Genomic DNA, 144,179 nt, shown 5'->3' with positions numbered 1-144,179 from the left:
AAATATGATGGAAAAAAAATATACACCATCTGCCAAACAGCATGAATTTAACAATAAAAACAGAATTGTTTGTGTGTGGGAAGCTCAGCCAGTTAAGGCTGTCAGCTTGAATCTGAATCAGACTTCCTGCGTGTCATCATTTTTCTCTTATATTTCCTGCATCTCTGTTCGGACAAATCATCTGAAAAAACACTTGAATCATCAGTGCCAACGTACACTTAATACTCAAATAATCCCATAACCATCCTGTGACATAAAAATAACATGAAGTGAAAGCTATATTCAGAGCAGGTTATGATTCATTTATGACCTTGATAACGACAATAAAGACCCACTGTCGAAAGAACAAAAGCAATATAAATCTACACCGGAGTGATTCATATGAGCTTCTGTTTTTGTCAGTCTAGCAGGATACAAGCTTAACATCTCTGTTTCAAATTCAGAATCAAAGACACTGTGTGTTCATCAGCAGGGTACAGAGCCGGTCATCGTCCTCATTGTCTCGCGGCGTAGAAGCCTTGGCAGCCGGCCCCGGTCCTCATGACGTCACCGCTTCCCTCTAATGAATACAGACAAGGATTCAAGGGCCGTATTGAAAGGCAACGACACAGGTCAGGCCTTCACTTTTAAGATGCACCATTCTGCCAACGCGTGTGTCACCGAAGAGGCTGAAAACACGAAGGTGAGCAGACAGGGAAAATGAAAATGTCTCTTACTACACATTCTTACTCGCATCTTGTCAATGCTACAGGTGTTTAGAACATACACCAGGGGCTCATGACATGCTCTTTTTTTATTAAGCAAGTGAAATTATTACATGCATGAAATTATGAAACCAATTCATGCTCTTAGTGCAGTGTTTCTCAAAAAGTGGGGCGGGCCACCCCGGGAGGGCGCAAAGGCTTGCCGGGGGGGGCATGGGATCATTCCTAGGTGTTTATTTTTTCTTCAGGTTCGAACATGTAGCAGGTGGAACTAATATTTTAACGTTGGAGCACCCTGGACTCATTGTAGGCACGTACAACAAACAAATCTACTGCCATGATGATCTGTCACTAGACCAGACAAAGAGTTTAGGTTTGGAGAAGGGACAAGGATTGGACTGGAAAAGAAAAATGTGCAATGTTTCTGTTTTTGCACAGTTTGTACAGTTTGCACTTTGATGTTCTGAGATGTGCAACGTAAACGGGCTCATTGCAGCCACTGATATTGTTAAAATGTTCATCTTTGTTACCAAAATGTGTTAGTTGTTCTAAAAAAAAAAAAAAAAATGTACCTTATTGTCATAGTTGTAAGATAATTACACATTTCCTATTTTTATTTTGAAAAATAATGTCTCAGGGAGCAGTCTTGTTGAGTTCATTTGTATTGTTTAATCAAAAAACTACGTTATTTTTAATTTGCACAACAAATTATTCAAGGAAAAGCAAAAAGTATTCTTACGATATTGATGTTTCTTTCGATAAAAGTAATAATTGCACCACAGGTACAATGTTGTTGGGGTTGAGGGGGGCTTGGAGATTTTTTGTGCTCCAAAGGGGGACCCGACAGAAAAAGACTGAGAACCACTGTCTTAGTGTATATTTTACTGGATCAGTTGGTCCCACCTTTATCGCGGCTTTGTAATGCCTCTGGAGGGAGTATCAGAACTATGATAAAGGTGGAATCATGATTCCAGAATGCTGTGCAAAAGAAACGCTTCTCATTCCGCACCCAGGTGACGTTTTGATGACGGTGACCCCCACGCCTGAGAGACAGCGGGCACATATGGATGCACTGCCATGGATTCTGAGGCTTCATGCCAGGGCAGCACTGTGCCACTGGTTCTGCAGCTACATGCTATTTTCACCCGTGGCACAAAGCCGTGGGACCGGCTGGAGGGGGTCTACTGGATATAGGTTAGAAGTTGTGAAAATTTTGTGTAAGATCCACAGAATAGCAGGTATAAAAGTGAGAGGCATAGAGGTCAGTAGTCAGCCCCACCCCCACCCCCCGGTCTGACAGATTAAGAAGATAGTGAATTTATGAAGGGTCCACAACATTTATGCTTTTATGGGGCCCACAATTGGTAGTGGCGCCCCTGGCAAGACTGGGGTGGCACTGGCACCTGAGGTGTCTGATAGAAAAATTCTGCGATACATGCTGAGAGAAAAGATGGAGTCACTGGATTCTGGAATCAGAAGATTCTACATGCAAGGAGTCAAGTACATACAGCGAGATGCAGCAGTTGACTGACTAACACCAGGAAGTCTAAGTTTTTATGCAAGAATATGGATATTACAATCATTGGTCCAAGTGTCCAAACATAATGACGTTGGTCTAGTTCACCATTGGCTTAGGTATCCAAAACACAGTGATGCATGGGTTCAGTGACCGCGTTTGCACTCTTCTCCCACCTACACTATGGCCTGATCTCCCCAAGGGCAACATTTCACTCTGGCCCCAAACTGGCCCCATGAGACAGAAAGCATGTAGATAGAGAAGAAATGGTCGACATATCCTGGGTGCTTTCTCATAGGAAATGTCATCATGACCCATCCATGACTTGTGCTCTGGACACCTGGTATTTACAGAGAATAGTCTAATATATTTCTCTAACATTTCCCTCCTGTTTAGACTATTTTCAGTAAATGCATTTTCAAATCAACAGATTCCAGAAACTTTTATGAATAAATAAAATACAAAGAATAAATTAAACAAAATTATAGTCAATGCAAAAGTAATAAATGACAATAAATTTAACAGAAGAGGAAAAAAAACAAAAACGATAACAAATGTTTATGATAAAATGAATTAAAAGTCAGGTTCCAGAGGTGGCCAGCGCTAGTTAGCAACGTTTTCCTCTGAATGACCCGCCCTACTCTGCCTCTGATTGGCTCATCAGTCCTCATACCTAAAGTTAACCAATCTCATCAGTGAAGGCACAGAGTACTAGCCAATTAGAGGCAGAGTAGGGCGGGTCATGATTTCAACATCCAAGGTGAAAAATGGGCAATTTGACTGAGATACTACTGAATGGTGCTCATCGGGGGGGATTTAGAAGAGGGTATACGCAATGCTGACTGAAAAATAAGTAGGTATACACCGTATACTGCCGTATACCCTGGACTACACCACTGGTGCCAGGCACAACAAACCCCGCCCCTCGCATGTATTTCACCCATTATAAGGAAATGGGAAGATTTAAAAAAATCATAAAAAATTTGAACTTTGGCCTACCTTTCCCAAAATGTAATGGCATCTATTCTGGGTCACTGGCAATCTATAAATCCAATTTGGTATAAATTGTACCAATAGTTTTACTGCTAAAGCGTTAACAATCAAAGAAACAAACAAACAAACCAAACCAAAAACACTACCCCTAGCCTCCCCTTCAGGGGTCAGGGTGAAAAGAGGTGAAAATAGAAAAAGAATAAATAGGCAGTATAAACAATGCCACAGGTGTTTAGTACATACACAAAGGGCTCATGACATGCTCTTTTTTTTTTTTTTTTTTTTTTTTTTAACTAAGCCAGTGAAGTTTTTACATGCATGAAAAAACTAACCAGTTCATGCTTTTAGTGTATACAAAAAAACAGAAAATTACTGTTATTGTATTGTATTCTAAGACTTTCTTTTTCACTGTTGAGCTTTGAGATTCTTTTGAATGAATAGTGCTTTATAAATGGAATTTATTATTATTATTATTATTATTGTTGTTGTTGTTATTGTTTTCAAAAGAGATTTAAAGATTCTTTATTGTCAGTTCACTACATGCACAGAACATACTGAGAACTGAGATACTGTTTCTCTCTCTTGTTAAATGCCATGCATTAAAAATGGTAAAAATACAATAAGAATAAATAAGTGGTATAAAGAATAAACAATAGAATATAAAGTGTACATATCAGTCTATTTACAGTAGTAGCAGTAGTGCAATACAGTAATGGTTATATTGTAAAGAAATGTGAGATTTAATCCTGCTCACATCCATAAATATTATACTCTTGCTCTCAGCCCATTCAGTATTACAATAGCATGCTGTCAATATGCAAAGTATGCAATTGCTCATATACTTGTGTAGTTTGTTGACATTTAATTGCACCATTTCTAAGCGAATGTTGACTAGTGTTATACACTGTTACTGTAGAGGAATTGAAGAGGCACAGAAGAACTAAAGATCATGCATAAATATCATCTGTGCATATGTGAAATGGACAAAAAAATCATCTGTCTTTATATTTATCCTTATTGGCAATACTAAGTATATATCTTTTCTTAACTGGGAGGAAATATCACACCATGAGTCACAAAAAATTTACAGTAACAATAAAACACCTGCAGGTGAAAGTGGAGGAACCAAACACTGTTAGTGCTGACAGACCTGAACAAATCACTATAAATGGACAGAATGGATGTTTTTGTTTCAGATAGATAAAGAACAGGCCCGGGGGGGAATTGGATACTAAACTGTAAAATACATTTTCTGGGTTGTAAACTAATGCTTGATGATGGCATAAAGTCAACTGTTTAAGATCCCTTTATACTGTTTGTATAAAAAATGAAGGTTAATGACCTCCTGTGTCAACCTGACTGGATCTGAGGGGCTCATCCAAGCCTTGTTCATATTCCAACAGGAAACTGAAGTCATACCCTTCAATTCACAACCTCCAGCCTCCCATGGGACATTGTAAACCTGCTGCCTTTAATCGATTACCTTGTCAGCTTGAATCCAAAATAATGTATTAAAATACCAAAGTCAAGCAACCACACAGGTAGCAGAACTGCTCCATTAGCAGGAAACTCAAGTAGGTTTGAAGTAGTGGGGCATGTGGGACTGGACTGAATTATGGCCAAAAAAAAAACAAAAACGGGGGGGGGATGTCCAAATATAGCATACATTTAAATGGATATTGCTTTTTTGGGCAATAAAGCAGTTTTTAAAAAAAATAGATTTCTCACACATCCACATCTGGACATCCAGTCCCTTCTCAGTCTCCTCCCAGCCTCAGGTAGATTGTTTTTGCACTTCTTGGAATTGTGTAGTACATTCATATACGTACATTTATCAATGGACAAAAGTATTGGGACACATTGAATTCAGGTGTTTCTTTTCTAACAGGGGTCTGGGATACAAAATGTTAGAAGTGTTCAGAGAACGCAAACCTCTGCCAAGCATCCCAAATGGTGTGATGTGTGGATCGACTATTTCTTTTTAAATTAAACAGTTTCAAGGTTGTTCCATACAGCAGAAAAAGTTGAAGCTTGGTACCAGTCTTGTATGTCAAATTATGTTAAATTCTAATTAATATTTGTTGAGTTATAATGAAAAATGGGTCGTAAATGGGATTTTCAATGTTAAATGTAAATGTCCACAGAGTCCACATTCCACAGTGGATGTGGACAATTTTGTGCCAGATACAAGATATTGTTATACGCTACAGGTGTATCAAATTGGAGGCTAATCGGAGTCGTTTAGAATTTTTTATGAATTTTTGAAAATTGCTCAATGATGAGAGATAGGAAAATTTGAGATTTTGTGACCTTGCTGTGACCTTGAACTTTGACCTACTTGGCCCAAAATTTAATGGGTTGGTCCCAGGGCCTAGGCCTATCTGTGGGTAAAATTTGGTAAAGATGGTTGTAATAGTTTTCCCGTAAAGTTGCTAACAAACAAACATGCAAAGAAACGCACAAAGCAAAGTGATCACAATACCTCCTGGTGGAGGAAATAATAACAAATGTCATAATATAGTTTTATATTGGGATAAATACCATTGCATTGGTTAGTTTGGATTAAATTATCTTTGCTTCCAAAATGCCTCAGAGATGGTTTTTACTTAATTTTTCTCAATATTGATTTTTTTTTAAAATCCATGACTATGATTTTAAATGTTCTACCTCTAAATTTCTCAAATATTTTTCATGCTCTGACTGTAAACAATAATTTTCTACCACAATTAACCGTTTACTTTCTTCATTTCACTTAGGAAGGGAAATCTCCCATTAAACTTTAAGGAAATATTGATCTTTATAAACTGTATAGACAAAATGTTGGGACACTTCATGGCTACAGCTGTAAGATGTCCTGTTCATGCTGATTTGAAATATAAACATCAATATTAATAATCAATATGATATTTATCACAATATAAAACTATATTTTGACGTTTGTCATTATTGTTTTGTATCCCAGACCTCTGTTAGAAAAGAAACACCTGAATTCAACGTGTCCACACACTTTTGTCCATATAGTGTATGAGGCAAGTCTACACAATGACATATTCCAAAAATACCATGAAACTGATTTCTAAGTATTATTTTTCATGATCACACACCCCATATTATAACATTTGACTTAGAGTGATTCCTTCCATTTCTTCTGACCCGGTAGTGGACATGGTTTCGTTACTTGTTGTCTCCATGTTTGTTACTGCTGCGTGGAACTCCCATTCCCACAAAGCACTTCGTGACAAAATTTTCAAGAAGACCCGAGTGTCGAATCAGTTAAACAGTTGCTTGTGATGGAGTCATCTTTGAAGTCGTTCACCGTGAAGGAAGTGATTTAGGTGCATAAACACAGAAGGACTAATGGATTAGTGACAATTAGGTGACCACTGGGGTTTTACAGATTTGAAGAAAATATAGTGATAAAAGTTATACGCTTCTTTAATACATTATACAATGATATAACAACATCATGTTTACATTGTATAATACACACTATAATGTTATTCATAGTCATATAATATAATACACATTATATACACATTGTATAATACATTATGTATTGGTTGATTGATTATTTGGAATATCAACATTTAAAACCAATGCAACAAGAAAAATCAATATAAAAAAGAAAACATATTTGAAAAGTAGTGGGATGAAGTTCATCTTATACACTCTCGCCCCCTTACCCCATTTTTTTACTGATCCTACATTCCCATGTCAGCTCCCCAACATAACTTAACAAATCTTACACATATCAAAATACATTCTGACTAAGCCTGCACAAAACACAAAAATGTAGGGGTGAAATGATTCCTCGACTTATTCGAGTACCTTGATTACAAAAAATGATCGAGGAATTTTCTCTGCCTCGAGGAATTGCTTATTTAATTGTAAAGCTCAAAGCGCGGCATTTCGCACGGATTATTTCATGTGGCACAACGCGCTTACATTACTCACGCAAAGGAAGATGACAGGACGTGGAAGTGTTCGAATGAAGCAACAGGAAGATGAAGAGGTGAGTGAATACAACAATGATGATGAAAGACAAAAAAAAAAAAAAAAAACAACACAATAAAAAAAGGCAGAAAATGTCGGAAAAGTGAAAGCATTTCAGACTGAACAGCAAGGTAAACACTGTGTCATGTATCCGTTGTAACACTGCCCTTCCATACCACAACAGCACATCTGCGATGGAGCATCTTCTCATAACACACCCAGAATGGAGCGGAGGACCCGAGATAAAATAAAATTAACCTAGGTCAGATCAGTGAGATGAACGTTAATGTACCTTACTAACATAACATTAGCCCTGCGGAGGGCTAGGTTTCTGTTCATTATGGCTACTGTCAAATGTGTGGCTAGTTTATTACGATTGTGAGAAACACAGATTTGCACCCGTGATTTGAGCTGTTAATTTCCTGAAAGCACGGCCAAAATGGTACACGGGTTGATGAAAGTTTTCCTTTACCTTGACACAGCTGAATTTTGGCGAAATCCAACTAGTTTTTGCTAAAATGAAGTGGGGGGGGCATATTACCTTGATTCTCCTTAATATAGCAGAAATGTGTAAAACTGTTCATGCACGGGCTCGTTCCAAATTCCTGTTCAAAAGTTCTTGCCTCTTTTATGCAACAACACATTCCTGTTATGTCTAAATTGTAAATTCTAAAACTTATAGCTGCCAAAGTTCAGTTGCACATTAAAACGGCAATGTTTATGCCTTTTTTTTTATTTATTGATGCCTTGCATTGTTGATACTTACAAGAAATTTAAAGTAATTAAATTTATTTTTATTTGTATTTGCAATTGCCTCTCTGGAAACGTTTCTAGTCAAGAAAATACATTTGTTGCATACATAATATGAATGTAAGAAATAGAACTGATAATTGTCAAAAAAAAAAAAAAAAGGAAACCAATTGGTCCTTCACTATTAAATGAAATACCTTATTTCCTCTTGTGTATTTATAATTGCTCTTCAACCAAGCAAAAATAAGTTTTATCCGATTGCTCAATTAATCAAAGGAATTTTCAGTAGAATACTCGAATACTAAAATATTCGATAGCTGCAGCCCTACAAAAATGCTTTACATATTAAAAATAAACTGTCCATTTTACAGCAGTATTACACGTCAAAAGTAAACTCTAAAAATGCATTGTACAATAATATAATAACATAAAAAAATTATGTTTGCATTGTATGATACACACTATAATACAGCCTTTATGACATATAATAAGATATTTATATAAATCCTTCTAATCAAGCACATATTTTGCAGTATTTTGTACCAACGCACCCACAGGCATTGCAACCACTTCATAGTGAATCATCTGCTTGTATAGTCTGTCAGCGAGGGTCCACAACTGTCCAATGCCAAAGAACTTACTCTTCAAATCCATTCCAGAGAACACACTGTTATCTAAACTGCCCTGTCATCCACAACTTCCACATGCACATTGTTCTTCCTGAAACACAGCTGCAAACAAATTCCTGAAAACAGAATAAAGCTCACAATCGATGGAAACCGGAGCCTAACAACATAACAATTGCAATTATCTCTTTTTGTGGCGTAAAGGTGTAGCAATAAGCATGTAGCAGGTTCAGAACAGCAATCTCAACCTTCCGATGCGGTATTGTGCAACATCAATCAGGACTGTGGGTACTAATGGAGCTTCAGCGGCCATCAGAGAAGGGCAGCCCACTGATAGATGAGGGAACACAGTGCAAACAACCCCGAGCTCATGCACACACATACACACACACATCCAAATAAACCACACTCTCATCAGTGTCAATGCAAGTAATGATAGCGTCTTCCAAGAAGCATTTGAGAATCCTCCCACAACACGGAAATTCATGGACATGGACAACCTAGGAGTATTAAAATGTTAGAGACTAAACAATATCTGCTGTTTTATTGTGCTGAAAACATCACCGCCCATGTTTACAGAGGAGACTATTTAATTAGACCTCTATTAATCACAGTAATTGGTCATTCCGCATCCCAGGAGTGTCGCTCGCCAATAGCTGTTAACCTTCTGTCTCTATCACTGCTGTCGTCCCCCTTTGCTATTAATATAGTGGTGGGCATCATTTCCAGATGACTCGTGGGAAGAGTTTTCATTGGTTCTCAATAAGAGGTTGATTATCTCCAATTGTTTATTCATGCGCAGTGGATTATTCCTCAAGAGTACTTTGAACTGGTATCTCACGCAAACACACGTGTTTAGTTTCGCTGCGAAGGCAAGTGTCTCATGGATTACACTTTGCCTGCTGAACAAAGCCCCGTTTAATATTTAAGAGGGAAATGTCACAGAATAATTAGGCTGTGCTGTGTTTTTACCGCCCTGTTTTGTCAGATTACTGCACCATTATGTAAACTGTTCAGATGGAAAAGCACCAGTGTGGCCTTTGTCAAGTCTTCTACCTTCTGTAATGGCTTTTCAGACTCTAGCGTAAAGCAACACTTTGCATTATTTGCCACTAAATATATTGTGAATGTTGAGAAAGCGGTACAGTATTCCATCTGTGTCCGGTCTGTACATACAGCTGGTCCCCCCCCCCCCTACAGTCCAGGAAAATGATTAGTACACTAGGCCATCTGTCAGGAAGCAAAGAGCTGATCCAGACCCAAAGAGACACCAAGGCCAAAAGGGTCAGCAGTAGGAAGTCGGTTCATTAAGCATATGCAATGTCACAACATTTATTTCTGCCTATAGTTGCATTAATTTTTCACCAAGATGTTGTATTGATGATGAGAGAATCAGACCACAGTCTAAAGTCTGGACTCTGGTGGAAAATTCATGTGTGGAAATGCTGCCTAACCACTGTTTAACAATCTGATCCTGATGAATCCTGATACTGTCATCAAGGAAAATGTCAGTGTCGCCCAAAAAGAAAAAAATCCACTGATATTCAGACTTGGGGCCTCATGTATAAAGCGTACGTATGCACAAAAATGTTTCGTACGCCCTTTTCCACGCTCACGTTCAGATGTATAAAGAGTGAAATGACCGTGGAAATGTGCGGTCCTTCACGCCAAGTCCATAGCTGGCGTACGCACGTTTCTAGTGCTTTGGAACCATTGACGACACTTAGAGGTGGTACTGGGAAACTGTTAATAGTACGATAAAGGTCATTCCTCTGATGGATGGGCACATTGGAGATACACAGAAGAACAATGAACACACCATCCTACTGTCAGAGCAGCAGAACCAACCAGACCCTGGACCCATCAGTGCCAGTCCTGCCCGGGAGGACATTCAGCAACAGCCATAGAAAGAGACAAGGCCACAAAATTCAGTGGTTGATAAATGCATTTAATGTAGTCTTCATGTCTGTGAGAACATTTATTAGTCAGTCCAGTCGCTCATTGACACCGCTGATTGTCCTCACGATGTCTTCTGGTGACTCAGGTGAGTACAGACCCATGCCGGTCGGACGGGCATCAGCAGCCGGCTGTTGGACTGGAGGATCGGTTAACGCTGGGGGGTCAACAGGAAACCTCTGTGACAGGAGGATGATACTGCGTCTGACCGTCTTCTGTCTCATAGTTGGAAAATAATAATTTGAGTGATTAAAAATGAGTCAAAGTCGAGGATTTCCTCTTTGATATCCTGACATGATTACGCATGAACCTTTATCTTGTTTGGCTGTGATCAGACTGCTGTATGACCCGTAGAATGAACTAAGGTGTGACTTACACAAATACTAAATGTATATTTACTTTGGGGGTGATCTGCGTCAGCCCTGTGAGAAAAGTGTCACCCACAGTATCGTCGACTCTCTGCTCAAACGGGCTGAGTTCGTCTCTTTTCTCCTTCCGCCTGTTTTAGCCTCTGCTTCGTGTCCACCTTGACGTCATCATCTGATCATTCAGAGAGGGGAATCCCAGAGGGAATCCCACCTGCAGGGCGTGGAAAGGGAGGAGTCAGGTACTCCAACATATGCGCTCAATTCCACACTGATTGGGATGTATAAAGGAAGTGTGCTTGGATTCGGGCGTACGAACAGTTTTATTCATCTGGATTTTTTTGTGCGTACGGACTTTACTGGATTTAAGCATATGCCAGGTTTCAGTATGAAATCCACGTAAGTCTTTATACATGAGGCCCCTGGTCATTTACTACATTCAGTTTATGGACAAATAACCATACGGAACCTAAACCTGACCAATGATCAATGTTGTAGAAGATGACGGTGTTTCCCGGTCACTACAGAGCCTCTGAACGTCCAAATGGGTCATATGTGATGATCATGAAAAGATGACAAATTGTATTTTACACCAATTATTTACATGATTGATAGGATTAGTGGATCAACAGGTACACTCTAAACAAATTTTAGCTGTAATACATTTTAGTTTAACCCATAAAGATCCAGTGCTACTTTAATATCAGTTTCCAAATTAATTTTTCTCTCTTTCTAACATTTCTTAAGTGATTAATCACCATTTATTATAGTAATATCCTCTCTATTTTGCACTTTTTCAGTTAAAATCAGGTATTTTCCTTTATTTAATTCACTGATCATGTACTTTATCATCATGCTGAAATTTCATTTGAGGGTTATTATACTAAAAACAGAGAAAACTTAAGAAAAAGGGACTTTTTCAGTAAAATGTATCATTAACAGAACATAAACCAAGTGTCTCCATCCACTGTCACTGATCGAACTCCATGGGTTTTACTGGTGAATCAATGTTGTAGAAGATAATGGTGTTTCTACGGTAACTACGGAGCCTCTGAACGTCCAAATGGGTCATATCTGATGATCATGAAAAGATGACAAACTGTATTTTATACCAATTATTTACATGATTGATAGGATTAGTGGCTCTAAAGTTATTAAATATTTTAAATCAGTAGATGGTTTTGGTCACCGGTGTATATCTGGGTCTTTATGGGTTAAGAAATGAGCAGCTACTTTGCATTAGTCAGGGTTAAAGAACTTGTTTTAGATCAAATATATTTATCATTGCAGTAATTATCCGATGGAAGGATCTGGACTGTTTGCTTGGTTAAATCCAGGTAGGGATGTTTATTAGTATGTTGCTTTTAACGCATAAATACCCAAACAGCTACCAGCATCCAAAAGCATCACCTGATCTAAAATGTTTAATAACTTCTGATCCACTGATCCTATCAATACATGTAAATAACTGGTGTAAAATGCAGTTTTTCATCTTTTCGTGGTCATCAGATATGACCCATTTAGACGTTCAGAGGCTCCGTAGTGAACGTAGAAATATCGTCATCTTCTACAACATTGATTCACCAGTAAAACCTACGGAGTTGGATCAATGACAGTGGATGGAGACACTTGTTTTATGTTCAGCTAATTATAAATTTTGATGGAAAAAGTTACTTTTTCTTGAGTTTTCTCTGTTTTTTTATATGAACCCTCAACTCTAATCTGAGTTTTAATGAACACATACATGATCAGTGAATTAAATATAGGAAAATACATGATTTTCACCAGAGAAAAGCAAAATGCAGAGTCAAATATGATGATAAATGGTGATAAATCACTTAAAGAAAGGTTAAAATGAGAGGAAAAATTGTTTGGGAAGTGCCACAAAAATAACACTGGGTCTTTATGGGTTAAGGATAATAAATAGTCAACATTATGGCAAATAAGTGTTGTCAGTGTTTTGCTCAGTGCCTAAAACCCCCCATTAAATTATGAAAGTATTTACTTTTATAAACTATTCATAGAAATAAGATGTGAATTACCTAAAAAAAAAAAAAAAAACCCTGACATTTCTTAAGAAAAATTGAGTGCAATTTTAACAATATTCTGCCTCAACTTATCATTTCTACATGTGCATCATGGATCCAATCTACAAAGACACTAAACACTTAGTAACAGGCAGAAAATTGTTAAAATTGGGCTTAATTTTCTTTAAGACATTTCAGGTTGTTCGTATTTGTTCAGGTTATTCAGCTTTTATTGTTACAGGATAGTTTGTAAATGTAAATGTTTTCATAATTTATTTTTTGCACTAAAACAAAGACAAAAATTTGAAGTTGTCATTATTTATTTATAGGCATAGTGTAATATTTTTTTCACATCAAACCAAGAAGAAAATATGCAGTCATTATTTTTTGTAGATTATTATGGTATTATTTTACTTGAGATCAAATCGAATCGAATAGAATAAAATGTCTTTATTGTCATTGTACAGGTACAACGAAATTAAAAAGTGCAATTGTCCTAGGTGCCATAAAAAAAGCATAAATAATGTATATAAAAGAGTATAAAAACTAAAATATAAAAAGAAAACCTTGACGGCATAAATATCTAAAAAGCAGCATAAAAAAAAAAAAAGAGTGTTACTAGAAGTATAAAAGAGACATAAAACATCATATACTCTGGACAACATTCAGCATTCCACACAATTAATTAATGTCCAGCAGTATTCAGTGCATCTATCTGTATGTGGAACCTGAACTAAAATGAATTCGACAGCCTTGACTGTGGAATTTTTACACTTTGCAAATTCATCCCACGGGCCAGATTGGAATCTACAACATTTGGCCCCCGGGCTGCTTGTTTGAGACCCCTGATATAGATCCTGTGTTCATGTGACTGTGTGCTGGAACCACTGCTCCTACTGTGTTCAGCTCACATATACCAGTTAAGTATAACTGACCACATGATGATCATGCGGCTGTGGCCTGACTACATGTTATCAGCCTGATCAGGACCACATACGGCACTAGTTCATGTCAGGAACATCAGGTGCAGCAGCTGATTGTTTCATCTTTTACAGTCCAACATAGTGGACGACAACCAGCACATCCTGACCCACACTGGAGCTTCTTTTAGTTCTCCACAACAGGTTCGGACTCGTCTTTGACATTGACCAATCGAAGCAGAGCGCTCTGCAGTGCACAGCTGTAAAAATGTGGTACAGATCATTACTTGTACACTGAGATGCCTTTGATGGATTAACAGCCCACACTGTCCTCAAGCGACTCCAAGAGCTGTCTGCAACACAGCTACCACATACTGCAACCACCGAGGAGGTTCTGTCAGTATCATACACATACAGCTGTGGGTTAGAAACTGGACCTGCACTTTTGAAGGTTAGAAAAGATTCCACCACTGCCACATCTTACCTTAACCCTTTCATGCATAGTGGTCACTACAGTGGACAGCTGTTCAAAGCGGTTCTCTTATACAGGGGTTGGACAAAATAATGGAAACACCTTCACCTCAAGATGATAATGCCCCAATCCATACAGCTAGAATTGTTAAAGAATGGCATGAGGAACATTCTAATGAAGTTGAGCATCTCGTATGGCCGGCACAGTCCCCAGACCTCAACATTATTGAGCATTTATGATCAGTTTTAGAGATTCAAGTAAGATGTCGATTTCCATCGTCTCTAAAAGAGTTGGAGGGTATTCTAACTGAAGAATGGCTTAAAATTCCTTTGGAAACAATTCACAAGTTGTATGAATCAATACATCGGAGAATTGAGGCTGTAATTGCCGCAAAAGGCGGACCTACACCATATTAAATTATATTTTGTTGATCTTTTAAGGTGTTTCCATTATTTTGTCCAACCCCTGTATATTCATGGGGTTTGTTGTTGTAGTTGCATATCAGCCAATACAGTGGATATTTATGCATCATCCCATACACTTTAATTCATACCATTACTGTAACTATGCTGTTCTTGATAAACCTGATCTGCAGTGACATGTTTGAGTGTAAATCAATAAACAAAATAGTTTTTTTTTTTTTTTGCATATTATCTCCATGAAGTGAATAATAACTAGTATTAGAGTATGTTAGAATGTGGGAAAATGTCTGATCAGCAGCATTAGAAATGTTTTTATTGCATAGTTTTCCATATCACTTTCTGATACTAGGTTTTAAATACATGTTTCTTTGCTTCAAAAATTAAATGCATGGTGTCCGGCTGAGTGGACATTTTTGTAACTCCTTAAAAAAAAACCTGATTGCATTGTATTTTTCATGCCGAAAGAGGAATAAAAACACTCGGGAAAAATATCTTGAATAATACCGCGTTTCCACTACATGGAACCGGCTCGACTCGGATACCAGATACTTTTCCTGGAGACCATTTCCATTGTAGGATACTACAGACGTTACAGGACCTGGTCGTCACAGCAATGCGGCACATTACTTCCATGTCGTCTGCTCAGAGAGTCACTGATAAACTCGTTTGTAGCGTGTTGTCTCGTCAAACTCATGCTGAAATTTTACGTCGGCCACCAAAGACTGAATCTGCTGACTGAATGGTGTAGTTTTGTGGGCTTTCATCATGTGGATTAATCATCAGCTACATTTACTGTAAACTTCCACATCTGTTTTTTGTAAAACGGCGGGTCACAGAGACAACCCTCTGACCAATCAGCGGTCTGCAGTGTTTACACGTCACGTTTTAGTATCTGGTCCCCAGTCCTGGAACCTCGGCAGAGGTGATACCAAAAAACTAGTACCGGGTACCAGATTCCAGGTCTTTTTTTGTAATGGAAATGCAAAAAGGCCGAGTCGAGCCGGTACCACATAGTGGAAATGCGGCATAAGGTTCTCATAATTCATGTTTGAAAGGATGAAACCAGTGGTTCTCAATCAGGGGGGCGAGGACACTCTCCCAGGGGGCGCGAGCACAGGACAGGAGGGGGAAAAAAAAATCACAAAAAATCACAGACTCACTGACTATTAGTACCAAGGAGATGCAGCAGATTCCCCCCATGTCGAAATGCAAACGGTGGGACTATTACAGTATACCCCCCTGCCCTGGTTGCAAATTAGTTTTTTTGGGGGGGGGGCAGGTGGGAAATGATGAGGTAAGGGGGCCTTTATTTACAGAGCTGTACAACCCACCACATCGTCCACATACACACTCTTGCTCTTTCTATGTCAAGTTTTAAATGTGATGTCACTTTTCACTTAATCCGGCTTAGTGTGTTTTGTGTGAAGGGTTAGGGTTAGACAGTAGGGTGAGACTTACTGAAACACTTTTCAACACATGCCGAACATTTCTCATTGTTTGGGTGAATTTTGTCATGTGAACAAGGGTCACACTTTTTTCTTTAGTGTCTGTCGTGCATAGTTTTGCCCGTACTTCCTGTTTTTTCTCGTTGCTTTACAAAGTGCCTGGTAAATACATATATGGAACATACTGTTTATGAGCCTGTAATACCAACAAACCCAATGCCATTAGACTTTTGCACAGCCCTGTATGTTTAGGGCTTATACAACAAAAGGGCTGGTCTTCAGTGCATGGTACTTCTCATTGCAATGGTCTACAATTGTTCTGATAAAACCTACTGGGAATTAAAAAATTAGGTGAGATGTCAAAAATCCCCAACATGGTAGTTAGACAGTATAACTTATATACACATAGATAATGTTAAACCATACAAAAGAAGAGAATATATGACCCAACTGACATAAAATTTCAGATATTTTTAAATGGTTTCCTTCATATTTAGAATAGAATAGAATAGAATAGAATAGAATAGAATAGAATAGAATAGAATAGAATAGAATAGGCGTTATTGTCATTGTCCATTGTGCTGTGTAACAAAATTTGGTTTACATTCTATAACAGGGGTGTCAAACTCATTTTAGTTCAGGGGCCACATTAAGCCAAATTTGATCTAAAGTGGGCCGAACCAGTAAAATAATAACATAATGATATATAAATAATGTCATCTCCAAACTTTCCTCTTTGTTTTGGAGCGAAAAAAGTAAAATTATACAATGAAAATGTTTACATCTACCAACAATACTTTAAAACAAACTGAAATTTCTTAAGAAAACTAAGCGCAATTTTAACAATATTATGTCTCAGTTTATCATTTAAACATGTACATTACAACTTACAGATCACAGTGGATCAACAAATACACAAAACATTTAATAACAGGCAGAATATTGTTAAAATTACACTTCAGATATTTTAAAATGTTCATATTTGTTGAGGTTTTTTGTGTTTTTGTGAAATGTTAGTTTGTTTTAGTGTAAATACAGTCAAATGACATGAAAATGTTTACATTTACAAAGACAAAAATTTAGAGTTGTGAGTATTTATGGGTTTTTATGATAGTATTTTACTGATCCGATCCACTGGAGATTAAATTGGTCTGTATGTGGAACCTGAACTAAAATGATTAATGTGTTCAGTGTAATTTTTGCATTTCACAAATTCATCCCTAGGGGCCGGACTGGACCCTTTGGTGGGCCGGATTTGGCCCCCGGGCCTCATGTTTGACACCTGTGTTCTATAAGATGCTACAGTCAAGTAAAAGGCAATACAAGTATGAAAAAAAAAAACAGTCAAGTACAAAACGACACACACACAAAAGTGAATCCAGTGTTAAATATGCAGAATATACAGGTGACAATTATAATTATAGTGTTTTTAAGTAAAGTGCAATGTCCTGACTTTATATTTATTGTGAAGCTGCACCTTTCTGTTAAAAACACTGACGTCACTGTTTCCTACCTTCATTCATTTCATCACTCCATACTAAGGTTCTAATAGTTTTGGATTTTTCATTATAGTTTAGTTTTGACTTTTTTTCTCTAATTCAGTTAGTTTTAATTAGTTTTTAGAGCCGGTTTGCTAGTTTTTATTAGTTGTCATTATTTTCTAAATGCTTAGTTTTAGTTAAGTTTTAGTTTCTTTATATCTTTTATCTTCTTCACCATTGTATTCAGATAAATCCCAGACAGGACTCTGCTGCTTTCTCCCAACTTTAGTCTCCATGTTTCCAGGTAGAGTGGGAACCAGAAGACGACTCTAAACCGCAAGTGACGACAAGTGACGGACCGTTAAATATCATATGGCGTTGCTAGCTAAAATTGCTTGAGGGAAATAAATCGATTTCATATCAATTCAGCATTGACAAAGACAAAAACGAAGGGAATTTTATCCATAATTTTTATCAGTTTTAGTTAGTTTTATAAGCACACAATACACTTTCACTTAGTTATCTTTTTTTTTTCTTTAATTATAGTTTTTAATTTATTTCAATTAACGAAAATGTTTTTACAATTCTAGTTTTCGTCATTTCGTTAGTTTTCGTTAACGATAATAACCTTGCGCCATACATGTAATTACTTGTGTAAATAATCCAGATCATAGCAGGAGCAGTGGTCGGGTACAGCTGATGCATTATGGGTCAGATATATAACATACAGTGAGTAAAGGCTATAAAACAGCTTCATTAAGTGCTCTTGCTAAAGGCCATAATTGTACTCTGTTTATGTGCCAGGGTGTTCCTCTCTACCCTCTTTGAGTTCCTGTTATCCAGAGTATTTCCACCCCAGTATTACTATGTGAAAGATTAATTAAAATGTTGTCACTTTTTTTTTTTTTTTGCCCAAAACAACACAGGTGTCTAGACAGCTCCGATGGAAGTGATTAATCGAGCCCTGCTTTTGAAGCCGTACTTTCATGTGTTTTGTCTGTGAAAAGCTGCAATATAGTGTTTTTATTATAGAGAAACAGTTGTTACTGATGAAAGTAAATCTCCCATATTTCAAATGAATGTGTGCGGTTACAGAACAGCATAATGAAATACATAATTAGACGATGGAGAAAGACCTTTACCGGACTGTTTGTCATTTAGATGAAGTGTGAGGAAAGCTTTGTTCTGAGAAAACCTATGAGTCTGGTTCTAATTCCCTTTTTCCACCAAATTTGCAAAAATGCTGTGCCCATATATGGTCATTATCTCAACAACTTTATGACTTCAAGCCTTGAGCAGAGAAAAACAAGCTTTGTAATAAAAATGTGTTTTAGCAGAAACCTACAGAAGAACAGTTTTTAAAAACCTTTCACATTTTTTTTTTGCCAATAGGTTCTGAACTATAACTGAACACTTAGACCACAGGTGTCAATCATGCGGCCCGGGGGCCAAATCCGGTCCACCAAAGGGTCCAGTCCGGCCCTTGGGATGAATTTGTGAAATGCAAAAATTACACTGAAGACATTAACAATCCTTTTAGTTCAGGTTTCACATTCAGACCAGTTCAATCTCAAGTGGGTCAGACCAGTAAAATACCATCATAATAACATAGAAATTTGTAAATGTAAATATTTTCATGTATTTACACTAAGACAAAGTCTGTTTTCGCAAAAAATGTGAATAACCTGAACAAATATGAACCTGAAATGCCTTAAGAGTTTGTTTTTTTTTCAATTTTAACAATATTTTGTCTGTTGTTAAATGTTTTGTTTGTTTGTAGATCCACTGTGATCTGTAAGTTCTAATGAACTGAGGCAGAATATTGTTAAAATTGCACTTATTTTTTCAGTTTTTTTATGTTATTCACATCTTTTGAAAGGATAGTTTGTAGATGTAAACCTTTTCATAACATAAATTTACTTTTTTTTTGCCCTAAAACTGAGAAAAGTTTGGAGTTGACATTATTTATATATTATTATGTTATGTTATTTCAGTGGTTCGGCCCACTTCAGATCAAATTTAGCTGAATGTGGCCCCTGAACTAAAATTAGACCAAAGAACCTGAATATTAACTAACGCAAGCCTGTGTTACACAAAGCTGCTAAAAACACAAACACATTTTACTGCAAAACTTTCAGCCTAATGACAGAATATGTCCTCTTTCATCAGTCGTCTCTGCCTCTCCATATCAGACAGGCCTCATCTCAGTCTGTTTTTAAATCCCTTCTTAAAACCCATCTTTTCTCCTTGGCCTTTGAAACCATGTGCGATGTTTGAATGTATTATTTTTTATTCTATTGTTTTATTTGGTGTTGATTTATTTATTCATTTATTTATTTATTTATTTATTTTAATTGTACAGGTTTTTATGTTTTTAATTTATTCTTGTATTTCATTCTTTTATTTAGGTTTTATTTATTCTGTACAGCACTGTTTTTTTTTGTACAGTTGTTCTATGTCTTTTAATCTATTCTTGTATTTTACTCTTTTATTTTGTTTTTTATTTATTCTCTTCTACAGCACTTTGGTCCACTGGTTGTTTTAAAGTGCTTTATAAAAAAATTGGATTGGAATCATCACTCATTTGATAAACCAAAATTGTGAGCACAATTGCCATTTTTTGTTTTACTTCATAAAAACATTAAACTAATGCTTATGGCGTGGTTTCTGTCTGAGTACAACAAATGTTAGAAAAATAAAATGGTTTACCTGTGGCTCGCAATCTCCTGGTTGTTTAGTTTGGGGTGGAGAGAATGTGTTAACCTACGACAGCGTATTAGGGCCACATAAGAAAAAAAAAACGCTTGTCACTACGAGAATAAAGTCATTATTTAACAAGAATAAAATCATTAATTAACAAGAATAAAGTCGTTACATTTAGAGAATTAAGTCATAATGTAATGAAAAGTTGTACCTACTCATCGATGTAGAACTGTGAACATTTAGTGCAGTTCTCCTTTCATTTGGGGGTTAGACACAAAGGACACAAAGGACTTTGAAGAGAGTTTGCACTCATTTGGGTTTGTTGTAAGAACCGAACTCATTTGTAGCAAATTGACTCTTTTGTGGAGGAGAAACTGAAGTGTTCAGCTGTAGGACTATCAGTGGAAACACCAGAGAACTAAACAGAGAGGGTTTGTGTTTCTGAACAAACTGTGGGGATTCTACTGTGAGTTTTGGAGTCCAACAGAAGGGAAAGTTGCTGCTTCGCTTGTTGCCTTCGCTGTAAAACCGGAAACTGTTGAATTTTAAAAATACTATGAGTTTAATCTCATAAAATTACAACTTTATTCTCGTTAAACAATGACTTTATTCTCATTAATCAACAACTTTATTGTTGTTAAATAATGAGTTTTTTAAACTACGACTTTATTCTCATTAAATAATGACTTTATTCTCGTTAAATAATGACTTTATTCTCGTAGTGACAAGCTTTTTTTTTTGTTTTATGTGGCCCTAATACACCGTCGTATTAACCTCCTCAGACCCAGCTATGGGTTTTCTGTCCACATTTGTGGACAAGAGTTTCACAACTTTATACAAAAAAAAACAAAAAAAGAAAACTGTCCCCCACAAAGGACACTCCAGAAAAATTTTAAAATCTGCATCTGAAAAAACTGTTGCATCAATATGTTTCCAATATAGGCACTTACTTGATAAAAAACAAAAAAAAAGCTTGTACTTTGCTGACATTTCCTGGGTCTTAGGAGGTTACAGGGGTCATATTTTGCTAAACCCACTTTTATTAGTCTTTGGTTCATTTATTTGTCTATTTGGAGACCCGAACAGTTCATAAAGTTTGAATTTGAACCCTCCAGGTGCTGCAAAGCTAGCTTTTTATTCATTTTGGCAAAAATCGAATGGATTTCTATAACCTGTTTTAATTAATTCTCAATTTGTTAAGTTTTATAACTAATTATGTCACAACATTTGTACATATGAGGTCAAGACTTTAGATGAACATTTCTCCGAGTATGACATAATTGTTTGTCAGCAGCAGTGGTTTTAGTAAAAACTGAAAATATGTCCAAACTTTGAGCTGATTACCTAAAATGTTCAGTTGTTGGTTGAACAGGACAGAGCAGCACAGCCAACAACCTGGAGGGGGTGGGGTGTGAAGTGGCTCATTTGCATTTAAAGGGCCAGCGCTCAAAACGACCTTTCTGGTGTCATTACTCAGAAATAGTGTTGAAGATGGACCTGTGGAGTTGAATTAATGAAGAATTCAGACCCAAGCAGAGCATTTACAGTTTATGTCGACCACAGGGAAATGTTTTAAAATGCATAATTCCATTAAAAAAAGCAAAATATCACTCCTGTAATGATGTTTCAACTAACTCAATAATTGAATTTTTGACTTCAAAATGTAACATCACCCATCCCAAATCTGAATTTCCTTTAATTTGTTTGGGTTTTTTAGTCTGATGGGTCTGTATGACCATGTCATGGTCTTAACTTCAGAAAACTGTATAAATGACTTTGACATGATGAATCAAAGCAGTTGTATCAAACAGAACGTCAACAAATTATGACATATAAAGGGTTTTTGAACTTCTAATCACATCAGAATAATGAACTCTAAAATCAGTTTGTGGAGTAACTGAGGTTAAATGACAGCAAACTAATTCCACACAGTTCCTCCCATAGGTTTGGACCACTTGAACGTTGTGTTCATACTTGAAGGAAAATCTAAAATACAACATAAATAAATAAACAAATATCTAGAAATAAATGAATGCACTAAGATCTCTTAAATCACTTTAATGTTCTGTTCAAGAGCACATTTGTTTGTTCAAAAAATTCTTGTTTGTGGTCCAGTGTTTCTTAGACATTTTGTCAAAAACTGTTTTAACCTATTACGACCCAGTGCTCCTTGTGTGGCAGTTTCCAAATTTATGTTTCTGTATATTTAACCATTCTTAAGTGATTTATCACCATTTACTATAATATTATCCTCTGTATTTTACATTTTTCACTATATATCATGTATTTTCCTATATTTAATTTCCTGTACTTAATTTAGATGTGCATGAAAACTGAAATTAAATTCAAAGGTTATTATACCAAAACTGAAGAAAAAGACCATGAAAAGATGACAAACTGTATTTTACACCAATTATTAACATGTATTGATAGGATTAATGGTTCAACAGGTATTAAACATTTTAGACCAGTAGATGCTTTTGGTCACTGGTGGATGTTTGGGTCTTTGGGGGTTAATTTTAATTAAAATGTAAGATCCCTAAAACTGGCAAAAATGCATTTCCACTAACTGAACAGCAGCTGGTCTGAGCTGACACTGGGTGTACACGTTGACCTCAGGTAGTGTCACCTCTGTTGTGAAGCCTTTGGTGGATGAGGATTTGGAAGCAAACAGGATAGGACAACTGATGGACAATTATTTGACAATATCAGGATGATGCTTTCCCTGTTGTCTGGCCAGAGGCGACATCGCTTGTGGTGTGGAAGAGCTGATGTGGTCAGACCCAAACAAGCCAGAATCCAGAAACCATCCCTTACAATCCCATTTTTTGTTTACCGCTGCAGTGCAATTTTATTGCAACGTAATGTATTTTTTTCCCTGATATTGTTTCCCTACTGTGATTCTGATTTTCTGTCTTTCTACTAGTTTGTGTGTTTGGTTAAAGCTGTTAAAAAAAACATTGTAACCCTTCAACCCCTGACGTGTCTGTGGTGAGCATTTTGAATGTAGGATTTATTTTAAATATTCATAAAAATTCAACTGTTTGCTCAATAAGAAAAATTTCAAAGCATGCTGATAGAATAGACCTTGTTGTTTCCATAAATATCTGAGCATGCTCAGTGCACCCCTTAGGCACCTGTGGAATGAAAGCAATGAGTGACATCAAGCCTGAAATATCCAAATCTCTTCCTGTCTTTCTTTGAAGAACCTAAGCCTAAAACATTTTAATAATTTTCTTACTAGACCTACAGGGGTTGGACAAAATAATGGAAGCACCTTAAAAGATCAACAAAATATAATTTAATATGGTGTAGGTCCGCCTTTTGCAGCAATTACAGCCTCAATTCTCTGAGGTATTGATTCATACAACTTGTGAATTGTTTCCAAAGGAATTTTAAGCCATTCTTCAGTTAGAATACCCTCCAACTCTTTTAGAGACGATGGCGGTGGAAATCGACGTCTTACTTGAATCTCTAAAACTGACCATAAATGCTCAATAATGTTGAGGTCTGGGGACTGTGCCGGCCATACGAGATGCTCAACTTCATTAGAATGTTCCTCATGCCATTCTTTAACAATTCTAGCTGTATGGATTGGGGCATTATCATCTTGAGGTGAAGGTGTTTCCATTATTTTGTCCAACCCCTGTAAACCTTTCTGGATGCTGCTCAATCCCCGTTCACATCATCTGTTTCAAATCACAATTCTGTTTCATTGTTTTTACAACATACAAGCCAAGATGGCGACGCATGCACACACTACAGCTTTGTGCTCTACAGAACCAATTCAACCAATCATGAAAAACCACCAATGTGCAATAATCATAGTCAACAATGTGTAATAATCAACAATGCGCTATAATGAAAAATGAACAATTTGTAGTAATCAATAATCTGCAATAATGGAAAATGAACAATGTGTAATAATCAATAATAATCATAATCAACAATGTTTAATAATCAACAAAAATCAATAATCAACAATTTGCAATAAAGGAAAATGAACAATGTGTAATAGTCAATAATAATCATAATCAACTATGTGTAATAATCAATAATAATCATAATCAACAAAGTGTAATAATCAATAATAATCTTAATCAACAATGTGCAATAATGGAAAATGAACAATATGTAATAATCATAATCAACAATGTGTAATAATCAACAATGTGCAATATACGAAAATGAACAATGTGTAATAATCAACAATAATCATGATCAACAATATGTAATAATCAATAATAATCATAATCAACAATGTGTAATAATCAACAATGTGCAATATACGAAAATGAACAATGTGTAATAATCAATAATAATCATGATCAACAAAATGTAATAATCAATAATAATCATAATCAACATTGTGTAATAATCAACAAAAATCAATAATCAACAATGTACCATAAAGGAAAATGAACAATGTGTAATAATAATAATCATAATCAACAATGTGTAATAATCAATAATAATCAACAATGTGCAATAATGGAAAATGAACAATGTGTAATAATAAATAATAATCATGATCAACAATGTGTAACAATCAACAATGTGCAATAATGAAAAATCAACTGTGTGTGTGTGTGTGTGTGTGTGTGTGTGTGTGTGTGTGTGTGTGTGTGTGACTTGACTGAATGGGGGGGTGTTACTGTTTTGTATTTAAATTTCAATATTTTCCATTGCATATTCTATATTTCCTTTTTTTACTCTTCAGAATGTCATTGTGTGTGCTCTGTGTATTCAGTGACAATGAAAGGAATCATGACTCTTGAATCTTTTTAGTCCTAAATGGCTCCTGTTAGAACTTTTACTTGAATGTGTTGCAGCCTGAATGTGACAAATACGTGTGTAATTACAAATGACATGAAGCTAACCCGACTAACAATGCGATACATACTGCTCATACAGTCTACAATGAAAGTACATTTTAATATCATAGCTTTCTTTTTGTCGTTCCCTTTTTTCCATACTGTTCCAACTATATCTTGTTTGAGGCTGTAATAGGATTAATACAGACTCAAAAACAGACTCATCCTGCATTCACAATACATCTAACTGGAAGAATATCAGAATATCAGTGTGTGTTTTTTTGTCACACAGAATCAAAATATCTGCTGTTGGATAAAAAAAAAAGGAGAATATGCTTCATGTTTTGTTGACTCACTTCTTAATAATGAATCCCCAGATGCTCAGAAACCCACAGAAACAAGAAAACAAATAAGAAACAGAAAACAAATAAGGCACTAAAACATGACTTGGTATTTCCTTTTGTCTTATGAAACTCAGTCTGAATATTTGTCACTGTCTGTTCATGTTATTAAAGGAGAGGCTTGTATTATTATTGTACAATCAAAAAAAAAATGACATGGATTAGTCTTCTAGATTTGTTGAAGTTGTAAAGACTTAAAAAAAAAAAATCCTTAGCCCTGTAAAGTCTGAACTGTTAAATCATCAACAGAAAATTCCAGTTCTTTGACACTAGAGCCTTTATTGGTCCTTCTGAACAACCAAATAATTTTTACTTTTTTTTTTTTTCAAATATAAATTTCCATGTGTGAGTGTCAATTTTGTATCATATTTGATACATCGGGTCTCAATGGTCAAATATATTTGAACAAACAAAAACATAATATAAATGGACTGAACTTATGTAGTGCATTTTCTACACCTTAATGGCGCCCAAAGTGTTTTACAATTCCTCACATTCACACATGCTGCCTTGCAGGGTGCTGCCAGGCTCAGTGTCTTGCTCAAGGACACCTTGACGGAGCCAGGATTCGAATCACCAACCCATTGGTCAAGGGACAACCCGCTCTACCAACTGAGCCACAGCCGCCCATATGTATAACACATCAGTGGCGGCTGCTCGTCTTTCAGAGAGGGGAAGCTCATTGTCGGCTTACATTAAAAAAAAATTGTCAAGTTATTTAAACGTAAATTCGTCCCTCCGTTCCTTTTTAAGAAAATGGTCAGTGACCTTATCGTAAACAAGAAAACGCTGAAATTATGTTAAATTGAAACAAGGAAGTACAATGAGTGTGTTTTATTTACAGTGCAAGAAATGAACAAGTCATTTCGTAGTGGTTTCTCTGATTTCACAGCAGAATGTGCGACAGTATTAAACTGAACTGCGTCAGTGAAGGAGTAGATCTGAAAATAGCTGTCAATCAAATGGGATTCAGCCTTTCGTCTGATCCTCTAATCAGCGCATGGAAGCCCGGCGTCCAGCCCGGCCAAGCTCCGCCCACAGCTCCATTCACTCCTAGAGATGCCGGGCGTCCGGGGGCGGGACAACATCGTGGCATTTATCCAATTACCGTCCAGTTTTGAGCCAGTGAAAAAAACTGTTCCACTCAGTCCCATTGAAGCCCAGAGACGCCCGCAGTCTACGGAGAAATGCACTGAACAGAGATCGTATGAGAAAACAGCGCAACGGGAATGTATGAGAAGTGAACAACATCCAGTCCGTTGATTTGTGATAAAGCTGATTCTGAACGACCTCGTCTGTGAGATGAACGTGTTCTAACACATTTGTAGTCAATGAAATGTCAACACAACCGAACATATTTAACCATTTAATTTTCATAATTTTAGGGGAAGCTGAGCTTCCCTTGCAGTCTATGAGAAATCGCCTCTAACACATATAACATATAACACAAACATGTCTAACAAATTGGTAATTCCTTTTCAAAATTGCCAACATTCTGTCTCCTTCCTCATTAATGACAATCTTGTTGTGTCACTGGAAAGGCCTCTGGTGAACGAATTCCTCCCCCCTGGTGGGTTATCTGTGTATTGCATGTATCTAATTGTATGCATCAGGTTTGTCAAGAAAAAAAATATCACACTGATCATGTAGAGGGCTTCAAAACTCATGTATCAAATATGATATGTTTGGTGTCATAGGGTTAAACTTATGTCACTTATTAAATTTACAGCATTGACAACCAATGGAAAAATCCAAAATTTTGGAATGAAGATAATGACCAACTGAATGATTTTAAAGCCTCTGAGCATTAAGTTTATAGTGTCTTATTGTGATCGTTGCGATTTATTAGCGAACCTTATGATGTAACTGGCCATCAGACTGTACAACTCATCACTGAGTGGTCGGGGGGGGGGGGGGGGTCTCTGTCTTAGTCATGACCACATTAGGACTGATCCAATGAGACTATAAAACATCCAAGCACCTTATGTAGTTGGACTACACCTACTTTTCAAACCACCGTAGATCACTTAAATCACTGTTTCCCTTTATATCACTGCTACACTTTATATCACTCTTTCACTTTATATCACTACCCTGAAACGTGTAAATAAAATCAGAAGTCTTTTTCTACAGTACTGTGCAGGAAGCTCTTTTAGAAGAAGTTCTTTAGCAAGTAACCTTAATGTCAACCTGGTTATTCACCCAGTTTTGTTTTGGTTTGGTTTGGTTTGGTTTTGTTCTGTTTTTTGTCTCCTTGTGCTGTATGCAAAGCTGCTGAATACTTGAATTTCCCTCGGGATTAATAAAGTATCTATCTATCGATCTATCGATCGATCTATCTATCTATCTATCTATCTATCTATCTATCTATCTATCTATCTATCTATCTATCTATCTATCTATTTGTGTGTGTGTGTGTGTGGGGGTGCTATTTGTGCTATTTGGTCACTGATGATAGTCACTTGTTGGATTTGATCACTTAGGCAAGGTAAGTTTATTTGTATAGCACATTTCAGCAACAAGGCAATTCAAAGTGCTTCACACAGGACATTGAAATTCAACGACAAGGGAAAAAGAAACACATTTAAAACATGAAAGAAACATGTAAAAGGTGATTAAAAACAGCAAGTAAGAAAACAACACAAAATCCAAAAAAAAAACAAAACATACATATTAAAGTAAGAGTTGCAGTGCAGAGTTTCGAAGGAGAATATAAAATTTAGGTGAGTCTTTAACCTGGACTTAAAAGAACTCAGACTCTCAGCAGATCTCATATTTTCTGGTAGTTTGTTCCAGATATACGGAGCATAGAAACTGAACGCTGATTCTCCATGTTTAGTTCTGACTTTTGGAACCCAGAGCAGACCTGCACCAGACCACCTGAGTGGTCTGGATGGTTCATACTGGACTAGAAGGTCTCTGATGTATTTTGGGCCTAAACCATTCAGTGCTTTATATGCTAGCAAGAGAATTTTAAAGTCTGTTCTTTGAGAGACAGGGAGCCGGTGTAGAGACCTCAGAACTGGACTGATGTGGTCCACTCTCTTGGTCTTAGTGAGGACTAGAGCAGCAGCATTCTGGATCAGCTGCAGTCGTCTGATAGACTTTTTAGGCAGACCAGAGAAGATACTGTTACAGTAGTCAACTCAACTGAAGATAAATGTATGGACAAGTTTTTCAAGGTCCTGCTGCGACATCAGTCCTTTAATCCTAGAAATATTCCTGAGGTGATAGTAAGCTGACTTTGTAATTGTTTGTATGTGGTTTTTAAAATTCAGGTCTGAATCCAGGACAACATCCAGATTCCTGGCCTGGTTCGAGGTTTTTAACTGAAGTGACTGGGGCTGCATGCTGATTTTAAGATGGTCCTCCTTGGGTCCAAAAACAACTACTTCAGTTTTTTTCTCTGTTTAACTGAAGAAAATTATGGCACATCCATTCAGATATTTGCTCCATGCATTTAGTTCAAGTGACCATATTTGGTCAAAATAGTAAAACTGGGTACTGTTTGTACAGAGTTTTTAACAATGAGCCTGTTTACATGACCATAAAAATCAGATAACTGTTAGTAATCGCACAATTGTAATAATCAAATCTGACGCGTTTACATGCACTTCAGAAATGCGATAATTGAAAACCCTGGTTTAGACGGTCCAGGCCATTATTGGATTTCTTTTGGAGTACGTACGTAGTGATTGTCGACTCAAACTTCCTACTGTTGTCTTTCACTCACGGTTGACTACATAACTTCTGTTTTCTATGATTTTAATTGTGTTTACACATACGTAAAAGAATTACATAAATCCGATTAACCTGTATACATGCAGGAAGACCCCAGAGTATTGGGGAGAAATCCAGGTGTATTAATCTGATTTCTCATACTCAGATTACTGCTGTTATCTGATAAAGCCTATCACATTATCCAGGATCAGTGACTGAGGGAGTCCCTCAAGGGTCAGTTTTTTGTCCTGTCTTGTTTATCATTTATATTATTTCTTTTGTAAATATGCACACTTAAATGCAGATGCTACACTTTTGTATTGAATGCACAAAAATCTAAAATCATGGTAATCTCTACAACAAGGAACACAGATAGACAGAAACTTATTACCTCCACTGTAATGGTTCAATATAAAGACCTTGGTCTCTGGGTATATGAAATACATTCAAATATCACATCAACTACCTTGTCAGGAAACCATAATGTTTTTTTGACGGAACAAAATCAACTACTTGATGCTCTGTAGAAAATGGAGCAGCAATCCTATCTATTCAAGATTGTGATGGCGTGATCTATGGACACACTTCTGCTCTTAAATCCTTTGATGCAGTTTTTCACTCTGCTCTCATGTCCATTACCGGAGATGTTTATAACAGCCATCATTTTGTTTGTATGAAAAGGACGGTCTGTTTTGTGTATGAAAGACAAAATATGCATATGTACTTGTTCATTTATTAAGCCTTTGCTGAGAATCTACCCTCCTATATTAACCCTTTCATGCATGAATTTTAAGAGTTTTAATCAAGTTTTATTTCGTGAGTGTTTTATTCCTCGAGGCATTAAAAAAAACAATGGGATTGAAATAGTTTTTATGAACCCATTTTTCATGGAGTTGCAAAAATGTCCAGTCAGGTGGACACCATACATTAAATTTTTGAAGCAAAGAAACATATTTACTGATAAACTGTGAAAACTATGAAATGAAAACATTTTTAATGCAGCTAATCTGATGTTTTCTCACATTTTAACATACACTAATACTAGTCATTACTCACTTCATGGAGATAAGATGCAAAAAAAAAAACCCCACAAAAACCTGTTAATTACAGTTTAATAACAATAACAAGAAACTGATTTACTCTCAAACATATTAGTGCAGATCAGGTTTATCAAGAACAGTAAAGTTACAGTAATTGTATGAATTGCAGTGTATGGCATGGTGCACGCACTGCCAAAATCTAAATCTTACCAAGTGTATTTTTCTCATTTCTAGTCAAAATATCTCATCACACTTAAAATAAGACAAAATCCCCTAAAGAGTAAAATTTTTTTTTTTTTTTTTTTTGGCTTAATTCAAGCAAAAAAAATCTGCCAGTGGAACAAGTGAAATGATCTTGGAAAGATTTCTTGAAATAAGATTTTCCAGATCTATTGTCTAAAAATCAGCTCTTATATCTCACTGAAAAGTTCCTCTTTAGTGATTATGTGTTATTTTAAGTGTGATGAGATATTTGGATTAGAAATGAGAAAAATACACTTGGTCAGAGTTAGATTTTTGCAGTGTGAGTGTCCACTGTGTTGGCTGATATGGAACTAAAACAAAATCCATGAATATACAAGAGAATAGCCGTCCACTGTAGTGACCACTATGCATGAAAGGGTTAAGTCCTTGTTTCAAAGGTCTTCTGAAATGACCAAATTCAGTCCAATGCCCGACTTTCACCACATCTTTACTCAACATGAAAGATATGTTTTTAGTTTTTACAAAATGGACGTTTTTACAAAGCAGCTGAAAACTGAACATTCTGTTCCCACTGAGTAGATTTACAGTATATCCACAGCCAATAATCAGAATAATTTTGTCTTCATGTGCTTGATGTGATGGTCTTATTAGTGTAACTTAATAACTGCAATTTAATTTGAGCATCTTTGACCTTGAGAAACACTTATTCTTGGGAAATAATAATTGTTGTACAGCAAGAAGCAATTGCTATGTGAATGGGTGATACACACTGTATCAAAAAGAAGTTAGTTAATGTTCTCAATTAACCCATAAAGACCCAGTGCGACTTTTGTGTCAGTTCCCAAATGAATTTCTCTGTCTATTTAACCTTTCTTAAATAATTTATAACTATTTATCATATTATTCTTTGTATTTTGCATTTTTTCAGCGTAAATCATGAATTTTCCAATATCTAATTCACTGATTATGTAGATGTTCATTAAAGCTCGGATTAAAGTTGAGGGTTATTGTATCAGAAATAGAGAAAACTGAAGAAAAAGTGACTTTTTCAGCAAAATATATTAATAAGTGAACGTAAATCAAGTATTTCCATCCACTGTCATTGATCCGACTCCACAGGTTTTACTGGTGAATCAATGTTATAGAAGATGACGGTGTTTCCACGTTCACTGCGGAGCCTCTGAACGTCCAAATGGGTCATATCAGCTGACCATGGAAACATGATTACTTACATGTATTGATAGGATTAGTGGTTTAACAGTTATTAAATATTATAGATCAGTAGATGCTTTTGGTCACCAGTGGCTGTTGGGGTCTTTATGGGTTAAAAAAAAAGAATCCAATCAGAAATTGTAACCCATGTGCACAGATTCACACACAGCTCCTTTTTCAACTGAGATCAGTAAGAAAAAAATAGGACCAATGACCCTGTAGCTTACCGGCCAAATTAAAAGCTTTGAGAAATGTATCCAGATGCCATTTATTATCACCCAATTATGGGTATTTATTATATTACAGAAATAGCCCATGTTTTGGTCATATTCCAATCAGATCTGTAAAAAATAAAAATTCCAACTTGATATCATTGATACTGATTTATTGGATCAATCCACTTCCTATCTCTTATAATGGGAAAATTTTTCAAAGTCGCACCAAATCCAGAATCAGATCCGGATCGAAATAATGTCAATACCTTGTGTTAGGGCTGTGCAATTAATCGAAATTCAATTACGATTTTGATTATTACACGCAACGATTACAAAAATTATGTAATCAAGAAAAAACGATTATTAATTTTGAGTCGTTTTAATTCACGCGCACGCAAGCTACCATGAGCTGCTCTGCCCCGCCCCCCTCTAAGCTACTGCTGCCAGCTAGCTGGCAGGTCCACCCCAAGAGGAAAGTTGTACCTAGTGGTCTGGAAAAATGGCAGGAGAATCGCAGCAGAAGTGCTTGGTAAACAAAAAAGGCAAGTCCAATTCAATTGTATGGAATCACTTTGGGTTTGATGAAGAAGACGAAGAGCAAAAACACATCACGTGCAAAAAGTGTTTCGTAGTTGTGTCCGCACCGACCGCTAACACAACAAACCTTTTTAACCATCTAAAGTTTAACCACCGCCACCTTTATCGTAATCTTATGAAAAACTAAAACGCATAAAAACAACTTCGTCCGCAATGCAGTCTTCAGTCTCCGAATCTCTTTACACTGCAACTCCCGTATTAACCTAACCCTAACCCGTATAACCCTAACGTACGTATTCTAGATGGCTGATGTAAACAGAAGGCCTGAACTGAAACCTCACAGCACGCCACTGAATTTACTGTTTCATACTACATTGAACATACTTGAATTTATAATTTGCACTTTACGTGAGCTTTTTTTTTTTTTTTTATTGCTCCAGTTCTATGGCAAGTCTATAGCAGTTTAATTCCAGTGCACTATTTATTTACAAAAGGAAACATACTTGAATTTACAGTACACTTATTTGCATTCAAAGATTTTTTTGTTTCTTACAAAAGTGAACATACTTTGTTTTAGTGGTTAAAAGCTTTATTTATGTTTAAAGAGTATATTTTACATTGCTTTGCAAGAAAAAAATAAACAACTTTAAGGTTAACAAATAATCGTTTTTAATAATCGTGATTTCAATTATTGCTAAAATAATCGTGATTTTTTTTTTTTTCTATAATCGAGCAGCCCTACCTTGCGTTGACATCATCATACAGAAGCTGTATACCAAGTTTGAAGTCAATCAGAACTGGAGTTTCGGAGAAGACGACGATTGAAATGTTTTCCCCATAAGAGCCCATGTTCAATTTTCCGTAAGTTCCTGGATCCAGAAGAAGATCCTGATCAGCATGTGGACATTATGTTTTGGTCATCTCCCCATCAGGGCTGGACTGTAGAAATTTACACTGGATATCATTTATATTTACTGAGTTATTGCATCGATCCACTTCCTATCTCTTATAATGGGGAAATTTTTCAAAGTCGCACCAAATCCAGAATCAGATCCAGATCCAAATAATTTCACTAACTTTTGTTGGCATCATCATGAAGAAGCTGTATACCAAGTTTGAAGTCAATCGGAATTGTAGTTTCAGGGAAAAAGACAATTGAAATTTTTGTAACGGACGACAACGATGACAGACGCCGCTGCCGGACGCCGCATGACGACAATAGTTTACAGCCTGTCAGCTGGTAAGCTAACTAGAAAAGCAGTCGGAGAGCACAGACCTCCGCCAAGGCAGATCAGTGCCCCCTCCCCCCCGATTACCACCAAAATTTAAGCATTCGTTCCTTGTGCCAGCATCAACATTTCCTGAAATTTTCATCCAAATCCGTCCATAACTTTTTGAGTTATCTGGCACACAGACAGACAGACAGACAAACCAACGCCGGCAAAAACATAACCTACTTGGTGGAGGTAAAAAGAAAAACAACCAATAGCGTTCCTCTTCTCCTATAGTAGAAATAGCACTTGCTTGGTAGAGTCGAACCATTCTTCTTTCTGTCCCTTAACCTGAATAACGGATTTCATTGCCCTGATAACTACAGAGGGAGGCTTAGCTCATTATGGCCCATAATCCAATCTGTGAGCTCCCTGAATTGGCAGCGCAATGACATATCAATATTGTCCTTGGTAGCAAGAGAAGGTGGAAATGTAACAAAATCACTGCAAGAGAGAGAGAGAGAAGTGGGGAAAAAGGCAAGCATTTCTGGCTGTAAATGAACACCAGCTGGGAATACAAAGTACAAGGTTGTAGAAATGTCTGTTCTGTACTCATTCAGTTTAGCTAATCCATACAGCACAACAATGGGTGGCACTGAAATGTAATTAATGGTAAATATTATCAATGTCATCAAGTAGAGCCTGTTAACAGAGCCTATGGTGCAGTTGTGAAATGAAGCAGCGGTCGATATCGAGCCAGCTGCAAAACGATCAACCATTCGTCTGAACAACATGCAGCATGAGCTGATTTAAGATCATCTGTAGGCTCTTTCCATAGAAATATACTAAGCATTAAAAGAAATATTAAATAACAAATCACACTAGCCACCACATAGAACTGGATGTGCACGTGTATATTGTGCCGGGCTGCAGGCTGTGTCAGAAACATTAAGGTTTTATTGTCCTATGACGTACGGTACGCTTATGTATTTCCTGACTGTCTGGAGCTTTAGGGAAAATTTATTAGAGTGAGCCATTACCATCAGTTCCCTCATGTAGAAAAAGATGTTTTGTAAGTTTGTAGATAACAAATGCTTATGTAATCTGCACAAATGTCAACTCTCAAATCATCCAGACATTTTAAACCAGAGATGCAACAAAAAGCACACATTTCAGACAGCCCTAATACTGTCAAATTGTTTACATCCTCTCCACTTATATTAAAAATGAATTATTCATAAGGGAGAATGTGATTACCAAAATATTTAAGTGTTTTTGGGCTGCAATCATTCAATTAAGCTCCAAGAGACATAGCAGATCAAAAGACGGTTGTTTGTTTGACTGAGGCGTCCCTTTTATTCGGCTGGAATTTTCCAATACTTCCAACCTTATTTGTTTTTCAAGTATTTACTTGCTAATGTAATAGGTGATTTAATTGCTCTAAACAACGATATCTTTGTGAAACACATTTCTGCACTGCCCAGTACCCACATCCTTGAACAATGACAAGCTTTCGGAGAGGACAGAATTAAAATTCAAAGGCAAGGCGGTTCATTTTAGTTCCAGGAACTGCTGTGTGAAAAACACTTGACTGATTTTAATCACATTCTTATTTATTTCAGCTTAGGGCTCGGCATGACTTTTTAACAGCCAGAAGTGATTTCCATGGATTTTCTTGTGGTGCAACAGCACCATCTAGTAGGTCTCTTCAGGTAGTGTCAGTGCTCACTGAGGCCATTAGATATTCAGACTAAAAGCTCTGCCTCCATATCGCGCTGCTGAAATAACAAACATTTATTTGCAGAATAAGCTTTTACTAAGAGTACTTTATCTCCCTGTCTGTTATACACTCCATTGAGTCAGGATTACTGTTGTCTACATGTGCTCGCACTGTTCAGTTCTAACACTGCCAGTCTAGGAAAAATGAGACATGGGATATGATTGGCATTTGGTAAATGCAACGAAATCTCCAAGAGTCATTGCAGCATTCATCTCATAAAAAGAAAGTGTCCAAAGATAAAACGAAAAAAATCTTGAAGACGACCTTGCTTAGAAGTCATAAATCGGTGACTCCTACTTTGTGTGGGAAGAGTTCCTTTTAAAAAGTATTTCATATCATAAATACTTGTCCTTAAATGCAACTTTTAACATATTCAGTTATATTGCTCAAAGTAAGAAACATGTTTTAAATACTTTGAATTACTATGACTTTGTTTTACATTAATAATTCAAGAAATAGCGTTGTACGATGGTATTCACATAACAAGGCTCTCTGAAAGGAGACTAACACTTGTTCTACTGATGCATGTATAAGGAAACATAAAAGCAGTTATGTTTCATCTGCCAAAAGGATGGAGAGGCAACTTTTCCTTGACCTTTTATTTTTCGCTGCATGAAGTTAGAGTGAATTGCACTTAAAAAAAAAAAACTATGTAAGTATATAATTCCATGGTCGAACATTCTGTTTTCAAGTGGTTTATTCAAGGCAGTTTTTACCTTTGTTGCTTTCACATCAAAACTATTTTCTGCAACTTGATTGCCCAGAAAATACACTGTGTTTTAAAACATATGTATAGGAAATGAATGTTGTCCTTTAAATGTCAGAGCGAATACTGCGCACTGTCAACAAGAACTGTGAGTCCAGATACATCCGCTACCTTTACGTCATAATCTGTTCATGATGTTTTCTCACTAGCAACTGGCAATTAGTAGCTGAGTTTTAACTAAGGGATACCAGCAATTAAAAAATAATATTATCCTGTATAGAGAACAGTAGAAAAAAAGGTTGCACACAACATAATGATACAAAACACAAGATTAAAATGAGAAACCTGCAATTATAGACCCTTTTTTTACAGAGGCGTATAGTGTTTAATCATAGGGTTAAGCTTAAAGGGTTTTACAGAGCATTATAACGTAACCATGAACTTGACCTTTGACCCTCTGGATGCAAACACTACCACTTCATTGTGTTATCATTATTAGTTATCATTCATTTATCCACATATTTGTAATAGTGTTTACGGCCTGATCACGATCAAGGTGCACAAGTATATTTTGCATCAGTTATTAATCAGTATTGCAAAAAGATCCCCCCAAAACCATTCCTAAAATGTTTCTTTGGCCATCTTATTACTAGATCTTGCAATCCTTCAAATTTGAAGAAAATCAGATAAAAACTGATAAAATGGTGACCCAATGAGCATGAAAACGTGCACAATTTTATCGTTATGAGAGCAAAATTATTGTACATAATGTTTTGTAACACAACAAATAATTACTACTCAACTCCTGTGTCTTTTTTATTACAAAATACACACATCACATTGCTTTTCATTTATTAATCATTTTTGTTGAACAGCTGTTTGATTATCAATTCTTATTTTCAGTATTAAGACAATCAACCATTTTGTTCTGAAAACACTTCTTTTACAGCCCTTTAACTGTAATAATAGAATGGGAACCTGTTATTTAAGTATTATTATGACTAAATATGCACAACTAGACAGATTTTGGTCTGCTCCCTGGCAGCAGAAAATTTGGTAACAATGTGTCAAACGGATGTTTATGTCAAACCGCATATTTTCAGTGGTGCGTTGTTCACCAAAATTCATGTAGTGTCTGTACACCAATATACTTCCATCAATAATATGGTGTATATGCCTTATAGATATATTGTTATACCTTGTTCATAAATGTTTATTTCCTCCTGTACCAAGAAGACTTAGTTACAGATCTAACAGATGTGGTAAGACAGATTTCCATTCCAATCTTGTAGAGTCCGTACACCAAGTAGTGTCCGTACACCATATTCAAAATATGTGGGTCTAATTTTATTTTTTCTGTCAATATATGGAATTTTTCAGCACGCATGCTTTGGATATGACATCTATGCAATAAACAATGCATGATTATCCTGAGTGCTGAAACATTTGTATATCTTTGTAGGCATTAAATATGGAGGCTATTAGGCTGGAGTGTCCGTACACTCAATAATTTCTGATTTGACATGGGTACAAGCCTGCAAAATTTTTAGTAGACACCATAATACAAAAATATTTTGGACTTTAAAAGAGAAATATCAGACAAATAAAATGTCTGATTTTTTGATAGAGCATTATTATTTTTTATCTATATGTGCACTCTTTCTGGTACCCTTGATTGTGATCAGGTTGCTATTATATAGTTACATAGACAACACACAGCTGTAGTAGTAGGCCAGTCCTGAGATACACTTTTCAACATTTACCCAACTTTATGATTCTATGCGTGGATCTGTTTTGTTTTCTACAGCAGGGGTTTGGGGCTTTGAAGATGCTCCTGAATGTGATAGGGTTCAGAGCAGAGCCATGAGGTACTTCCTTGGAGTGCACAGGTTCACCACTAGAGCGGCACTAAAGGGAAACATGAGCTGGGAGCCCTGTGTGGTGAAGCTAAGGGCAGAGGTGATTACACTCTGGAACCGTCTTCTTTTCTTACCAAAACACAGACTCACTCAGAAAAATTTTATTGGGGATAAAGCTCACAAATACCCTTGGTCAAAGGAGGTTTTGGAAATATTCTCTACAGCAAATGTATGGTACTTATTTATGAATAATTTACAGGGTAAAATAACTCAGACAGACACTGTTTGATTCTTATAAAGAGCAGTGGAAATGGCAGGTGTTAAATAAGCCAAAACGAATAAGTTATATTCACTATAAATATGATTTCTCCACAGAGCCCTATGTTACATGTAATCCAGGGGTCTCAAACATGCGGCCCAGGGGCCAAATGCGGCCCGCCAAAGGTTCCAACCCAGCCTGTGGGATGAATTTGCAAAGTGCAAAAATTCCACAGTCAAGGCTGTCAAACTCATTTTAGTTCAGGTTCCACATACAGACCAATATGATCTACAGTAAAATAATAGCATAATAACCTACAAAAAATATTGACTCCATATTTTCTTCTCGGTTTGATATGAAAAAATATTACATTATGCCTATAAATAATGGCAACTTCAAATTTTTGTCTTTTAGAGCAAAAAATATTAAATTATTAAAATATTTAGATTTACAAAGTTCCTGTAACAATAAAATGTGAATAACCTAAACAAATATGAACAACCTGAAATATCTAAAGAAAATTAAGCACAATTTTAACAGTTTTTCTGTCTGTTACTAAGTGTTTAGTGTCTTTGTAGATCTGATCCATAATAAACATGTATAAATGATATGTTGAGGCATAATATTGTTAAAATTGCACTTATTTTTCTTAAGAAATTTCAGTTTTTTTCAGGTTATTCGCATCTTTTGTTTGGATAGTTTATAAAAGTAAGTATTTTCATAATTTAATGTTTTGGGGGGTTTTTTGCACTAACACAAAGACAAAAGTTTGGAGTTGTCATTTTTTATAGGCTATTATGCTATTATTTTACTGGTGTGGCCCACTGGAGATCAAACTGGGCTGAATGTGGCCCTTGAAAGAAAATGAGTTTGAGACCCCTGATGTAATCTTAGAGGAGCCCAGAGGTATGTGTGTGCCCAGCTCAGAGCAGGGGTACTGCCTCTGCAGGTGGAGGTGGGGCGCTATATAGGCGTCCCAGAAGAGGACGGGTTTTTTTGGAGTGTTTTGTGTGATTTAAGGGTTGTTGAGGATGAATGTCATTTTGTTTTATTGTCCTTTATATCATGATGTCAAAACTGTTATGTTTGAGAAAATTCTATGTAAAAAGCCTGATTTGTTTTGGATGTCTGATGGGGATATATAGAGTTGGTTATTTGAAAATTAAATATATAGTTTGGCAAGATTTTGGGGGAAAGCATGGGAACTCAGACAAAAACTCTGTATCCTAAACTAAAATGACCTTGTTTTATGTAATTGTTTTTGGGATGAGTATATGCTTTATATGTTTGTCATTTTCCTGTTTTGAATGTCAGTAATGTTTTATAAGTCTGTAAAGCCCTGTGAGGTGACTACGTTGTGATACTGGGCTCCATAAATAAAACTGAATTGAATTAAGCCTAAATGGGCTGGACACTTAAATAAAATATTCATTCATTCATTCATTCATTCATTCAGTAGTATCAAATTAATTCAAATTGTATTTATATGGTGCCAAATCATAACAAAAGTTATCTCATGACACTTTACATATCGAAGCGATTGAAACCAGACTCTCAAGCCAATTTACAGAAACCCAACAGAAACCTCCAGGAGCAAACACTAGTGACTGGTGACAGTGGTGAGGAAAAACTTCCCTTTAACAGCAGAAACCTGGAGCAGACCCAGACTCCTGGAGGATGGACGTCTGCCTTGATCAGTATGGGTTAAAGAGAGAGGGTAAAGGAGGAGAAAAGAGAGAGAGATAGAGAGAGAGACTGGAGGAGAAGGGGGGGGAGTAGGAAGAGACACATGGATGCAGTTGATGCACAGATAACTGAACTAGAACTGTGAAAAGTAGATCAGCTGGTGTTAGTATAATTACTAAAAACCAGAATAAAGGTCCATGACTGTTAATACTATTACTACAAATACAAGTATTAACAGTGGATGTACTACTATTACAACAGTTAGTACAAATAATAGAAACTTCTACCATCTATGGAACTATATGATAAATACCAATCCAACTACACTACCAGTCAAAAGTTTTAGAACACCCCAATTTTTCCAGTTTTATATTGAAATTCAAGCAGTTCAAGTCCAATGAACAGCTTGAAATGGTACAAAGGTAAGCGGTGAACTGCCAGAGGTAAAAAAGAAAAGTAAGGTTAAACAAAACTGAAAAATAATGTACATTTCAGAATTATACAAAAAGGCCTTTTTCAGCGAACAAGAAATGGGTTAACAACTTAAAGCAGTTCTGCAGCAATGGAGGTTGATCAAGCCTCGAAAGTTGGTGCTACCAGTTCCTCCAGGTGTCCTAACATTTCTGAATTCCTTCCAACCCCCTCTGTCTGCATAACAGTAATGTTGGAACACACTTTGGTTCCATACCGTTGTGAGCATTATTTGAACAGTATTGGACTGCAGAAAGTAGTGTGTTACTATAAATATGGAAAAGAGGAAAAGGCAATTAACCATAGAAGAGAGACAGACCATCAGAACACTGAAAAATGTAGGTCTGTCCTACAGAGAAATGTCCAAGAAAGTCCAGGTGTCAGTAAGTCCAGTTTCCTTCACCATCCAAAGGCACTCAGAAACTGGGGGAAATGCTGACAGGAAGAGGTCTGGCAGAGCCAAAGAACAACAGAATCAGAAGACAAGTTTCTGAGAATCAACAGCTTGCATGATAGGAGACTCACAGGACAACAGCTTCAAGCACAGCTCAATAGAGGGTATGCACATACGTCACTTCCCCCCAGGCCACGCCCCTCTAAGTCAGACTGAGTGGCAAAAACCAACCTGCTCAACATGACGGAGTATAGCAGTAAACACAGCCAGACCGGGAAAATGTGAAATATGAAATTAAATTAAGGACAATTGGACTGGACATGAATCTGTACGAGTTACCAAAGAACAAGTGGCCCACGAACATGTGGACAGAAATCGCATATCCGGACATCCAGGGTAAGTATCATCGCTATTTTTACCTGAAACAAATATACATGGTTTCATCATTACTGACAACCAGGGGCTAAAACTAGGCAGAGAACGAACTGATCCAAAGTCCATTTACAGTAGACCATGTACTGACCCCAATGAATATACACATGCATCCGCGTTAACCTTGACCCTTTCAGCTCCTGCTATTGTTCTGGATGCAACAGCCTCTGTCATTGGGACTTGTCTCGTCTGTCCTCTTCCAGTTTCAGCCGTTCTCCTTGCATGTTTTGCAGTTGAAAAGTGTCTGTGGAGCGGCCACTTTCATTTGTGTTCCACCACAGAACGGTATACTTCCGCTTTTGTGTAACACATCTGGAAACTGGCTTGCACGAACTTTGGCAGTGATATTTGTCGGTAAATGTGGGCGTTACGCATCGCACATGTCTTCATCTTCTCAAACGTCAACAAGGAAGTGAACGTGATGACGTACATGTCACGTAGAGGGGGGTGGGAGATACGGGGTTAAGGTGATTGGTCAAATTTGCGGAAAATTCGTGGTGATTGGACGAAATTGCAGCACCGCGCAGAATTCGTGGTGATTGGTTGAATTTGCGTTAATAGTTGCCATCGCAACATTGCGAAATCCTGGAGGGACTGGTAAACAAATCCTTTATACATGGATTAATTTGAACTTCCAGTTCCCACAGAGAAAGGGTCAAGTTCTTCTTTGGTGTTCATATGATGTGATCCATTTGTATGTTTCAGATGAAAAAACTCATCACTCACTTATCCATATAGTTATGATAGTGTCTATTATACAGTTCCATAGATGTTCTAGTTCAGTTATCTGTGCATCAACTGCATCCATGTGTCTCCCCCTACTTCCCCCCTTCTCCCCCAGTCTCTCTCTCTTTTCTCCTCCTTTACTCTCTCTCTTTAACCCCAGCTGGTCCAGGCAGATGTCCATCCTCCAGGAGTCTGGGTCTGCTCCAGGTTTCTGCTGTTAAAGGGAAGTTTTTCCTTCGCCACTGTCACCAGTCAAAAGTGTTTGCTCCTGGAGGATTCTGTTGGGTTTCTGTAAATTGGCTTGGAGTCTGATTTTGACCAACTCTATATGTAAAGCGTCATGAGATAACTTTTGTAATGATTTGGTGCTATATAAATCATTTTGATTTGAAAAACATAGATTTGACAGATTTGGTTTCTCTTGAATGAATTCAATATGTTTTTTAATCATTACATGATCATTTTAATTTTTTAGCATTACATATCTGATGACAGCATACATGGTCAGTGGTGATTAAAATATAAAATGTAGCCAACAGCTTAGTGAGCATTTCAGAGGCAGTGTTTTCTCTTTTCTCTTCCCTTTACTGAAGAGTTATCATGTGAACTTGTCACGAAATGTTTCTGTTACACACACTTTTCTTAATACAAATGAAGTTCAAATAAAATGCAGGATACAATGTCTGAGAGGGCATATCTTGATTGATCCGATCATGTGACTTTCAAATGTTCATTGTGGTCGGTTTCAGATGCTGCAGCTCTTTCATAATTCATAGTTTGAGTTCTTGTTTGTTCAGTATTAATTGTCAGCCTTGTAAATCCAAGCTGGACAGACTGTACATATCCTGACCAAGGAAAATAAAATTCTCCTTTTGTGCAGTAATCTACACCTGGCTTTTCTGCCTCTGTCCACAATAATATACATTATATAGACTAAATGTCATCTAAAACGTTAACGTTTATTTGCAACATAGTATATCAAACTATTACATGATCAAAAACAAATTAATTATAACAAAAAAATGTCTCCATTTTGAATGTCTGGGGTCGCCAGAAATTTGTGATGTTAAAATGGGGTAACAGGCCATAAAAGGTTGGGGACCACTGATTTAATGTAATGTCTTCTTTCTGTAGTATTATGTATGTACAACATTTCATCCAAACTATTTCTTAATTTGAAGCAAGTTTAACAAATATCAGTGCAGTTTTTTATTCATTAAGAATACTGAGGTAAAATAGACAAAAAAGGAGAAGGAAGAAGACATTACATTGGCAATAAGTGATAAAGAAATATGCAAAACCATCTCTTTTCATGTCATAATTTGCCATTTTATGTTAAAATTAGGCTACAGTGTTTTAAGCAAATGTAACCTTTGTCTGTATGTTGAAGAATCACTGAAGTAATACTCTAGTAATAGTGATACAACATGTACAGTGAAGTCTACTCAACCTCCAAAGACCTAAATAGCTGCCAGTGACCCAAAGCATCCACTGATGTAAAATATTCAATAACCATTTATCCTATCAATATGTTTTAAGAATTCAGGTAAAATGCAGTTTCTTGGCTTTTCAACAGCATCAGATGTGACTCATTTGGATGTTTAGAGGCTTCAGTAGTGAAAATCAAATCCCCACAAAAATAGGTAAAGATGAGTTACTTTAATTCCATTTATCCCTTCTAGAGGTGTAACGATATGAAAATGTCATATCACGGTTATTGTGACCAAAATTATCACGGTTATCATTATTATTGTGGTATTATTGAAATTGTGCCAGCCAAAGGGTCCAATCCGGCCCGTGGGATGGATTTGTGAAATGCAAAAAATTACACTAAAGATATTAATAATCAATGGTGTCAAAATCATTCTAATTCAGGTTCCACATACAGTCCAATTAGATTTCAAGTGGGTCAGACCAGTAAAATATTATCATTATAACTCATAAATAATGACAACCCCAAATTCTTTCTTTGTTTTTTGGTGTAAAAAAGTAAAATTAGATGAAAATGTTTATATTACCAAACTATACTTTTACAAAAAATGTGAATAGCCCGAACAAATATGAACAAACAGAAATGTCTTAAGAAAAGTAAATGCAATTTTACCAATATTCTGCCTGTTACTTAATGTTTTGTGTGATTGTAATGCACGTATAAATGATAAACTGATAAACCAAGGCATAATATTGTTAAAATTGCACTTGTTTTTCTTAAGACAATTCAAGTTGTTGATGTTATTCAGATTTTTAAGGAAACTTTGTAGATGTAAACCTGATCATAATATAATTTTACTTTTTTCACAGTTGTCATTTTACTGGTCCGGCCCACTGGAGATCAAATTGAGGTGAATGCGGCCCCTGAACTAAAATGAGTTTGACACCCCTGTCTTACATCTTCCTAATAAATAAAAACACACAGCTGGTGTTCAGTAAGCTGTGAGTGTGTATTTGAGGCCATCATTAAAAATGCATACCACCCTCCAAACAGCGTCCTGACAAGCCACTCCTGCTCATTGGATATCAGTCATTAAAATTTAGTGAAGAGGGCAAAACCAGGCCCAGGTAACACAGGTATCAGGTTGCTCATTCAGGGCTGCGGTGAATGAATTTTTCAAAGTCCTATTACCTCTCCAAGTCAGTGCTGCTGACGTCTCAAGGCTGTGCGCTCTGACATTGCCGTTGTCTATCTCTGCAGGTACTGTAGCTGAGGCGTGACAAAAGCCGAATCAACAATAACAACATGAGTCTCAGGGTGGCTCTACTGATTCATTTACTACTGGCTGTTGACAAGGCTGATTTGAAAAAGGGTGAGTTGGTATTTGTTATTTTCATAGAGCAAAGCTTGTATTTGATAGGAGTGCTTTATCTCACAAGTATTGTAGATACAGAAAAAGCAGAACCTCAATTGTTCAATGTCAAATTGTAAAACACTTTCAAAGTTTGCATTAAACCTTTCATGCATAGTGGTCACTACAGTGGACAGTTATTCTACAGCTGTTCTCTTGTTTATTCATGTGTTTTATTGTTTTAGTTCCATATCAAGCAAACATAGTGGAGCTTATGCATCATCCCAAACACTGCAGTTCATACCATTACTGTAACTTTGCTGCTCTTGATAAACCTGATCTGCAGTAACATGTTTTAGAGTAAATCAATTGCTAATTGTTATTAGACTGTAATTAACAGTTTTCTGGAACAAAAAGTTGTTTTTTGGGGGGGGTTTTTGTTTGTTTTTTTTTTGCATTTCCTCCTGAAACCCAACAATGCATTTTGTCCTCTGTAGGGGACAAAAGTTTGACAGTTTTACTTTAAAATCGCTATGCATTACAAAGGACATTCCATTAAAAAAAATCAATCAATGAATAAAAATAATTTTGAAAATGTATCTGTAAAAACTGTTGCATTATGCAGTTTCCAATCAAGGCAAATTTTTAATATAAAACAGCTAAAACTGTCAATTTCCTAGGTCTCAGGAGGATATTATCTCCATGAAGTGAGTAATAACTAATATTAGAGTATGATAAAATGTGAGAAAACAGTAGCAATTTAGCAATTCGCGGCATTAAAAATGTTTTTATTTCATAGATTTCACACAGTATATCACTTTCTGATGATGAGTTTTAAATACATGTTTCTTTGCTTCAAAAATTAAATGCATGGTGTCCAGTTGAGTGGACATTTTTGTGACTCCATGAAAAATAGGTTCATAAAAAAAAATTTAAAAAAAAATTCAAATGCATTGTTTTCTTCATGCCTAAAGAGGAATAAAAACACTCAAGAAAAAAATATTGACTAAGGTTCTCATAATTCATGCATGAAAGGGTTAAGTTGCTGAGGCATGGTTAAACAAAAAAAAAAGGAGGAAAAAAAGCAGGCAAGGGAAGAGACGTTAAACGTCTGACTCTTCATAATAAGGTGTCAAATGTGGAGGAATCCTCTCAGCTCCATCTGGAAACATCTCCAGTCCAAACTTCCCAGGCCTGTATCCATACAACATCGACTGTTCCTGGCTCATCGTGGTGGCAGAAGGTTCCTCGGTCCTCCTTACATTTCACCACTTTGAGTTGGAGTACCACGCCAACTGCGCTTATGACTACATCAAGATCTACAACGGCATATCTGAGGATGAGGGCAACCTCCTTGGGACGTTTTGTGGCGATATCTCCCCACCACAGTTTACATCATCCTGGAATGTCATGTCCATTATCTTCCATTCAGACCGGCATGTGGCCTATAAGGGGTTCAGCGTCGGCTACAGAAAAGGTAAACCATCCTCGTTGATGCAGTGTGACAGAAAGCAGTAGAGAAATGCTGCCTTCACGTGCTATCGGGAAGATGATCCTTTCCACTTGTGAATTAGAAATTACCAGTGTGTTGTGTTCAAGTACTTTTACTGTCATAGTGAAATGAAAAATGGCTGACACGCAATTTATCGTGTCCTGCTACTTAAACAGTTTTAGACGTGTTAATTCAGCTGATACAGTATTTTTTTTTCATCATTCATTCATCTTCTGAACTATATCCTCAAGAGGGTTGCAGGGACATTTATTATATACACTAACATATAGAGACGGACAACCAATCACTCGTACATTCACACTTACACTGCAAAAATCTATTTCTTACCAAGTGTATTTTTTCTCATTTCTAGTCAAAATGTTTCATCACACTTAAAATAAGACATAATCACCCAAAGAGTAACTTGTAAATGAAATTTAAGAACTTATTTTTACACAATAAATCTTGAAAATCTTATTTCAAGAAATTTAACCAAGAGAATTTTCACTTGTTCCATTGGCAGATTTTTTGTTTGTTTGTTTGTTTAATGCATGATTTATTTATTTTTGCTTAATTCAAGCAAAAAAATCTGCCAATGGAACAAGTGAAAATTATTTCTTGTGTCTGTCACTTTCCAATCATTCACACTCATAAAACTCTTTGAGTGACTACGAGTGACTCTTTTTTTTTTTTTTTTTCACAAATTTTTTCTCATTTCAAAATGCATTTTCCTGAAAATATACTGTAAGTAATTACCTACCCAAAAGTATGAGTTTGGTGTAGATTATTGTAATTACATTTTTTTGACCAGATGTTAACCTTCCCCTGACTTCGCCCTCATATTTATGCCATTTCATGGAATGATCATTTTGCAGAAATGTTTTCAAATCTTTGTTAAATGGTGTCACACTTTCAAGCATTTCTTCCTTTCCACTGTGACTCTTTCGTCTGTAATAGAGTAGAGACACAAGGATGATTTCAAGGTTTTAGAATGCATAAAACCTGATACATTTATAGAAGAAGCATGTGATTCAGTGGATTTGCACACACTACCTCTGTCCTCTGTCATTGCTTTTCAAACAGAAAAAATGAAAAGTTCATTATGTCAGAATTGTGTGTGCTTATGTGAGCTTTGTGTTGGAGTCTGTGCCGTCCGGTCTTTTGTTATGAAGTGGAAAAAAGAAAACTGTATCAGCAGTTTAACCCATAAGGACCCAGTGTGACATTTGTGGCAATTCCCAAATGAATTTTCCTCTATATTTAACTGTCCTTAAGTGGTTTATTACCATTTATTGTAATATTATCTTCTGCATTTTGTGTTGTTGTTTTTTTCAGTGAAAATCAGGTTTTTTCCAACATTTAATTTACTAATCACGTAGATGTTCATAAAAGCTCAGAGTATAAGTTGAGGATTAGTATTAAAAAAATAGAGAAAACTGAAGAAAAAGTGACTTTTTTTTTTTTTGCAAAATCTATCACTAACTGAACATAAATCAAGTGTGTCCATCCACTGTCATTTATTAAATTCCATGGGTTTTACTGGAGAATCAATGTTGTAGAAGATGACGGTGTTTCCACATTTACTCCGTCCAAATGGGTCATATCTGATGACCATGAAATGATGACAAACTGCTTTTTACACCAGTTATTTACATGTACTAGTCGATCAACAGATTAAACAGTTTATATCTGTAGATTTGGTAGATGGTGGATGTTTGGGTCTTTATGGGTTAATATGGACAAATGTTGTACACTTTTGTAGCTGTAGAGGAGCAAAAGAGAAAGTAAACACAACCCAGTACCTCTACACAGAAAGTGTGTTATCATGAATGTAGACAAGCATTAGCTTAAAAATGGACTCCAACACAAACTTCAAACAAGCCTGTGTATGTTCATGTTGAAGCCACAGTGTGATTTTCCTCTTTTTTCACTAGACATGTGCGGTGGAGTGTTAACTGGCCTCTCAGGTGTTATTTCCAGTCCGGGCTACCCTCAGGAGTACAGTAACAACGCCGACTGCTCCTGGGCTATCCACGTGTCCAACACCAGCGTGGTCAGCCTGGTCTTCTTGGACTTCCAACTGGAAAACAATGAGGGATGTAACTTTGACTTTGTCGCTGTGTTTGACGGCCCTACAGTCACACACCGTCACCTGGGCAAGTACTGTGGGGCAGACAAACCCCCGAAAACAGTCACCACCTCCAACCAGCTTCTGGTGGTCTTCAAGTCTGACTTCAACATAGGGGGACGGGGGTTCAAGGCCTACTATTATTCAGGTAGGAAAGTGTGATGGGACAGATTCCTACTGTTATAGGAGAGTAACTGATGATACAGCACCATCACATGACTAGGGCTGTACAACAGGGGCACCGCTACCAATTATGGGCCCCATGAAAGCATAATCGTACCTTAAATTACATATCGTTTTGGCTAACGATACTTCTTAGTAAAGCTCTTAATGTTAGCATCTGTCATTTAGTTCTATATTTCAGAACTGAAACGTTTTTGTCTTCAGTTGTGTGATTCTGAACCTTGTGCTCTACATAATTTGTGAACTAGCTTAAACTGAGGCTAACCTAGTTTTCCAAATAAGGGGGTACTCTGGCACAAAGCTGTTGTAGCTGTGTTGTAACAAGTATTTGATGTTAACTCTACTTAAATATCAAAAGTACCAGTAGATCATCCACTCACTTGGGTCAATACGTCTTCACTGACAGAAAACCTCCAAAACAATAGTATGTTGAACTGAAAGCACTCACCAGCTGTAATCCTCTAATTAACGATGACGAGGATGTCAACAACTCTTTGGCTTTTGTATGCTTTCAGCCTTTGCATTGGGGATTTTCCTGACACTGAAATCAGGTTCATATAAATGTCAGAATACGTGATTTCTGTCCACAGATCAGTGTTCGTAGACCACTTGTTGTTTGGTAGCTTGTATGGATCCATGTCCAGTCCAGTTGTCTTTAATTTCATGTTATATTCCACATTTTTCCCGGTCTCGCTGTAGTTACTGCTATGCTCCGCCAAGTTGAGCCGGTTTGTTTTTGCCACTCAGTCTGACTTAGAGGGGCGTGGCCCAGGGAGGAAGTGACGTATGTGCATTCCCTCTAGTGTCGCTGTGTCAAACCCTGGTGTTACACTGCCTCCTACTGTTAGAACCCTGCTACTGCATGTAAAAGTTTTTGGTTTCCAAAACGATTTCTTATACCAAAATAATTTCTGTTACCAAAAATGTGTAAATAAAATACAGACATAATATCAACTTTTTAAGCACATATAAATAATTTACATTTAAATTCACAAATGTGAGCACACATTAGTGGGCGTCACATTTACCCCCTGTTATTGGAGACCCAGCTGCACGATATTGGAAAAAACTGACATTGTGATTTTTTTTTAATCCTGCAATATATATTGTGATATGAAAAACTACTCAGGAGGATATAATAGCTGTGTGTTGCTAATGTAAAGGGTCAAACTAATTTAATTGTGTTACCTCTTGTTGTGGCAACAGGTGGAAGGCACTGTCGATAAGAACATGTGTTTCAATATCATTGCTCTTGTAGCTGAAATAACTCCAGATAACTGACGTTGCTTTTCTTTTTGGCACCAAGTCTTCATTTTTGGTGATTTCCTCTTGTTTGTTGCTCATTTTTCAATGTTGTTACCAGCGACTCACTCCACGTGCAGGGGCGTGGTCTGCTTCGGCAAACTGATTAAGAATGATTGTGATTGGTGGATGACCCGCGTGCAGTGTGTGTCAGGTACTCAGGCTGAAATACATGAGAACACATTGAGTTCATTTACCTCCTACATTGCAGGACCTGCGATGTGACTATTGCGCATCCGTACATTGTGATGACGATGCTCAAAAGATATATTGTGCAGCTCTACACGTGACTATGGTAACAATGAGCCTGTTTACATGACCATAAAAGTCTGATAACTGTTAAGAACACTTAAAGATGGGGTGCAAGACGTTTTCCCAGAGCATTTTTTACTATATTGTTTAAAATCCCCTCCACACCCCAATTACAACCAATTAATTAAATGCTCTAACACAAAAAAAAAAAAAATGTAGTCACCTGTGGAACGGACAGGACTGAAAAAATACCAAACACCATCCAATCATTTTAAGTGCCCAATCAAAATGATTGAACGATGGTATGTCTATCAATCTCAACTGCCATTTGTCCCTCCCCCTCTGTGCGTACCCCTCTTCGTGCATGAATCACGCGTTCTCAAAGGTTTGGAGCACTTGTTCAGGAAATGAAGCCAGAGCCAGAGCTTGGCTATATTAACTATATTAAAATGGAAAGTTCACCAACATAAATCACTAGGAAATGTAACGTTAGCCAGATAGGTATGAACTGGGGCTGTTCTGTAAGAGTGGGGGGTCGGAGGAGACTGAATAAGGCATGCATGGATCGGGTCCGCCGAAGCCAGGGGAATTGTTGCTGTGAACCCTCGAGAACAAGCATTGGGCGTGCCAGCACTCTGGAGGCGTGGCTTCAGAGGGATGTCTGAAGAAAAGGGTTTGGACTTTTGAATTGAGTATTTTCAAACTATAACTTGCTCGAACCGTTTTTCTAAGATCTCATACCCCAGCTTTAAGAAATGCGATAATCAAAAACCGTGGTTTAGATGCTCCAGTCCATTATTGGATGTCTTTTGGAGCACGTACATATATAGTGATGGTAGAATCAAACTTCCTGTTATTGTCTTCCGTTCACGTTTGACTACATAACTTCTATTTTCTACTATTTTAATTGTTTCTACACACGTACAGATGTAAAAGAACAAAATAAATCAGATTAACCTGTATACACATAGGAAGACATCAGAGTACGGGGGAGAAATCCAGATGTGTTAATCTGAATTATCATAATCAGATTACTGGTGTTATCTGATAAAACAGAGCAGATTATCCTGTTTCCATGGTCACTTCAATAATCTGATAACTCCAGAAATTGGATAATGATCGGAGTATTGGTGTAGATGTAAACTGGCTCAGTGACAGTAACTCTGTGATACTTGACATTCTTCTTACTCTACATCATGACACCTCTTTTAGCTGAAGAGGAAAAAAGGCAAAACATGAAAACTTTGTGTTAAAAAATATCTGTCTCTATCACTGTTTGCATTCATACCAATACTCTGATCATCATCTGATTTCTGGAGTTATCAGATTATTCAAGTGATGATGTAAACAGGATAATCTGATAGGCTTTATCTGATAACGGCAGTAATCTGATTATGACAAATTGGAATAACACACCTAGATTTCTCCCCAATATTCTGATCTCTTCACGAATGTATACAGGTTAATCTGATTTCTTTTGGGCTTTTTTACATCTGTGCATGTGTAAAAAACGGTAAAGAAACAATGAAATGAAATGAAGGATCACAGAAACATGTGACCTATTTTGTAGTCTTATTAGCTCCCACATTAGGACAGCTAACACTGACACTGTAGGCGTTGCCGTGGTCAACAAGACAAGACTGGATGTTTTGTAAATGACAGGAAGTGTACGTCTTATGTCATAACCTACATACATACTCCAAAAGAAATCAAATAATGGACTGAAACATGTAAAGCAGGGCTTTTTGATTATTACATTTCTGAAGTGCATGTAAATGCATCACATCTGTTTATGGCAATTATCAGATTACTTCCAGTTATCAGATTTTTATGGTCATGTAAACAGGCTCAATGTGATACACTGAATACATCATACAACATCATTAAGTCTATGTTCCTGATTAATATTTTGGTCCACTCTTCTTGTGTGTTATGTGTGAGGATTTCCTATTCAGTAAGAGCTTACATTTATATCAAGAAAATAATATATTCATAAAACTATTGTATAGTGAGATACAATAAAATACAAACAGACCTGTTTATTCTGAGCAGCTGTAGATTTTCAAAGTCACATCATATTGTCAGGATGAAAATAAAAATGGAATGTAAACAAGTCAATAAATGAACCTTTCTAAAACAGTCATGTATTTGCTGGAAAATGCATCATCACAGTTGAAAACAATACGGTTTGTCTAAGCTCATGAAAAGTAGAGTTTTTCAAGATAGATGATTTTCACAAGACAGTGACACTTAGCCTCATAGCATAATCACCTCAGTCATATTTTTGGAAAAACTGATAGATAGATAGATAGATAGATAGATAGATAGATAGATAGATAGATAGATAGATAGATAGATAGATAGATAGATAGATAGATAGATAGATAGATAGATAGATAGATAGATAGATAGATAGATAGATAGGTAGGTAGGTAGGTAGGTAGGTAGGTAGGTAGGTAGGTAGGTAGGTAGGTAGGTAGGTAGGTAAGTAAGTAAGTAAGTAAGTAACTTTACCCTCCTAACACCAGCTGCTTCATTATTTTATGCAGATATTACAATTTGGCCAAAAATATGATTTAGGCAGTTATGCTAAGAGGCTAACAACATGATGATCTCTCATCACATATGATGACGTAGTTTAACCCATAAAGACCCGAACATCCACCAGCAACCAAAAGTATTAACTGATCTAAATATTTAATACCTGTAGATCCACTAATCCTATCAATCCATGTAAATAACTGGTGTAAAATACAGTTTTTCATCTTTTCATGGTCATCAGATATGACCCATTTGGACGTTCAGAGGCTCCGTAGTGAACGTGGAAACACCATCATCTTCTACAACATTGATTCACCAGTAAAACCCATGGAGGTGGATCAGTGACAGTCGATGGACACACTTGATTTATGTTCAGTTAAAGATATTTTTGCTGAAAAACTCACTTTTTATTCAGTTTTACTGAGTTTTCTTGAACATCTAAAACATATTCATAAGAATTATTAATAGGAAATAAAACGTAGGAAGATACACGATTTACAGTGAAAAATGTAAAATGCAGAGTATAATATTACAATAAATGGTAATAAATCATTTAAGAAAGAGTACTGTAAATAGAGAGAAAAATTAATTTGGGAATTGACACAAAAGTAGCACCAAGGTTCTAATAGTTTTGGGTTTTTCATTATAGTTTAGTTTTATTTCGTTTTGACTTTTTTTTTCTCTAATTCAGTTTGTTTTAATTTGTTTTTAGAGCAGGTTTGCTAGTTTTTACTAGTTTTCATTTTTTTCCTAAATGGTTAGTTTTAGTTTACTTTTAGTATTAGTATTAATTTTAGTTTTGTCATATCTTTTCTCTTCTTCTCCGTCGTATTCAAATAAATCCCAGACAGGACTCTGCTGCTTTCTCCCAACTTTAGTCTCCATGTTTCCAGGTAGAATGGGGAAGAGAAGACGACTCTAAACTATATGTGATGACAAGTGACAGACCTTGAAGTACCGTATGGTGCTGCTAGCTAAAATTGCTAGAGCAAAATAAATTGTTTCCGTATCAATCCGACATTGACAAAGATGAAATCAGAGGGAATTTTATCCATAATTTTTTAACCATTTTAGTTAGTTTTATAAGCACACAATACAGTTTCAGTTAGTTATCATTTTTTCTTTTAATTATAGTTTTTATTTATTTCAGTTAATGAAAATGTTTTTTCAATTCTAGTTTTCGTCATTTCATTAGTTTTTGTTAACAATAATAACCTTGAGTAGCACTGGGTCTTTATGGGTTAAACCATCAACAGTATATACAGCAGCTCAACCTTAAGTATATGCCAGTAAAAGGATAAAAAAACAACAACACATGAATATATTAGTAACGTGAACCCACAAACATACAGCTCTGGAAAAAATTAAGAGACCACTGCAATTTCCTCTGAAATCAATCTGAGATCTATGTCTTATTTAAGGACAAGTTTAAAAACCACTACTGTGGCCATCACTATCTGCTTACAATTGGCAAAAACAGTGTTATTAGTACTGCAAAAGTAATTAGAATCCAAAAATAACTACTGAAAACTACTGGACTTCTGCTCTGACAATGCTCCCAAACTCTGAGGACTGGTTTTTCTACCAGGACAATGCTCCTGGACTCAGCTAGGTCAGTGAAGGTGTGGATGACGGACCACCAAATGAAGACCCTGTCATGGCCAGACCAATGTGCAGACCTGAACCCACTTACAAAACTTCTGGAGGAACATGGATGGTCACAAGCCATGGAACAATACTGAGCTTCTTGAATTTCTATTCCAGGAGCTGCATAAAGTCATCCAACAGTAATGGTGGAGAGCCAAGACACATGAAAGCTGTCACTGAAAATCAGGGTTATTCCACCAAATACTGACGTCTGAACTTTTCCCAAGTTACATTAGTATTGTGTTGTTTAGAAATTAATATGAACTGTTTTTTTTTTTTTTTTTTTTTACATTGTTTGAGGTCTGAAAACACTGCATCTTTTTGTTATGTTAACCATGTGTTGTGTTCTGCAAATACATGCTCTAATATAGGAGTAAATCTGTCTCATCAGATTTTGAATTATAAAAGCCACTGAATTTCTAGCACTGAATTTTTTTTTTTTTTTTTTTGCACTGAAATTAAGTATCTGAATGGTTTTTTTGCACTGAAATCATCTGATTTTTTTTTTTTGCACTGAAATTAAGTATCAGATTTTTTTTTTTTTGCACTGAAATTAAGTATCTGAATTTTTTTTTGCACTGAAATTAAGTATCTGAATTTTTTTTTTTTTTGCACTGAAATTAAGTATCTGAATTTTTTTTTGCACTGAAATTAAGTATCTGAATTTTTTTAAATTCTAAATTTATGAACATAGTTGAATTCAGAGACAAAAAATTCAGATACTTAATTTCAGTGCAAAAAAAAATTCAGTGCTAGAAATTCAGTGGCTTTCATAATTCAAAATCGGATGAGACAGATTTACTTCCATACTCTAACTAATAATATTTGTATTTGAAATTTGGGAGAAATGTTGTAGTTTAGAGAATAAAACAAAAATGTTCCTTTTACTCAAACACATACCTATAAATGGTAAAATCAGAGAAAGGGATTATCTTATCTTATTTTTTTCCAGAGCTGTATATCAGTAAAGCACAGACAGGGAGCATTTTACTGCACAATTAGTACTTTTCTGATAATACAGATATTTTGAATGAATAACTTTACTTAAAGAAGAATATTCTCATGATGTGCCATCAATACTTTTAGTTAGAAAAAATATCTGAATCCTGATTTTACCACTGCTGACTAATCCATGTGTTTTATCAGGTGAATGTCAGCAGGTGTTGTCAGATGTCAGTGGTAACTTCAGCAGCCCACACTTCCCCAACATTTACCCCAACAACATCAACTGCCACTGGAGTATCACTCTGGCAGCCGGATACCGTATCAAACTCTACTTCCCCGTCATGGACTTGGAAGATCGCAACAGCCTGTCAGACGAATGTGACTATGACTACATTGCGGTTTACGACGGGGACAGCCAGACAGACCCGCTGCTGGGCCGCTGGTGTGGGAAGGACCAGCCTCCATCTCTCATCTCCAAGGGCAACAAGTTACTGGTGGTGTTGAGCACAGACCGAAATGAGGCTCACAAAGGGTTCACCGCATCTTATCTGGGAGGTAAATGTACCTGATATGACTCAACGTCACAGTAAAATCCTATTTATTTAATTTCTACTTTATATTGTTATTATTATTATTATTATTATTATTATTATTATTATTAGTGAAAATTTTTCCCTACATCCACTATTCAAATTTATTGCTGTGATATTTTTACACACTATGTTTGCAGTGTAAAACTGGGATTTGCACAGGTTTTAAAATCCATTTTAATCTATTTTTTTTTAGATTCTTGCTCATATCTTCAGATACTTAGTCACTGAATTATACTGTATAAAAGAAACATTATTTCAAAATATTAAGCTATTATTTTAGGATATTTTTTATGTTCTGATTTGCCATGTGATAAATAATATTAGTGTCATAATGATGACTTAGTATGTTAAAATGAAGAGATGTTACATAAATATTTTGACTCATTATAATAAAATGCAAAAACCATTTTAAAGCACTAAGGAATTATTTTCAGGCATTAACTTAGACATTTTGAGGTACTGACTCTATATTTTGAGGTAGTAACCTTTTATTTTGAAATACTAAGTCATTTTTTGAGGTATTATCTCAATATTTTGAAATTTTATAAATTGTTTTATCCATTCACTGTCAAATGGACTTTTAAGGCCAAACATCAAATTAATTTGTTGAGTTTTATCCACTATAAGAACCGGCACAAACCCTGTTGTCAGTCCCTATTGGTCTATTTGTGTAAAATACCGATTGTTATCTGTAAACCTCTCTCCTAACATATTCTTGTGATACCGTTAATAAAATGTGATCTTTTTTTTCTCCTGAACATCCAAGTGGTGCCTGTAAACGTTAGCTGCACAAGATCAGAATTCTCCATTTTGATACCCCAGCAGTCCCTGCCTCAGCTGGACCGTGAGAACATCTACCTGGGAAATCCAACGTGTGCAGCCCAGTTAACAACAAACTCATATAAGATTCAAGCTCAGTTTGTCAGCTGTGGGACTGCTGGACAGGTAAGCACCTGTGAGAACCACCAGAGACTCTTAGTAACCCACAATAGTATACCATCATGTCAACTCACAGTAAAGCAATGTTTAGGCAATCATCTACCGTACCGTATGTCCCAAAAAAAATTACTATCGGACTTTTCGCATTGATAACTTTCAAAATAATTAAACAATCTAACTGCTGTTTCAGTGTATGAAACTAAACCTTGTTACCTACATCTTGCAGTAAACCCCATTTAATTAAGTTCAGTGGTTATGGAGAAATGTGGATCTTTGTAAAGCATGTCATGGGCTCGTTTCTTCTTTCTTCGGGGCATCCAACCTTTCTGTAAACTCCTCCCTTACCCTGTCAAGACTGTGGTTTGTTTCAGTGTACCTTAACACAATGAATGCTCTCGAAGCAGGAGTTAGTTGCTGACCAACCATACCGAATTTGCAGTTTGAGAACTGGATAGGTAAGAATCGAAGTGAAATGCTTGTCAACAGATGTTAGCTTCTTAGGGATCAAATGCAAAATGGTAAATGAGAGATCAATACATCTTTCAACAACAAAACCTCACACGAGTACACACCACTGGTATAATGTCACGCACAGAATTTGAATTCATTTCTTAGTTGTCCTGTCAGTTGTGAGCAAAATATTTTCATTCATATGGATGCCAAGAGCATCCAAGTGCCAAAGTTGGAAGAAACAAACCCATGACATGCTTTACAAAGATCCACATTTCTCTGTGACCACTGAACCAAATTAAATGGGCTTTCCTGCAAGATGTAGGTAACAAGTTACAGTTTCATACCCTGAAATAGCATTTAGATTGTTAAATTATGTTGAAAGTTATCAATGCGGAAAGTCCAATTGTAGTTTTTTTTGGGGGGGACATACAGTATATCATTTTGTCTATGGAACTGAACAAGGAATTAGACATTTATTCACTGCATTGTGGTTTTTTAAGCAGAATTTGACAAATGAACAAATGTGAAAATGAAAAACAGCTTCAGTAGGTGAAACCCTTCAAAACTAGAACTAGAAAAGCACTCAAAGAGCACAGACCTCCGCCAAGGCAGATCAGCCCCCCCCCCATCACCACCAAAATTTAATGATTTGTTCCTTGTGCCAGTATTAACATTTCCTGAAAATTTCATCAAAATCCGTCCATAACTTTTTGAGTTATCTTGCTAACAGACAAACAAATGAACCCCGATACAAACATAACCTCTGCCGTCCCTTGGCGGAGGTAATAAAACCACTGAATGTTCCACACTGTAAGAAATGAAGGTGAAAAGCATGAAAAGTGTCATTTTTAAAACATTTTATATAGGTCCAATAAGTTCTTACATAAGAAAATTCAAATAATGTTAACGCAAAGCCTTCCTGACACCGACCAAAAAGCGTGAATCAAAATTGTCAGACTCATTTTCTTTCAGGGGCCACATTCAGTCCAATTTGCTCTCCAGTGGACCGAACCAGTAAAATAATAATCTGAACCTTTGGCGGGCCGGTTTTGCCCCACAGGCCTCATGTTTGACACCTGTGGCTTAAATACTGTGTTGTCTTGTAGTTTGACACCATGATTCAATATAAAAGGAGTAAATCTCACAAGCATCAGTGCACACAGCAGACACATAGTTTTTATATACTTATTTTATTAATTACATTCTACTAACAGACCACGTAGTTGTAGTAAGAAGTGGAAGAAAAAATGCTAGGATGGTGAAACACAAAGCTCAAAAGCTGAAACTTACAGTAAACTAAAATACAATTTGGCAAATGGGTTTCATTTTCAAGTTAAAAAAATTACTTGAGTGTATAAAAATGCAAATAAGCTGCAAATTAAAATTGGAGGTTTGTACCATATTGTGTAATTTAATTATCTTTTAGTGAAAATTCTACATCGGCATTTGAAAAAGTACTGTTTAGGAACAAACAGCAAAGTCCGGATATAGATCATCAGTAATGCTATTGAACATGTTAATCATACTTTGCCCTAGATAAGATAGATCACACTGACATGACACAGAATACAAAGTTTTTTTCAAGGGAGGTAAAGTTAGAAATAATTATATATTATTATTACAATTATTATTTTTATTAAAACATGAAGGTAGTAAAAACAGATTTCTCTGCCAATTTGACATGTCAACATAAATATTTGTCACCAAACTAAGAAGTTTTGACATTTGTCTCAATATAATTTGACACATCACATAACATACAAGATGATGTCCCATATATTGCACAATACAATATCACATACGGTAAGTCGTGTATGTATCGTATCATACAATTTAAGAAATAATTTGTTTATATTGTACAATATATGCAATAATAATATACCAATGTTTGCATATATTATTCAGTATTTGCATATATCATTTAGATAGATTAGATAAATTTAGATAGATTAGATTTTTTTTCTAATCCCTAATTTCAAAAAATACATTGATACGGGACTGAAATGAATTCTTTCAAAGAGAAAATGCACTTTCTGTGGATGTCATACTCCTGTTAACAGTAAAAACTCTTCTTTCCTTTGCAGAAACGTCGGAACATCACCATGATGGTAAACAAACTCTACATCGATTTCTCTGATGGAAAGCAGCAGAATGTTCAGGAATACAAAGTGCAGTGTGACGCCCAGCGGAAGGTAGCATCAGTGTTCATCATCACAGCAGAGGAGCGGCGCCTGGAGGAAGAGGCCCAAAAAATGGAGAACGGCAGCAACGGCAGCGAAGGGGAAGAGGAAGCCGTGTCACATGACCTGAGCGACATCGTCTTCATAAGCATCTGTGTCCTGGCTGTCATTCTGATGGTCATAGCCATTGTGTGGCTGGTGCTTCTTTAAAATACAGCTACAAGGTTTTTTTTTTAAACCAAAGTAATAAAACATACTCGAACGTTGATTTTGGTTTTTTTTTAATGAAAAAAAAGATTATATTTATGTAAAAAATATCCACTTACATAAAACCAGAGAACCTGTTATCAAGCATCATACATGTATGTTCATCACTACCAGCAATAAATTACATATCCTTCATAATTTACATGTATTTATAAAATATTGATGTGCCACAAAAGTGTTAACACTTTTTTAATGTCCTTTACAGAAAATGAATAAAATAATTTAAAAAAAAAAGACCTGCAAAACCTAGAAGAAGATAAAATAAAGCACAAAAATGCCTTGATATATCCAGTGTTGTTCAGCCTCAGTTATTTCTTATATTTAGAAACCAGCTGGTTCACTGATATTGTACCGTCTTTCGTCTGCATCCTGGTCTCAGGGTTGTGTTTGAAGGCAAAGACCAGCGCTCTCACTGTCCGTCTGTATGAACTGCTCACCAGTCGTGAGCTCTGGTGGAACACTTCTCTCTCAATGTTGTCTATAAGGCCACAGTCCTCCTGTAGGTCAGATGAGGGGGAAAAAAACAAGACATATATTATGTAGTATTCATAGTAAGTAACAACTACCTCACCTAGACCTCCCAGGTTATGTTATAGATTTTCTTTTACAAAAGAAAACTTCTGAGCTCATGAGACCTTGTAAAACCCAAAGCAGTACTCTAAAAACTTTCTAAGTTCTACATTTTTAAATTTGGTCCTTGGAGCTCATCAGTTCCTTATTTTCTCTGCACTGACTTGGAATTTGCACTTAACATTCAGAAGAGCTTGAAGATAGTCTGCAATATGTACCCTGAAAAGTTAATGATGTCAGAAATGAGCTCAGAAAAGTTTGTATTTAGTGAAACTGAGTATTGAGCTGATGAGACACAGAACAAGATGAACTGTGTTGTGCAACAAACCAAGCTATTATAATCTGTACGCTGTCAATTTCCTCAGTCCAATAAGAATAGAATAGAATAGAATAGAATAGAATAGAATAGAATAGAATAGAATAGAATAGAATAGAATAGATCTTTAATGTCACTGTCACAGGGACAATGAAAATCAGTTTAGCAGCTCTGTTCTGTTTAGCAGCAAAAACACCTAGTGCAAAAAAGACTGTATAAAAACATCACAAAATACTGAGAAATGTAGGGAATGTACAAATCTACAGGATAAAATCTTAAATGTACATATACTACTAAAGTATTCCTAAAAACTACTGAAATATTAAAAAAAAAAAAAAAAAAGCTAACTCTATACCACAGATAAGAAATATATACAATAAATAAGGACATATACAGGCAGTATAGGATTTATAGAAGGTAAGATGGAGAAAGACAAGGTGCATGTGTTGTTATTAAAAGCATCTGAAAGACTGAGATGAAATTAAGCTCAGATTAATAATTTAAGAAATTCTTAAGGGTTAGTGTTTTTTTTATTCTGTAATGAGCTGTGTCATTTGTGATTGTTATATTTTTGTAGTTTTTCTGTTCTCTTCCTTGTGTGGGTGTGTGTTCTGTCTTTCCCTCCAACAGATAGTGGTTAATGGAGGATGAGCTGCAGGTGTGGTACTGGTCTGCTGGCTGCGGCTGATTGGTGCTTCAGAGATGAGCTGGGAAATTTAAAGCCAGATCTTCCTTCCTCCCAGGAGACTCCTCTCATTCCATTCCCCCCTCTGTTCAGACCAGCCTTTTGTAATTTTTGTTCAAACTTTGTAAAATCAGCTACACAAGGAGGGAATCTTTTTCTTTAAGTTTTCTCATGTTTATCCATTAGAGTTTTGGTAAAATTGATGTATTTTGGTTTCCTTCGTTTGTGTTTGTAGATTATTATGATTCCCTACCTGATTTAATTTTTCTTTTTTTGTAAATAAATATTTCATATTGTAGTGGCGTGGTTGCTGGTCATTTGATTAATTTGCTCTTGTTTGTTAAGGGACATGGAGGGAGGGGACTCTCACACCATGTTACTTCTCGGCAACCCCTAGACCGAGGGCCGATATCCTGCATGTTTTAGATGTTTCCCTCTTCCATCACACCTGGAAGCCATTACATCGTTATCAGGCTTCTGCAGAGCACGATGATGAGCTGATCATTAATTGAACCAGGTGTGGAAGGAAGAGGGAAATATCTAAAACATGCAGGATACCGGCCCTCGAGGACCGGAGTTTGACACCTGTGCCCTAGACCGAGCGTAACAAAATGTAGTTCTAAATTGGGTGTACAGCTTTGGGAGTCCCATGAACTTGGCCACAGCTTTTTCAAGAACATCCATGACATGATTTGGGAGGTCTAGGTAGAGAATGTAGCCAGTGACCAGAATAAAAAAAAACTGTGACTGTAATGCAGTTTTGGTCATACACTCAATAAGAACAATTCAGCGGCTCTTGTCAATAAAGTGGACTTCTTTACCTTGACCTCCAAAGCTTCGGCCATTAGTCTCCTAGCATTACTCCTCAGTCCTTCAGATTGTTTGTCAGAGCGGACCTCAATAGCCGGCTTATTGGAATTCTCCTCAATGAACGTCTTCCAGTCAGTGTACACCTTTGCTGCCATTGAACTCACCTCGGGGTCCAGATGCTTTCGCATTTTGTTGACAGTGTGACCTTAAATGAGAGAAGTTTTCATAATGTGTTTAATCAGGATGACGGGCTGGGTATGGAAGAAGTTTGTAAAAAGTTGCGCTCTTCTGGATTCTAATATTGGTCTGACTGAATGAAAAAAAGTCATGACCTGAGTGTGATTTCACTACTCTCTGCAAAATTCTAAACAAGTACTCCTGCAAATGGCATAGTTTTCCATATTCATATGCCTGCCACATTGATAACACTGGTCAACAACAAATTTATTGTTTCAGTTTTTTGAGCTGATTTAGGATCATTTTGGTGTGCTGAATCCAAAAATCACATTAATTTTGCTCAATCAGGTCAGCTTTCTGAACTATGCTACATATTGGCTTTTTAACATTTTTGCTTACATTTATGGGCATTTTCACATCATATGATACAAAATTCTTTTATATTTCTTGCAATAAACGAGTTCTGAAGATTTTACTTTTGCCAATTTATGATTAATGGTTTTTTTTAATATTACAGGTGAATGAAATGGCTTCGACTAAAAGATCTTGCAAAATAAGCCTGACGTATTCTGCTACATTTGCGGTGAATACACCATTGTATCTAACAGGAATCCTGTTAGAAAATGATTTTTTTTCTCTTAAAACCTATTTTGGGTGAGAACTACAGAGTGGGGAAGCAAAATTTACTATGAACATTTGGTTGTTTTTTCTCAGCAGGCACTACGTCAATTGTTTTGAAACCAAACATATATTGATGTCATAATCATACCTAACACTATTATCCATACCTTTTCAGAAACTTTTGCCCATATGAGTAATCAGGAAAGCAAATGTCAAAGAGTGTGTGATTTGCTGAATGCACTCGTCACACCAAAGGAGATTTCAAAAATAGTTGGAGTGTCCATAAAGACTGTTTATAATGGAAAGAAGAGAATGACTATGAGCAAAACTATTACGAGAAAGTCTGGAAGATACTATTAAAGAAGAATGGGAGAAGTTGTCACCCGAATATTTGAGGAACACTTGCGCAAGTTTCAGGAAGCGTGTGAAGGCAGTTATTGAGAAAGAAGGAGGACACATAGAATAAAAACGTTTTCTATTATGTAAATTTTCTTGGGGCAAATAAATTCTCATGACTTTCAATAAAGTAATTGGTCATACACTGTCTTTCAATCCCTGCCTCAAAATATTGTAAATTTTGCTTCCCCACCCTGTATATAAAAAAATCAACTGATAAAGTCACAAAAATGTATCAATTTTGTGAGAAGATCAAATTTTTCAAAATCAAATTAGCAAAAAAACCTGACCTGATTGAGAAAAACAGATGTCATTATTGGATTTAGCGGTGCAAAATGGTCCTAATTCAGTTGAAAAAACCTAGACAACTTGTAAAAAACATTTTTTTGTAACCCAGTGTAATGCATCGGATGTGTGTCTGTCTGTCATTATTGGAATGAACCAGTGGGTGTCTCCTCAGCATCCTACCTATTTTAGTGGATTTCAGCACCTCCTTGGATGGGATCTTCTTGCTCAGTTCAGTGAGGGCTGCCAGTAGGTTTTCCTTACTCTGTTCAGGTAGCTCCAACGTGGATTTGTAGCGCAAGATGTCCTCAATCACAACCACCCTCTGAGACACACACTCCATATGAGTTCATCATGCTACAACCTCTAAATGCAGTTACAATTGTTGTGCTGAATTCTACTCCCTGCTGAAAACTGCTAACCCTTCACAAGTCAGCCATGAAGAGGACAATGTGCACCAAATTCACCCTGTCACAACTTTTTCTCTCCATACCTGTGGAGCAGTTAAGTAATTAATAATATTGTAAGATATTGCAGTTATGTTTTTTATCTGTTTAATATTAAAGAATGTACAAACTGTAAGGTATATAATGGCTACAATTTACTTAGGGGGTCAAATGAGTGGCCATTTTGGTCAAAAAAAAGTTGTAAGAAATGCCTAGAACTGTGTTGAAATAATGCCAATACATTTGTGCAAAGACTACTGATATTATTTGACAGTGGAAGCTATATTTTCAGAAATATTGGATTTTGAATAGCACGTGTATGTGAAAACTTTTGCTGGTGGACGGACGTGACATTACCCATGATGATCTGGTCAGTACCAGTACTAGGGATGTAACGATTACCGGTATAACGATAAACCACGGTAAAATTCTTGACGGTTAGTATTACTGTTTAAATTCTAATTATCATGATAACCGTGTTTGATTACCGTACTTTCAACTCAAACTTGATATGGAAAATGGTCATGTGTATGTTTGATGTTTACATGTTAATATTTGAATGTTTCTGCCACAGAAAGTACATTTTGCCTATTATTATTATTATTTTAAATTTATTTATTTATTTATTTTTTCAAAATACAACTTGGTTAAATTATTTTAGTGTGTGTATTAGTACTTTTTGAACATTTTGAGCACATTTCAACAATATCACGATAATAATGATAACCGTGATAATTTTGGTCACAATAACTGTGATATGAAATTTTCATATCGTTACATCCCTAACCAGTAATTTATTAGTAATAAACTTATATACTTACTATTGCTAATTCTCCTCTTATTCATAAATGTTAGTGTTGTGGATCTAAAACAATAACAGCTGACACAAAAACACAAAATGTGGCAGTGGACGGATGTGACATGGTTGTTACGGATCCCATCATACTGATGCTCTGCAGCCATGTCACCGTTTACACGAATGATCCCTGTGCAAAAACTAGGATCAGAATTATTTATTGTATAGTTTATCATCATACTAAAGAGTAAATAACAATATAGAATTGTTATTTCTTTATAGAAATGCTTATTATTAGAAAACTGTTGATTTAAAAAGTGACGTGTGACATTCTTAATGTATGTATTGGCGTAACATACGAGGGCTGTTCAATAAGTTCATGGCCTCATCCAGAACAGAACAACACAGACTGATAATTTATATTTTATTTTTCAACATAATCTCCATTTACAGCAATGCACTTGGTCCACCGATGTTCAAGCATCACTATTCCATCACAAAAGAATGTAACATCCTGTATTATAACAACCAGTATTTCTGGGTGAGGCCATGAACTTATTGAACAGCCCTCGTAAGCAGGATGGATCAGCACCATACTCCATATTGCAACCTGTAAAAATAAAACATGTGATATGTAGGATATAATCTTGTAAGAAAAACTGGGGAATCTAAAAGAATAGGATATTTGTTTTTCAGGTAAATTCAGTTCAAATATAACTTGGCCATTTGTGACATGAAAATATAGCATTAATTGAGATGCAATTGGACACTTTTGAGCTGAAAATATAGTTCATATGACCATCAACATGTTACAACAGAACTGAAATCCTGTAAATTTGCATAACTTGCATTTACCAACACAAAGTTCCTTTGGGGATTCACTTATATTGATTTCTTATGCACAAAGACATAAATAAGACCTCTACGCAAATTTTAGCCGATAAAGCTTTTTAAAGTTAAATCTTAGAGCCACAACACACAAAATATGTAATAATAAAAACAGATACTGCCGAAAACTACATCACTTGCGGCTAGGGATGCAGTTTTCGGCAGGGAGCAGAATTCGGCACCAGATACTGCTGAAAACTGCATCCTCTATTCAAAAAAGACTGCCAAACTAAAGAAGTGAAATGACTTGAGCAGCTCATATTTGGAGCTATTCTGGTGTGACAGAGTGAATTTGGTGCACTTTGTCCTCTTCATGGCTGACTTAGGAAGGGGGAGCTGTTTTCAGCAGGGAGCAGAATTCGGCACAACACCTAACACCCATATTAGCCTTCAGCTTAGGACTCACCCGTAAAGACTCGATAGTAGCTTGCTTGTAGACCTTTACATTGGTCTTTGTTTTTTTCGGAGTCTCTCCCTTGGGAAGCTTAACCACAAACTTATCCATATTGAAACAGTGACTGTGGAGATATTTAAAGCCGGCAACAAAACTGTGGCTTAATAACGGGAACACCGGGCTATGCACAGACAACTGATGCTAAAGCTAACTAGAGTTAGCAGCTGTAGCGTTATCGAATTTACAAGCCCTTCTAACACTTACTTACTTATGAAATTGTATGTTTAAATGCGGCATTAACTCGTATACATAAAACCACTATCGCCAACTCCAGCAGTTAAACTATTACCTAACATAATTAATAAATATAGTGTCTGGTGGAGCTAGCCTGGAAACAGGAGGAAGTAAACACTAGATGGGGATGTTGCATTCAAAACTATCAGAAATACAGGAATTAAAAATGAAGTCAATAACTACAGATTAATATATGGGTTAAGATACTCGACACCATTAAGATAGCTGTAGAACAAAATAAATAATATTACAAGAACAAAGTAATATCCTTCATTTTCTACATTGTACGGCATTAAAGATAGTTTACTTCTTACAGTGCATGAAATTTCTTTTGTGCCGTTTTCTCCAGTGACAAAGATTAAACAAAGTAGTATACGTGTGAAGCGAACCAACACACACAATCTGTAATTTGTAATTTATTTATTTTACACAATGACAGCGTAAAATAATACATTTACCTCAAAGCCAGGAAAGATCCTTGTGCCAGGTTTTAACAAAAGCTGAAAATTTTGATCTGAAATCCATAGACAGGTTGATATTGAACAAAGCTACAGTTTCACAGATCTATTATCTGTGCTGTTTATGTATAAAAACACGCACTATAGTAAAAACTGGAGAATTAAAGTTCCTTGAACGTCCCTAAAAATGTGTTTTTAATTTGTTTGTTCGTTTTACATTAATGGTGGGGTATAATAATAAATATATTAACTTCGCTTTAAAATATCAACACATTCGGTAAACCGTGAAGATTTATAATTAAAACGCATTTATCATATCCATAGCCTAGTATAAGAATTGAGGAATTTCCTAGGGACATTAAAAGCAGCAAACACCAAGTCGCAGTATCGCGTGAAGAGCACTTCACGCGAGATAGCAAGGCGATTAAGGAGGAGGAAGAGCGTGTTGTTTGTTTAGGTTTTCGCAGACAAAATGGGGACTCTTTCCTCCATTATTTGCGTTTTTGGACTTTCTGTCCTGCTTGCCTGTACATCAGCGTCGACAGATGTGTTCGATAGCGTTTTGGGGAACACGGCATCTTGCCATAAGTCATGCGAAATGACATACAGTTTACACACTTATCCACGGGTAAGTACCTGACTAAGTATGCAGTATTATGCTAACGTCTGCTATCGCCTGTGAGTTAAATACGCACAGAGGGTTATTATGTGTCGAACAAAAAAGGCTTGGGCTTAACTATATGTCACTTTTACGTGTGTTATTTTAGCTGTGTAAAAGTTAACCAAGTGAGCCATGTTCGACGGATGCGGATATTTGCTGTAGTATTCAACTGGTCTTTTTTGTTTGTTTTGACTCGCAGGAGGAGGAACTGTACGCCTGTCAAAGAGGCTGTCGTCTGTTTTCAATCTGCCAGTTTGTTCGTGACAGTGAAGACTTGAACCAAACCAAGTCCGAGTGTGAATCAAGTAAGCCTCGCGCTCAGCCTGGGACCGCAGCTCGCGCAGGCCCACATGACATGGCGTACATCAGTGTTTTCACATATACTATTGAGCTGCTAACACACCTCCACACATGCCATCAGTCCACAATCACACAACCCAGGCAAACAATAGGTGTGTCACTCACAACACGTCTTTGTCCTCTGCTGTTTTTGTCACTTTGTTGAACCATCTGTTGCTGTTCTGAATTTCCACAGCCTGTCACGAAGCTTACACCCAGTCAGATGAGCAGTATGCATGCAACCTGGGCTGTCAGAATCAGATGCCTTTTGCTGAACAGCGGCATGAGCAGGTATGGAAATGCACCACCACCACCACCTCATCCAGGGTTCAAACCTGCCGAATTCTACTCCCTACCAAAAACTGCTCCCCTTTCCTAAGTCAGCCATGGAGAGGACAATGTGCACAACTTTTTCTCCTTTCTGAATGTAGGGCACAGGTGTCAAACGTGTGGCCCGAGGGCCAAATCCGGCCTGCCAAAGGGTCCAGTCTGGTCAGGGACGTGCACAGGATTATAGAGGGGCAGGGGCTCAAAGTCACAAAAGGGCAGTATGTGTGCACCAAATTTTTTTCAGGCCTTAATAACACAATATGTGGCTTAATGTAAAATTAATAAAGTAGCCATCGATAACAACAACAACATAGTAGTGTATATTGTGTAGCTGTGAGTGATGCAATTGCTGTTTCTTTTGTGTCATCAAATTATTGTCAAAATGTATCATAATACTGAGGTTTGGAGGACACGCGATTCAGCTACAATTCTAAAAAGCAATAAAACATTGGCTTATTATCAGGCTATGTATTGTTGAAGATAAAGATTGTAACACATGAACATTCAACTATGAAACATTGAACACTGACAAAAATATAGAAATAAATACTAGAAAAACAGTCCTGTTTAGTCTGTAGAGAAAGCCTGCATGCCTACAGGACTGCAGTCAACATTTTGATCTCAGTGATTTGTTGTTGATGTAGCATAGCTAACATAGTCTGAGATCTGAGATTAGCTACACAATAAACTACAACAATTTCCTGACTCCCCAAAACCGAGTCATAACTTCCAAACTGGTAAGCTAAGGCTAATATGATATTTTTCCCAAGGTGCACATTAATGCAGCTTTCATTTAAAAAAAAAAAAAAAAATTACAGGCTGCACATAAACCAGTCCTACTGTGACTGCTGTTTGAGTTAACTGTTCCTACTGTAGAAACATTCACAGCAGCAAAGGCACAATAAACTCAGTATCTGGAAACAAATGTAAATTGTCAGTAAAATCAAGCGGAGTGAATGATTCTGTTTCTGTGATTCAATACATTCAAGTAATGTTGGAGGGGGGGCTTGATAAGCCACAAAGGTTGAAGTCAATCCACTGTCCCGTCTCGTCTGTGCAGTAACTACACAGTGGAGATGTGACCACGGCTTTTACTCCTCTTGCTCGCTCTCTCTCTTTCTCCGGACAAGCGTGTGCGCATGCAGCATGGGGAAGCCCCGCCCCTCAGTGACAGACAGCGGACAGAGAAGCGGCATCAGACTCAACACGCATACAATACCATAACGCGCTATTACAAGGAAATGTGTACGGTAGATAACCATGGCATTTTTATGCAGCCGTTTTCTTTTACATTCTTATGCAGAACAGGAATTTATTTATTTTTTAAAAGTAAAAAGGGCACTTTTTGTACAAGGCAAAGAAGGCAGGTGCTCAAGCCCCCTTTGGGCCCTATGTGTGCACATGCCTGAGTGTGGCCCCTGGGATGAATTTGAAAAATGCAAAAATTACACTAAGATATTCACAGTCATTTTTGTTCAGGTTCCACATTCAGACCAATTCAATCTCAAGTGTGTCAGACCAGTAAAATACTATCATAATAACATGTAAATAATGACAATTCCAAATTTTTCTCTTTGTAAACGTAAATATTTTCATGTATTTTCAGTAAACAAAGAATAATTTTGCAAAAAACGTGAATAACCTGAACAAATATGAACAACCTGAAATGTCTTAAGAGAAGTAAGTACAGTTTTAACAAGATTCTGTCTGTTATTTTAAATGTTTTGTGTATTTGTTGATCCACTGTGATCTGTACGTTATAATGTACATGTGTAAAATGATAAACTGAGGCAGAATATTGTTAAAATTACATTCATTTTTTTCAGTTTGTTCATGTTATTCACATTGTTTGAAAGGATAGTTTGTAGATGTAAACATTTTCATAATGTAAATTCACTGTTTTCGCTCTTAAACATAGAGAAAAGTTTGGAGTTGACATTATTTACATATTTTTATGTTATTTTTTGACTGGTTTGTCCCAGTTCAGATCAAATTTAGCTGAATGTGGCCTCTGAACTAAAATGAGTTTGACACCCCTGCTGTAGGGTATGAAATTAACTGTGAATTATTCAACCTCTTAACACCATCATAGCTGTGTAGCAATTAAGTAATTAATAATATTGAAAGATAATGCAGTTATATTTTTTTATATGTTTAATATTAAAGAATGTACAAACTGTAAGGTTTATAAAACTTTCTAAAGTTAAATCTTAGATACACAACACACAAAATACATAACAATAAAAACAGATACTAACGAAAACTATATCCTCCATAGCTAGGGATGCAGTTTTAAGCAGGGAGCAGAATTCGGCATCGGATATTGCAGAAAACTGCATCCCCCCTCAGAATTAGCTTGTGAAGCTAAAGGAGTGAAATTACTTTAGCAGCTCACATTTGGAGCTATTCTGGTGTTACAGGGTGAATTTGGTGCACATTGTCCTTTTCGTGGCTGACTTAGGAAGGGGGAGCTGTTTTCGGCAGCTGCTGCACAATGCAGTTTTCCGCAGGGATTTTGGCGCAACAAACCCTACCACTATCCACACACATACCACCAGTCACGCTCCACCTTAACCCATAAAGGCAAGGCACCTTTACTTGTATAGCACAATTCATACACAGGGCAGTTCACAGTGCATTGCAAGAATTGAAAAGAGACAGGTTAAAAACACACAATTATAATCAAAACATAATCAATAAAACATAATCAAGTAAAATAAAGTAAAAGAGAAGAGTGCAGATAGAACCCTTTCATTTGTTATATGCACAGTTGAACAGAGCCGTTTTCAGCCTAAAGACCCAAATAGTCACCATCGACCAAAACTACCTACTGATCTAAAATGTTTATGGGTCATATTTCGCTACACCCACTTTTATTAGTCTTTAGTACATTTATTTGTGTATTTGGACCCTAATAGTTCATAAAGTTTGCATTTGAACCCTCCAGGTGCTGCAAAGCAATCTTCATATTAGTTCTGGCAAGAATCGAGTGGATTTCTCCAACCTGTTTCAATTCCTGCTTAATTTGTTATGTTTTGTAACTAGTTACAGCATGACATTTGCATGTATAGGGTGAAGACTTCCGATAAACATTTCTCCGAGTACACCATAATTGTTTGTCAGCAGCAGCGGTTGTAGTCAAAACTGAAAATATGTCCAAATTTAGAGCTGATTACCTAAAATGTTTAGTTGTTGGTTGTATTAATGAAGACAAGTAGCTGAACAGGACAGAAAGCGTGGTCAACAACCTGGAGGGGGTGAGGCATGAAGTGGCTCATTTGCATTTAAAGGGCCAGCGCTCAAAACAACCTTTCTGGTGTCATTGCTCAGAAATAGGTTTGAAGATGGACCTGTGGAGTTGAATTTAAGAAGAATTCAGACCCAAGCAGAGCATTTACAGTTTATGTAGACCACAGGGAAATGTTTTAAGAGGCATAATTCAATTTAAAAAAGCAAAATATCACTCCTGTAATACCAGTTGATCCACCAATTCTATCAATACATGTATATAATTTGTGTAAGATACAGTTTGTCGTCTTTTCATGGTCATCACATATGATCCATTTGGACGTTCAGAGGCTCTGTAGTGAACGTGGAAACACCGTCATCTTCTACAACAGTGATTCACCAGTTAAACCCATGGAGTTTGATAAATTATAGCGGATGGAGACACTTGTTTTATGTCCAGTTAATGATAGATTTTTATGAAAAAGTCCCTTTTTCTTCAGTTTTGATAAATAACCTTTGAATTTACTCTGAGCTTTGACGGACATCTACATGATCAGTGAATTAAATATAGGGGAAAATGTGATTTACACCAAAAAATGGAAAATACAGAGTATAATATTATAATAAACTGTGATAAATCCCTTAAGAAATAGGTTGAATAGAGAAATTAATTTGGGAACTCCCACAAAAGTAGCACTGGGTCTTTATGGGTTAAAACATCATCAGTACAGTTAGGACAGTTTCCAACATGAACAAATTACCGTTAAATTGCCACAGTCAGACATGTGGTTTGACGTGAAATGCTGTGAACATCCCGAAAGAATATCAATGAGAACGAATGCTTTTATGTTACTTCATTGTGGAGAATGATGTCTAATTCTAATCTAGTGAATGTGAAAACCTTGTGGAGGCGCTGATGATGAGTTACTGGAACACTTGAGAACACACATTCAAAGATTTCAGGAGTTTTAATTGGTATCAAGTAGGAGATGTCATTTTAGCAAGAATTATATTTTTTTTTTATTTAATAAGTCTGAGTAAATAACTGGTGCAGTCAGTCAGTGTGCACCCTTTATTTCCAACCAACTAAAAAAAGAGGGAAAAACAAGAAAAATTAATCCAACCCCACATTCTTATTAAATGTATTTGACTGTAGGGGATATCTAACATGACCAGCTTGTACCGGAAGATAGTGTCTCTTGTTATTGCTTGCAAATAACAAATTATTATTAATTGTGGAACAGAAATCCCCAAAATACAATATTGTGCATTAGATTTTAGTTCAGTTTTAAATCTGTCAGTGGATAATGTTATGCATAAACCTTGTAAATCATGCACCTATCTCCAGCATTACTGAATGCCTATAAAGAACCATTTTAGTTTTATGCATTAATCCAGTTTTGTTGATAGGCCATTCTTTCTGCTCATAACCGAGTTGGAATCTATAATTTCATGGATATGATCGGGGCTCACAAAAGACTATAAATAATCATGTAGTCATGTGCCAGTAAGACAAATATTACGCCTACTCGTAATGTCAACATCAGCTGTTTTGTTTTGTACCTTGTAAAGGTTAAAAATATAAAAATAAAAGATTTACAGACAAATATTTTAAATTGATGATGGTGACGGTGAAGGGTAAAACACGGTGGCTGACAAGGGCCAAACACATTGCAACAGCCCTATGCGTCTCAGTTAGAGAAAACAGCTGCAAACAGACACAATGCAAATTCACAAACTCAAACACAAGTTTAAACAAGGTACAAAAAGAAGAACATGGTGCAAATGAAAAAGTGTGCCGCAAGAAACAAAAACAAAATCAAATGCTCTGCAAGTAAAGAAATGATGCAACCAAGAAAACATCTGCAAATGAAAAACACTGCATAACCAGTCACTATAACGGAAGTGTTCCAAACCTGCAGCCAGCCAGTGTTTATAGACAACAGACTAGTGTCAAATAGAATCAAATAAATCACATGACCGCACTACACCATAACTTCAATTTGTTCCCACTGTAGTTTGACACAGTCAGTCAGCTGTTCTCCGTTTCTCTCTCTCTCCATCCTGTGTGTCTCTGCATTGAGCTGTTCTGCTGACAGCGCCCCCTACAGGTTTGGAGCACTTCTGTTGTAGTCACTGGTTATGCAGCGTTTTTCGTTTGCAGATGTTTTCTTGGTTTTAATCATTTTGCGCTTTGCATCATTTCTCTGTTTGCAGAGCATTTGGTGAATATGCATGTGTTTTTGTTTCTTGCTGCATATTTTTTCATTTGCACCACATTCCTCTTTTTGTGCCTCATTTAGTCTTGTGTTTAAGTGTGTGAATTTTCATTGTTTCTGTATTTGCAACTGTTTTCTCTAACTGAGACGCATTGGACCGTTGCAATGTGTTTGGCCCTTGTCGGCCACCGTAGTAAAATACATGAGAAATCTAGGAAAAACAGGAGGGTCAAAGGTAAGATTGTCCAGTTACCAGAGTTATTATTAAAACCTAAACAAGGACCAAAACTAAACTTTGCAGCGATAAATAATCTCCTTAAATGAAATACAAGAGCAAATTTCAATTTTCAAATCCATGAAGATTAAATAAATATTCATTGATCAATACAACATAAATTAAAATTAAATGAAGTTGCAGGAAAAAGCAGTTTTATTTCTGTTTCTCACTTTTTAAAGTTTCTACTGCTCATTTAGTTGCAGATGCTGATGACTGAGCTTTACTGTGTTTGTGCAGTTTTGATGGAAAAATGGCACTGTACAGTAATTTTTAATATAAAACAATGATTTGTAAATAATACTTGTCATCATGTATTCCTCTTATTTTCCATTTTACAGACTTCCTATATCATGGTGTGGTAGTTATAATATCTAGAAAAAGTAAAGCTGAATGGGGGGGTTAAAATAAAGGTTTGTGTGCATTGAAATTAAATTGAGATCCGTGATGAAACTGACGTTAAATGTTTGTATTTTATTTCTGCTATAATCACTCTGACAACCACAGTGTTTAACGTCCTGGGTGTTTGTGTTTTCAGTTGGAGGCCATGATGCCCAGGATTCACCTGCTCTACCCCCTGACCCTGGTCCGAGGGTTCTGGGAAGACGTGATGAGTCAGGCCCACAGCTTCATCACTTCCACATGGACGTTCTACCTCCAGGCCGATGACGGCAAACTTGTCATTTTCCAGGTTACACTTAATTCTGTGTCTAAACCAGGTATATTCAGACATGTACATGACGCTAATTTTCAAACACTTTTCTGTTTTACAGTCTACACCACAGATACTGTACTCCCAGTTCGTAGTGGAGAAAGATGTCAAAGAGGAACCTCCGAAGAGTTGTAAGTCTCCACTCCCTCTCCTTGAGAAATCCAGTTCAACAAGACATAAAAATAATTCGATGCGTATGTAACTTCCTGTTTCTCATTGTCAAGTCCATGGGTTAAGCAGCCCAGTTTACAAAGAATACCATCGCACTTTAATCCAAGAGAGAGACAGAGATGTAACCGGCGACCGCAGCTATGACGATGAGTACAACATCTTCAGCTGTTTGTCGAAGTACGTCAGTATTTATCTGCACAGACAAACAAACTTAGATGGTTTAACTCACGGTAGAATGTGACATTAACCACATCCAGCACTTAATCCCAAATCCAACTAACCCAGTGTTTGTACTTGTTCTCCTCAGGAACCCCTGGCTACCAGGCTGGATTCTGACCACAACTCTGGTCTTGTCAGTGTTGGTCCTGATCTGGATCTGCTGTGCCACTGTGGCGACTGCTGTGGATCAATATGTACCAGCTGAGGTAAGTCTGTGGCTTTACTTTTCACTGTCTCTGGACATGCATACATACACACATACATGTATACATCGGCTAAAATTTATTTAGGGGGTCAAATCAGTGGCCATTTTTGTCAAAAAAAAAAGTTGTAAGAAATGCATAGAACTGTGTTGAAATAATGCTAATACATTTGTGCACAGACTACTGATATTATTTGACAGTGGAAGCTCTATTTTCAGAAATATTGGATTTTGAATAGCACGTGTATGTGAAAACTTCTGCTGGTGGACAGACATGACATTACCCATGATGATCTGGTCAGTACCAGTACTTTATTAGTAATAAACTTATATACTTACTATTGCTAATTCTCCTCTTATTCATAAATGTTAGTATTGTGGATCTAAAACAATAACAGTTGACACAAAAACACAAAATGTGGCAGTGGACGGATGTGACATGGTTGTTACAGATCCCATCATACTGATGCTCGGCAGCCATGTCACCGTTTCCACAAATGATCCCTGTGCAAAAACTAGGATCAGAATTATTTATTGTATAGTTTATCATCATACTAAAGAGTAAATAACAATATAGAATTGCTATTTGTTTATAAAAATGCTTATCATTAGAAAACTTGATTTAAAAAGTGACGTGTGACATTCTTAATGTATGTATTGGCGTAACATAAGCAGGATGGATCAGCACCATACTCCATATTGCAACCTGTAAAAATCAAACGTGATATGTAGTATATAATCTTGTAAGAAAAACTGGGGAATCTAAAAGAACAGAATATTTGTTTTTCAGGTAAATTCAGTTCAAATATAACTTGCCCATTTGTGACATGAAAATATAGCATTAATTGTGATGAAATTGGACATTTTTGAGCTGAAAACATAGTTCATATGACCATCAACATGTTGCAACAGAACTGAAATCCTGTAAATTTGCATAACTCGCATTTACAAACACAAAGTTCCTTTGGGGATTCACTTATATTGATTTCTTATGCACAAAGACAGAAATAAGACCTCTAAGCAAATTTTAGCCGACATACATACATACATACATACATACATGTGCCAGCTGCTACATTATCTTTGTGTTGGTGTATGTGGGCACATTTACACTATCTGACCAATTACGGACAGGCGCACACACTCCATCCCTTATTTTGGACCTATCAGTGAATCATCATGGTTGTAGTGTAAGGTGAGCTGGATTCAGGATTGCAGCCTGTGTTTTCACAAGCTCATTCTAATAAATGTGTCCTGAATTACACATTCAGAAAGTCCTCCGACTGTTCCTCAGTCTTCAGTGTCACTATACACTGGCTCACACACAGAAATCCTCATCATTAAAAATGACTGGTTATGAATATAGAAAGTAACTGACTCTTAGAATAGACCCCTTAGACCAGGGGTGTCAAATGTATTTCCCCTGAAAAGTTTTCAATCGGGATAAATTTGGAAAAATGCAAAAATTACACTGAAGATATTTTAACAGTCAAGGATGTGGAGCTTGTTTAAGTTCAGGGGCCACATACGGTCCAACTAAAATAATAGCATAATAACTGATAAATAATGACTCTAAATTTTCTTCTTGGTTTAATGTGGAAAAAAATAACATTACACTATGAAAATATTTACATTTACAACCTATCCTTTAACAATAAAATGTAAATAACGTGAAGAAATATGAACAAACCTGAAATGTCTAAAAAATAATTAAGTGCAATTTTAACAATATTCTGCCTGTCACTAAATGTTTTGTACATTTGTAGATCCACTGCGATCTGTAAGTTGTGTTAATAATAAGCTGAGACATAATATTGTGGAAGTTGTTGTTATTTTAGTTCCAAAATGTTAACAATATTATGCCTGTTACCACATGTTTGTGTGACATTGTGTGTACTGCACATGTACACTTGATAAGTTGAGGCATGATATTGTTAAAATGGCGCTTATTTTTCTTACAAAATGTTAGTTTTTTCAGGTTATTCCCACCTTTCACATTTTTGTGAAATGGTAGTTTGTAAAGGTAAATATTTTCATGACTTATTTTATTTATCTGAACTAAAATGCGTTTGACGTTCCTGCCTTAGACCTTGGATTACATGAACTAATATATGGCTCCATTGCAAGAGAACTGTGCCAGACCAATGTTTCTGTTCCTTTATTTTGGAATGAAAACTGATTTCACAAAGGTTTAAGTTTGTATTCTTAATCTCTCACATTCACTTCTGTACTTTCTTGGTGTTGATATTTCACTTTATGGTGTCTTCACTGGTATCAGGTAGAGATATTCAACAGCAACTAATAACACAGCTTTGTTACAAAAGAAGAAATATACAGGAGGTGAAATACTGGGGGGACAAAACAGAGTTCTTTTCTTTGACTGTAGGAAAGACTAAAGGCCAGGATTAGAAGAAAAAGGGGGAAATGTAGTCCTTTAAGAGCTGCTTTCAGTGTAGCTCTGTTGTTGAAGGGTAAAGCTGCAATAGAACAATATATTAGCTTTAATTTAAAGTCAATTTAAGGGCAGAAATATCGAGAGACAGAAAAAATGCAGTATATATTTGAGAGCTCAAGTTACAATATACTGCTAATTTAATCAATAAAAACCCTCTGTTTGCGCCAAGGTGCTAATTAATGTTAGATAACTTAGCGCACAGTTTCTAACAAAATAAGATGTTTGAGTATTACATCTAAGTTAATCATTTTAGTTTTAAGTTAATGCTGAGTTAATACTGTTTACTCCATGAAGAAAACATCACTGTTTGTTGCAAGAGACAAGTTTCTCTTTCTATGCTAACGGTTTTGTGCCAAAATAACTAATGCTAATCAGAGAGAGCAGAGGGTTTTAAAGAAATGAAGCTAACTCTATATTGTCATTGTATTTATTGTAGTTCTTCCTGTTTACTTCACTGTTATGTCAGAGCTGTTTGTAAGAAAAATGTGTCTCCTTTTGCAGAAAATCTTAAATTAAAATACACACTACACATTATTTCTTGCTTGTTTATTTGTGGTCTTGGTCTACAAGAAACCTTAAATTCTGTATATAATATGTACGGTCTAATTCATAGGCTGTGCTGCTTTTAAATTAAGATAAATTAAAAGTTAAAAGACATCAATTTGAGGATATTTTCCATAGGTACATTTCGATATTTTCAATTTTTCTGAAAGTTTGACAGAAGGAGCTTAAGTCAAGATGGTCTTACATATTTAACGTACATGTCACAGCCAGTTTAACTCAGCGTTCGTCTGTTTCGTTTTCAGAAACTGAGTATTTACGGCGACAGCGACTACATCAACGAAAAGAAACTGATTCCGTACCCTGCCTCCTCCCTCCTCATCATCACCTCTAAGGCCCCCGAGGAAGAGGCCGGACCGCTGCCCTCCAAAGTGGACCTGGGCCAGTCCAACATCTAGAAGCCAAAGCTGTAGCAGAGAAGGGATCTCCTCCTTGGATCAGTAATCTGTAGATGATTTGTATCTTGCAGTACGAGGCCCGTGCTGCTCGTGGTCTAAACAGGGGTAACTACTTGTAGTTTTTTTTTATTTCCTGACATAATGTCTCGTCTCCCTTTTTTGAAGCTTCTTAAAACTGAAGTGATAGAGTTTTTTTCTGTATATTGGTAAAACAGAGGCATTATAGTATTGTGACGGCAGCCTAATAGGATTCTGGGATTATACTTCGATTTTGATGTGCGCTTTAGATCCCACTTGGTGTGCTTATTTTATTGAACAATGTTTAAATGAACTCTTTGTGACTTGAAGTGATATTGGTTTCGCCTAAACCCTCGACTTTTGGTAAACTAGATTGTGCTAATATGTCGCACTCTTCCTGTTTGTACGCCAGTGACTTCCAGATGATGCTGAATTTTACAATAAAATTCTAATGCTTTTAATCTGAAACTGTTGTAGGTCTATAATTGTTTCTCTCATAACTGTTCAGTTCTCAATGCTGTCTGAAACTTAGGCAGGATACATTTTGTTTCTGTACCCCGCCTTCGCCCCTATGTAGCTGGGATAGGTTCCAAGTGACCCCCATGACCCTAGTGAGGATAAAGTGGGTTCAGAGAATGAATGAAAGAATATTTGTTTCTCCTGTGTTATGCTTTATCTCGAGTTCTTACTTTTTCTATTAGGTTACGTTCAGACTGCAGGCAAATGTGGCCCAAATCCGATTTTTGTTTTTGTTTTTTCCATATGTGCCATATTTGAACAGCACAAATCTGATTTTTTTTTCAAATCTGACCCAGGCCACTTTCATATGTGGTCCTAAATCCAATACGTATCTGATATTTTGCAATACGACGTCAGTCTGAATTTCAGTCTGCATTTATCCGACCTTTACGTTATTGAAATGCGACAAACATCACAATTCTGCGTCCCAGGAGGAGGAGCAGCAGGAAAAACACATTTACTAATGTAAACACAATGTGTGCCTGCGTGGCCATGTATTACATCAGGACCTCTTTTGTTCATGCGGGTCACTTCAGGGTCGCATTCAGTCCATACTCAAAACCGATAGAAATCACATTTAATGTGATGATGAGCACACAAAAAAATTGGATTTGACCAAAAAATCCGAATAGTGCACTAAGACCTGCTGTCTGAATGTAATCTTAGATTACTGTTACTTTTTGTTTTTTGTTGGGTTTTTTTTACCCGCCATCACCCCCCCCTCTTCGGAGGACAACTTTATTTTTAACTTACAGCTTGTGTTTAAGTAACAGTCTCAAACTTTATATTCACATGTTCATCCGTTCTTGCTCGTATACGTATACATAGAGGGAGGGCTCATATAGACGAAAGTGTACAGGGACAGGACGAGATAAAACAGACATAAGGCAAGACTGGTACAAGCCAGCAAAGTGGCTGCTGTTGAAAACATAACCAAACGTGAAAGACAACAAGTAAGACAAGACAAAAACATACTGATTACATATTCATCATTATATGTGTGTGTGTGTGTGTGTGTGTGTGAGGAGAGGGGACCAAACAGAGAGGGGCTCTACTGCTGGGTGTTGCATGGTGGTGGTTCGGTTTAGGTTTGATATGTTCTAAAAAGGGGAGAAGAAAGCGGAGGGGGAAGAAAAAGGGAGAAGAAAGTGGTGAAGACCCCCTCAGGAGAACACCAACAATACCTTAGAGCAGGGGTGTCAAACTCAGATCCTCGAGGGCCGGTATCCTGCATGTTTTAGATGTTTCCCTCTTCCAACAAACCTGATTCAAATGATAAGCCTGTCATCCAACTCTGCAGAAGCCTGATAACGACCGTCAGGTGTGCTGGAAGAGGGAAACATCTAAAACATGCAGGATACTGGCCCTCGAGGACCGGAGTTTGACACCTGTGCCTTAGAGTATAATCTCCAAGGTCGTATTTTTATTTCACTTGGATCCAGACTGATGGCAGGGTTCATACAGGTGCTTGAAATCCTTGAAAATGCTTGAATTTCAATGTTGTGTTTTCAAGGTCTGAAAAGTGCTTGAATTCTAATTTAAGTGCTTGAAAGTGCTTGCAGTTATAACTGTGTGATGTGATTTAGTTATTTTTAATATAAACTCTACCAGGTTAGATGTTAAGCCAAAGCTACTTACAGAGAGGTGATAGATTTTGAAAAATAAAACTTGGTCAAAAAAGAGGTTGACTCCAGGTAAAATTTTATCTTAATCTTTGGTTCTTGTGCAAGTGTCTGAAGAATGCCAAGTGGCTTCCCTTTTTTCGGATGAAACTTTGTTCTCCTTTAACCTCCTGAGACCCAGGAAATGTCAGCAAAGTACAAGCTTTTTTTGTTTTTTATTAAATAAATACTTGTATTGGAAACATCATGATGCAACAGTTTTTATCAAATGCAGTTTTTTTAATTTTTATGGAATGTCCTTTGTTGTGGACAGTTTTCTTTTCTTTTTTTTTTGTATAAAGTTGTGAAACTCTTGTCCACAAATGTGGACAGAAAACCCATAGGTGGGTCTTAGGAGGTTAAGTTCTAAACTTTTTGCTGTTATGAAACATAATTTTAGATGTTTTAGCGTAATACAATGTACTTCATTGTGATAAAAAATGAAAAAAATAATCAGTAGATATGTATTGTACCCTAGAGATAAGGTGCAGTACAGGAAAATTCTGAAAATGACCTTTAAGTGCTCGAATTTGACCTTGGAAAAATGTGCACGAACCCTGTAACAGCATTTCTTCAAATTTGCCACAACCTGTCCCTTGGAGTTGAAGGTGAACTGATTAGAATTTGGTTGTCGAAGGTCATAGTCACTGACCTCACTAAATGTGTTTTGGGGCAAAAATTAAGTCTCCAATTACGACAACATTTCACACAAATGTGTAATATCTAAAATAATAAGGTAACACTTCAAAAGGCCAAGTGTCAGCTTTAGTTTTGTGAATGTGATATCACAGGAACACCTCGCAAGGATTATTTGTTTTGGTCAGATTTGGGACTAATTTAATTTGGCATTTAAACTGAAGGATGAACACATTAGACATTTTGCTCAAGGATAAAACAATTTCTATCCTAAAGGTCAAAGGTTAACTATGTTGAGAAACACTTTAGTCAGATACTTGTGGTGGAAAATTAACTTTTTATATTTCATACTGTTAGTACATGCTGAGTCATTGTTATGTGTGATGTTTACCACTCTGTAACACCCCCGACCCAGGAACGGAGTTCTTGCCTTGAGTTAAAACCCAAACACCTAAATGTCTGGATGTGCAGATGGGTGATGGCGCCTGCACGCTAGATATGATTTAAACAAGGTTAGGGTTAAGAGGTCAATATGACCTCTTCCACATGGAATGGGAAGGGATGGCATGGAGTGGTACGATATACGTATGGGGATGTTATCTGGGTGTCACCAGGGTATGAGGGGGTTGGATTTTAGGTCTATATAATCTTTAGTATTCTCATGTTTAATCAGACTTCACTTACAGAGTTTCTCTGTGATTGACTTCTCAACTAGAAGCACTCGGAGAGCGCAGACCTCCGCCAAGGCTGATCAGTGGCCCCCCCCATCGGCCCCCCCACCCCCGATCACCACCAAAATTTAATAATTTCTTCCTTATCCCATTTCCAACAAACCCTGAAAATTTCATCCAAATCTGTCCATAACTTTTTCAGTTATGTTGCACACTAACAGACAGACAAACAGACAGACAAACAAACCCTGGCAAAAACATAACCTCCTTGGCGGAGGTAATAAATGCATTTATTTATTTTAACTCTAACTTTCTCTCCTCTTTGTGTGGGTTATCAGTTGAACATTTCCACAACAAATTAAGTAAATTTTCCACCACATACTCAACACCATACTTAGATGAGAACAGTCTGTTATTGCAAGTGGAATGTGTCTCTGGAAATAAACTTCCATATACACTACTGGTCAAAAGTTGTAGAACACCCCAATTTTTCCAGTTCTGTATTGAAATTCAAGCAGTTCAAGTCCAATGAACAGCTTGAAATGGTACAAAGGTAAGTGGTGAACTGCCAGAGGTAAAAAAAAAAAAAAAAAAAAAGGTAAGGTTAAACAAAACTGAAAAATAATGTACATTTCAGAATTTTATAAAAAGGCGAACAAGAAATGGGTTAACAACTTAAAGCAGTTCTGCAGCAATGGAGGTTGATCAAGCCTCAAAAGTTGGTGCTACCAGTTCCTCCAGGTGTCCCAGCATTTCTGAATTCCTTCCAACCCCCTCTGTCTGCATAACAGTAGTGTTGGAACACACTTTGGTACCATAGCGTTGTGAGCATTATTTGAACAGTATTGGACTGCAGAAAGTAGTGTGTTACTATAAATGTGGAAAAGAGGAAAAGACAATTAACGATAGAACAGAGACAGACCATCAGAACACTGAAAAATGTAGGTCTGACCAACAGAGAAATGTCCAAGAAAGTCCAGGTGTCAGTAAGTCCAGTTTCCTTCACCATCCAAAGGCACTCAGAAACTGGAGGACATGCTGACAGGAAGAGGTCTGGCAGAGCCAAAGAACAACAGAATCAGAAGACAAGTTTATGACAGTCAACAGCTGGAGTGAGAGGAGACTCACAGGACAACAGCTTCAAGCACAGTGAAGATAGTGGTCGTAGTAAGCAAGTGTCAGTTTCAACTGTGAAGAGAGGAGTTCCAGTTGCAGGTTTGATCAGTCCATAACACCTTCTTCCAGTCTTCAGTAGTCCACTGGTGGTGTTTCATGGCCCAGGTAAGCCTCTTTTTCTTATTCTGAAGTCTCAGCAATAGCTTTAGCTGCAACTCGACCCATCAAACCTGCAACTGGAAGTCTTCTGTTCGGTTAACAACTGCAACCTGACTGGTGGTAATACTAGATAACTCCAAATTCTCTTTAGTAGTTTGTTGTTGTTCTGCAGCCATTTGCAAAGAACAGAAGTGACACTGGAGTGACTGTTTCTCCTGTTGACATCTTTACTCAGATAGTGAATTGCCTGAGGGCGTGTACAGAGACAAACCATTACAGTAATGAACCACCATGCAACTTCCTTATGACAGAAAAAAACTAATGTAAGGTATTAATCATATGTTCAAGAAGACGTTCACTCAAATATTACAGCTAGTATACTGAATACACTTGGATTTGAGGTACTTTTACCTCACTTAAATATTGTCACTTTAAAAATGTTGTAAAATTTTCATTTTGCTTTTTCACTTTTCATTTTAACAGTGTTATACGTAATATGCAGTAATATGAATCCAAAAGTATACATATACAGTATACAGCAACATACATATAGTAAAACACTGACAGGGATCAATTTATAGTGACTACTTTTACTTTTAAGCACATTTTACTGATAATACTTGAATACTTTTACTTAAAAAAGGTTTTGAATGCAAACCTTTATCTTGTGCTTGAGCCTTTTCAGTGTGATATTAGTACTTTTACCAAAGTAAAGGATCAGAAAACTCCATACCCCACTTCTATTCAAGCTTTATTAACCCATAAAGACCCAGTGGTACTTTTGAATTTTTCCTTATTTTTAACCTTTCATAATTGATTTATCAACACTTAATGTAATATTATTCTATGTATTTTGTATTCTTAAGTGAAAATCGGGTATTTTCCTATATTTAACCCTTTAATGCATGAATATTGCTAACCTTAATCAAAATATTTTTTCCTGAGTGTTTTTATTTCTCTTAAGGCATGAAAAAAAAAAAAAAAAGAAAAAAAATTATAAACCTATTTTTCATGGAGTTGCAAACATGTCCAGAAGCAAAGAAACATGTATTTATTGATGTACTGCATGAAAATCATGAAATAAAAACATGTTTAATGCTGCTAATCTGATGTTTTCTCACATTTTAACATACCTGCATGGAGATAATATGCAAAAAAAAAAAAACAACAACGAAAAAAAAACTTTTTGTTAAAAAAAACAAAACAGTTAATTGCAGTCCAATAACAAATAGCATTTTTTTTTTTTTACACTCAAACATGTTAGTGCAGATCAGGTTTATCTAGAAGAGCAAATTTACAGTAATGGTGTGAATTACAGTGTATGGGATGATGCATAAGCATATCCACTGTACTGGCTGATATGGAAATAAAACAACAAAATCCATAAATATACAAGAGAACAGCTTTGAACAGCTGTCCACTGTAGTGACCACTATGCATGAAGGGGTTAATGTATTGATCATGTAAATGTTCATAAAAGCTCAAATTAAAGTTGAGGGGTTTTATATCAATAACAGAAAACTGAAGAAAAATTTAGTTTTTCAGTAAAATATATCATTAACTGAACATAAAACAAGTGTGCCCATCCACTGTCATTGATCCAACTCCATGGGTTTTACTGGTGAATCAATGTTGTAGAAATGATGGTTTTTCCACAGTAACTAAGGAGCCTCTGAACGTCCAAATGGGTCATATCTGATGACCATGAAAAGATGACAAACTGTATTTTACACCAATTATTTGCATGTATTGATAGGAGTAGTGGATCAACAGGAAATGAATTTGGTTACCAGTGGATGTTTGAATCTTTATGGGTTAAAATCATCAATAACAACATCATGACTTATCTGCTGGGCTTCATAGAAAAATAAAAAGCACAATGGCAAATGCGTAATACTGAACTTTATTTATAAAACTCTATAACAAAGTCAATGTAGCCAGAAAAGATCTTCCTGAGTGTGACATCATTCTGGTCCTTTTAAGTGTAAATGTAGGTCGTCGTGCATATGAGTACGTTACTCAATAGCTGTTCAACAAGTCCATGTCCTCAGCTGAAAAAGCCAAAGAGGACAAACGTTTGGTCGGAGGGCTTTCATGAACAGTGTCACACCTTTCAACCTGACGCTGCCTTTTTTTGTAGTTGTGCCAATAATGCTTGTCATCACATACTGCAGAACTATTATGTTTCTCTTGCGTGCAGCCGATCACTGAGGGTTTGTAGAAATGCAGCGTCTCTGTGTTGGTGTTGCCTTCACTCTCACAGACCAAAGGTGTTGCCTTTAGCACCTCTCTGACGAACTTCTGCCTGCCAACTTGGAGAACAAAACAAGCCTTTTAAGTATGCTGTATGTTGTGAAATGTTGAGTTTGGTTTGTACTATACAATATGAAAAAATGAAAAGAACACATACAAAAGCGTAGTGCTGATGTTCTTGATTCTTCAAGTTTCTTGAGTTTTGGCATTTGAGTACCATTTGTTTCCCACTGATTTACAACCTGAAAAATTAAAGTAACATTTGTTAACTAGAAGCACTCAGAGAGCGCAGACCTCCGCCAAGGCTGATCAGTGCCCCCCCCCCGTGGGCCCCCCCACCCCTGATCACCACCAAAATTTAATCATTTCTTCCTTATCCCATTTCCAACAAACCCTGAAAATTTCATCAAAATCTGTCCATAACTTTTTGAGTTATGTTGCACACTAACAGACAGACAAACAAACAGACAGACAGACAGACAGACAAACAAACCCTGGCAAAAACATAACCTCCTTGGCGGAGGTAACTAACAATACAAGCCCACCTCTGCTCCACAACCTCCATTTTTCAACACCTTCCAAGGTTGACGCTGATGAGATATGTCATCAGTGAGAAGCAGGAAAAAGACAAATTTCTGAGAAAAGGGCTCATTGTCAGAGTGAGTTGTGGCACTGAGCTTCATCAATTGCAGGTTAGGATAGAAAATATACAAGAAAAATGATTAAATGGAGGTGTAAAAATTGCATCAAAGACGTCAGAGACTCTTGCACCGGAAAAAATCTAAAGTAGAAGTAGTAGTAGAAGTAGTAGTAGCGCAGACCTCCACCAAGGCTGATCAGTGGCCCCCCCGTGGGCCCCCCCACCCCCGATCACCACCAAAATTTAATCATTTCTTCCTTATCCCATTTCCAACAAACCCTGAAAATTTAATCAGAATCTGTCCATAACTTTTTGAGTTATGTTGCACACTAACGGACAAACAGACAAACAAACAAACAAACAAACAAACAAACCCTGGCAAAAACATAACCTCCTAGGCGGACGTAAATATATGCCCATCAGCCGAAACATTGAGCCCGTTTACATCCACACCAATACTCTGATCAGTATCCGATTTCTGGAGTTATAAGATTATTTAAGTGACCATGTAAACAGGATAATCTCATATGCTTTATCATTTCATTTTATCATATGCTTCTTCTGGTTCAACTCAGACATTCATCACCATAGTACAAGACAGCGGAATCTACTAAGACCGATTATGACAAAATCCAATCAGAAACAATTTACAATACTGTATAGGGGCCCCATCATATGGAACAATTTAACCCAGTCACAGCAAACCTGTGTGCTCTTACCCAGATTCAAAAAACTTTTAAAACTGGATTTCATAGAACATCCAAGCACTACTTTCACCTGATCTGTTTGCTCTTCTTGATTCATTTATCATTTTTCTCAGTTAGATAACTTATTAGTTTCATTCTGAATTTCGTTTCATAGTTTTGTCGATTCTTATTTATTTCTACGTGCACTGCTTACGATGTATTTAGTTATTTCTGTTTTTTGACTTATTTCCTTCTTTTAATGAATTTTGTTTATTTATGATTGTATATCATATTAGACACTGTAAATACTTTTTTTATTTCAAGTCTTTGGGGAGGCCCACGATAAACCACTTTGGTTTTTGGCTTCCCGGGAATGTCTTTTACTGTTATTATTATTGTCCTTTTATTGTCTTGTATACATGCGAATGAACAATAAACAATAAACATTTGACAGTGCTTACATTTTTGTGTGATATTTTTTATACAGTCTTTTTTTGCACTAATTTTTTTTGCTGCTAAACAAATTTTCATTGTTCCTGTGACAGTGACAATAAAGATCGATTCTATTCTATTCTATTCTAGTCATCAGATAACAGTAATCTGATAATGAGAAATCAGATCAACACACCTGGATTCCTCCCCAATACTCTGATGTCTTCCTGCATGTATACAGGTTAATCTGATTTATTTTGTCCTTTTACGTCTGTGCATGTGTAAAAACAATTAAAATCATAGAAACGGAAGTTATGTCATCAAACGTGAGTGGAAGATAATAACAGGAAGTTTGAGTCTACCGTCACTATATATGTACGTACGCTGAAAGAAATCTGATAATGGACTGGAGCATCTAAACCAGGGTTTTCAATTATGACATTTCTGAAGTGCATGTAGTTCTAGTAGTTTCCATCTACATTCCTCCAAGTGGTTGCTTTTGACTGTTCTCTGAGTTCTGACAGACTTTGGAAAAACAGCATTTTTCTACCATGCACCATGGTCGTGGAATAATCTTCAAAAAACTGTAACACTATATATATTCATTTCTGTTAATGATTTTAAAAGTATCATGGAGAATGCAGTGAAGGAGGGATGTCACTGTTTTTCTTGATGCCATTACGGTTGAATAGTTGTTCTTCTGTAAATAAATAAGTAATAAATAAAATGTGTTAGACCTGATTATTACAGTTATCCAATTACTCCCAGTTATCGAACTTTTATGGTCATGGAAACGGGCTCATTGTGGCTAGTAACAGGTGAAGTGGTAATAAAGTAGAGTATAATAATAATAATGATGGATTACATTTCTATAGTGCTTTTCAAGGCACCCAAAGCGCCTTTACATAATTGATCCATTATTCATTCACTCTCACATTCTCACTCTGGTGGTGGTAAACTATGTTTGTAGCCACAGCTGTTCTGGGGCAAGCTGATGGAAGTGTGGCTGCCAATTCGCCCCTCCGACCACCAAGGAACATTCATACACAAGGCAAGGTGTCCTGACCAAGGACACAACAGCACATGACTAGGACAGAGCGGGATTCGAACTGCCAACCCATTGGTTATTGGGCGACCCACTCTATCCTCTGAGCCACAACCGTCCCAAGTATCTTATTCCAATTGCACTTTTCAGTGGGTAGGACATATTAAGCAGAAAGAGAGTATTTAGGCCTTGAAGTTGATGTGTTGGAAGCCCCATAGCATTATCTGGGAGACTTTGACTAAATTGTAATAGTGATGACTGCGTAAGAGCATTTCCAGAACTGCAGGTCTTATTGAGTGTCCCTGTTCTGCAGAGGTTTGTGTCCTACCAAAATTAGGACAACTGGATCTCAACACAAACAAACATCTGTGGGAACATTATACTATTACCAATTATCTAATATTTTGAAGGTTCATTTTCACTGCCGAAACAGCTCTGACCTGTGACCTGGAGTCCAGAGGACCTCTGAAAGTGTACTGTTGTATCTGGCAAAAAGGTGTTTGCAGCAGATCCTTTAAGTCTTACAAGTTGTAATATGGGGCATCACTGGTTTGGTCTTGATGGTCCAGTACATCCAACAGATGCTTCAAAGGACTGAAATTGTATTGATCTTCCTTAAAGGAGTGATATTTTGCTTTTTCAAATGGAATTATGCATTTTAAGACATTTCCTTGTGGTCTTCATGAACTGTAAATGCTCTGCTTGGGTCTGAATTCTTCATTGATTCAACTCCACAGGTCCGTCTTCAACCCTATTTCTAAGTAATGACACCAGAAAGGTCATTTTGAGCGCTGGCCCTTTAAATGCAAGTGAGCCACTTCACACCCCACCCCTTCCAGGTTGTTGACTGTACTGCTCTGTCCCGTTTAGCCACTTGTGTTCGTTAATACAACCAACAACTGAACATTTTAGGTAATCGGCTAAAAGTTTGGACATAGTTTCAGTATGGACTACAACCACTGCTGCTGACAAACAATTATTACTTGGAGAAATGTTCAGTGGAAGTCTTGACCTTATATGTACAAACGTTGTGATGTAACTACTTATAGACGTAACAAATTAAGCAGGAATCAAAACAGGTTGTAGAAATCCACTTGATTTATGCCAAAATGAATATAAAGATAGCTTTGCAGCACCTGGAGGGTTCAAATTCAAACTTTATGAAATATTAGGGTCCAAATACACAAAAAAAAATGTACCAAAAACTAATAAAAGTGGGTTGAGCAAAATATGACCCCATTAAACACTTTTGGTCAGTACTAACCACTGCAGACCAGGAACACCTAACAAGACCTGCAGCTCTGGAGATGCTCTGACTCAGTCATCGAGTTGTCACAATTTGGCCCTTGTCAAAGTCATCCAGATTTTTATGCTGCACATTTTTCTCCTTCCAACACATCCATTTCAAAGACTAAATGTTCACTTCCTGCTCAACTCAGTGAAAGGTGTCACTGGAACCAGATAATCAGCATTATGATTACTTCACCTGTCAGTGATCAGAATGTCAGGGCTGATCGATGTATACACATAACACACAAGAGCAGCCTATGTAATCTGAACTGTGGATACTGTGTAGAGGGAAATATGCTGCATTTTCACAAACAAATTAAAGTTTCATTAGCTGCTTGGGTGCAAATAATTACAGATGATTGTGGGTGTCATCTGCTCACATGTTGTTTTACGTGAGCCACGTGTTGTTGTTGCTTCACTGACTGTACTGAAAGCGTGTACAAAAATAGATGATGTACAAACACAATGTATTTTTTTTAATACATTGTATGTGTTTAGTAGTTAATTGCAGTTTCGGTGACACAGTTCTTATGGGAGTGGTTTTAGCTTATAGAATCACTATTGTGTGTTTGGATGGTTAATATGCATTTTGTGCCAAATGTTAAATGACATGAGAAGTGAGGCTTCGATAATGTACCAAATTAATGACAAGCATGGAAATGATTGTTAAAAAAAACCGTAAAAAATATGAATGCTTTGACTAATATTAAAGGCTGTTTACCTGCTCTGCCCAACCCTCAGTTTTACATTTTGAGTGATCGAAAGTATCCAGTGGTTTCTCAGAATAAATGAGCCCCAGCAGGTCCTGCATGACTCTCTTCAGTCCTGGGCCAAGCTGCAGGTATAAATGCTAGTTAGACAACACTGTGGAAGATGTAAACAACAGCCAAATAGTATTATTACCAGTACTAATACCTTCATACCAGTCCCAGATACATCTAGTTTTTCAAGTTTGGGCAGGCATGTTAGATATCTGAAAGCTCTCTCTGTGACAGGATTGTCTGTACAAAGGAAGAGGAAGATTAAAATGTGGTAATGTATTTTACTCTACATCAATAAACAGAACATTTTAGCAACTAACAGGAAACATCAAGGGACTTCAGACAGTCCAGCCCCTTTCTCATCATCCGGATGGGTGCAGTCAGTCTTTGCAAGCCAATGTCTGACAGACTGTTGCCTCCAATGAAAAGCCGATTCAGGCTGCGGAAGAGTAGACAGAACATTGTCAATACTTCAGTTGAATTTCCAGCATCGTTGCCAGGAGTCAGGTTTTACCTTGCTAATGGGTTTGACGTCAGGTGCTGGAATATCTCATGATCGTCACCCAGTCTGCAGCCAAACAAATCTAGAGACTTCAAGCCATGAAATGTTTTGATTTCATTCAACCTCTCATGAAAAAGTGGAAATCTGTAGGTATGAGAAAGGACAAGCTGTTAGCAAAATTGGTAGACTGACAGGAATATTGACACCTTTTTGTAAACTCACCTATTTCTTAAACAAAGGGACTCCAGGACCATTTCCCCATAAGCCTCACTGAACAACTGCAGGGCTTTGGAGGAAATGTCTGGGTTTAAAAATGTTCGATTCTCCTCTGCTGCTGCAAAAAGTCTGTCTCCAATCTGCTCTGGAAAGCCCACCAGAGAATCTACATGCTGAATGTTACCAGCTACGAATGTCAGAGTTATGTCAAAGAGAGATTTGGAGGTGTACCTCAGACTTCCCTCTGCATTGTAGGTGAATATAAAGTGGTCTTTTCTCAGCACAAATGGGTTTGTCCGCCGGCATGATGATGACACTGGCTTTGGCTGAGCAAGCACAATGTCACTGACACGACGAAGGGAGCCTTTTTCACGGACATAAACCGGGCTACTGTCCATTCTAGGAGTCACAGGGTTTTTCTTGTGAGAATGTTTAATTTCCTAACTCATGCAGGTTTAGTTAGCTTAACCGGCAAGCACTCCCAAGAAAAACACAGCTAATGAATGCCATTGAAAACCATAAACATCCCACTAAAAGACAGAAATACCTTTCACCTTATTCCTCAAATGTCGCCGCTAATTTTGCTTGTATTTGATAATTATTTACTTTTTATTCAATAAGTATTCCGAGTTCAGCTCTTTAGCATTCACTGTTAACTAGCTAACACAGTTTTCGACACTTGCCTACAAGTGTCAAAATAAGAGCCAAGAACTAACAAACGCTAGTTTCCAAGCCCCAAACTACAATACTCTAATAGTGTACAATGGAGAGAATTTTTGTTATTAACCTTCTAAATTTATATTTAGTAGACTATCGCTACAAAGCCAATTAAAGGCTATGTTAAAAATACTTTAAGTTTTTATTTTGAAAGGATGTCATTAACAGGAAGACGTGTTGTTTACATATGCAGTAATGTCCTGCTGCTGTCAACGCTAGCATAGCTGAGAGGAGTGAAATGATTTCATTAAGTTAGCTAATTTGGTAAAGATTTTTTTTCTAATAATGTAACCAGACTGTTCACCAGATGTTAAATACAAGCGAGGCTGTAATCATTCGTAGAATTACTGTAGTTGAACATTATCTGTCGGTGATGAGCTGTCACATGAAGAAGACGTGGAGGCTACTTCGTTAGCTAGCAAACTTAGCAATAAGTTGAGGCTGTAGTACAACGGCATATCCTACGTTTTTGATTTTGTTTGCAAAAAATCGTATAAAAATGATGAAATGTAACCATGTCTTTCCTCCCCTCACAGCCACAAGGACAAGTTATTGCTGTCGTGTGACAAACTTGTCAAGTAGTGCTTGAGAAACAAACCTAATCTGTGGAACTAAATGGCGTCGGCAAACGATCCGTTTCAGTTTAAGGGTGGGTATCCTCATTGTTATGGATGTTGTGCCGAATTGTACTCCCTGCCGAAAATTGCTCCCCCTTCCTAAGTCAGCCATGAAGAGGACAATATGCACAAAATTCACCCTGTCACAATTTGCTGAGAAATACTCCGTGCTCACCCTGTCTCATTAATTGTTCTCCTTTCTGACTGTAGGGTATGAAATTAATTGTGAATTAGTCAACCTCATAACACCATCATAGCCTTGTAGCAAGTAATTAATAATATTGTAAGATATTGCAGTTATGTTTTTTTTTTTTTTTTTTTTCTGTTTAATATCAAAGAATATGCAAACTGTAAGGTATATAAAACTTTCAAAAGTTAAATAAAAGTCTTAGATACACAACACACAAAATATAAATTAAACAAATACTACCAAAATCTACATGATAGGGATGCAGTTTTCAGCAGGGAGTAGAATTCGGCACAACAATGGACACTTTGGAGCTTGTATCTAAATTTTCTGATGGGCTGTGATAAATAGATGTGAAGACTTTTTACTATAAGATTTTGTTTAACATATTTCACAATCTTCCCAATGATAAAATAAGAATTCGAAGAAGCCGGCAGTCTATTGGAGGCCAACAGAGATGCAGTCACCATCAGCATCCAGGATGAAGATGTGAAATCTGACAAACAGAGAAAAGCTGGTGCTAATGGTTATGAAGAGGACCCACTGACAGATGATGACAGCACACAGGTGAGATGACAAGAGTGCGTTTCCTCAACTACCATTAAATATTAAAGAACATGTGGTTAACTTCGTTCTGTGTTTTTTTCTCTCTCCTTTTGCTTTGAAGCTTCTCTCAGGGCAAAAGGAAAGTGCCCCTTTCTGGACATTTGAGTACTATCAGAAGTTTTTTGATGTCGAAACTCATCATGTAATGTTTCCAGTTTCCTATAATGCCAGTTTATTGTAATGTTTGGGAATTTTAAGGAAAATAACCAAAAGTACCTTGATTGGTATGCATAATATTTATAATGTGTCTTTCAGGTAAAGGAAAGAATAATCGGCTCAGTGCTTCCATGGCCTGGGAAGAACTTTATTCATGTCTACCTTCGTCGAAATCCTGATCTTTATGGTAAGTAGTTTAACATAAATGTATTCTTACAGGTTGTCAGTTATCTTGTCCTATCCTTGTCTTATCCTGTCTCTATTTTGGTATGGGTGGGCAGTGTAGTAACACTTGTAATTTAATAGTTTTACAGAAACTGAATTTCTCCACAAATACAAGTTCTAATGTTTGTTGTCTGTACTTCTTAGGACCATTCTGGATTTGTACCACTCTTGTTTTTGCCATTGCCATCAGTGGAAACATATCCAACTTTCTGGTGCATTTAGGCAAACCAAACTATAAGTATACACCAGAGTTTCAAAAAGGTGAGTGCTGTCATTAAATATGTTAAGTGTAAAGTTTAGGGGGATATAACAGGAGAAATAGACTTGAATGTAAATAATTATGTTTTCATTAGAGGATAATTACTTGTAACTACAAATCATTGTGTTTTCTTCAGCCTAGTGTTACTCTTCTCTGTTTTCACAGTAGCTCAGGTTGGACCAACCAAATACTGGCTCTCAGAGTGCCTTCAAATCACGTTTTTCTTCTCAGACATCATTACCGTCAATCTCCAACACATAAATCCTACATAATGATCCTTTAATGGCTCGCTGTCTCGGGTTTTAAGTAAGAGGACACTCCAACTGTAACTTAACCAAACAAATTTGACATGTTTTTCAGTGACCATAGCTGCAACAGCAATCTTCAGCTACGCTTGGCTGGTTCCTCTTGCACTCTGGGGTTTCTTGCTTTGGAGAGGCAACAAGATCATGAATTTGGTGTCATATTCCTTCATGGAGATTGTCTGTGTATATGGATATTCTCTGGCTATTTATGTACCTGCAGTGGTAAGATTTTTTTTTTTTCTTTATTAGTTTTTTTTTCTGAGAGGCCATGCATGTTAATCAACATCATAATAAAAATACAGGATGTAAGCATACCAGATTTTATTGAAATGACTTATTTACAGCCATAGTCCCAAGTAAGGTAATAAAAATGTAAACAAATGTAGAATTCATAAACAGAAAAAAAGACAAAATACCTGCTGTTAAAGTGAAAAGTGATCACACAACTGGTTTTTCATAAGCCACTGTTTGCTTTGGATCTTAAAGGTGAAAAAATATGTAGGGTACTCCCTTCTTTGTGGCAGACTCAACTGCCTTTTTTTTTTTTTTTTTTTTATTTCAGAACAGAATAGATCTTTATTGTCACTGTCACAGGAACAATGAAAATTTGTTTAGTAGCTCTGTTCTGTTTAGCAGCAAAGACAATTAGTGGGAAAAAAAAGACTGTATCAAAAATATCACACAAAATAGCTACTGAAAAATGTTGGCAATATACAACAGCTACAAGATAAAAATTAAATATACATATACTAATAAAGTACTACAAAAACTACAGATATATACAAAAAGCTAACTCTATACTACAGATGAGAAATATGTACAACAAATAAGAATATATACGGGCAATATAGGATATATACAAGGTAAGATTCTGGAAAAAAGGTGCATGGAGGTCAGAATGTGGTGCATTTTCAATATAGCATTTTTACTCACTTTTTTCAATTAACAGATGAGACATTGAAGAAAAGAGTTTAGGGTGAGAGAAAAAGGGTCAAAAAGCACAAAAAGTATGTGAGTGAATTTAGAAAATCAGACGCTTACCAAAGGACAGGGTTGGATTGAATGAGGAGAAAAAAGCTGAATGAATGTCCAAATGACCAATTGCAGACCCGCAAAATGTACAATGTGAAACAGCAGCCAGGAAGTCTTATCCTTGAGGAGAAGCCAATGGAAGTGTATTCATCAGGGTATGAAACAACAATAGAGATCTGTTCACTTTAAAGCCTAATATATAGAGTTTTGCCTTGTTTTGGAAGAAGTGAATGTAATGGTACTGTATGCATTTTTTAAAGATGAAACATGTTTTCCGATGCATTGTTTTTCCTTCCCTTAAACAAGGTCATTTGGATTCTTCCATTTGAATGGTTGAGGTGGTTCTCTGTCGTGGTAGCGCTCTGCCTGTCTGGTTCGGTTCTGGTGATGACATTCTGGCCCACAGTCAGAGACGACCACCCCAAAGTGATGGTCGCCACCATGGCAGCTATTGTTACATTGAACGTCCTACTGGCTGTTGGCTGTAAGGTAAGACAGTGAGCCTGTTTACATCCACACCAATACTCCGATCATTATCCGATTTTTCTAGAGTTGTCCGTTTATTCAAGTGACCATGTAAAGAGGAAAGTCTGATCTGTTTTATCAGATAACAGCTGTAATCTGAGTATGAGAAATCGAATTATCACACCTGGATTTCTCCCCAATACTATGATGTCTTTTGCATGTATACAGGTTAATCTGATTTATTTTTCATTCATTTACATCTGCACATGCGTAAACGCAATTAAAATCATAGAGAATGGAAGTTGTGTAGTCAAACGTGAGCAGAAGACAGTAACAGGAAGTTTAAGTCTACAATCACTACATATGTACGAATTCTGAAAGTAATAAGTTAATGGACCGGAGTCTCCAAACCAGGGTTTTTCAATTATCACATTCCTTAAGTGCATGTATACGCGTCAGATCTGATTATTACAATATCCCATTACTCCCAGTTATCTGACTTTTGACCTCCGCCACGGAGGTTATGTTTTCATCGGGGTTTGTCTGCTTGTTTGTCTGTTAGCAAGATAACTCAAAAAGTTATGGATGGATTTTGATGAAATTTTCAGGAAATGTTGATACTGGCACAAGGAACAAACTAGAAAAGCACTCAGACAGCACAGACCTCTACCAAGGCAGATCAGCCCCCCCCCCCCGATCACCACCAAAATTTAGTAATTTATTCCTTCTGCCAGTATCAACATTTCCTGAAAATTTCATCCAAATCCGTCCATAACCTTTTGAGTTATCTTGCTAACAGTCAAATAGACAGACAGACAAACCCCGATGAAAACATTACCTCTGCCAAGGAACGGCGGAGGTTGTGATTACATTTTTGTGGTGATTTGGGGCAGGGGGACTTATCTGCGTTGGTGGAGGTCTGCGTTGTCCGAGTGCTTTCCTAGTATGGTCATGTAAACAGGCTCAGTGCTGGTCTCAGCAAGGAGGTTCTGCAGAATACCCAGGTTCAGAAACAGTTTCATTCCACCTGCCATAAAATGACTGTTGAACTCAAAATAATATCTCCCCTCACACACCCACCCTAACCTACACTGGACTGGTACAGTCAGGAGTTTAAGCTCCATTGCTGTGCAATAAAACTTTACTTGACTGATAGTTTTTTATTACTAGTCATGGCTTTTACTACTGATAATATTTTTTGTTATCACTGAACCTTTGTTTTTTATACTTGACACATACTTTTTATGCATTTTTATTCTATTTAGTAGATAAAGTGTCTGTATTATTTATTCCTGCTGCCTCCTGAGCCAATTGGATTAAAATTTTATTTGTAGATGTAAATCTGGAATGACAAATAAAGTCTACGGTCTTTGTCTATACAGGGTGTATCAGAAAAAAGTAGACTCTCAGAAAAAAAAAAAGTGGAAAAAATAATGACATGTTAACCCCCTACCATCGATGCAAAGATTTCACTCATCGGTGAGAAACTGAAAATTAAAAGCAAAATTTGCTCAGTGTGTCAAGATTTGGGTTTTACACTTCAGGATTTTAATTGAAGGCACACACTTCCGTTAGTCGAAGGATTCCAGCACATTTAGTCTTCCACATGGGCCTCGTTCCTTGCTACGCACATTAGTGTCCTCCTCACCTTATCTGCGAAGGCACACCTACTCATACCCCTGTCCTGCCTCAGGAGTTTCCACTTCAGCTGTGATGATGCAATGAATTACATATGCTGACGGAAATGTTTAAAATTTCAAATGGTCAACTCAAAACCAGCTTAAAGAATCCTCACTAACAGCTTTAACCCCTTGTGTTTGGCACGATAGACTCAAACCTGTCGTTAATGTGAAATCTTTGTATCGATGGTAGGGGGTTAACATGTCATTATTTTTTTCCTGTTTTATGTATGAAAGTAAAAGACCAATGGAACTTGTCATCCATGGTGACAGATCTCATATTAACCCTTACACTTCCATGCGCAATAGGCTTTTATTTTGCACAATTCAAATTAGCGTTGTTCACTGAAGCATGAAAACTGACCCAGGACACTGGTGTCAATCAAAGGAGAATTCCATGGTCAATAAACACATATGAGCAGATTTTCAAAATATCTTCGCATTTTGGTTTTATGTTGTTTTTTCTGAAAGTCTACTTTTTTCTGATACACCCTGTATAATAGCAACACTCAGGATTAGAGGTGTCATTACAAAGTTCATTATTAATTTAACTGATTTAACCGTCTTTCTGTTCATTTTCTGCCACGAGTATAGCATGGTGTTAATAATAGTGTACAGTAAATCTGAGGAAGAGAACCCATTTATTTGTCATGTTATGTTTTCATACTTTGAGAAAATAATGTTATTAGTCCTACTAAACACAAGACAAAATGTTAGCCATATATCTTCATTAGTTTTTGAGATATGAGGGAAAATGGGGATGTAAAAAAGAATGCTACAGAAAAAGATGCTAAGCAAAAGAAGTCAATATTTTAAAACTACTCATGACAGATGAATGAAATTTTCAGGAGTTGTTCTCAGATAAATTGATGTCTGACCTCTGTAAAAGATCTACATTTGCATATTTGCCAAATTATAGATCACTGAAAATTGGAAATACACCGCTGTTCTGGTCTGATGTATTTCCATATTGAAGCGCATAAGTATTTTTTCTAAAATAAAGTATTTTATGTGGCATTAGAAGTAAAGATGAAAAATTATACACCTATATTTCAAATGTATTTTGCTCATGGTCTACAATAAAAACAACTGTGTTAATGAAAAAAGCAGGTCTGTGTTAATATATGCACAAAACATGAAGTTATGAAAGTATTTGCTGTAAAATGTCATTTTTATCAGTGGCAAAACATGGCATAATTGATACTTCAATAAGTATTCATGAAATCTGAAACTATGACCTTTCCATCTTTTTGTCCAGGTGAATAGAGACATTGATCTGAATTTTGCAAAATAACAGCATTATTGTAAGAATCTGACAGATAAATTCATGATAATCTAATTTTACTAATTGTATTAAATGGAAAGAATTGGAAAATAAAACTGTTTGGAGAAAGAAGATCCAGCCTCATTGTTCCGTTTTGGCCTCTACATCTTCACTAATCCACTTGAGTTAAGCTGCCTGTCCGTCTCAGTGCCGATAACAACAATGATTGACTCTTTTCTCATTTATCTTTAGTAGCGTTGCCAAGCTTTGACCTAACTTGCCCGTGTCAATCACAGACATCACACTACACCGACATTTTTTTTTTTTTTCTTCTTTTGCGTGTCCGTCCTTGTGCGCTTCTGGGAAATGACTGTACCCGATGAGTGTCAGGTTCGCTCCCGCTGGGGAGACTCTATTCATCGGAAACTTTGACCGCATTTCCTAACTGGTGTGAGAATGGCCTGTTAGTGTACTTCTTAATGTGAATACTGTCAGGTTCAGAGGGGTATCGTGTGTCTGGCCACATTCGTGTAATTAGTCTACAAAGTAAGCCGGTGTCTGAAGGCTGACCATGATGAATGGACTTGCAGGAAAGCTCTATTCTCAAGAACGTTCAACATTTGCTGCACAGTTGCTCGCAGACATTGGGGCTTTAGTCCTTGATGGATTAGTAGTTTCTCCTAATACTGTAATTGCTTCTTTTCACCTGTTTTGTTATCTGTGTCATTTTTCAGGCATATTTCTTCAGCAAACCAGAACCAGACCTACCTGTTACTAAATCTACTCCAACAGCAGGAATAAAAATACCCTCAACATGAAAACGGCAAGTTTTTTTTCAAGGTAAACAATAGCGACACATTTTAACCCATATTCTATTGTTTAAACACAAAACCTGATACTGTTTAAGTCACATTTTACCACCTTGTACTTTCTCATGACCGGTTTTATGGCAGCAAGTCAATAGCAGCTCTAAATCAGTGGCCTGGTTCCAACATGTGTACTTGTTTTTTTTTTTTTTGATCTGCAGGAACAAAACACCTGACACCACACTTCCTCTTTACATGATTTCTCCTTCCCAAAGCAAGTGTTATTCTTTTTTTTAAATTGCAGGTTCTCCTGTTGCCTTATTAGAGAGAATCAGGTTGCTCCTTTCATGAAGTCATGGGTCGTCTGGATTTCAAGCCGCACTTCAACGTTCTGTTTCGGACCTTAAACTCGGTGTGTCGCTCGGTTCATCTGTGTGACCTTTGAAAATGAACACTCGTACCAAGTATGTTATTTCTAATGGGATGGGTTCTAAACTTCCTTAGAGATCAATGGGGTATGGTGTTACTGAGCACAGAAGATCTCATATAGTATGGTAGTTTTTCAGCTTTACACTTATCTGTTCAAATATTTAGATAACAAGTCTTGTGTAGTAATCTTGTGGGTATAAGGCATTTTGTATATGATTTTTTTTTAATTAGGTTATTTTGTACAATGTATGAAAAGTGCTTCTAGTATTAATGGCAAAATATTTAAAGATGCTGTTAAAATAGTCAAGGTGTTGGACTGATTCTGTACATTTAGAAAACTGAAGTGCCTAATGCCAAAGATGCATCCTAAACATGTAAGGTCAGATGGATTTATTACGTGTCTAACTACTTTTGTAATTAGTTGTCATGGTGACAAAATGCATTTTATATTATGTAAAAATTATGGAGTTCATGTCTGTTTTCATGGGGACAAAATAAAACCTGGTCTTTGTGGGAGCTACTGGTATTTCCTGAATTTATTAACATCATAATAAGGAAAACGTAAATTGAACACTTACACAATTGCAAAGTAAAAGTTAAAACTGACTTGGAAACAACATAAAAAGTGTACATTTACTGTATTTTGGCTAGTTTAGTTTAGTCTACAATTTACATGAAAAACACCATGACCCTGGAGGCCTTCATTAACTTTTTAGGAGATTTTTTTTCCCCCCCAGTTTTTTTTAGATAAGCTTTTATCAGCACAACCTTAAATCACCCCTGATCCCACACGTGTCGGCAACGTGACCAGGCAGCCCGCTTGTCCGTTTCAACAGTTTGACTTTTTAAATATTTAAGGAGAGATATTCTAACTCATAGGTGTAAATGTCTAACATTTTTTGGTAGAGCATCTAACTTGAAAAGTGGGTATTTGGCCCGTGCTGTTGAGTTTCCAGCTCCATCCATCTCCGTCTAAATCGTCTGTAAAGTCTTGTGGTGTGAGGAAACTGATAGAATCTAATGTGTCATGTCCCCTGCAGTGGAAAATGTCACTTAAGTGTCGCCTGTTCCTACACCGAAGCCTGGTGTTATAGTTATCACCTCTTACATGCACACAGTTCGGTTAAAGCAGAGTTTAATATTTCCGTTGATTAACATGAGTGATGTTTTTAGATTAATTAACAAAACAGAAAGAAATTGTGTCACTTGAAACTGTGTCAAAGGGTTGGTGGCGCCCTAATTAATGGTCATTCTAGCCACCGCTTTGAGTTACACAGGACCTGCCTGTCAAACAGATAACCCTGCTAGAAGAATGTCACCTGCCTCAGTCTCAGGTATGCAGGTAGCTGCTCGGGTTTGTAAAGAGGATTTAACAGCACAATGTTTCAGGATTATTTGGATACCTTGTAAATCCTAACTTTTCTTTTTTGACAATGCCTTTTTACTTTTGATTTTTACTTTGTGATCTGGAAACTGCACCACAGCATGGCCTCTTCAAATGGTAAAGGTGAAAAAGTTTCCAAATTTGAGACCCTGAAGCTCTTGGAGAAATGCAGAAAGGAAAGAGATGATGCCATGCACAGAGAAAGTGTTCTGCGAGAGAAACTCAGACAGTATGAGTCCAGAATGCGTTCCACTGAGGCTCTCAAGCAGAAACTGAAGACTCTGACGACGGACAACAAGGACCTGAGGAAACAAGTGAAGACTCTTCGCACTGAGATTGGACTTGAGTGCAGTCCCAAGTTCAATGGAAAGTCCACAAAGGACATAATCAACGATCTGCACGAGAAGGAGCGTGAGTGCAGTTCCCTGGTGGAGAAAGCCGGGAAACTAAGTCTGACCATTGATGATTTGACATCAGAGCTGGCAAATACAGTCACCTCTAAGACACTTTTGGAAGACCAAGTGCAGTCGCTGCAACAAAATCTTAAGGATATGACAAATAATCAACGTCGCCTGCTGAAGCTGTGGGAAGACAAGAAGGTCCAGAGGGAGCAACTTGCTCTTCCTGCAATCAACCAGAAACCTGGGCACAAACCATTTGTCCACAAAGCAATTCAGACTGAGATGTCCATCGGTGCATCCCAAAAGCTCCCTGTCAATGCCTTTGAGACTAAGCCTTTCACTAGGGATAATGACAAGACCAAAACTGTTCTGGATAAACACAGTTTTCCAAATTATGGAAATGGTTATCATCATGACAAGAAGGCTTTTCTGCATGATGAAACTAAAGGAATCCAGAACTGACTTGCACTGAAGAAGCCTACTGAACCAAAAGCAAATAATACCTGGACTGTTTCATATATTTGTAAATAAAAATAACTTAGACTAAAGGACCACTGTATAAAAATTATGAAAAGCTGATTTATAGCCTGTATTGGTGCCTTGTGTAAATATTAAATCATATACCGCTGATTTCAGTAATGGTATCCAAATGTAAACTGATTTTATGTACGGTTCAATTCATGTACCCGAAGTTTTTTATTTTTTATTTATTTATTTTTTAGTATTTAATTCAAGGCGTTTAACCAAACGTGTTAACCAATAAGTATGAATCAAAATGCTATTTTTAGTGAAATAAGTTTACTTCCGCCCACTATCTGAAATTCTGGCATCAGGCAATAAGACGGACTACTTTTCCCGGGGTCCTTTAGAGGTCCTTTGAATGCATGTGGCGCGATATGGGAAACTGAGTGGAAAATAGTTTGACAGCGAGAGAGCCGAAGAGATTATTCTTGTCCTGTGGCTTTCTGCGTACCAAAACAACATGTTTTCTGCACAGCAAAGCTGTTGGTTTGTCCGCAAGGTAAGTTTGTGAAACCACTTATTGACTGATAAAAGAAAACAGAACATCTCGCGTGTGCTAACATGCTAAGTAATCTGGTTGTTAGTAGCTTTTCATGCTAGTTTACCTGAGCTAACTTTTGTTTAATTCACTAAGGATTATAAAACAGCTTTGAATTAATTTTTTACTGTACAGAGAGGGGATATTTGCTCCATTAGAAACCCATTTAACATATTAAATAGGAGTTCCCGTAAGGAAAATAATAAAACGGTATGAGTATTAATAAGTACGTACAAGAGCAATGAAAACAGTATATTTGAGTACAATTGAAGTGTGTTAATCTATAGACATAAATGTGAAAGCATTCAACCTCCAAATCCATATATATCCATAATTTATATATTTTTTGTAATTCTAAAACTGTCTAGATTGGTGTAGTGTTGACTGTTTAAACTTTTCCAGATGTGTGTGTGTGTGTATATATATATAATATATAATATATATATATATATATATATATATATATATATATATATATATATATATATATATTTCAGTAGTTTCTTCTTGAGAGGAACGTAACATAAAAGACTTCATATCATATGTAAATAAGCCTCCTTAGGGTCATTATCTCATGTCAGCAGAAATATTGTGATTAAGCCTGTCTTTAAGTGTAAAATTTGAGTAGTTGCATGTAATGAGGAGGTAGGGCTGTGTGTTATGACCAACATCTTGTATTCAGATAATGACATATACAGCATTATACAGCACATTTTCTGAAAATGTAGGGAATATTAAATCCCATTGAAAGCCCTACTTTTGTTAAATCATCAAATACAAGATACTTGCTGTCATTTTTTTCCCTTTTACTCCATTTTTTTTTTTAAGTAAACATGCAGTAAAATATAAAATACTGAGTTATGACATAATAGGTAAATATGAAACACTTTTAAACTACACTGGTAAATAAAATAAAAGTAGACATACAATTTTACAGTGCATTTCAAATTTTCATTTGGGGTTTTCTTATGCTTGTAGAAGACTGAAGTAAACAGAGTGGTTTGGGGGTGTTACTGCTAAAAAAAAATCCAAATTTTCAATAAAATAATAGAATTATTGAAGATTTATTATTATTAGATGATAAATTGTTATTATTATTATCTGTGTACAATCATATAAATGGGCAAAACTTGCTAAGGAGTTCACCAGAGACTAAGTACATCCATTAGATCTAGGGAGAAGGAAATTAGTTATAGTTTAGTTTTTTAATGCTCTCCATCTTGATTTAAAATTAATCTGTCTTTGGTGTTGCCCAAAATGATTTGGGGGCTAGATCTAAACCCTGAAAACATATAATACACTTAATATGACAGAATCACTGTTTGAATTATAACAGCTAACATGTGAATGGATAAGGGTCTGTTATTAATGTTGGTCTTTATAAAATATTAAATTGAACATGAGTACTTTGAAGTGTAAAAAACAGTAGACAAATAAGATGCACAATATAAACGGACATTTAATAAGTAAAAAAACATGTAGAAGAAGTGTTGTGCTCTTTGTGAAAATTATCATAATGAGTGTGATTTGCAACCCACTGAGTTACAGAGTATATCATTTATCTTGTTGCACAGCCTTAAGATGGAGTTTTCAGTCTGAATAAAGTAATGACTGAATGTCTTCTTCAGGTGATTTGCTGGAGAGCCGCGGCCAGTATTGCTTGGGCTGTCCTCTTGTTGCCTCCCACCACTGCAGCTTTCATAATCCTTAGCAGGTTCAGTATTCTCCACCCATTCCAGTGGATATCAGGTCAGTCTCCATGTTCACCAGTACATATGACCAATAACAGTTTTCACCCAATGTGAAGTAGACTGAGCTGTTTTTCCTCTTATCCACAGAATGTTTGTCCCTCCTAACAAGTGCCAGTGCCATTTTCTCCTTCATCCTTTTGGGTGGTGTGATCATCATAGTTGGGTTTCTGAACCTGGAATATTACACAGGTGAGCGTCTGAGCAGAAAAGTAAATGAACAAAGAAAGTTGGACTTTTGTAACATTTTGTTTTTACTCTTTTTCCAAAGTCATCCCGAATATTGCCTGCTCAAAAATTGCCCTGCTGGGTCAGCTGCTTCACCCTCGTCAGTTCCTCAGCTCCTTGGTGCACTGCATCATGGGTATAATTGTTGCCTGGTGTTGTGCTGTCACCATAGGGGGCAGATATGAGACACTTGGTTACCCTTGTGTAGAGAGTGATGGGTAAGTAGGTGCCACATGATAAACACCAGCATATAGACGTTCACTGGCTTCATCCATTCGAATTGCTTCAGTTTGTTTATCTCAATGCACATGCAGCTCTCCTGAGATGTGTCTGAACGAGTATCACCTCGTCCTTCTGCTGGCGGGAGCCTTTGTTGGATTCTCTCATAGCCTGCTCGGTGTGATCCACAACATGAACTATGTGTCTTTCCACACAGTTCAGGTAAGATAAGACTTTATTGATCCCACCATGGGGAAACTGCACAGCTGACAGTAGCAAATACAAAATTAAAGTGCAGGGAAGACAGAAAATATACACTTATGAAATATAAAATACAGGGTGTCCCATAAGTCTCCATACATAGGAAAAATAAACGTTTCTTGACATAAACCATTTTTATTTATATAATATGCTCTATATGACTGCCATTTTGTCGGGAACACATTTCAATGCATGTCCTCCACTGCTGAAGAACTATAAAGAAGAAATATAAAGAAATACATGTTAGAACCATATGTATTATGTCTCCTATGTATGGAGACTTAGAAAGAGAAGAAAAAAATCAGTTATTTATATAGGCATTTCTATAAATTGAGGTTTAAATTTACTATACTACTAATTTACTCTTACTATTATACACATATTTACATTGTGTCATGCATATTTGCAGTTTGTTTGATTTTTTTTGACTGAAGGCAACATTTCAGATTAACTTAATAAAAGTTTCACTTTCTGAAAATTGGTGAAAATGCCTACCTTGCAAAACTGAGATTATTCGTCAGAGACCTTTGTTGCTCAACAAAAATTCCAAATGTAATTGTTTTTGCTTTACTCTTTGTTGCATATTAATTGTGAATATGTTTCTCCAATATTACACGCAACATAGTTTTAGTAGAGAAAGCGTATTTGAATCTTGTTTCATGTTCAGTTTTCATAGCAGTCAGTCAGTTCTAATAGTCAATTTATCCATAACATTGAAAATGTTGATGATAATGAAGATACAATCTGGTTTGACGATTTACTAAACTAACTCAAACTCGACATAACTGACTCACTTAGACCCAATTTTTGAAATTTATTGTTGCTATTTTTTCCTCCCACAGCGATACAAATACCTTCGCTTTAAGGGATCTTTACCTTTGGTGGTGAAGTGCAGCGCCACTCAAGCACTTTACTCCGTCAGGAACTACATTGTTATCTATTTCTTTTTGGGTAAGTGACTTCTGTTCACATATAAAATGTATCTGTGAGATCAGGGCTGTGCAATATGACCACATACTGTGACAAAAGAAAAATATCTAATTTAGGATGGGCATTCTTGTTAGAAAATCATTTTATGCTTTTAACCAGGATCTGAATTGGCACTTTTCCCGTTGTGAAATGTACTGTAGAGTACAAACAACCAAATTCTCTGTTTGCACAAATAAAGGACAATATTACATTGGATATAATGCTTTCCTCTATAGATGATCGTTTGGTTAATTAATCATTAATTTAAAATAATGATTAATACCAACTGGATAATTTAAATGGCGTTAATAAAGATATGTAACGAACAGTGAGAAATATAAAAAAAGACTCAGGAGGTATCCTACTATATAATGCACGTTTCGGCCCCGCCCCGTGTCCCATCAGTGTTGCAACACAGGAGGATGTACGGGTACCATGCCGCTGTTGTACCATGGGAGGGCACTAATGGCACCACAGGTACGATGCCAATAGTTAATTAAAAGGAGATTTGGAAATGACATCCCAGCGTGAAACACATTAACTTGATCAGGTATTTGACAGAAAACACATGATGAAGTGCACACTTGGCAGAAAAGCAAGAAAATATTAACAGCTTGGAATGTTGTATCACTGATATCCAGCAATATGTGTTGCTCCTGGCAAATGTTGGTGTCATATACAACATGTATGTTGTGATGTGATACATGTACATACACATATATAAATAAATGGAGTGACTTGAAGTTAATTTCTACTGTGTGTGTGACTGCACAGTGAGAATGAAGTTAAATTCACCGTTGATGAGAATTGAAACGTGACAGGTCAGAGCATCATGAAGTGTCCTAGATGTCCTGTTGGTTGTTGTCCACTTTGTCACACGATATATACAATTAACCGAAATGAGAGATGGTATGAGATCGTCAGATTTCTCATGGCTACATGTTATATTCACTGCCTTATGCTATGCTGATCATTTCAATATGCTTTGATGTCACATGTCATACACTCAAGATCATTATGGAAAACATTTTACCTTCATCCACACGACGTAGATGAACGCCGGAAATTTGCACAAAGGTGACACAAACAAACAAACATGAGGAGAGTGAACATGACACAGAACACGGTAATGGGAGAAGGACTGCGATTAAGCCAAGACAAATTGAGGAGCTCGTATCTAAAAGAGGGCCAACTTCTGTCACAGGGACTAGGTTTGGGGGAGAAAACATGGGCCAGAAAAAAACGATTTTGTAAGTTAAACTGTAGACAGGTCCCCATGTTACTCGAGCATCAACCACCTATGCAAGAATCCTGATGAACACTATAAAGCACAGGTGTCAAACATATGGCCTGTGGGCCAAAACCAACCCGCTACAGCAGGGGTGTCAAACTCATTTTAGTTCAGGAGCCACATACAGCCTAATATGATATAAAGTGGGCCAGACCAGAAAAATAGAAATAATAGGATAATAACTTTTGAGTGAAAAAAGTAAAATTCTGTAATGATGATTTGTACTGGAACAAATATGAACAACCTGTGAATTCTTAAGAAAAATAAATGCAATGTTAACAATATTATGCCTTAGTTTATCATTTATACATGGGAATCACAACTTGGAGATCACAGTGGATCTACAAATACACAAAACATTGAACAACAGGGAGAATATTATTAAAATTCCACATACTTCTCTTAAGAGGTTTTAGGTTATTCACATTTTTTTTTCTAAAAGACTAGTCTGTAAATGTAAATATTCTTGTGTAATGTAACTATTTTTACTCTAAAAAAAGAGAAAAATTTACAGTTTTCATTATTTATAGGTTGTTATGATAGTATTTTACTGTGTGATCCACTTTAGATTGAATTGACCTGAAAAAATTTTTAACATCCTTGATTGTTAATATCTTCAGTGTAATTTTGGCATTTCACAAATTCATCTCAGGGGCTGGACTGAACCTTTTGGCAGGCCAGATTTGGCCCCCGGGCCACATGTTTGACACCTATGCGCTAAAGGATCCAATATAGCCTGTGAGATGAATTGGTGAAATACGAAAATGACACTGAAGATATTAGCAGTCAAGGATGTGGATATTATTTTAGTTTAGGTTGCTGCCTTTGACTAAAAGGCTTTTGACTTTTTAAATTTTATATTCTCTTTGAAACTCTGCACTGCAACTTTTACTTTAATATGTGTGTGTTTTAATTTAATTTTTTTTAATTTTATGTGTTGTTTTCGTACTTGCTGTTTTTAATCACCTTTTACATGTTTCTTTTATAATGTTTTAAATGTGTTTCTTTTTGTTTCTTTTATTTCAATGTCCTGTGTGAAGCACCTTTAATTGCCTTGTTGCTGAAATGTGCTATACAAATAAACTTGCCTTGCCTAGGTTCCACATACAGACCAATATGATCTCAAGTGGATCAGACCAGTAAAATACTATCATATCATATCAATAAAACTGTACTGAATGATGACAACTACAACTTCTCTTTGTTTTAACAAATATGAACAACCTGAAATATCTTAAGAGAAGTAAGTGTAATTTGTTGATCCACTGTGATCAGTAAGTTGTAATGTACATGTGAAAATGATCAATTGAGGCATAATATTCTTAAAATTTAACATTTTTCTTGCAACATTTCAGGTTAATATTCCCATTTTTAAGGAAACTGTAGATGTAAACATTTTCATGGTGTATTGTATTCACTATTATTATTGAGTGGTCCGGCCCATTCAGATCATACTGGGCTCAATGTAGCCCCTGAATGAACAGGACTTTAATTGACACCCATGGTATAAGGAGCGTCTGTGGATCAGAGCCACAAAAGTTCAGTTGAGAGCTCGAAACACCCCAAAGACTGCAGGAAATTTTGGTTGTGGTTGCAATTATTTAAATTTATTGATTGAATTTAGCTGTTTATATATTGAAAACATGTTACATGGTGATATATATCACTCTCTGGATGAGAAATAACATGAGGTTTGGGTCATATTGCTCAGCCCTTCATAAATATAGCTCCTGAATCACAGAACAGACTGCAGCAATTTACAAATAAAAATCATGTTCATCCTTATTTACAGGTTACATTCCAAAAACATGGATGTGTAAAACATTGAATCTCCATTTGAACAGGTCAGTACAGGTTTACATATTCATCAATGCTCTGACCCTACCTTGTTCTGAGAATAGACTGCTCGTATTTCAACGGTGTATTTGTTTGGTAATCTCTTCCTCCAGCTCTCTCCACTCTCTTGACACCATAGCTGGGCTTCTGGACCTCTGCTTAATTTACCACTTGTGGATCAGCGCCACCTTCCTCCTCTTCACATGGTACATCACACTGGTGCTTTTTCGGATCTTTGTCACAGAGGTATGTCAGTATATGCATTTGAATTAATTACTTAATGTTACAAATACAAAACTTTGGTTATAACTGGAGTTTGTGGTTTAATTTTTTTCTTGAATGCAGTTTTCATCATTCCTCGTCCTGTTTTCTTCACAATTTTTCCTCTTATTTCAGTTGGTTTCATCGTAATTTGTAGAAGATCATTACATATTCAATTAGCAGCTTTATGGTGAACAGTTCATATATTTGTTGTTTTCATGTCTTGTACAAAAAATAGCTTTACATTTTTTTTTTGCCATTATGGACACTAGAGGGCAGTGTTTTCATTGTTTTGAACGTAGCTGCTTAAACTGCTGGACTTCAAGTAATTTGTTACTGTATTGTTGTCATGTGTAGGTGTACAGCTTTCCTGTTCAGTCATCTTTCACTGAGGATTCCCACCAGTGTCTTCCCAAAGTCATTACAGAAAAACAGCCAATGATACTGAAGGTAATAAACTTAAGAATAAATTGTTAAAGCATTATTTTTTATTTATTTATTTTTTTTTAACATATTGTTAGCCTCAAAGCATAATTGCCTAACTCATACACAAATGGGCAAAACTATTGGGACATATTGAATTCAGGTGTTTCTTTTCTAACGGGTCTGGGATACAAAACAATAATGACAAATGCCATAATATAGTTCTATATTGTGATAAATATAATATTGATTATTAATACTGATGTTTCTATCTCAAATCAGCATGAACAGGACATCTTAGCTGTAGACAGCTGTAGACATGATGTGTCCCAATATTTTTCTCCATATAGTTTATAAACATCAATATTTCCTTAAAGTTTAATGGGAGATTTTTCACTATTAGTGAGAGGTTGGTTGTGGTAGAAAATTATTATTTAGTCAGGGCACAAAAAAGGAATTTAGAAGTATAACGTTTAAAATCATAGTCATGGATAAAAAAAAAATCAATGTTGAGAAAAATTAAGTAAAAACTATCTCTGAGGTATTTTGGAAGCAAAGATAACAATTTAAATCAGACTAACCAGTGCAATGATATTTATCATATTATCAAGCTCATTATTGTTTTGTATCACAGACCCCTGTTAGAAAAGAAACACCTGAATTCAACGTGTCCCAATACTTTGTCTGTTTGTGTACGACTTAGGCAATTATGCTATGAGGCTAACGATATTAGATGATGAAATTAATTTGTTTTTATTGTTCTCATGCTATATTTTAGTTTTTAGCTCTGCAGGACTTGGCTCTGCTGTCTCAACATGCACCGTTACGTCGCTCTGAGGTCTTCAGTCTAAGTCAGCCAGGTGTGACCACAATCTGCAGAAGATGAACCATAGACATGTTTTTACAAAGGAGCAGAAATTACAGCTTCATTGAATCTGTTTGTTGTTGTCGTTCGCAGGGGGCCATCCTCATAACTGGAATGCCATCAGTAAGGAGTGTTTGTCTCTGCTCAGTGACCTGACTCAGAGACTCATAGTTTATCATGATACCGTGGCAACGAACGGCAGAGCAAAGCCACTGTCCACAGGCAGCGAGAGGAAGACCTCATCTGACACGTCAGGTAGACCTCTTACACTTCTGAAACATTCATGTGTATTCAAGTCTTGGAGTTAATTCTGAGTGTTAAAATATTTTTTGGAATTTTAGTTTAGATTTGTAGTTTTTTGTGTTCTTGTTCACCAAAATGATAACACAGTGACAAAAAAACAGTAAATCTGATTTTTATTCCTTTTTCCTACAGTTCTGCTTTCTTTAGTTTGTGTTGTATTGTTCATTGTAATTTAGATTTTCATGTTTTGTGTTTTTTTTAAACTGCAATTATCTTTTTTGTTTCACAGTTGATTAAAAGGATATGTTTGATCTGTTGTCCCCAGACAGACAATACAGGGTCATTTAAGTACAGAAATATTACACTAAAATTACAGGGTTTTGTGCCAGACAAACAAGATATAAATGAATATAATCAAAGCTATTAATGTTAATAGAAATATGGATTAAATTAAGCCCACATTGTGCTGTAATTTACTAAACCACATTTTGCTGCATTTTTATATTCCTGGGAACATAGAGAATAGAGACGCATACATTAACAAAACATGTCCATTATATAGAAATGTAATCCATCTATTAAGCTTCATTTAACAAAATAATTAGTATCTGACAGGATTATTAGTTAATAAAAAAAACTCAGTTAATGGAACCTGAATCACACCAAGGTTGTACAGGGTTTCTGCAACTGCTTAGGGTAGAGCTGAGACTTTTGAAGCTCTGATTTTCAAGCTGTCCCAGACCAAAGACGTGAAAATGTAGCATTGTCTTTGGTTCTGACTCAAAATCAGTGATTTTACATTATATGGGAAAAATTCTCAATATGAACGTCCTGGGATGAAATTCTAAATAGAATGAACTGAAGTGTTTTGGCTCAAGAACTGCACATTAGTTCTTAGTTGACGCCTATTGAGAATAATGAATTTGAATGAATCTGCATGTTAAGCAGAGTCATAAAAACCACCAGCAAATGTCTGAAATTATTCTGTATTATGTCTGAAGTATTACCAAAGTCAGATTTAGATTTTTCTTTATTTCCTTTGTAATTGGTTTTGGCTTTTAATTTAATTAAATTTTTTAGCTATGTATCATTTTGGTGATTTGCATGATAGTCAGAGGAGTTATGAAGGACCAGTCCAGATGAAGCCTGTTAATTACACTTATACAGTCTACTCTCGTTATACCGCCAACTTCCGTTCACGGCCAAATTGGCGGTATAGCGAAAATGGCGTTACAACGGGTTGCGTCCATAATGTGCATGTCTTTACTATATGATGTCTATGCTGCCTCCGTTAACCCGTTCTAATTGCGTTTCTAAATAAATCTTGATTCTGTTATGTTGTAAGGCAGGGATCGGCAAGCTTTAACACTCAAAGAGCCATTTCGACCCGGTTTCCACGGAAAAGACAACACTGGGAGCCGCACCTCGGAGGTGCCACGGCGGCGCACCTCGGAGGTGCCGCGCCGCGCCGCTGGCGGTATAACGGTCGGGAAATCAATGGTATAAGTGTTGTTTGTGCATGGAACTGGGCTGGCGGATGGCGATAAGCGGAAATGGCGGTATAACGGCGGGCGGTTTAACGAGAGTAGACTGTACAACAACAACAACATACATACAGAACATACTTATACAACAACACTAAGTGTCTGGAGGAAAATGTACATATTCTATTATAAATTCTCTGTTTTCTTTTCTTTTCTTTGAAGTAATATCAGGTGATGACCCATTTACCCCCAAGTCCACTCCGCTAATGAAAACTCCAGCGTCAGTGTTCACCCGCTCCGTTGTGGGAGGTCCACAGAGCCCACTGACGGCTCCATTCACCCCTGACCTGGACAGCCCCTTCGCCTCCCCCGCACTCCGCCGTCTCACCGCTCCAGTGGGCCAGTGCTCGCCGTGGCACGACACGGTGCAGAGCCCACACATCATGAGGAGAGGCCCCAAACTGTGGTCCACGTCCACAGGTGAGAGATGACTTTACTGGGTAATTAGAAGATGATTAGAGCTTTATCTTCAAGAAGGAAAAGGTCTCAGTCTCTTAAAGGTAATGTTTTGAATCTGTAAATTTGTAGTTAACACTGGCCACCTGTTTTTAAAGAGAATTAAACACAATATACATATTTTCTGGCGCGATGCACATTGTAGATCCAAGACTCCAATTAACATCTTTTGCAGTAAAGCCTTACACATGTATACACTGAAGTGATCTGAATACCTTGGAGCATTTCATGAAGAGGAAATTCAGTGGTGAACAGTTGCACAGATGACATTAAATGGTCAATATAGAGGGTATAACAGAACTGAGAGTCAGCCAAATGAAATGGACCATTACACTGAATAAATGACAGAACAGAGCATTGTTAGAATCCTTTAGATGAAGTACACAAGTCAAAAAAAGTGTAGTTTTAGATATTGTTGTTCGATATTTCCATCTGCAAATGCTGGAGGTGTGAGTTTAAATCACCTGCCTGTAGCCTAATGGTGTACAGACTTATAGATGTACCAGGATTTTCATCCATCCCATTTTACGGACACTATTCATCTGATTCTTATCAAATTTCACACTTTTTTTTTTTTTTTTTTTTTACCATTCAGAGAGATGCAGTGCATAGTTTGAAGGCTTTGAGTTTGAATTTCAATTTTTGGATTTTTCTGAATACATTTTTCCAAATTTCTACCGATTTCTCTGACATTATTCACCCAGTTCTTTTCAAATTTCACACACATGTTCTTTACATGTGCCTTTCTCAAAATTTGTACATATTTTACACATTTTTGAAAAGCTTGTAAAAAGATTGAAAATTAAGACTCAAAACTCATCCCTGGGTAGGCAGGTTATCAGTGAGAAGGATGGGCAAAATGTTGTACAACCAGGCGGGGGTAAGCTCTTATGTTTTCACTTGTTCACCTTTTTTTTTAATCTTTTTTTTTTTGGCAAGTAGTGATTTTGTTCTTTCGTCTGGCTATATGCACATTTACTCCTTCTTTTTGAAGGATCCGTTTAAATGGACAGGAGCTGTAAATATTGGTGAATGGTGTCTTCTTTGTGCGGCTAAACTTAAAATATTCTTCCTGAAATTGTATCATAGTTTGTGATAAAGGCTCCATATCATTCTTGACAGTATGTCACGCCAAGTCCATTATGAAAAGTTACTTTGTTTGGACTTCAGCTGTTGTCAGTGTAGCACAGTCAACAGTAAATCAACAGTAGTAGCTGTAGTAAATTGCATCATGTCATCCATTTAACCACTCTATCCAAAATTTACACTTTGAAATGGGAACTCTTTCACACATTTGCACTAAAGTCAGGTGTAAAAGTAACTGTCCATGCCTCTCCAGTGCTCATTTTACACTGTGCCTCTAAATCTCAATGGTCTCTTGGCACCAAATACAGGTTTGTGCTGACACAAAGAGTTCGTAAATCTGGCTCTTAGTCTGTTCAGGCGTCGTGGCATTTAGTGAAAACCATGAGATTTTTTGAGATAATACAGGGTTCCCGCGGGGTCTTAAAATGTCTTAAAAGCCTTGAATTTACAAATCTGCATTTAATACCTTTTAAAAAGTCGTTTAAAAGGTATTAAATTTGATATGATAGGTCTTAAGTTATGTTGCTATAAACTTGTTGGCTGTATTATGTTTAAATATGTCTGTTAAATGTCCCAGCTGCAAAGAAAGTAATGTTAGTCCACTCAGTTCCACCCATTCCAACCTGTCAATTTATAGTGAAATTAGGAACCAATTATCGATAACTTTGCAGCCCCTGGTGAGAAATGATCACAGAACATTCAGCTCAACACATGTACACATAAGCTGACTTTTCAAACTCTAAGGGATGGCTCCCAAGCGAAAAGTAAGCGTGGGGAAGTGCAAATTTAATCATGCCTGGTTGGAGAAAACATCATTACTGACCCAGTTGACATGAGTGAAGGGGGACGGCTGTGAAATGGGCATTAAATTCTGCTCAAAGTAGTCTTAAATTTAACTTATAAGAACCCTGTAATATGTTTTTGCTTTATTGGTCTTATGAGGACAGTCCGACTCCAACATTGTTATACTGGGTTTTTACCCTCAGCCCTCGCCGCAGGGTATTGTCATCAGTTTGTCGTCTGTCTGTCCATCTGTATGTATCAAAACTTTGGCATGGACCGATGGCCAAGGGTTTTCAAGTGCAGGCACGTCATGTTATCTGTTTACACTGAGCCCAACAAAGCCTGACTTTTAGGCAGCATGCAGGTGTTCTGTAATCAGAGGCGTGACACAACAGTGTCAGTATCTAGTGTTACATGTTGTGTGGTGTTAATTTGCAAATGATGGTTACAGGCGAGTTCATCTTCTGTTCAGAGGATAAGGAGCTCCTGCACTTCACCGTCTCCACAAATCATAGATGTGTTCTCTAGTAGTGTCTTGGTTACTGTAGGTCAGTGTTTCAAGGGGATTGTTTACTCTGTGATGAGTTCATTAGATGGTGCATGACAGTACACTGTGATTATCACATCTGATGAACTTCATTATTGGTGAAACTCTTCAATGGGCATATTTTTTGGTTAAATGTCCAGACAACGTGAACATACAGGTTATGAACTTTTTGTCAAACTACTTTGCTGCTGACAGGCTTAACTAGTCATGTAATGATGTAAAAGTGTCTGATATTTCATGTGTCAGTGTGGAAGTATTTAGTCAAATGAGTACTGTGTTGCATAAGAGCAGCTTTAATATAATGTTTACTTATAGAGTAGCATTAGCTGTTAGCCGTAGTAGCTAGCAGCATAACAACCAAACACAGCAGACTGTCCCCCCCACCCTATGTGGTAGGTCACACACTGAACACATCATCAAAACACCCCTTTACACAGATGGTGATAGTCGACCTTCACTGCCCCCTTTAAGGTGGAAAAACAACTCTCCACCTGTGTGTTTAATACAGGAGACTGAGGTGCAATAACTTGAACGGGCTGTGCCACTTTTGGGCCGATCCCAGCCGATTAAATCCAACATTCATGAAACCTGTGTGTTGTTTCAGATTCCCACGTTAATGGAAGTCCCCAGCTGTCTCCCGCCTCAGTTCCTTCTCCAAAGCAGGAAGTGTCCAAACCCAGCCTTCTGGCTCAGTTCCTCCAGAACAGAAAAGAGCAGGTACTTTGTCACTTATGATGTAGAAATAATTCTGTCAGGAGCAGGGATTATAACAGGAGGCTTTTCTTTGACAGTGGACTGTCACTGTTTGTCTGAAATAAGTTTAATGCTCAATCACAGTTGAGAAAATGGGTCCTATGTAAAGCCAGATTGCACCTCTCTTGTACCTACTACAGGGTTCCCACAGGGTCTTCAGAAGTCTTAGAAGTCTTGAATTTACAGATCTGCTTTTAATACCTGAAAAAGTCTTTAAAATGTACTAAATTTGATATGGCAGGTCTTAAGCCATGTTGCCATAAACTTGTTTGCTGTATTGTGTTTAATTTTTTCATGCATCACATCCACATTATTGGACACATGTTGTAGATCAGTTTCCACAGGCTTATAAACACAATATTCTCCAAACTACATGAGGACAGTCTCTATTGACCCTAAGCAATACAATGGAAAACAAAGTACCATCTTAATTTTAGAATTTTGACTGCTCTGTGATCTCATGAAGTTAACATCCTCAGACCCAGCTAGACCCAGAAGTTCACAGCTTAAAAAAAATAACTAGAAACTTGGTGCAGACCTCCACCAAGGCAATCAGCCCCCCTAATCACCACCAAAATGTAATCATTTGTTCCCTGTGGTAGTGTCAACATTTCCTGAAAATTTCATCAAAATCCTTCCATAACTTTTTGAGTTATCTTGCTAACAGACAGACAGACAAACAAACCAACCCAGATGAAAAAAAAACAAACAAACTGTCCATGGCAAAGGACATGAAATGTTTTAAAAATGCATCTGAAATAACTGTTACATCATGGTGTTTCCAATATAGGTAATTATTTAATTTAAAAAAAGCCAAAACTTGTACTTTCCTGAGTCTCAGGAAGTTAAATATCTTCTTAATGATTCCATATTAAAAAAAAAATTAAAAAAAAAAAAAATCAAAATGCATTTCAACTTTAGCCTAATTTTGAGTAATAAAATCAATCTAAAAAAAAATCAAGATCCTTTTTTTCATAACTCCTGCATGGGAGGGTTAACTGTGTCTGGGAAATGTCCAAGCCACAAAGAAGGTAATGTTAGTCGACTCAGTTCCACCTGTTCTAACCTGACAATTTATACTGAAATTAGGAACCAATTATCGCTAACTTTGCAGCCCCTGGTGAGAAATGACTCTACATGATGGTGGTGGGACTGAAGTCTTTGGAGTAAATAAATATATTTTCCTAAACTTTTGCCAGTATGGCCATGAAATAGGCTGTGAAATGGTCTTTAACCCTTTCATGCATGAATTATGAGAGCCTTAATCCTTTTTTTTTTTCCGGAGTGTTTTTATTTCTCTAGGCACTAAAAAAAAACTATGCAATTGAACATTTTTCTATGAACCTATTTTTCACGGAGTGGCAAAAATGTCCACTCAGCTGGACACCGTGCCTTTAATTTTTGAAACAAAAAACCATGTATTTACAGATGTACTAAAATCTATGACATAAAAGCATTTTTAATGCTGCTAATCTGATGTTTTCTCACATTTGAACATACTCTAATACTAGTTATTACTCACTTCATGGTGATAATATGCACACACACAAAAAAAACCTTTTTGTTATAGTTTAAAAACAATAAGAAGCAATTGATTTACACTCTACCCTACAGAGGACAAAATGCATTGCTGGGTTTCAGGTGGAAATGCAAAAAAAAAGAAAAAACAAAACAAAAAAAACCTATTTGTTCCAGAAAACTGTTAATTACAGTCTAATAACAATTAGCAATTGATTTACACTAAAACATGTTAATGCAGATCAGGTTTATACAGAACAGAACATTGACAGTAATGGTCTGAATGTCAGTTTATGGGATGATGCATGAGCGTCCACTGTATTGGCTGATATGGAACTAAGACAACAAAACCCATGAATATACAAGAGAACAGCGGTCCACTGGAGTGACCACTATGCATGAAAGGGTTAAATTGTGTTTTAAGTAGTCTTCAAAAGGTCTTAAATTTAACCTGTAGAACCTGTGGGAACCCTGTACTATGTAAAGTTAGGGATCATATCATCAGACTTGTTCTATGAATGTGAAAACCAGTATTTACAATGATGTTGCACTTGATTCAGTCTGACAGAAAAACCACCTCTCCACTCAAATTGTTCCACTCAGGTGAAAAATTTCTTGGCAAAGCGGGTGCTGATAATGTATTTGTTTAACAAGGTAAGAGTGTGTGTGGTCCCCCCCCCTCCGTTCCCTTAGACTCCTGAACTCTGTGAGGGGCTCCCTGCATGCTCTCGTCTGACACCGTCCAGTCTCTCTCGGTTTGACCCCTCTAACCAGCGTCACTCGGCAGCATGACTAATTCACAGCTGGTTTGGGCCTTAATTGTGCTGCATTACTATTGCAGATTGTTTCCATTCCTCCGCCCGTTACAGTGAGCCTCACTAATTACCCTAAAAGCTTCAAAAGGATTCATGTAACACACGTGTCCTTGCAATCCTACACTCCCGGCTACTTACCCGACTACTTCAGAACCACTTTTTGATACTAATTATAGGTAGAGAAAGCATGTTTTCAGATGGGTCATATCGGGTATTAACGGGTCACACTGCACGGTTTCCTCATTTGTAGAAAACGGCTTTAGTTTGGATCAGTGTTTGTCACGTCCTGGGGTTTGTGTGTCTACCTTTAATCATGCATGCTGTAGTGTAGTCTTACCGCTGCTTGTTTATCTAACAACTTTCTAATACATTAATCCCAGGGACCACATTTAGCCCAGTATGATCTGAAGTGGACCGGACCAGTAAAATCACAACGGTAAAAAAGTAAAATGAAGTATTTATATCTACAAAGTTTTCTTAAAAATGTGAATAACATGAACAACCTGAGATGTCTTAAGTGCAATTTTTACAATATTTTAGCTCAATTTATCATTAACACTTGTACATTACAACCTACAGATCACAGTGGATCTACAAATGCATAAAACAGGCAGTTGTTGATGGAACCTGAATCACATTAAGATTGAACAGTGTTTCTGTAGCTGCTTAGAATAGAATCAAGACTTTTTAAGCTCTGATTTTTGAGCTGTCCTAAACAAAAGATGTGAAAATGCAGCATTGTCTTTGGCTCAAAATCTGCAGTTTTACAGCACATTAGGTGAAAAGTTCTCAACAAAAACATCCTAGGATGAAACTGAACTGAACTGAAGTGCTGTGGCTCAAGAACTGCACATTAGCACTATGTTCAGACTGCAGGCAAATGTGACCCAAATCTGATTTTGAGTTTGTTTTTTTTTGCCTATATGTGACCTGTATCCGATTTGGTAAAGACAATTTGAACAGAACAAATTAGATTTTCTCAAATCCGACCCAGGCCACTTTCATATGTGGCCCTAAATCCGATACATATCTGATATTTTGCAATTTGACCGAATAGTCAGGTCGCATTTATCCGACCTTTACGTCATGGAAATGCGGCAAACATCAGGCAGGAAAAACATAGTTATTTCCATAAACACAGTGCGTGCCTGCGTGGTCTGTGTGGTCACGTATTAGGTCAGGACCTCTCTTGCGCATGCGGGTCACTTCAGGGTCGCATTCAGTTCATACTCAAAACTGACAGAAGTCGCATTTAAAGGTGCGGGAGACTTTCGTGACGAACTTTTCATCAAATCTGTAAAACCTCAGTCATAGCCTAAGTATCACGAATCTCTAAGTCTTTCTGTGATTACTCACCTGAATCTCTTGCATTACGGTGCAGGGAGGTTCGTGCAGCTGCCTGCAGCAGCAGCGTAAGCCTCCGTTTCCCACAATGCATGTCGCGACAAAAAAATTCCAAAGATGCCCGAGTTACCTCCCAGCTCTGAAAGTAAACACACGGGTTTGTTTCTGGTGGATGGCACTTCGAAATTGTTCACTGTAATGCAAGAGATTCAGGTGAGTAATCACAGAAAGACTTAGAGATTCGTGATACTTAGGCTATGACTGAGGTTTTACAGATTCGATGAGAAATTCGTCACGAAAGTCTCCAGCACCTTAAATGTGTAATATGAATGAGCACACCAAAAAAATCGTATTTCACCAAAAAGTCTGAATTGTGCATGAAGACCTACTGTCTGAAATGTAGTTTCGTTCTTAATTGAAGCCTATTGAGAATGAATTTGAATGAATCTGCATATTAAGCATAAAGTAATAGTAACAGACAGAATATCGTTATAAATTACACTTACTTCTCTTGAGACATTTCAGGTTCATATTTGTTCTGGTTATTCGCATTTTATGTGAAAGGATAGCAAGGATTGTAAATGTCAACATTTTTATGTAATTTTACTTTTTTACTCTAAAACAAAGAGAAAAATTTGGAGTTGTCATTATTCAGAGGTTATTAAAATAGTATTTCGCTGGACTGACCCACTTTGGATCATATTCGTCTGTATGTGGAACCTGAACTAAAAAGATTTTAACACCACTAACTGTTCGGATTGGACCCTTTGGTGGGCCGTTTTTGGCCCACAGGCCTTATGTTTGACATCTGCGCATTAATCCATTCATCAGATCAGAACCTTTAACTCGTGTGTTTGCAGCTTCCAGAGGCGTCCAGTCAGGCTCTGTTTGCCGACAGTCAGGCCCACATCTGGGCTTTAGAAGGTAACACACATCTGTCTGTGCTTTGACTGGATACAACTGAATGATTCAACATCAACATCCAACACATGACTGTGATGTGACGTCTCTCTCCAGGACTGTCATACCTTGTTCAAGCCTCCTTCTCAGAAGACCGGTTTGGGGTTGTACAAACTACATTACCAAGCATTCTCAGTTCCATGCTGGTCTTACAAGAGGTAATGTCCACTGGAAGGATGTCTGAGGTGTCACTGAAGTGTTTTCAGGAACACACTCACATCATAGAAACAAAATATTATTTGAAAGTTGAAAACTCCAGGCCCACGGTGTTTGATATTTCTGTCATATTGTCTTTTGATTTCAGTTTAGCTTGTTTTTTCCTAGGAGTGCATTGCTAGTTTTGTAGATTTTGTAGCTAGTGTAAACTGTCCAGTATGACATTCCCCCCCCCCTCCTTCATCATCATCATCAGGCCCGAGGCTGCAGGTGTTAAAAGTGACCAAACAAACAGCCTTGGTTTTTTTTTATGGCTTTGACTCTTATTAACCCATAAAGACCCAGTGCAAGTTTTGTGGCAGTTCCTAAATACATTTTTCTCTCTATATTTAACCTTTCTTCAAATATTTATCACCATTTATTATTAGGGCTGGGTATCATGGCCAATTTCCATAATCGATTCAATTTCGATTCATAAGGTTCTGAATTGATTAATCACGATTCGATTTGATCCAATATCGATTCAATTCAGTATTAATTGATTGATTCAGATTAATTTAGTGATACCAAAGTACAATTTTGAATTGTAACCTGATTATTTGACTACTGCAGTCATGCAACACATCACTACTGGTATCAATATTGATATTAGAAAGGAAATAAATGTGACATTTCAGCAGGAGGGAGCTGAATCTGCTCTGAAATAATGAACGGGACAGAAACATTGTCATGTTCCTACAGTGGCTCAGAACGGACTTCTCCATCATCTTTATTGTGTTTTATGGCTGGTGGCTTCTACTCACGTGGGGGGGTAGCGGTAGCGGTCGGACATTGTCGCTTTACTATTCCTCTACCTCCATACTCAGCCATAGGTGATAGGATGGATCCAAGTTATCAGTCCAAGAATGACTGGCTTTCGCGACTCACCTTGGAGAACCTCCGTGTGGCCAGTCCCTTTACACTGCGGGTTCGAGTTTGAGGATGGGAGGACCTCCAGCGGAGGGGTTTTCCCCACCCTTCCTCCACATCTTTTCTGCGCCAGAGCTGTTGTGAGCGAGACCAGGGGTTTGCAAGATGGAGCCAGTTGCGCGTACTCCCGATCCTGCTCTGAAAAATCACTCTCATCCACTATTAATCGATTACGCAAAATTAAAACGAAATCGATGTAAGATCGATTAAATTGATTTTTTTACCCAGCCCTATTTTTATAATATTATTATTCTCTGTATTTTTTCTTTTTTTTTTTTTTTTAGTGAAAGTCAGGGATTTTCCTAAATAAAATGTGCTGATCATGCAGATGCTCATAAAGGCTCAGATTAAAGTTGAGGGTTATTATATCAAAAACAGCAGAAACTGAGGAAATACTGGCTTTTCTCAACAAAATATATCATCAGGTCTGAGGTATTCTTTACTGTTTTACTGTGTTGTGGATTTTCTCTGACTGTTGCTTTGTTCCGTCTCCTTCGTGTCCAGGCAGTAGATCGTCACTTCAAGCTGCCTCACGCCTCCAGTAAACCTGTGAGGTCCAGCGGCACCATGGGAGACTGTCACTACAAAACACTACGCTTTGCTCTCAGAGCCACACTCAAGACCGCCATCTACAGGATAACAACCACATTTGGAGATCACCTCAGGTATCACTATCAGAACCCTTTATTTATCCCAGGGGGAAATTATTGGGTGTTACAGTCGCTCCATTCAAGTTTAATAAAATGTAGCGGAAACGAAATTATCAATACAACAAAAACAAAAATATATACATATATAAAGCTCTTAAAAAAGTAGGTAGGTAGGTAGGTAGGTAGGTAGATTTTTTTTTTTCTGATTTTACTTTTGCTGCCTCTATTTTAACACAGAATCTGTACTTTCACCGCTTTACATTTGGCTATTCCTTTATTTTCAATCAGCCTGTTTACATGACCATAAAAATCCAATAGATGAGAGTAATCACGTAAATGTAATAATCAGATATTATGTGTTTACATGCACTTAAGAAATGCGATTATCAAAAATGCCGTTAGATGTTTCAGTCCAGTATCGGATTTCTTTGTGTACATATTGATGGTAGAATCCGACTTCCTGTTAGTGTCTTTCACTCACCTTTGACTACATCACTTCTATTTTCTATGATTTAATTGTTTTTAAACATGCACAGACATAAAATAACTAAATAAATCACATTAACCTGCATACATGCATGAAGACATTGGAGTATTGGGGAAAAATCCAGGTGTGTTGATCTGATTTCTCCTAATCAGATTACTCTGTTTACATGGTCACTTAAATAATCGAATGACTCCAGAAGTTGGATTATGATCGGAGTATTTGTGTGGATGTAAACGGACTCAATGTAGTTGAGGAGATTTATTTATTATTTTCATGCCTTTTTCAACAATAAGACAGATTTCAACCTAAAGGGATAGAAGATTCCACCTATAAATGATGATCCTATCACACATGGTGAAAGAGATGAAAACAATATGAAAGATATAAAGACAGTCTGACAGTCCCTTTTACTGAATAATCCCATTATAGTGTGAATATACTAAAAGAAATGTTTACATGTGAGGGGCACCACTTAAACGTCTTGGATTTAGAAATGAAAACGGTTAAAGATCTGGATCAGGAAGAAACTGATCATGTTTAATAGATATTGATGGATGCGGCATGAGAAACTCACAGTGAGTTAAATACAGATGAACTGACAAAGTTGAAATATCTTCACCTGTACAACTAACAAGTGATACAAGCCTTTGCGATTTACCCTTTTGTGTTTATCTGATATTTAATTTCCTCATGGAACGAAGGACCGTTGGTTAATAAACTCACTTGTTCCAACTGAAGCATATTAATGTTTGCAGTTATTCTGGAATAGAAGGATCTGAACTATTTACTGAGTTAAAACCAGATGGAGACTTAGTCTTTTGTGAAGGTTGTGTAGATTAAAACACACTAAGGCAGGGGTGTCAAACTCATTTCAGTTCAGGGGCCACATCCAGCCTAATATGATCTAAAGTGGGCCGAACCAGTAAAGTAATATAAATAATAGGATAAAAACTGATAAATAACATCAAGTCCAAAGTATTTTTCTATGTTTTTGAGTGAAAAAAGTCAAATTCCGTAATGAAAACGTTTACATCTACGAACTGTACTTGAACATAACATGAACAAATATGAACCTGAAAATTCTTAAGAAAAATATTTGCAATTTGAACAATATTAGGCCTTAGTTTATCATTTATACATGTGCATCACAACTTACAGATCACAGTGGATCTACAAAATACACAAAACATTTAATAACAGGCAGAAAATTGTTAAAATTCCACATACTTCTCCTGAGAAATTTCAGGTTATTTACATTTTTTATAAAAGGCTAGTCTGTAAATGTAAACATTTTTGTGTAATTTTACTTTTTTTTTTTTTTTTTTTTTACACTACAACAAAGAGAAAAAATTGTAGTTTTCATTATGTATAGGTTATTATGATAGTATTTTACTGGTCTGACCCACTTTAGATTGAGGCTAAAGACGTTCATTTTGTCTTCTGTTTATGTAAATATAATTTTTTCTTTTGTTCAGACAAGGAATAGTTTTTAGCTTTTAGATTAAGCAGGTAACATCTAAAAACTAAAAACTATTCCTTGTCTGAACAAAAGAAAAAATTATATTTACACTTTAGATTGAATTGACCTAGAATGATTTTAACATCCTTGATTGTTAATATCTTTAGTGTAATTTTTGCATTTCACAAATTCATCCCACGGGCTGGATTGGACCCTTTGGCGGGCCGGATTTGGCCCCAGGGCCGCATGTTTGACACCTGTGCACTAAGGCTACGTTCAGACAGCAGGTCTTAATGCACAATTTGGATTTTTTTTGGTGTGCTCGTTCATATTACACATTAAATGCGACTTCTATCAGTTTGGAGTATGAACTGATTGTGACCCTGAAGGGACCCGCATGCACAAAAGAGGTCCTGACATAATGCGTGACCACGCAGGCATGCACTGTGTTTATGGAAGTATGTTTTTCCTGCCTGATGTTTGCCGCATTTCAATGACGTAAAGGTCGGATAAATGCGACCTGGCAGTTCAGACTGAAGTCAAATTGCAAACTATCAGATACGTATCAGATTTAGGGCCACATATGAAAGTGGCCTGGGTCGGATTAGAAAAAGTTGCGTTTATGCTGTTCAAACTGTCTTTAACAGATCAGGTACAGGCCACATATGGGAGAAAAAAAAAAATCAGATTTGGGCCACATTTGCCTGCAGTTTGAACGTAGCGCTAATGTGCAGTTCTTGAGTCAAAGCACTTCAGTTCAGTTCAGTTTCATCCTAGGACATTTTTGTTGAGGCAGGTTTATGTCTATAGCACATTTCATGTACAAGACAATTCAAAGTGCTTTACAAAAAACATTAAAAGCATTACAGCAGAAGCAATAAAAAGTATAGGCATGAGAGAAACAAACAAAATCAGATAAATAGATAAAACAGATGAACAGATAAAACATAAAAACTTAAAAGAATAAACTCTATTCAAATGCAGCTGAGAACAGGTGGGTCTTTAACCTGGATTTATATAAACTGAGTGTTTCAGCTGATGTGAGGCTAATGTGATGTAGGACCGCTGATTTTGAGCCAAACACACTGCTACATTTTCACATCTTTGGTCTGGGACAGCTCGAAAATCAAAGCAAAAAAATCCGATTTGGGCCACATTTGCCTGCAGTGTGAACGCAGCCTAATTCACCTCTTTGTGTTTCCTCAGCACCGTTCAGATGTCCGCAGAACACCGGAAACGACTGCAGCAGTTTTTGGAGTACAAGGAATAACACACAGCTTGTGTGTGTGTGTGTGTGTGTGTGTGTGTGTGTGTGTGTGTGTGTGTGTGTGTCAGCTTCGGCGAGACAACAAGTGAAAGTTCATGATAGTGCCTCTTTTAATATTTATGTCTGCACTATGTTCTGGTGGATTGTATTTGATAGGAGAGATCACATCTCCACAAATCCAACCCAGACTACACCAGGTTCACGTTAGCAAGCGCCAAGACTTGGCACCATGGTAGATTTCAAGGAGCCGACTGTAAAGATGAACTTAATAATGTAAAGATTAATCTAATAAAGACCCAAACATCCAAAAGCATCAGCTGATGTAAAATGTTTAGTACCTGTTGATCCACTAAGCCTATCAATCCATGTAAATAATCGGTGTAAAATGCAGTTTGTCATCTGTTCATGGTCATCAGATACATTCAGAGGCTCTGTAGTTACCATGGAGACAGTCATCTTCAACATCATCGATTCACTTGGAGTTTGATCAGTGACTGGATGGAGAGACTGGTTTTCTGTTCAGTTGATATATCACGTTTTGTTTGAATAACCTTTGGATTTACTCTGAGCTTTTATGAATATCTACATGGTCAGTGATAGGGCTGTGTATTGGCAAGAATGTGGCGATATGATATATCGCGATATATCACGATACTGTTATCAAGGTGATATTTTTTGTTTCTTTTTTTTAGGATTATTTCCTTGAAGAATTGAATTATACCAGAAATCTGCACAAATACTAAACACATTTTTATTTGATCACAACAGGATCTAATGTTTTTTCACAAAATGTTCCTGCGTTCAAACTTAAATTCTGTTTCAACAGACATTACAGTTTCAGATCCTGTTCAAATGTTCATATTCTATTAGTTCAAAACTAACATCAGAATATTATTTTGGTTCAATCCCAACAAAGGAACTAACATTATTTAATAAGAGTGTGAAATAATAAGATATAAACAAAAAACCAAAAATGAACCTCCACAATACCTGCATTTGAATAAACACCTAAAAATATCGATACAGTACTTTTTAATATCGATACAGAATCGTGAAATGAAATATTGCGATATATTGCAGAAACGATCTTTTCTTACACCCCTAATCAGTGAATTAAGTATAGGAAAAAAAAAAAGATTTACACCAAAAAAACTGAAAATACAGAGTACAATATTATAATAAAGTGTGAAAAGTTGAATAGAGAAATAAATCTGGGACGTGCCACAGGGGTATCAGTGGGTGTTTATGGGTTAAAGTTTCCTTTGTAACATCATCAGTTCTGTTGAACTCGGATGAATTGGAAACGAACTGTAAAGGGCTGTTTGTGCTGAAATATGTAAATGCTGATTGACTTCTTCTGTCTGTTTGTGTGATGAGTGAGAGAGACTGAGGCTGTTTCATCTTCAGTTTCACAGGTGGGATGATGTATGTTCTGAGTCTGGTTTGGTTCTAAATACCACCTCAGGGAACCGGTTTACAGCTGCGAACATCCGCTCAGGTTCCCCAACTGGAAAATACACAGGAATTACATGTACCATCCACACACCTGTGAACTGTCATTGGTCTGGTTTAGTCATGTGACATAAGGACGTGGTTGGTGCTGAAGATGGAGGCTGTGTGACTGATAATTAGTGTGGGTCTGTTTGAGTTTGAATTTCCACTTGAAGACTTGTTGAATAAAAAAACATGTATAAATAGTCACCATTTGGTCCAGAGTTTTTATTTTTTGCAAGATGGAAGTATGAACCAGAGGCATAAAGTCAGTCAGATGGGTTCTGTCGTTACAACATAAGCTGATCGTCTTTGTGAAGTCATAGTGACCTTCAACTGTTTGATTTATTTATTTCAAACATGCAAAGAAACAAAACGAAGCAAATTAAGACAAAACAAAATAACATTTGAATGGACAGAATCTTTCTTCAAGCACATACATGTCTGAATTTTGCATGGTCGAAAAGGAGTAGGAAGAAGTATGAACTTATTTAACCCTTTCATGTATAGTGGTCAGTGCAGTGGACAGTTATTCTACAGCTGTTCTCTCGTATATTCATGGGTCTTGTTTTAGTTCTATATCGATGGCCAGAATACAAAAGCTCCTATCTGGAAAAAATCACTTTTTTCAGGAAACAAACAAAAAAAAAAGTTTAGTTTTATAATAGTATGGCCTTTGATAAAGATATCCAAGCATATTCTACTGTTCTCAGACTCTCTTTCTATATTATGTGTTAACAATACATGCTAGGTATTGATGCCTCCCAAAGTGCAGTCCATTTAATGTGAAAACTCAAAATCTAAAAATTTCCAGATCGAAGGTTTTGTTTTTTGGCCATCGATATTAGCCAACACAGTGGACACTTATGCACCATCTCATACACTGTAATTCAGACCATTCCTGTAACTTTGCTGTTTTTGATAAACCTGATCTGCACTAACATTTTTTAGTGTAAATCAATTGCTAATTGTTATTAGACTGTAATTAACAGTTTTATGGAAAAAAAAAAAAAGTGTTTTTTTTTTTTTTTGCATATCCTCCTGAAACCCAGCAATGCATTTTGTCCTCTGTAGGGGACAAAAGTTTGACAGTTTTACTTTAAAAATGCCGTGGATTGCAAAGGACATTCCATTAAAAAATCAATGAACAAATAAAAATAATTTTAAAAATGTGTCTGAAAAACCTGTTGCATTACGCAGTTTCCAATCAAGACAATTTTTTAATGTAAAACAGCTAAAACTGTCAGTTTCCTGGGTCTCAGGAGGATATTATCGCCATAAAATGAGTAATAACTAATATTAGAGTATGATCAAATGTGAGAAAACAGTAGCAATTTAGCAATTAGCGGCATTAAAAATGTTTTTATTTCATAGTTTTCACACAGTATATCACTTTCTGATGATGATTTTAAATAAATGTTTCTTTGCTTCGAAACTTAAATGCATGGTGTCCAGCTGAGTGGACATTTTTGTGACTCCACGAAAAATAGGTTCATTAAAAAGAAAAAAAAAATCAGTTGCATTGTTTTTTTCACGCCTAAAGAGGAATAAAAACAAGAAAAAAAATATTGACTAAGGTTCTCATAATTCATGCATGAAAGGGTTAAGTAGACTACATAGCAAAAAATTTAAGTATAAAAAAAAATGCATTACCTTTCAATTAAAGCCATTTATTAATTGAACTAATAATGAGTGCAGTCAGTACAAAAGGCAACAGTACAAGTGGCAACCTCCTTTTATTTACTTAATATTGTGCAATTACAATATTAATAAGTACAATAACAGTATACCTACATAAATAAAATAATGAGCATAGCTGCTTCTTAAAATTATATTAAACACAAAATAAATAAAATACTGAAGGCCTGTTTTAGTGTCTGTTAGGTATTTTCTACCGGGGATCAAATACCTTGGCTCAAGGTGTTCTATCAGGCTACGAAAGCCAACATTATCAACAACAGAGAGAGGCTGATCATCCAGTGCAATGAAATTTATCACCTTCTCTGTAATCCTTTGAGCCTTCGGACTATCTGTCGGAAGTTTTTCACGCCCCTTGAATGAATCGGTTATCCTCTGCTGCGCTTGTTGTTGTTGCTGTTTAGCTTGCTCCAGCTCCTCGTGTTCTTTCGCATGACGTCTTCGTAAATGCTTGGCCAAATTGGTGGTATTAAACGTTGAAGGTTTTAATCCACCCCTCGGAACATCGGCTTCATATATGTTGCACTTTGCCATGGCACTTTTTTGCGTCTCAAGTGAAAAGTACCACCAAATTAAGGACATGCTTTCTTCGTTTTTGCGCGCGGCACATTTACGGCAACTAAGCGGATGCGACTTTCATCTATCTCAAGAAGAAGAAGTCACTTCCAGTCTAGTTGCCACAAATGTGAGGACGCGGTCTCACTACTACGAAGTTGTTATTTTACTATTCCGATACTATTGTATTGGAAGGTAGATCGGCGACGTCATGTCATATTCAGATACTTTCCGATACTTAATTAATTTGATATCGGAGGCCCGATCCCGATACTGTATCGGGATCGGTGCATCTCTAAACTAAAACAACAAAATCCATGAATATACAAGAGAACAGCTGGAGAAGAACTGCCCACTGAAGTGACCACTGTGCATGAAAGGGTTCAAAATTGGCTTCTACTTAAAATGGACCATATTCTGATGGTTTATAACAGAAATGGTTAGAGATATCATTATAGTTACTATTGAGCACTGATAATAAGTCAAGTCATATATGGACTTTCATTTGGGCCCATGACCTTTGACCTAGAGCGACCTTGAGTCAAATCACCAATTCTATAATTCAACAATCTTCTCTGAAACCACTGGTCAGACTCATTTTAAATGTTAAGTGTAGCCTCCTTAAGACAATGTCTGCAAAGTTTGTTCACAGTTTTGAGAAATTTTGTTTTATACATTTGTTTTTTCTTACAAATTTTTTGAAATATTAAAAATTTGCCCTTATAACGGGCCGTAATTTGATGGTTTATGACATGGAAATGGTTACAGATATTAACCCTCCGGTATCTGGGTGCGCTTTTTCGGCACATTTTGCACTTCGTTTTAAAAAACTTCACATTATTTTTCACAATTTAAATAAGGTTAGAATTCAAAAGTTGTTCATTTTTGCATGATCTTTAAAATTCTGGCCACCAACTAAAATTTGCACATTGTAAACAAAAGAAAATTACAAGACTAGCCTCTGTTTCCCAAGTGTGCCTAAAACGCACTATTTCTTCCATTTGATATGTATGATTAGGGCTGACCTTGATTTACAAAAATAAAATCAAATTAGAGCAGAAAAATTAATCAATATATAATATTTAATAGTTTGATTTATAGGTGTGCATTTTACGTACACTCGGTGACAGATGCTAGTATTTTTGAACATTTGACCTAGCGCCAAAAATAATCATGCAAATTAACCAATGTTGGAGTTAATCATTGACATATGCCAGGCTGCAAAAATCAAATGTGTGATCCACTTTTTATGTAGTATATTGAAAAAATAAATTTTTTGTGTTTTTTGCATCCAAAAAAAAAAAAAAGGTTTGTTTACGATACAAACACAGCATTTAAAGGGTTAAAACATGTGACAATTATTGAGTATTTGGTATTTTTATTTATGGCTCAAATTAATGAAAGAGAAAAAAGTGTAAAAGAATTAAAAACAAGCTGTATGAACATTTTTTTGACATTATTCCACAAGTGTGTGAAAAAGGCCCACTTGGTGCTTAATAAGGGCCTTGCTGGACGGTATACCGGAGGGTTAATATAGTTCCTATTGAGCACTGATAGGAAGTCATATATGGACTTTCATTTATTCGTTGAGTTCTCTTCCAGTGAAAGTCCCGCCCACTTCTGTTGGCAGATTGAGCTCCTGCATCAGGACCACAGGACTTTATTTTAAACCTGACCTGGTTGTGATAAAGTGATGCTTGGAAGTCAAAGACATTCATTAGTTTGTATGAGGTTGTTGAACACAAAAGCTGCTGCAGTGATTGTCCTGGAACTTGGTGACAAAGCCAAGGACAAAGAAGGCCTTCCATTTGGAGGCAGATCTGTGAAATGGAGCAGAGGTGGATCTGTCTCTAATAACCTTGAAAGATAAAAGGACTGAAATGGGAACTTGACAGAAAGTCTTACTAGGTTTTTTTAATCACTGATCAAACACCAACAGCACTATGAAGATAGATTCCACTGGTGTTAAGTATGTTCATGTTACCGGTCAAATGGAATTTAAATATCAAAGGTGCAGTAAATGGTCAGTTATTACATGTTTGTTGGTTTGTGTAGTCGTCTTCTACAGCTGTAGAGGGGAGATGACTGGCTCATTTGAAATCCACACACTGCTGCTACTGTAGATTAATCTACACAAATGCAACATATCGTATAATTTAGTTGAATGTTTGTTGCATCTGTCACCAATGAGAACCACATCTGAACTTTTCATGAGCTCAGAAAAACAAGCCTGTTTTTAACTCTGACACATTTAGGTTCAAAGTCGAACTCAAGAGGGAAGAGATTTGACCTTCAACCTTTGAAGAAAGACTTCATCCTTTAGTCTGTCACAAACATAGAATGGCTAAAATTTGCTTAGAGGTCTTATTTCTGTCTTTGTGCATAAGAAATCAGTCTAAGTGAATCCCCAAAGGAACTTTGTGTTGGTAAATGCAAGTTATGCAAATTTACAGGATTTCAGTTCTGTTGCAACATGTTGATGGTCATATGAACTATGTTTTCAGGTCAAAAATGTCCAATTTCATCACAATTAATGCTATATTTTCATGTCACAAATGGCCAAGTTATATTTGAACTTAATTTACCTTAAAAACAAATATTCTATTCTTTTAGATTCCCCAATTTTTCTTACAAGATTCTATACTACATATCACATGTTTTATTTTGACAGGTTGCAATATGGAGTATGGTGCTGATCCATCCTGCTTATGTTACACCAATACATACATTAAGAATGTCACACCTCACTTTTTAAATCAACAGTTTTCTAATAATAAGCATTTTTATAAAGAAATAACAATTCTATATTGTTATTTCCTCTTTAGTATGATGATAAACTATACAATAAATAATTCTGATCCTAGTTTTTGCACAGGGATCATTTGTGGAAACGGTGACATGGCTGCCGAGCATCAGTATGATGGGATCCGTAACAACCATGTCACATCCGTCCACTGCCACATTTTGTGTTTTTGTGTCAGCTGTTATTGTTTTAGATCCACAACACTAACATTTATGAATAAGAGGAGAATTAGCAATAGTAAGTATACAGGGTGTCCCATAAGTCTCCATACATAGGAGACATAATACATATGGTTCTAACATGTATTTCTTTATATTTCTTCTTTCTAGTTCTTCAGCAGTGGAGGACACGCATTGAAATGTGTTCCCGACAAAATGGCAGTCATATAGAGCATATTATATAAATAAAAATGGCTTATGTCAAGAAACGTTTATTTTTCCTATGTATGGAGACTTATGGGACACCCTGTATAATTACAGACCAAAGACCAAAAATTACTGACCAAATACTGACATCTGCAGACCAGGTAGTTAACAATGCTCACTATGGTCCAATTGGAGTTCAAAGTCACGTGGAATTGGAGGGCAGTAAACCGAATATTTTGGATGGCTGTGCAGGCAGGGGACTGACTAAAAACCAGGCGTTTCACCCAGGGGTGGGGCTCTACGTCCTGCGTCACACACATCGTGGACAGTGCACTTTTGAGTTTATCTGATTGGCTTTGATGTGTGGAAGAGAATGATTTATTTAAGGTGAAATATGAACAAGGATGCATTGTCAACTTCAGATTTAAGAATTTTATTTAAACAAGTGTTCAAAAACAACTGTAACCCTATGTTTGCCACATGTTGAATACATTTCCATTCATGCAGCTGTTTGTGTGATCAGTAAAACCTACAAACTGCTCCTGATTAAGTCAGGATCATTTTATAATACTGAGGAAATACTACTGATGGATTTTTAGGTAAACTAAATAGAGTAGTCTGACATGTCACTGTTTCTAAAACGTGTTTTTCTGGACTACTTAAAAAAAAAAAAAAAAAGAAAAGAAAGCAAAAATTGAGAGTATACCCACTTCACCAGGGACCACTACACCACTGACAAACTGGTTCCTTTAGTGCAGTGTTTGTCAAACTGGGGGGGGGTGAAGTTTCAGGGGGGTCATGGGATCAGTCCTGGATGTTTTTTTGTTCTTCAGGTTAGAACATGTATCAGGTGGAACTAATGTTTGATGTTTGGAGCACCCTGGACTCATTTTACGGATGTCCACCAAACCAGTCTACTGCCATGGTGATCTATCACTAGACCAGTGGTTCTTAACCTTGTTGGAGGTACTGAACCCCACCAGTTTCATATGCGCATTCACTGAACCCTTCTTTATAAAAAAAATAAAATATGATTTTTTTCAAATTCAAGACACAGGTATATGTTTTACTGGTGCACAAAATGAACCGTGCATTAACATCACTGTGTTCAAAGAACAAAACCAATACAGTGCATGAACTCACAACAAATTACATACCTTTATACAAAGACATGACCTTTTTTAATACTACCACACTGAAATGGTTTTAATTTTTAACCTTATGTATTCCAATAATGAACTTGTTGTATTTATGCTATCTATCATTTTTAACATTTTAACACACACCCATCACCTAATTTCCATCAGGCTACAATAATAATGAATATTTACTGCAAATCAGTGTGACTTCTGCAGTTGCCTTTGAGAGACCAGTTCAGAAATGCGTGGCTTCACCTTGGCAGGTGCCACTCTCTTTCTCCATCCGCGACGGTGCGTCGGTTGTCACATGATTGTAACTGACCAGTGCGATGACCGAAAAATGTAAACAAACGCTACACATGACTTCCTCCGTGGTTAACAGGAAATAGCAAAAGTCATAACAACGATGTGGAAAATACTCAAATAATTCATCGTCAGACGAGTGGAGAGATTATAAACACTTCCGGATGTGTTGTGGTGCTATAAGCAAAAACAATACACCGCGTATATTGGATGTCAATCAGAGAAAGAGTCTCCGAAGCCGTTTGTTTACATACACAGACCTAGCCCGACACACACACCCGACTAATGAGTCGAGTGTGTGACTTGACCTCCGCTGAACCCCTAAGGGTTCGATCGAACCCAGGTTAAGAACCACTGCACTAGACAAAGAGTTTAGGTTTGGACAATGGACAGGGACTGGACTGGAAAAGACACATGGGACATGTTTGTGTTTTGGACCAGTTTGGACAGTTTGGGCTTTAATGTTCTGAGATGTGCAATGGAAACGGGATCACTGACCCACTGATACTGGTGACATGTTCATCTTTGGTACCAAAATTGATTTGTTGTTCTAAAAAAGTAACTTTATTGTCATTGTTGTAAGGTAATTGCACATTTCCTATTTTTATTTGGAAAAAAATATTGTCTCAGTGAGCAGTGTGGTTGAGTTTATTTAGCAAAAATCTCCGTTATTTTTCAGAGGGAATCCAGCTGTAGTGCTCTTTACTGTGGGTTTGGCGGCTCTGAAAAGAGCCTTTGTGGTGATCAGCGTCCACATACCTCAGCCAACAACCATGGGATGTTCTGCAGAACAGCGGTTCCCTCTGCATTCAAGTGGACGCCGTCATCTGACAGGTGCTCCAGGTGAGACCAGGTGCTCCAGGTGAGACCAGGTGCTCCAGGTGAGACCAGGTGCTCCACGTGAGACCAGGTGCTCCAGGTGAGACCAGGTGCTCCAGGTGAGACCAGGTGCTCCACGTGAGACCAGGTGCTCCAGGTGAGACCAGGTGCTGGTGTGGGTCTCATCTCCAACTCCGCCATGAAAACTCATCCTATGCCTGGTCCGCTCCATACCCTATCCGCGGGCCTTTCTAAACTGAATAATGAATGACAAGGAATAACGAATGACCACGTAAGATTTAGCGTAACCACTGCTCCTTTGTCATTCGGAATAGTTTGCATGGAATGACAGCTATAATGGGAACGACAGATGACTTCGAATAACGGAAAACGACGTGTCGGTTTACTGGCTGGCTGGCTGGCCGGCCTCTTGTAAATATAGTGAACAGAATATGGAAGTAACAACATTTCTCCCCTGAAGTTAGCTGTCGGTGTAGCCCTAGCCTCAGCTGGAAGTGAAGCTCCAGAGAGCTGCGCGAGCCCATCTACCTTGATTTTCAAAATAAAAGCGCTTCCGTATCAACTTTACGGGACTAAAGCGTCCACTGTCGTCTTCCTGATATATTAGAGCCAAGGCATCACGTATGTGACGGGACATTTCTATACGCACTGTTGTCGATCAAGTTGGAATACAATGTTTTTATCTCTTCCCATGAAATTAATGTGGTATTGTGATTTATTCTTGATAAAGTGTAACTGGATGCAGTCGGTATGTAATCATTGCAGCTGCTCAAAGGTGATTACCGATGTGTAGAAATAGGAAAAAAGGGGGAATGTATCTGAAAACGGAATTATTCCAACTTCAAGCACAGCGGTGTACTTCTTTTAACAACCTAATTATAGAGTAATTCTTATAAGTCCATTTGCTGGATCTGTAAAATTCTGTAAAGCACGAGTTTACTTCTAAAAATGAATAACGTCTTTGGTTTTTGGTCATAACAAATGTCATACAAATCAAATGGGCAAAAAGTTAGATTTTTGATTAGTCTTATTGACATCTTAGCTTTTCTCATTTTGTCAGAGGAAAAACTACAACATCAGCTTGAGCTGGTTATAAAATTTGTTTCTAAGTTTGAGGACTGCAGTTGAAGAGAATTTATTTTCCATGTCAGCACTGAAATAAATTCAAACTACCAGTTCTACATGAGTAGCAGCATGTCATTGTATGATAATAACACAATAATAAATCAAGCCTGCAGGCTTGGAAAAACTTGACTCAGGTTACAGTGTCATATAATTCAAGCTGGGAAAGAATCAAACTGTTCAGTCAGCCTCGTTATTATTGGTGCGAAATGCATATACATAAATGCAAATTAGAAACACTATTTTGCATATTTTTGTGACTCTCATCAAGCTTGTTTATCAGAAAGTTGAGAAGTTTTGAGGACATATGAACATTTTGAGTAATACAAAGTGATAATTTACAATCAGCCTTATAAACATTTATTTGATCATTTTTGTGAAGTAGTTGTTGGTGTGTTCTTCAAACGCTCTTTATGTGCTATTTTTCTAATAATTTGCTGACAAATAATACTCCACCAAACTGTATATGTAGTCTACAGAGTCCAAGAGCCCATGTCTCTAATTTACAGGGTATATAAAACCACTCAATTCAGAAGAGGAACATTGGGCTTGGATGACATATATACAAACAAAATCTGTGGGCATGAACAATTCATATACAGCTTAATTTCTCTTAATTTTCAGCTAAGAAAAAAGAAAAATGAAAAAAAGAAAAACAAAACTTATAAAGTTGACTTAATGGTAAATTGTACTACTGTTTATATAATTTTATAGATTTATCATTTTAGGCCACCTCCTACTTTGAAGCTGCTGTATTACATTAAATAGCCAGTTAATTATACCTTTTTTTTGTTTGTTTTTTTTTACATTTTGTCTCTTAGTTACAATTTTGCCAAGTCGAAAGGAAGTCTTCCTTTTGACATATCAGCAAAGTATGTGTTTATGTCTTAACACACTAGATGGCGCTTGGGATGGGTTTACTACATTGTCTTTCACGTTTACACAAGCAATGACCTTTTCACTTTCAAGCAACTCACTCATAATTAGGGTATGCATTTGCAGGCAAATGCTTCACAGAAGAATTCTGGATGTTATGTCAAAAAGTTAGTATGCAAAGTACATGCACTATTTACTATCAAGTACATTCCTTTCTGAGGCAACACAGGAACACAATCATTTTAATTTATTATTTATTTATTCCTGAAGTTTATCAATAATGTATAAAGACACAAATAGAAAAATGTAAGTAGTAAAAGGAGCAAATCTAAAATGTTTACAGCAGGATGGGGAAGGTTTCTATGACTTTTGTAACCGGAAAAGGGGCGATGTCAGTTGTAACATTAGCAACCACACTAAGCGACAGGAACAGTTAACGTAGTTAAATGTGAAGGTTTGCTCTTTGAGTTATGCCTCTGTCGTGGAAATTTACCGTTCAACTGATGACCCACACAAAGAAAGAGGGAGAAAGTTAGAGTTAAAATAATAAATGCATTTATTGAGAAATCAATCACAGACAAAGCTCGGTAAGTGAAGTCTGATTAACCATGAAAATATTAAAGATTATATAGACCAAAAATCCAACCCCCCCAATGGTGACACTCAAATGACAAACCCATATGTAAATCATACCACTCCATACCAGTCCTTCCGGTTGCGGGGGGGAAGAGGCCATATTGGCCTCTTACCCCTTACCTTGTTTAAATAATATCTAGCATGCAGGCGCCATCACATAACCAGACATTTAGGTGTTTGGGTTTTAACTCAAGGTAAGAACTCCGTTCCCAAGTCGGGGGTGTTACAGAGTGGTAAACATCACACATAACAATGACTCAGCATGTACTTAACAGTATAACATATTAAAAGAGTATAAAATATAAAGAGTATAAAATATAAAAAGTAAATTTTTCCACCACATTTCCTCCCTTTTGATTATTTAACCAAATCAATCATGTAAACACATAAAATTTACGTACGAGTATCAATAAATGATTATAAATGATTATAAAGATTATAAATGATCATCAAACCATAAGGATTACAGGATTACACATTGCTTTCTTCATCATCATCAAGATCATCTAAGTCATCAAAATCATAATCATCATCATCAATCACTTCATGCAGTACCATACTGAAAGTACCAATCACATTGCTAATCATTGAACGTATTATTGGAACAATGCAACAGGATAATACAAGGAGTAATACAAACACACCAAAAATCATAGCAACAATTTTCATCAACATTGCCTTCCATCCCCCAGACATCAGCCAGCCCCAAAAATCCCAACCCGTTGTAGCGTATGCAGTGTTTTCCTCATGTAGGACTCGTCTAAGGTGATCAAGCTGATTGTGGACGTCTGACATATTAGCAGTAACATCAGGTTCATAGGTACAACACTGGTCGCCAAAGGGATGACAAACGCCTCCCTTTTCGGCCAATAGGAGGTCTAAAGCTGCCCTATTCTGTAACACGACAGTGCAGAGAGCCTTCATCTCACTGGTAAGAGCATCAAATCCTCTTTCAACAGACGCAGTGACATTCTCTAGCTCCACAGAAAGTTCCTCTATGTACCAAGCTAAACGAGCAGGGCCGTACATGGGAATAATACTGATTGCAAACTTATGGCCACCTGAAATCCGATCCCGTTTTACACGGGTGTGAGGCGGTGACATAACTGGGCTGATGGTCAATTTGGAGATAGCTGGAACCAAATAAGAGAGGTGACATGTACCTGCCCAACGTGCTGGGAGATACAGATAAGAGTGTTGCCCACACGTCCACACCATATCTGTAGGACAGCCATACCCATAATCAGAAGGAGTTAGAGCTAGTACGGCATTATATGTAGTAGTAAAATTAGTCTTAGCATCATAATGTGTCAGAGGGGATTTACCTAATAATGCAGTGAGATTATAAACGACTATAAATGGAGAAGGAAAGAGTGTCCCTGTCGTTGGAAAAGTGTATTTATCAGTCCTGTTTTCACAATTTGCTAACCCACATGCTACCTTGAGAGTAATGTTACACCCAGATGTGTGTCCCAAATTATAACGTGTGTGTGCTGTGACTGGGGAATGGAAGCACAACTGTGGAATGAAAAAAGGATTAGACATGTCCCTTAGCCGAAAAACAACATTTTTCTGTACCATAGTAGTATTAGTGTCTCTAGAGAAATTTCTGGGGTTTCTGAAGATCATGTTGGGTTTCCACCCCAGCCAGGGGTACTCTGCGACAGACAGCCAATCACCCACTGTCCACTTTATCATTGTGAACAGCGTGTGATTGATTGAGAGAGGATAAGGAGCGAACAGAGTATTTTCATGTGAGCTGTGTGGCATCAAACTGCACACATAGCACGACTGATTAGTGACACGTCTTGTCAGATCACGTGTCACTCGCCACCATGTGTTATCGCTATAGTCGTGGTGATCAATGGTGTGGAGGTCACGGCCGTGACGTCTCCAAGGCTCTTCTGACCCTGGCTGTCCTCTGACAGACCAGGGCGCAAGAGGAATGTGATGCGGTGGTGAAGGATCAGATACCTGATAGAATGTGGCCATGTACCACATGTACAGGCACAGGAGGGTGATGCAGATGACAGCTGACCCTTTCATCACCTCCATCGTCGTCGAATCAGTGTATGTGTGGGCCAGGGGGTCTTCAGTCACTCGCCAGTGACCAGGCAAAGGATAAGTGTATATGAGACATCACTGGGGTCGTTACCACCGCTAGGTTTCAACCAGTGAGTCTTGTGTGTGTGTGGGTGCGTGATGCAGCTGTGTCCAGCTCCGGTGTCCAGTCTACACTGTCGATCGATGCTCCGGCCCGTCCTCGGCTGCAGCAGTTGGCGGTTCTCCCAGAAACCGCTTACAGTGGGTCGCGTGGATCCACGTGGCACGTTCAGCAACCTTGACCGCTGTGTGCGTCGTCAGGAGCACCTGGAAAGGTCCTCATCACCTGCGCTGCTTCCAGTGCTTTCGCCTGAAGTCCCGAACCAGGATCCAATCCCCAGGCTGCAGCGGGTGAAGCGGCCCCTCTGCAGGAACTGGTAATGCTGATTTCACCAGTACCTGTACTTGAGATAATTCAGAGGAGAGTTTCCTACAAGAAGACAACATGTCATGCTCCAACAATGATGTCATCCCGATGCTTGGTTGGGGGGCCTGGAGACCTGTATATAGGGGTCTCCCACACATAATCTCAAACGGACTCAGCCCACTTCGAGTCCTACGTCTCATTCTTATTTGCATGAGAACCAGAGGTAGGGCCTTGACCCAGTTAAGACCTGTTTCCTCACAGCATTTAGCCAGTTTTGATTTTAGGGTGCTATTTTCCTTTTCAACAGCCCCCCCGGATTGTGGATGGTATGCACAGTGTGTTTTGAGATCAAAACCTAGCATTTTCCCTAACTCAGTGCTGTGTTCACAAAGTGAGTACCATTGTCTGATGAGATCCTTTTTGGGATCCCCCAACGAGGCAAAATTTCAGTTAACAAAGCCTTAGCCACTGTAGAGCTGTCTGCATGTTTTGCAGGAAAACATTCAACCCATTTGGACCACATGTCTACCATCACCAGACAATACTTTTTACCCTCAGCTGGAGACAGCTCCACAAAGTCAATCATAAGGTGGTCAAACGGGAGGTGTGGTTGTTCGTGACCTGCTGAGTGACAAGGGAAAGACTTTGTGGTGTTATGAGCCGCACAGATAAGACATTTCTTGCAAAATTTCTCTGCAACCACTGTAAACCCCTTTGTGAGCCAATGCTGTGCTATAGCATCTAACATTCCTCCCTTAGACACATGATCTACACCATGTGTCGACTTAGCAAACCAGGGGAAGAAATGTTTGGGCAGACAAGGTCGCCCATCAGCAGCACGCCACACAGAAGAAGAATCCAGCGCACAACCACACGAGGCCCAAACACGCCTTTCATCAGGAGTGGCGAAGGACTGTGTGTCAGACAGCGACACAGGAGGGGCCCCCTCTGACTGCTGAGACAAGAAGGAGGAGGCGGCCTCCAAGGACGCAGCAGCCCTGGCAGCTGCGTCTGCTCGGGAGTTCCCCTGTGTGACGTCAGCGTCATCCTTCTGGTGCGCCTGACACTTCACAACTGCAATAGCAGAAGGGAGAAGAACAGCATCCAACAGATGTGCCACAAGAGATGCATTCAGAATCGGCTTACCGTCAGACTTCAAGAATTTATGGTGCTTCCACAGGGCCCCAAAGTCATGCACCACACCAAAGGCATACCTGGAATCAGTAAAGATAGTGACAGACTGGCCCTCAGCCAACTTACAGGCCTCCGTCAAAGCGATGAGCTCAGCCGCCTGCGCTGAATAGTGTGAGGGCAAGGGGCCTGAGGAGACCGTGTCGACTGACGTGCACACCGCGAAACCAACCCTGTTCGTGCCAGACGCGTCCTTAAAAGAAGAACCATCTGTGAAGAAAACAAAGTCAGGGTTTGACAAGGGCACATCAGAGATGTCAGGGCGAGGGGAACATGTCTGCTCCAACGCGGCCTCACAGCAATGAGGTTCTCCATCCTCAGCGGTCGGAAGTAGTGTGGCGGGGTTAAACGTCGTACAGCGCTTCACAGTGACATTTGGCATGTCCAGCAGCACGGTGGTATATCTGCGCCACCGGGCCGAAGATAGGTGTGAGGTCTTCTGCTCTAAAAGAATGACAGAGACAGAATGTGGAACCAACACAGTCAAAGGGTTATACCCAACAATATCACATGATGCAGCCACAGCCTTTTCCCATGCAGCGACGGCACGGAGGAAAGAAGGAAGACCCGCAGCCACAGAGTCAAGTTTAGTAGAAAAATACACCACCGGGCGTAATCTGTCACCGTGAGCCTGTAACAAAACAGAAGACATAAACCCATGTTTTTCATCCACAGTCAGTGGGACAGCGACTCAGCCAAAATGGAATTGTAAATGGTTGGGGCCTGACAAGACCCCTGAGGCATGCGTGTCCATGTGTACATTTTGTTTTTGAACTGAAACGCAAACCAATATTGGCTATCTGCATGCATGGGCACAGATGTGAACACGTTCGAAAGGTCAATAACAGAAAAGTGAGATGCAGACGGCGGAATTTGTGACAAAATTGTGTATGGATTTTGGACCGTGGGCACGCGTGGCACCACGGCTTTGTTTACTGCCTGCAGGTCTTGAATAAACCGGCATGTGTCTGGGTCAGGGGGGGTCCGCACCTTTTTCAGAGGAAAAATTGGGGCCCTGACCGGTGAATCAGGACATGGGACTATAAGTCCCGCATTCAAATAAGCTTCGAACACAGGAGTTATGCCATCGATTGCTTCCTGCTTCAGAGGATACTGTTTCTGACATGGCCTGTAATCAGATCGTGGGGTGACGATGACCGGTGGGCAGTTTCGGACAAGACCCACATCATGAGGACCCGCAGCCCAGACATCAGGCGGGATAACAGCCAGTTCGGGTGGCACAGAGGCGGGAGGGGGATCTGTGGGAGATGTAGACACACATATGAGTGTTTCATCATCTACTAACTGTACAGTTTTCTGACAGTGAAACACTGATGTCATGCTCTGCCTGAATCCCCCCCAGCCGGGGGGAGAACATGACGGTGGGGTCAGCAGTGGCACGCCAATCAGACACCCACAAGGCCTTTTTCATCCATGAGCCCATGTGTTTCCAATCCATACCACGTGGTTTGGAAAGTGCAATGTGCGGTGTGTCATCCAGCCTGTAGAAAAGACATTGGTTATCAGTCAGGGACACAGACAAAGCACAACACTCTGAATCCCAAAACATATACCCAGATGTGAGCTTATCAGACGTTGTGTGGAAAAACTTTTCCTCGTATGTGGAATCAGGGCCACCAGGACTAAAATGAGAGGCACAATATAAATCATCAGGGGGTGAAACCTGGGCGCCAGGCTGAACTCTGTTGGCGCACAGTTCGACCCATTTTTGTGTAATTTGGGGAGAACAGACCCTCCACTGGTATACGTAGTCTGGAGCCCCAGCCGCATACCTAAGCATTGTGTGTGCATACACAGAATGCGAGTGGAGACCTGTGCCCGTGACTGTGTTTCCTTGAGTTGTCATTAACCCCTCTGGACCCGATTCAAGTTTTACCCCCAATTTACACATCAAATCCCGGCTGCACAAATTAATGGGACAGATGGGTGAGAGTAAAAAAGAATGTTGGAAAGAACGTTCCTGTGAAACACATGTCAACGGAACCATAAAGCTCTCTCTGTCCAGTTTACCCCCAGCAGACACAGAAACAACAGTTTTTCCACTCAACTGTGGTGTAGGTGTTAGATCAGCATGTTTGATAACAGAATATGTAGCCCCACTATCTACTAAAAATGGTAAATTGACACCATTAACAGTAAGATCAATCACTGGGAGTTTCTTAAAGGAGTCAGTAGTTAGCTGAGCATATGTGTGTGTGTGTGTGTGTGTGTGTCTGCCATCATTGTATGTGTGTGTGTGTGTGTGTGTGTGTGTGTGTGTGTGTATCTGCTATCATTGTATGTGTGTGTGTGTCACCTCCTCCTCCCTGAGGCAGAGCTGCAGACCCGGTAGTGGGCGTGGAATCCGAGTCTGGAGGTCCGCCCCTCAAAGCCGCGAGTCAGTCCCCGCCCCTGTTCCCTCCTCGTGGCTGTCTCCTCTTCCTCTGTGGGCAGTCCCGCTTCCAATGTCCTTGTTGGCCACAGAAGTGACACGCCCCCTCACGTGACGGTGGACCAACCCTTCTTCCTGCAGCAGGCGGGCCACGGCTGTTTCCCGGTTCCTTCCCCCATCCACGCCGTTCTCTGTCGTTACGCGGCATGGCAAGCAGAGTCAAAGCAGAGGAGAGAGATTTAGATTGTTTGTCATCTTTGTCTTTCTGTCTCTGCCTGACAACATCTTGGGCATGTTGTGCGTGTCGCACCAG

The 144,179-nt window shown here is 37.2% G+C and overlaps 7 protein-coding genes across 11 annotated transcripts; 5 read left to right on the top strand and 2 right to left on the bottom strand.

Moving 5' to 3' along the window:
- Positions 1-44,777: 44,777 nt before the first annotated feature.
- On the top strand, positions 44,778-59,713 carry cdcp2 (CUB domain containing protein 2). Its single transcript, XM_030159838.1, has 6 exons — positions 44,778-44,844; positions 45,953-46,300; positions 48,250-48,591; positions 55,515-55,868; positions 56,673-56,851; positions 59,383-59,713. Exons 1-6 carry the CDS (start codon positions 44,778-44,780, stop codon positions 59,686-59,688), a joined length of 1,596 nt encoding a protein of 531 aa, XP_030015698.1. The 3' UTR covers positions 59,689-59,713.
- Positions 59,714-59,766: 53 nt separating this feature from the next.
- tceanc2 (transcription elongation factor A (SII) N-terminal and central domain containing 2) lies at positions 59,767-66,546 on the bottom strand. The gene is made up of 4 exons (XM_030161349.1): positions 66,142-66,546; positions 63,789-63,930; positions 62,138-62,331; positions 59,767-60,242 (listed from the first exon to the last, which is right to left on the bottom strand). The coding sequence occupies exons 1-4, from the start codon at positions 66,238-66,240 to the stop codon at positions 60,054-60,056; spliced, it is 624 nt and encodes a 207-aa protein (XP_030017209.1). The 5' UTR covers positions 66,241-66,546; the 3' UTR covers positions 59,767-60,053.
- Positions 66,547-67,283: 737 nt separating this feature from the next.
- Positions 67,284-79,136, top strand: tmem59 (transmembrane protein 59). The gene is made up of 8 exons (XM_030159812.1): positions 67,284-67,509; positions 67,742-67,847; positions 68,078-68,172; positions 74,471-74,623; positions 74,706-74,775; positions 74,869-74,992; positions 75,123-75,240; positions 78,498-79,136. The coding sequence occupies exons 1-8, from the start codon at positions 67,354-67,356 to the stop codon at positions 78,648-78,650; spliced, it is 975 nt and encodes a 324-aa protein (XP_030015672.1). The 5' UTR covers positions 67,284-67,353; the 3' UTR covers positions 78,651-79,136.
- Positions 79,137-85,313: 6,177 nt separating this feature from the next.
- On the bottom strand, positions 85,314-91,924 carry lrrc42 (leucine rich repeat containing 42). The gene is made up of 7 exons (XM_030159811.1): positions 91,262-91,924; positions 91,052-91,183; positions 90,858-90,976; positions 90,692-90,777; positions 90,498-90,611; positions 85,841-85,925; positions 85,314-85,742 (listed from the first exon to the last, which is right to left on the bottom strand). The coding sequence occupies exons 1-7, from the start codon at positions 91,651-91,653 to the stop codon at positions 85,450-85,452; spliced, it is 1,221 nt and encodes a 406-aa protein (XP_030015671.1). The 5' UTR covers positions 91,654-91,924; the 3' UTR covers positions 85,314-85,449.
- Positions 91,925-92,142: 218 nt separating this feature from the next.
- yipf1 (Yip1 domain family, member 1) lies at positions 92,143-100,518 on the top strand. 2 transcript variants are annotated; one of them, XM_030159814.1, is made up of 10 exons: positions 92,143-92,236; positions 92,509-92,621; positions 93,195-93,343; positions 93,444-93,524; positions 93,638-93,725; positions 93,908-94,024; positions 94,383-94,549; positions 95,666-95,848; positions 99,502-99,590; positions 99,878-100,518. In XM_030159814.1, exons 2-9 carry the CDS (start codon positions 92,588-92,590, stop codon positions 99,583-99,585), a joined length of 903 nt encoding a protein of 300 aa, XP_030015674.1. In that variant the 5' UTR covers positions 92,143-92,236; positions 92,509-92,587; the 3' UTR covers positions 99,586-99,590; positions 99,878-100,518. The 2 variants fall into 2 exon arrangements, with proteins under 2 accessions (XP_030015674.1, XP_030015673.1); XM_030159813.1 differs by having other exon boundaries at positions 99,502-99,607.
- Positions 100,519-101,444: 926 nt separating this feature from the next.
- On the top strand, positions 101,445-102,281 carry LOC115436848 (uncharacterized). Its single transcript, XM_030159815.1, has one exon. The coding sequence runs from the start codon at positions 101,488-101,490 to the stop codon at positions 102,247-102,249; it is 762 nt and encodes a 253-aa protein (XP_030015675.1). The 5' UTR covers positions 101,445-101,487; the 3' UTR covers positions 102,250-102,281.
- Positions 102,282-102,662: 381 nt separating this feature from the next.
- Positions 102,663-126,580, top strand: ndc1 (NDC1 transmembrane nucleoporin). Of its 4 annotated transcripts, none has more exons than XM_030159808.1 (18): positions 102,663-102,808; positions 104,476-104,596; positions 104,686-104,787; positions 104,867-105,041; positions 105,138-105,264; positions 106,146-106,254; positions 109,356-109,407; positions 109,513-109,645; positions 110,018-110,110; positions 110,862-110,943; positions 111,042-111,203; positions 112,907-113,155; positions 116,212-116,324; positions 118,482-118,532; positions 120,898-120,961; positions 121,055-121,155; positions 122,627-122,787; positions 125,925-126,580. In XM_030159808.1, exons 1-18 carry the CDS (start codon positions 102,770-102,772, stop codon positions 125,986-125,988), a joined length of 1,998 nt encoding a protein of 665 aa, XP_030015668.1. In that variant the 5' UTR covers positions 102,663-102,769; the 3' UTR covers positions 125,989-126,580. The 4 variants fall into 4 exon arrangements, with proteins under 4 accessions (XP_030015668.1, XP_030015667.1, XP_030015666.1 ...); XM_030159807.1 differs by having other exon boundaries at positions 112,901-113,155; XM_030159806.1 differs by having other exon boundaries at positions 112,898-113,155.
- The last annotated feature ends 17,599 nt before the right edge of the window (positions 126,581-144,179 follow it).

This window comes from Sphaeramia orbicularis, chromosome 17, assembly GCF_902148855.1.
Source record: "Sphaeramia orbicularis chromosome 17, fSphaOr1.1, whole genome shotgun sequence".
Classification (NCBI taxonomy): Eukaryota; Metazoa; Chordata; class Actinopteri; order Kurtiformes; family Apogonidae; genus Sphaeramia; species Sphaeramia orbicularis.
The sequence above is the reverse complement of the archived record's forward strand: the minus strand, read 5'-3'. Positions and strand labels throughout refer to the sequence as shown.

Bases quoted from the DNA above. Each gene is read 5' to 3' on its own strand.
- cdcp2 (XM_030159838.1), top strand. From the start codon at position 44,778: ATGAGTCTCAGGGTGGCTCTACTGATTCATTTACTACTGGCTGTTGAC. The intron at 48,592-55,514 runs GTAGGAAAGTGT...GTGTTTTATCAG, and splicing joins CAAGGCCTACTATTATTCAG to GTGAATGTCAGCAGGTGTTG. The intron at 56,852-59,382 runs GTAAGCACCTGT...TTTCCTTTGCAG, and splicing joins GCTGTGGGACTGCTGGACAG to AAACGTCGGAACATCACCAT.
- tceanc2 (XM_030161349.1), bottom strand. From the start codon at position 66,240: ATGGATAAGTTTGTGGTTAAGCTTCCCAAGGGAGAGACTCCGAAAAAA. The intron at 63,931-66,141 runs GTGAGTCCTAAG...TGTGTGTCTCAG, and splicing joins CTACTATCGAGTCTTTACGG to AGGGTGGTTGTGATTGAGGA. The intron at 60,243-62,137 runs GTAAAGAAGTCC...TCTGACCTACAG, and splicing joins CCGAAGCTTTGGAGGTCAAG to GAGGACTGTGGCCTTATAGA.
- tmem59 (XM_030159812.1), top strand. From the start codon at position 67,354: ATGGGGACTCTTTCCTCCATTATTTGCGTTTTTGGACTTTCTGTCCTG. The intron at 67,848-68,077 runs GTAAGCCTCGCG...GAATTTCCACAG, and splicing joins CAAGTCCGAGTGTGAATCAA to CCTGTCACGAAGCTTACACC. The intron at 75,241-78,497 runs GTAAGTCTGTGG...TTTCGTTTTCAG, and splicing joins ATCAATATGTACCAGCTGAG to AAACTGAGTATTTACGGCGA.
- lrrc42 (XM_030159811.1), bottom strand. From the start codon at position 91,653: ATGGACAGTAGCCCGGTTTATGTCCGTGAAAAAGGCTCCCTTCGTCGT. The intron at 90,977-91,051 runs GTAAAACCTGAC...ACTCTTCCGCAG, and splicing joins ACGTCAAACCCATTAGCAAG to CCTGAATCGGCTTTTCATTG. The intron at 90,778-90,857 runs GTTAGTTGCTAA...TCCTTTGTACAG, and splicing joins GAAGTCCCTTGATGTTTCCT to ACAATCCTGTCACAGAGAGA.
- yipf1 (XM_030159814.1), top strand. From the start codon at position 92,588: ATGGCGTCGGCAAACGATCCGTTTCAGTTTAAGG. The intron at 92,622-93,194 runs GTGGGTATCCTC...TGATAAAATAAG, and splicing joins CGATCCGTTTCAGTTTAAGG to AATTCGAAGAAGCCGGCAGT. The intron at 94,550-95,665 runs GTAAGATTTTTT...CCCTTAAACAAG, and splicing joins CTATTTATGTACCTGCAGTG to GTCATTTGGATTCTTCCATT.
- LOC115436848 (XM_030159815.1), top strand. From the start codon at position 101,488: ATGGCCTCTTCAAATGGTAAAGGTGAAAAAGTTTCCAAATTTGAGACC.
- ndc1 (XM_030159806.1), top strand. From the start codon at position 102,770: ATGTTTTCTGCACAGCAAAGCTGTTGGTTTGTCCGCAAG. The intron at 105,265-106,145 runs GTAAGATAAGAC...TTCCTCCCACAG, and splicing joins TGTCTTTCCACACAGTTCAG to CGATACAAATACCTTCGCTT. The intron at 120,962-121,054 runs GTAACACACATC...GTCTCTCTCCAG, and splicing joins CCACATCTGGGCTTTAGAAG to GACTGTCATACCTTGTTCAA.